This window comes from Hyla sarda, chromosome 1 (assembly GCF_029499605.1).
Source record: "Hyla sarda isolate aHylSar1 chromosome 1, aHylSar1.hap1, whole genome shotgun sequence".
In the NCBI taxonomy this organism is placed as follows: Eukaryota; Metazoa; Chordata; class Amphibia; order Anura; family Hylidae; genus Hyla; species Hyla sarda.
In genome coordinates, this window is record NC_079189.1 from 179,424,186 (window position 1) to 179,568,364 (window position 144,179).

At 42.9% G+C, this 144,179-nt stretch overlaps 1 protein-coding gene across 1 annotated transcript; it reads right to left on the bottom strand.

The window, feature by feature from the left end:
• Positions 1-42,426: 42,426 nt before the first annotated feature.
• ENPEP (glutamyl aminopeptidase) lies at positions 42,427-115,828 on the bottom strand. Its single transcript, XM_056564554.1, has 20 exons — positions 115,115-115,828; positions 93,345-93,486; positions 91,737-91,868; positions 87,738-87,858; positions 83,464-83,618; positions 82,035-82,148; positions 80,789-80,923; positions 79,594-79,659; positions 77,954-78,019; positions 76,175-76,323; positions 73,142-73,218; positions 72,116-72,255; positions 67,830-67,885; positions 62,291-62,441; positions 54,328-54,401; positions 54,143-54,244; positions 51,047-51,217; positions 48,652-48,795; positions 48,483-48,564; positions 42,427-44,997 (listed from the first exon to the last, which is right to left on the bottom strand). Exons 1-20 carry the CDS (start codon positions 115,801-115,803, stop codon positions 44,854-44,856), a joined length of 2,910 nt encoding a protein of 969 aa, XP_056420529.1. The 5' UTR covers positions 115,804-115,828; the 3' UTR covers positions 42,427-44,853.
• Between the last annotated feature and the right edge of the window lie 28,351 nt (positions 115,829-144,179).

Here is a 144,179-nt window from a genome sequence, read left to right on the forward strand (position 1 = left end):
TCTATCCATAGATTTTCAATTATGTTGAGGTCAGGAGATTGTGAAGGCCATTGCAAAACCTTCAGTTTACGCCTCTTGATGTAATCCCCCATGGATTTCGAGGTGTGTTTAGGATCATTATCCATTTGTAGAAGCCATCCTCTCTTTAACTTCAGCTTTTTTACAGATGGCATCAAGTTAGCATCCAAAATTTGCTGAAATTTTATTGAATCCATTTTTCCTTCTACTCGTGAGATGTTTCCTGTGCCACTGGCTGCCATACAACCCCAAACCATGATTCCTCCACCCCCATGCATAACAGTTGGACAGAGGTTCTTTTCATTAAATTCTGTTCCCCTTCTTCTCCAAATGTACATTTGCTCATTCCGGCCAAAAAGTTCAATTTTAACCTCATCGCTCCACAGAACTTGTTTCCAAAATGCATCAGGCTTGTCTATATGTTCATTTGCAAAGTTCAAACACTGATTTTTGTGGTGAGGACGTAGAAGAGGTTTTCTTCTGATGACTCTTCCATTAAGACCATATATGTACAATTATCTCTTTATAGTGGAATAGTGTATCACAAGGAATAGTGTATCACAACTCCAGTGTCTGCCAGATCTTTCTGGAGGGATTGTCCATAGGAATAGTTTTTCTCACAATCCTGCAAGCTGTTCTGTCTGATATTTTTCTTCGTCTTCCAGATCTTGCTTTAACTTCCACTGTTCCTGATGCCATTTCTTAATTACATAGATCTCACAGCCAAGACAGCGGCCCAGATGTTGTACTCCAATTGGGTGTCAAGAGGAATGGCCTTTGAGGCCCAACTCTTTCAAGAGTTTTGTCAATTCCATGCCTGTAAGAAACTCTGGACTACCGCTTACCATACCCAGGGGAACAGGCTCTGTGAGCGCATCAATCAAGTCTTTATTCACATGTGGCGGGCAGCCTCTGTGTAAAAACACGAAGATTGGCCCCGACTGCTGCCCGAATTATATATCTCTTAATTACTGGAGATATATGATAACACAGTCCATTGTTCTATGGGGTATACCTCTTTCTACTTGATGATGGGGCGACATGGGCAGCTGCCTAAAGACCGGACATTTGGGCTCCAGGCCCCGTTCAACAACTCTGCACAAGCCTCCCTAGAAGGGGTCTCTGACCACCAGAGAAGGATCCAGGAAGCCAAAGAAATTGTCAGCAAGAAGATTCGTGAAGCTCAACAGAGACAACAAGAGGACTATAACCGTCATGCCTCTGCCAAACCACTTCAATTGGGCGATAAAGTTTGGCCATGGAAGTTTCCAAGGACCAACAAGCTAGACTCTATCTGGGAGACAGAACCATACACGGGGACAGCCATACCCTATCCTGAGCCTGATGTCTACGAATTGCAAAAACCTGGGTATGAGTCACAAGTTGTTCACCGGAATCAAATTTCTGGTTATGACTCAAAGAAGATCTACCAATGCTCCCAGTGCCGCCTCCTCCAGCTGTCAGACCTGTGAGAGAGTATCTCTCAGGTGAGGGAATCCACCCATCTATGGATTTCCCCATGTTTTCTCCAAATCAGCCTGCGATCTTGAGGGCTGGTTCAACCCACATTTGTCTCCACACCAGTCCCAGTCTTGACGCAGTTGGCTCCAGCCTATAAACCAGTCTCCAGAGTGCCAAACCTGTCACCAGTTTCTCCAGCACAGCTGCCAGTCATTCCTGAACTAATACCAGCTCCTGAGTTCGCTGAGTCCCAAGAGCTCCAGAAATCTCAAGAGTTCCAGATTCTCCAGAGGTGGTATTGTGCAGATCCCAAAGATCGACGTAAGGGCAACTACCAGCTAGGTATAAGGGATAATGGTAATGCTGTGTACAAAGTTTTTCAGTAGGACACATAGTCTAATTCAGTCATCTTACATAATGTATTATATAAGCTAGTCAAATTCCTATTTAGTACTGTATCTAACATATACATTTCCATTCCATATTCTGTCTAACATTTTTCCTGTCCACATTTTACAGGGTTCTCTCCTGGCTAGAGGGTTCCCCTGAAAAGATAAATAAAGCATGTAGATTTGCTGTATGTAAAGGTAAGACTGGTATGTTATATATAAAAACATGTATAGAGTTCTGGGGAGAAGTGGTTAGTGCCAAGGGGCCCAGTAGCTAAGGCATCAGGTAGAGAGCCTCAGGCAGCCTGATCCGACAAGTATATTAAATGTGATAAAAGTGTAGTTATAAAGGTAATGAACCCCACATATTTATGTCCCGTTATTGAAAGGATGTATGGATGTTTTTACAAATGCTACATGGATTAATCTCCATTCTTTTTATTCAGACTTGTGAAGGACATTCAAAAATAATGCTCCAGAAACTGTCAGTTTAGGCCCCAGTAGCCACTTCCAATTGTCTACCCTCCAGGACTGGGTGCCGAGGACAGCTGTGTTTAAGAGGGGCAGTTTGTGGTGGCCCAGTACGGGAGTTGTTACCCCATACCCTTGCTGGCCAGTCAGGCAGCCTCCCTGCAGTGTTTCCTTCCCCCCCTGCATCTGTTCTACTGTAATTGTATATTATCCCCTATGTTATGTATATCAGAATGTTGTATCTTTAAGAAAGGTTAACATGTGATCATCAGTTTTCCTGTGAGTTGTCATGTGATTGTTACCCAGGAGGTATCAGTGACCAGGTGACTTAACCCCTTAAGGACACATGACGTTCTCATACGTCTCCATTTCCGAGTCCTTAAGGACACATGACGTATGAGAACGTCATGTGTTTTACCGGCCCCCCGCAACCATCTGGAGCGGAGCCGGTCCCCGATGCCTGCTGAAATCGTTCAGCAGGCATCGGGGCATATCGCCCAGGGGGGTCATTATGACCCCCCATGTCGGCGATGGCCGCAGATCGCTGGACAATTCAGTCCAGCGATCTGCGGCGGATTCCGGGTCAATCGGGTCTCCAGTGACCCGGTGACCCGGAATTACAGGCTGTTCGGGGCCGTCTCCGACGGCCCCGAACAGCCAGAGCCAGCAGGGGTGAGGTGGCACTGGTGCCACCTCACGATCGCCCTGATTTGTCGGCCGGATTACCGGCCGACCAATCAGGGCGCCTGCTGCGGGTGTCACTCCCGCAACCCGCTCCGCCCCTCTTCCGGAGGACGTGAGCGGGTGCGGGACGTGCACCCCGGGTCCTGGGGACCCCGATCCCCGGCGCCCCTGTTGGGATCGGGGCCCCAGGAGCAGCGGCGGCGGCGGAGACGACGAGGGACTGACCTGGTGCAGCGAGGATCGTTGGAGGTGAGTGACAGCCTCCTGCTGTTGCTTAGCAACAGCTCCCAGCATGCAAAAAGGGCATGCTGGGAGCTGTAGTTATGCAACAGCAGGAGGCAGACCACCACAACTCCCAGCATGCCCTTATGGGCATGCTGGGACTTGTAGTTTTGCAACAGCTGGAGGCACATTCTTTCTATGGAAAAGTGTACCTTCAGCTGTTGTGTAACTACAACTCCCAGCTTGCACAATCAGCTAAAGTGCATGCTGGGAGTTGTAGTGGTGCATCTGGTGGTTGCATAACTACAACTCCCAGCATGCCCGTTGGCTGTCGGTGACTGCTGAGAGTTGTAGTTTTGCAACAGCTGAAGGCACACTGAGTTAAGTAGCAAACCAGTGTGTCTCCAGCTGTTGCATAACTACAATCCCCAGCATCCCCAGCCAAAGTAGTATGCCTCCAGCTGTTGCATAACTACAACACCCAGCATGCCCTTCCGCTGTCCGTACATGCTGGGGGTTGTAGCTTTTGCAACAGCTGAAGGCACACTGGTTGCAAAACACTGAGTTTCTTACCAAACTCGGTGTTTCACAACCAGTGTGCCTCAAGCTGTTGCAAAACTACAACTCCCAGCATGCACTGATAGACCGTACATGCTGGGAGTTGTAGTTTTGCAACAGCTGGATGTTCCCCCCCCCAATGTGAACGTACAGGGTACACTCACATGGGCGGAGGATTACAGTAAGTATCCGGCTACAAGTTTGAGGTGCGGCAAAATTTCTGCCGCAGCTCAAACTGCCAGCGAGAAACTACTGTGAACCCCCCCGCCCGTGTGACTGTACCCTAAAAACACTACACTACACTAACACACAATAAAATAAAAAGTAAAAAACACTACATATACACATACCCCTACACAGCCCCCCTCCCCTCCCCAATAAAAATGAAAAACGTCTGGTACGCCACTGTTTCCAAAACGGAGCCTCCAGCGGTTGCAAAACTACAACTCCCAGCATGCACTGATAGACTGTACATGCTGGGAGTTGTAGTTTTGCACTGATTCCCCCCCCCCCCAATGTGAACGTACAGGGTACACTCACATGGGCGGAGGATTACAGTAAGTATCCGGCTGCAAGTTTGAGCTGCGTCAAATTTTCTGCCGTAGCTCAAACTGCCAGCGAGAAACTACTGTGAACCCCCCGCCCGTGCGACTGTACCCTAAAAACACTACACTACACTAACACAAAATAAAATAAAAAGTAAAAAACACTACATATACACATACCCCTATACAACCCCCCTCCCCAATAAAAATGAAAAACGTCTGGTACGCCACTGTTTCCAAAACGGAGCCTCCAGCTGTTGCAAAACAACTACTCCCAGTATTGCCAGATAGCCGTTGACTGTCCAGGCATGCTGGGAGTTTTACAACAGCTGGAGGCACCCTGTTTGGGAATCACTGGCGTAGAATACCCCTATGTCCACCCCTATGCAAGTCCCTAATTTAGGCCTCAAATGCGCATGGCGCTCTCACTTTGGAGCCCTGTCGTATTTCAAGGCAACAGTTTAGGGCCACATATGGGGTATCGCCGTACTCGGGAGAAATTGGGCTTCAAATTTTGGGGGGTATTTTCTGCTATTACCCTTTTAAAAAATGTAAAATTTTTGGGAAAACAAGCATTTTAGGTAAAAAAAATATATATTTTTTTACATATGCAAAAGTCGTGAAACACCTGTAGGGTATTAAGGTTCAAATTACCCCTTGTTACGTTCCCCAAAGAGTCTAGTTTCCAAAATGGTATGCCATGTGTTTTTTTTTTGCTGTCCTGGCACCATAGGGGCTTCCTAAATGCGGCATGCCCCCAGAGCAAAATTCGCTTTCAAAAAGCCAAATGTGACTCCTTCTCTTCTGAGACCTGTAGTGCGCCAGCAGAGCACTTTTCACACCCATATGGGGTGTTTTCTGAATCGGGAGAAATTGGGCTTCAAATTTTGGGGGGTATTTTCTGCTATTACCCTTTTTAAAATTGTAAAAATTTTGTGAAACCAAGCATTTTAGGTAAAAAAATATATATTTTTTTACATATGCAAAAGTCGTGAAACACCTGTAGGGTATTAAGGTTCACATTACCCCTTGTTACGTTCCCCGAGGGGTCTAGTTTCCAAAATGGTATGCCATGTGTGTTTTTTTTTGCTGTTCTGGCACCATAGGGGCTTCCTAAATGCGGCATGCCCCCAGAGCAAAATTTGCTTTCAAAAAGCCAAATGTTACTCCTTCTCTTCTGAGACCTGTAGTGCGCCAGCAGAGCACTTTTCACCCCCATATGGGGTGTTTTCTGAATCGGGAGAAATTGGGCTTCAAATTTTGGGGGGTATTTTCCGCTATTACCCTTTTTAAAAATGTAAACATTTTGGGAAAACAAGCATTTTAGGTAAAAAAAATATATATTTTTTTTACATATGCAAAAGTCGTGAATCACCTGTAGGGTATTAAGGTTCACTTTACCCCTTGTTACGTTCCCTGAGGGGTCTAGTTTCCAAAATGGTATGCCATGTGTTTTTTTTTGCTGTCCTGGCACCATAGGGGCTTCCTAAATGCGGCATGCCCCCCAAAAACCATTTGTCGCTCCTTCCCTTCTGAGCCCTCTACTGCGCCCGCCGAACAATTAACATAGACATATGAGGTATGTGCTTACTCGAGAGAAATTGGGTTTCAAATACAAGTAAAAATTTTCTCCTTTTTATCCCTTGCAAAAATTCAAAAATTGGGTCTACAAGAACATGCGAGTGTAAAAAATGAAGATTTTGAATTTTCTCCTTCACTTTGCTGCTATTCCTGTGAAACACCTAAAGGGTTAATACACTTACTGAATGTTTTTTTGAATACTTTAGGGGGTGTAGTTTTTATAATGGGGTCTTTTATGGGGTATTTCTAATATGAAGACCCTTCAAATCCACTTCAAAACTGAACTGGTCCCTGAAAAATAGTGAGTTTGAAAATTTTGTGAAAAATTTCAAAATTGCTACTGAACTTTGAAGCCCTCTGGTGTCTTCCAAAAGTAAAAACTCATAAATTTTATGATGCAAACATAAAGTAGACATATTGTATATGTGAATCCAAAAAAAATACATTTTGAATATCCATTTTCCTTACAAGCAGAGAGCTTCAAAGTTAGAAAAATGCAAAATTTTCATTTTTTTCATCAAATTTGGGGATTTTTCACCAAGAAAGGATGCAAGTTACCATAAAATTTTACCACTAAGTTAAAGTAGAATATGTCACGAAAAAACAATCTCGGAATCAGAATGATAACTAAAAGCATTCCAGAGTTATTAATGTTTAAAGTGACAGTGGTCAGAATTGCAAAAAACGCTCCGGTCCTTAAGGTATAAAATGGCCTGGTCCTTAAGGGGTTAAGGGTGACCAATGGGACCCCACCAGAGTCTCCCCCATAAAAGCCCTGGGAGGAGTCTCTTCTCTCTCTTAGTTCCTGAGTCTTTGCTGACGTGCAGTCGAGCCTAAGAGTGTGTCTAGAGTCATATGTGGTGTCCCAGTACCGTATTGCATACCGTACCTTGTGTGGTCAGAGTTACTACGTTCAGGTAGGGTCCCCCAGGTGGCACAGCCCCTAGTCGCCTCCTTCTACTCTAATTCTATAATGTTTCTATGTACATATTTAATAATGTATATTTAATATAATGTATAGTATACTTACCTTGTTAGCGTCGCAGGACCTTCGGTCATGTGACCATGTTAGACTGTTGAGACCCAATTAGCTCCTAGCAGGCTATAACTACCCCTCCCCCTTATTACAATAATTAATTAAATAATAACTGACACAACAACAATTCAACTTTTTATGGGTGGGGATCGGCCACAGCTTTATTTATAAAATTACTTATATAAATAACAATTTAACTGTAACAAAGACACCGATTGGCTTCTTGCCAACCCGAGAGGTGCTGCCACACTGTCCTGTGTGGAGGTCTACCCCGGGTTGACCCCGCTTTCACCGTCTTCTTACCGCCAAGCTGTGACTTACAATAAACAGAGATACAAAAAGGGAGGGAGGGAGGGCAAAACTCCGGGTCCTGGGCAGATTGAGGGGGAAGGGAGGCACCACAGCTATAAATACCCAGGGGAGGGCCCCTGAAAGCCTGGGAAACTATTAGATCCCTGATTGGTGCACTCCTTCCCCCCCCACCCATGGGACATACCACTATAGTTACCAACAAGTTTTTACAGACGGGGGAGGGGGCTAAAAACCTTGCCTGTATATTTCTTAACCCCTTAACTGCTCACCAGTCAGGGGGCAAGCTAGTTATGCACAGCTTGCCCCTCCAATTCCTCTATGGTATGTTAGAGGACCTTTGGAGGTCCCTAAGTCACATTCTACCCATAATTCTATGTACAGGTGATTGACAGAAGTATTGGACCAATTAGCTCTAGTCCAGCCCCTGCCCATATAAGGGAGCTGTAGCCAATTATCGCTCTCTTGGGTTGCTGCTCTCGTGGATGCCGGACTAGCAGGACGGATCTGCGCAACTTTCAAAGACAAGCTAGGCCAGAAAATCTACCGGCCTCAGCCTAAACTAAACCGTGAGTTCTAAACTAATCCCCGCTAAAGCTAGCGTGACTACTGGACCGCAACTAAATCCCCTAAATCCAGTGGAACAGCGCATATCAGTCTAAGGACTCTAAAACAACTGTCAATCCTTAAGAGACTTTGCCTGTATAGAGACTGTTCCGGTTATGAAGCTTGCATAAAATCTTCAGTAAAGTTCCGACTGTTTTCAGCAAACTCTCCGGTTGTGGACATTCAATTATTCTATACCTCCCTATCGCTCATGGGAAGGGTGGCGATAGGACAAGCATTACAGAGGAGCCCTCACCCTAGCGTCATGAATAGAAAGGGTTAACCAGACACCCTTTATTCACCGCACAGCTACACCCCATATACCCTACTCCCCCAGGCTATCAAACATAGGAGGCCTCAAGTCAAGTCGGCAGCCACAAGCTACAAGTCTACAAGTAAGCTAAAGTCACAGCTTAGTCTGTCTCCAGTCATGTCAAGTCAGTCACTGTCAACTACTGTCAAATCAACGTGGCCTGCACTAAATTGTCCAAAACCACTGAAAGTCCCAGCAAGCCCTTAAGGGCCTGTCTACACTGTATAGACTGTACCATCTGTCACTCAGTAAAGCTACCTTTGTCTGTAACTTGGCATCGGAGTCATTATTGCCCCCGTGCCTAGCCCAGGATCCAGCGGTATAACTTTGGGTGGTATTGAGGATAAACCACGCCCTGGCATCACAAATAGAAGGGGTTAATGCTATCTGCTCCTAGCGTAATTCCATCTGCCCTGCATCTCACACCCAATACCACATCTATGTATGGGTCTATATATGTTTCTACTGTATATGTGTGTGTGTCTTTGGGAGGCACAGAGCCAGGACTGGTATTGCCATAGTGCTACCCACACTACAAGCCTGTACAACAGGTTATTGCGGGTGACATTGATGACAGACTCTGTATTAGGGTACGTTCACACAGGCAGATCCACAGGGAATTTTTACGCTGTGGATCCGCCACTGAAGGACAGCTACAGGGTGCCTTTAGATGTGCCTGCTCGGAGCGGCAATATGCCGCTATGAGCAGACACACTGTGATGTGCGAGTTGCCATGCTCATGCGTAGTATACTCACACATCGCGACTGCTCTCGGCCTAGCTCAGGGAGCAGACGGAGCGGCCGCAATGTGTACGAGTACACCACGCATGCGTAGGGCACATCGCAGCAGTGTGTCTGCTCATAGCAGCATATTGCCACTCCGAGCAGGCACAACTCAAGGCACCATGTAGCGGTCCATCAGCGGCAGATATGCTGTGGATCTGCCCGCATGAACGTACCCTTAATATAGAATGTAACTCAGGATCAGGAGTAATTTCTTGTATATTGCAGATCTGCATTCATCCTGTACTGATCCTGAGTTATATCCTGTATACACTACAGAGTTGTACTCACTATTTTGCTGGTGGGGTCACTTGGGGAGATTTATCAAAACTTGTGTAAAGGAAAAGTTGCTGAGTTGCCCATAACAACTAATCAGATCCCTTCTTTCAATTTTGAAAAGCCTCGGAAAAATGAAAGAAGCAAGCTGATTGGTTGCTATGGGAAGCTTGTTAACTTTTGCTCTTCACAGGTTTTGATACATTACATTACTTATCCTATACTGATCCTGAGTTATATCTTGCATTATACTGCAGAGCTGTACTCACTATTCTGCAGATGGGGTCACTGTGTACATACTTTACATTACTTATCCTGTACTGATCCTGAGTTATATCCTGTAGATCTTTTATTTAAAAATATAAAACTTTACAATAATTTTAAACGACACCATAACAAGAATACAAACAACACACAATATATAAATAATGAGTCCATTTAAGTCCTTAAATGTCCATGAAAGTATTTCCTGGTCCAGCCACATTCTCACCAAACACACCACTATAATAGCAACCCCACAAATGTAAACTACTAAACACTACTTAATAATAATAATCTATATATATATATAAAACTCAATGTGTGTGTGTATGTATGTATGTATGTATGTGTATGTGTGTGTATATATGTGTGTGTGTGTGTATGTATGTATGTATGTGTATGTGTGTATGTTCCAGCATCACGTCCAAACGGCTAAAGATATTAACATGAAACTTGGCACACATGTTACTTATATGACAACAACAAACATAGGATAGGTAATTTAACCCTTACTCACCCCCATTTGCCAGGGGCGGGGCTTATGTTTAAAGTCCTATACAACTCAATGGGAAATATATGTTACTGCATAACTTCCAAACGGCTGGAGATATTTCCATAATACTTGGTCACATGTTACTTATATGTCAACAACTAACATAGGATAGGTGATTTAACCCTTACTTACCCCTATTTGCCAGGGGCGGGGTTTATGTTTAAAGTCCCATACAAGTCTATGGGAAATATATGTTACTGCATAACTTCCAAACGGCTGGAGATATTTCGATAATACTTGGTTACATGTTACTTATATGTCCACTTAACCCCTTAAGGACCAGGCCATTTTATACCTTAAGGACCGGAGCGTTTTTTGCAATTCTGACCACTGTCACTTTAAACATTAATAACTCTGGAATGCTTTTAGTTATCATTCTGATTCCGAGATTGTTTTTTCGTGACATATTCTACTTTAACTTAGTGGTAAAATTTTATGGTAACTTGCATCCTTTCTTGGTGAAAAATCCCAAAATTTGATGAAAAAAATGAAAATTTAGCATTTTTCTAACTTTGAAGCTCTCTGCTTGTAAGGAAAATGGATCTTCAAAATATATTTTTTTTGGGTTCACATATACAATATGTCTACTTTATGTTTGCATCATAAAATTTATGAGTTTTTACTTTTGGAAGACACCAGAGGGCTTCAAAGTTCAGCAGCAATTTTGAAATTTTTCACAAAATTTTCAAACTCACTATTTTTCAGGGACCAGTTCAGGTTTAAAGTGGATTTGAAGGGTCTTCATATTAGAAATACCCCATAAAAGACCCCATTATAAAAACTACACCCCCCAAAGTATTCAAAATGACATTCAGTAAGTGTATTAACCCTTTAGGTGTTTCACAGGAATAGCAGCAAAGTGAAGGAGAAAATTCAAAATCTTCATTTTTTTACACTCGCATGTTCTTGTAGACCCAATTTTTGAATTTTTGCAAGGGGTAAAAAGGAGAAAATTTTTACTTGTATTTGAAACCCAATTTCTCTCGAGTAAGCACATACCTCATATGTCTATGTTTATTGTTCGGCGGGCGCAGTAGAGGGCTCAGAAGGGAAGGAGCGACAAATGGTTTTTGGGGGGCATGCCGCATTTAGGAAGCCCCTATGGTGCCAGGAAAGCAAAAAAAAAACACATGGCATACCATTTTGAAAACTAGACCCCTCAGGGAAGGTAACAAGGGGTAAAGTGAACCTTAATACCCTACAGGTGATTCACGACTTTTGCATATGTAAAAAAAATATATATTTTTTTTACCTAAAATGCATGGTTTCCCTAAAATTTGACATTTTTAAAAAGGGTAATAGCAGAAAATCCCCCCCAAAATTTGAAGCCCAATTTCTCCCGATACAGAAAACACCTCGCATGGGGGTGAAAAGTGCTCTGCTGGCGCACTACAGGTCTCAGAAGAGAAGGAGTCACATTTGGCTTTTTGAAAGCAAATTTTGCTCTGGGGGCATGCCGCATTTAGGAAGCCCCTATGGTGTCAGAACAGCAAAAAAAACCCACATGGCATACCATTTTGGAAACTAGACCCCTCAGGGAACGTAACAAGGGGTAACGTGAACCTTAATGCCCTACAGGTGTTTCACGACTTTTGCATATGTAAAAAAAAAATTTTTTTTTTACCTAAAATGCTTGTTTTCCCAAAATGTTTACATTTTTAAAAAGGGTAATAGCAGAAAATACCCCCCAAAATTTGAAGCCCAATTTCTCCCGATTCAGAAAACACCCCATATGGGGGTGAAAAGTGCTCTGCTGGCGCACTACAGGTCTCAGAAGAGAAGGAGTAACATTTGGCTTTTTGAAAGCAAATTTTGCTCTGGGGGCATGCCGCATTTAGGAAGCCCCTATGGTGCCAGAACAGCAAAAAAAAAACACATGGCATACCATTTTGGAAACTAGACCCCTCGGGGAACGTAACAAGAGGTAATGTGAACCTTAATACCCTACAGGTGTTTCACGACTTCTGCATATGTAAAAAAATATATATATTTTTTTACCTAAAATGCTTGGTTTCCCAAAATTTTTACAATTTTAAAAAGGGTAATAGCAGAAAATACTCCCCAAAATTTGAAGCCCGATTTCTCCCGATTCAGAAAACACCCCATATGGGGGTGAAAAGTGCTCTGCTGGCGCACTACAGGTCTCAGAAGAGAAGGAGTCACATTTGGCTTTTTGAAAGCGAATTTTGCTCTGGGGGCATGCCGCATTTAGGAAGCCCCTATGGTGCCAGGACAGCAAAAAAAACCCACATGGCATACCATTTTGGAAACTAGACCCCTCGGGGAACGTAACAAGGGGTAATTTGAACCTTAATACCCTACAGGTGTTTCACGACTTTTGCATATGTAAAAAAATATATATATTTTTTTACATAAAATGCTTGTTTTCCCAAAAATTTTACATTTTTTAAAAGGGTAATAGCAGAAAATACCCCCCAGGCAATTTCTCCCGAGTACGGCGATACCCCATATGTGGCCCTAAACTGTTGCCTTGAAATACGACAGGGCTCAACGGCTATCTGGCAATACTGGGAGTAGTTGTTTTGCAACAGCTGGAGGCTCCGTTTTGGAAACAGTGGCGTACCAGACGTTTTTCATTTTTATTGGGGAGGGGGGTTGTGTAGGGGTATGTGTATATGTAGTGTTTTTTACTTTTTATTTTATTTTGTGTTAGTGTAGTGTAGTGTTTTTAGGGTACAGTCACACGGGCGGGGGTTCACAGTAGTTTCTCGCTGGCAGTTTGAGCTGCGGCAGAAAATTTGACGCAGCTCAAACTTGCAGCCGGATACTTACTGTAATCCTCCGCCCATATGAGTGTACCCTGTATGTTCACATTGGGGGGGGGGGCATCCAGCTGTTGCAAAACTACAACTCCCAGCATGTACGGTCTATCAGTGCATGCTGGGAGTTGTAGTTTTGCAACCGCTGGAGGCTCCGTTTTGGAAACAGTGGCGTACCAGACGTTTTTCATTTTTATTGGGGAGGGGGGCTGTGTAGGGGTATGTGTATATGTAGTGTTTTTTACTTTTTATTTTATTTTGTGTTAGTGTAGTGTAGTGTTTTTAGGGTACAGTCGCACGGGCGGGGGTTCACAGTAGTTTCTCGCTGGCAGTTTGAGCTGCGGCAGAAATTTTGCTGCACCTCAAACTTGCAGCCGGATACTTACTGTAATCCTCCGCCCATGTGAGTGTACCCTGTACATTCACATTGGGGGGGGGGACATCCAGCTGTTGCAAAACTACAACTCCCAGCATGTACGGTCTATCAGTGCATGCTGGGAGTTGTAGTTTTGCAACAGCTGGAGGCACACTGGTTGTGAAACACCGAGTTTGGTAACAAACTCAGTGTTTTGCAACCAGTGTGCCTTCAGCTGTTGCAAAAGCTACAACCCTCAGCATGTACGGACAGCGTAAGGGCATGCTGGGTGTTGTAGTTATGCAACAGCTGGAGGCATACTACTTTGGCTGGGGATGCTTGCTGGGGATTGTAGTTATGCAACAGCTGGAGACACACTGGTTTGCTACTTAACTCAGTGTGCCTTCAGCTGTTGCAAAACTACAACTCTCAGCAGTCACCGACAGCCAACGGGCATGCTGGGAGTTGTAGTTATGCAACCACCAGATGCACCACTACAACTCCCAGCATGCACTTTATCTGATTGTGCAAGCTGGGAGTTGTAGTTATACAACAGCTGAAGGTACACTTTTCCATAGAAAGAATGTGCCTCCAGCTGTTGCAAAACTACAAGTCCCAGCATGCCCATAAGGGAATGCTGGGAGTTGTGGTGGTCTGTCTCCTGTTGTTGCATAACTACAGCTTCCAGCATTCCCTTTTTGCTTGCTGGGAGCTGTTGCTAAGCAACTGCAGGAGGCTGTCACTCACCACCAACGATCCAGCCGCACAGGTCAGTCCCTCGTCGTCGCCGCCGTCGTCGCTGCTCCTGGGGCCCCGATCCCAACAGGGGCGCCGGGGATCGGGGTCCCCAGCACCCGGGGTGCACGTCCCGCACCCGCTCACGTCCTCCGGAAGAGGGGCGGAGCGGGTTGCGGGAGTGACACCCGCAGCAGGCGCCCTGATTGGTCTGCCGGTAATCCGGCCGACGAATCAGGGCGATTGTGAGGTGGCACCAGTGCCACCTCACCCCTGCTGGGTCTGGCTGTTCGGGGCCGTCTCTGACGGCCCCGATCAGCCAATAATTCCGGGTCACCGGGTCACTGGAGACCCGATTGACCCGGAATCCGCCGCAGATCGCTGGACTGAATTGTCCAGCGATCTGCGGCCATCGCCGACATGGGGGGTCATAATGACCCCCCTGGGCGATATGCCCCGATGCCTGCTGAACGATTTCAGCAGGCATCGGGCACCGGCTCCGCTCCAGATGGTTGCGGGGGGCCGGTAAAACACATGACGTTCTCAAACGTCATGTGTCCTTAAGGACTCGGAAATGGAGACGTATGAGAACGTCATGTGTCCTTAAGGGGTTAAAATATAGGATAGTTCATTTAACCCTTAACTACCCCCATTTGTGAGGGTTACGGTTTTTGTGTAAAGTCCCATGCAAATCAATGGGAAATGTATCTTCCCCCATAACTTCCGTACGGCTGGAGATATTTCAATACCTGGTATACATTACGGGTTGGGATATGAGGACGGGATAGGAGGACGGGATAGGAGGACAGGATAGGAGGTCGAGATAGGAGGACGGGATAGGAGGTCGAGATAGGAGGATGGGATAGGAGGATGGGATATGAGGACGGGATAGGAGGTCGAGATAGGAGGACGAGATAGGAGGTCAGGATAGGAGGTCGAGATAGGAGGTTGGGATAGATGGACTGGATAGGAGGATGGGATAGGAGGTCGGGATAGGAGGTCAAGATAGGAGGTAGAGATAGGAGCACGGGATATGAGGACGGGATAGGAGGTCAGGATAGGAGGTTTGAGATGGGAGGTTGGGATTAGATGGATGAGGACGGGATAGGAGGTCAGGATAGGAGGATGGGATAGGAGGTCGAGATAGGAGGTCGGGATAGGAGGTCAAGATAGGAGGTCGAGATAGGAGGTCGAGATAGGAGGATGGGATAGGAGGTCGGGATAGGAGGTCGAGATAGGAGGTCGAGATAGGAGGATGGGATAGGAGGACAGGATAGGAGGACGGGATAGGAGGCCGTGATATGAGGACGGGATGTGAGGATGGGATATAAGGTCGAGATATGATGACAGGATAGGAGGTCGGGATGTGAGGACAGGATATGGGGTTGGGATATGACAACAATATATGAGGACGGGATATGAAGTCAAAAGCTTCCTCCTTTGTTTATTTTCCTCCCCAACAAGGATTAGGAAGGAAAAACAGGGCAACGCCGGTTATTCAGCTAGTAACAAATAATAATCATAATAATTATAACCTTAATACTAATAATAGACATGAATGGAGGGGGCGTGATGTCACGTCCCCAGTCCCGGAAACTTTGGGAGGTTTCCGAAAATGGAGATTCAGGAAGATCGCAGGGGGTCTCAGCAGTGGGCCCCCCGCAATCAGACATCTTATCCCCTATCCTTTGGATAGGGGATTGTTACGCCGAGCGCTCCGGGTCCCCGCTCCTCCCCGGAGCGCTCGCAGCATCCTCTCATTCGCAGCGCCCCGGTCAGACCTGCTGACCGGGTGCGCTGCAATATCACTCCCAGCCGGGATGCGATTCGCGATGCGGGAGGCGCCCGCTCGCGATGCGCATCCCGGCTCCCGTATCTGACCCGTTCCCCGTCTGTCTTGTCCCGGCGCGCGGCCCCGCTCCTTAGGGCGCGCGTGCCGGGTCTCTGCAATTCAAAGGGCCACTGCGCCACTGATTGGCGCAGCAGGCTTAATCAGTATGTTCATCTGTGCACTCCCTACTTATACCTCACTTCCCCTGCACTCCCTCGCCGGATCTTGTTGCCATTGTGCCAGTGAAAGCGTTTCCTTGTATGTTCCTAGCCTGTGTTCCAGACCTCCTGCCGTTGCCCCTGACTACGATCCTTGCTGCCTGCCCTGACCTTCTGCTACGTCCGACCTTGCTCTTGTCTACTCCCTTGTACCGCGCTTATCTTCAGCAGTCAGAGAGGTTGAGCCATTGCTGGTGGATACGACCTGGTTGCTACCGCCGCTGCAAGACCATCCCGCTTTGCGGTGGGCTCTGGTGAATACCAGTAGCAACTTAGAACCGGTCCACCAACACGGTCCACGCCAATCCCTCTCTGGCACAGAGGATCCACCTCCTGCCAGCCGAATCGTGACAGTAGATCCGGCCATGGATCCCGCTGAAGTCCCACTGCCAGTTGTCGCCGACCTCACCACGGTGGTCGCCCAGCAGTCGCAACAAATAGCGCAACAAGGCCACCAGCTGTCTCAACTGACCGTGATGCTACAGCAGCTTTTACCACAGCTTCAGCAACAATCTCCTCCGCCAGCTCCTGCACCTCCTCCGCAGCGAGTGGCCGCTTCCGGCCTACGATTATCCTTGCCGGATAAATTTGATGGGGGCAATGTTCCCTGCACTTGGAGATGATGTCGGACCAGTTTCCTACTGAAAGGTCTAAGGTGGCTTTCGTGGTCAGCCTTCTGTCTGGGAAAGCTCTGTCATTGGCCACACCGCTCTGGGACCGCAATGACCCTGTCACTGCCTCTGTACACTCCTTCTTCACGGAGATTCGAAGTGTCTTTGAGGAACCTGCCCGAGCCTCTTCTGCTGAGACTGCCCTGCTGAACCTGGTCCAGGGTAATTCTTCTGTTGGTGAGTACGCCATCCAATTCCGTATTCTTGCCTCCGAATTATCCTGGAATAATGAGGCCCTCTGCGCGACCTTTAAAAAAGGCCTATCCAGCAACATTAAAGATGTGCTGGCCGCACGAGAAATTCCTGCTAACCTGCATGAACTTATTCATCTTGCCACCCGCATTGACATGCGTTTTTCCGAAAGGCGTCAGGAGCTCCGCCAGGATATGGACTTTGTTCGCACAAGGCGGTTTCTCTCCCCGGCTCCTCTCTCCTCTGGTCCTCTGCAATCCGTTCCTGTGCCTCCCGCCGTGGAGGCTATGCAAGTTGACCGGTCTCGCTTGACACCTCAAGAGAGGACACGACGCCGCATGGAGAATCTTTGCCTGTACTGTGCCGGTACCGAACACTTCTTGAAGGATCGTCCTATCTGTCCTCCCCGCCTGGAAAGACGTATGCTGACTCCGCACAAAGGTGAGACAGTTCTTGATGTGAACTCTGCTTCTCCACGCCTTACTGTGCCGGTGCGGATATCTTCTTCTACCTTCTCCTTCTCTGCTATGGCCTTCTTGGATTCCGGATCTGCAGGAAATTTTATTTTGGCCTCTCTCATCAACAGGTTCAACATCCCGGTGACCAGTCTCGCCAGACCCCTCTACATCAATTCTGTGAACAATGAAAGATTGGACTGTACTGTGCGTTACCGCACGGAACCTCTCCTAATGTGCATCGGACCCCATCACGAAAAAATTTAATTTTTGGTCCTCTCCAACTGCACTTCAGAAATTCTTCTTGGATTACCGTGGCTTCAACGCCATTCCCCAATCCTTGATTGGTCCACATGGGAGATCAAGAACTGGGGTACTTCTTGTCACAGGGACTGTCTTAAACCGGTTCCCAGTACTCCCTGTCGGGACCCTGTGGTTCCCCCGGTATCGGGTCTTCCTAAGGCTTATATGGACTATGCTGATGTTTTTTGCAAAAAGCAAGCAGAGACTTTACCTCCTCACAGGCCTTATGACTGTCCTATTGACCTCCTCCCGGGTACTACTCCACCCCGGGGCGGAACCTATCCTCTGTCTGCTCCAGAGACTCTAGCCATGTCGGAGTACATCCAGGAGAATTTAAAAAAGGGGTTTATCCGCAAGTCCTCCTCTCCTGCCGGAGCTGGATTTTTTTTTGTGTCCAAAAAAGATGGCTCCCTACGCCCTTGCATTGATTACCGCGGACTTAATAAAATCACGGTAAAAAAACGCTACCCCTTACCTCTTATCTTGGAACTCTTTGATCGCCTACAAGGCGCCCACATCTTTACCAAACTGGACTTAAGAGGTGCTTATAATCTCATCCGCATCAGAGAGGGGGACGAATGGAAGACTGCATTTAACACCAGAGATGGACACTTTGAGTATCTGGTCATGCCCTTTGGCCTGTGCAACGCCCCTGCCGTCTTCCAAGACTTTGTTAATGAAATTTTTCGTGATCTCCTATATTCCTGTGTTGTGGTTTATCTGGACGATATTCTGATTTTTTCTGCCAACTTAGAAGAACACCGCCAGCATGTCCGCATGGTTCTTCAGAGACTTCGGGACAATCAACTTTATGCCAAAATGGAGAAATGTCTCTTTGAATGTCAATCTCTTCCTTTCCTAGGATACTTGGTCTCTGGCCAGGGACTACAAATGGACCCAGATAAACTTTCTGCCGTCTTAGATTGGCCACGCCCCTCCGGACTCCGTGCTATCCAACGTTTTTTGGGGTTCGCCAATTATTACAGACGATTCATCCCACACTTCTCCACTATTGTCGCCCCTATCGTGGCTTTAACCAAGAAAAATGCCAATCTTAAGTCCTGGTCTCCCCAAGCGGAAGACGCATTTAAACATCTCAAGTCTGCCTTTTCTTCTGCTCCCGTGCTCTCCAGACCTGACCCATCTAAACCCTTTCTATTGGAGGTAGATGCCTCCTCTGTGGGAGCTGGAGCTGTCCTTCTACAAAAAAATTCTTCCGGGCATGCTGTTACTTGTGGGTTTTTTTCTAGGACCTTCTCTCCGGCGGAGAGAAACTACTCCATTGGTGATAGAGAACTACTGGCCATTAAATTGGCGCTTGAGGAATGGAGGCACTTGCTGGAGGGATCAAAATTTCCAGTTATGATATACACTGATCACAAGAATCTCTCCTATCTCCAGTCTGCCCAACGACTGAACCCTCGCCAGGCTAGGTGGTCGTTGTTCTTTGCCCGTTTTAACTTTGAAATCCATTTTCGCCCTGCTGACAAGAACATTAGGGCCGATGCCCTCTCTCGTTCTTCTGATGCCTCTGAAGTAGAGGTCTCTCCGCAACATATCATTCCTCCGGACTGTCTGATCTCCACTTCTCCAGCTTCCATCAGGCAAACTCCTCCAGGGAAGACCTTCGTTTCTCCACGCCAGCGTCTCGGCATTCTCTATTGGGGACACTCCTCCCACCTCGCAGGCCATGCGGGCATCAAAAAATCCTTGCAACTCATCTCTCGATTTTATTGGTGGCCGACTCTGGAGACTGATGTTGTTGATTTCGTGCGGGCATGTACTGTCTGTGCCCGGGATAAGACTCCTTGCCAGAAGCCTGCTGGTCTCCTTCATCGCCTGCCTGTTCCTGAACAGCCTTGGTCACGGACTTGCCCTCATCCCGTGGCAACACAGTTGTTTGGGTGGTCGTTGATCGATTTTCCAAGATGGCACATTTTATTCCTCTTCCTGGTCTTCCTTCAGCGCCTCAGTTGGCAAAGCAATTTTTTGTACACATTTTTCGCCTTCACGGTTTGCCCACGCATATCGTCTCGGATAGAGGCGTCCAATTCGTGTCTAAATTCTGGAGGGCCCTCTGTAAACAGCTCAAGATCAAATTAAACTTCTCTTCTTCTTATCATCCCCAATCCAATGGGCAAGTAGAAAGAATTAATCAGGTCCTGGGTGACTATTTACGGCATTTTGTTACCTCCCGCCAGGATGACTGGGCAGATCTTCTACCATGGGCCTAATTCTCATACAACTTCAGAGTCTCCGAATCTTCTGCTAAATCCCCATTTTTCGTGGTGTACGGCCGTCACCCTCTTCCTCCCCTCCCTACTCCCTTGCCCTCTAGTTTGCCCGCTGTGGATGAAGTGACTCGTAATCTTTCCACCATGTGGAAAGAAACCCAAAATTCTCTTTTACAGGCTTCATCCCGGATGAAAAGATTTGCTGATAAAAAAAGAAGAACTCCCCCCATTTTTGCTCCCGGAGACAAGGTATGGCTCTCCGCTAAATATGTCCGCTTTCGTGTCCCCAGTTACAAACTGGGACCACGCTATCTTGGTCCTTTCAAAATCTTGTGCCAGATTAACCCTGTCTCTTACAAACTCCTTCTTCCTCCTTCTCTCCGTATTCCCAATGCCTTCCATGTCTCTCTCCTTAAACCACTCATCCTTAACCGCTTCTCTCCCAAAGTTGTTTCTCCCACTCCTGTTTCCGGTTCTTCTGACGTCTTCTCTGTGAAGGAGATTCTGGCCTCCAAGACTGTCAGAGGTAAAAGATTTTTTTGGGTGGATTGGGAAAACTGTGGCCCAGAGGAGAGATCCTGGGAACCTGAGGACAACATCCTAGACAAAAGTCTTATCCTCAGGTTCTCAGGCTCCAAGAAGAGGGGGAGACCCAAGGGGGGGGTACTGTTACGCCGAGCGCTCCGGGTCCCCGCTCCTCCCCGGAGCGCTCGCAGCATCCTCTCATTCGCAGCGCCCCGGTCAGACCTGCTTACCGGGTGCGCTGCAATATCACTACCAGCCGGGATGCGATTCGCGATGCGGGAGGTGCCCGCTCGCGATACGCATCCCGGCTCCCGAATCTGACCCGTTCCCCGTCTGTCTTGTCCCGGCGCGTGCGGCCCCGCTCCTTAGGGCGTGCGCGCGCCGGGTCTCTGCAATTTAAAGGGCCACTGCGCCACTGATTGGCGCAGCAGGCTTAATCAGTATGTTCACCTGTGCACTCCCTACTTATACCTCACTTCCCCTGCACTCCCTCGCCGGATCTTGTTGCCATTGTGCCAGTGAAAGCGTTTCCTTGTATGTTCCTAGCCTGTGTTCCAGACCTCCTGCCGTTGCCCCTGACTACGATCCTTGCTGCCTGCCCTGACCTTCTGCTACGTCCGACCTTGCTCTTGTCTACTCCCTTGTACCGCGCTTATCTTCAGCAGTCAGAGGCGTTGAGCCGTTGCTGGTGGATACGACCTGGTTGCTACCGCCGCTGCAAGACCATCCCGCTTTGCGGCGGGCTCTGGTGAATACCAGTAGCAACTTAGAACCGGTCCACCAACACGGTCCACGCCAATCCCTCTCTGGCACAGAGGATCCACCTCCTGCCAGCCGAATCGTGACAGGGATAACATGTTTTTGCCCAGAATACCCCTTTAAACTAAAAACCGCTGGCACGGTTGCATTTTTCTCAAAATAAATAAATAAATAATAATTAATTTGTGTCACAAACCACCAAAACACCACAAACGAAAAATATATATACAGTGGTCCCTCAACATACGATGGTAATTCGTTCCAAACGATCCATCGTTTGTCGAATCCATCGTATGTTGAGGGATTCGTGCAATGTAAAGTATAGGAAGCTTTACTCACCTGTCCTTGCCGCTCGAGATGGTGTCCCCGGGCCTCCGCTGGGCTCTCCGCTGTCTTCTCCGGTCCTCCGCTGTCTTCTCCGGTCCTCTGCTGTCTTCTCCGGTCCTCTGTTTTCTTCCGCAAGGCCTTACTGGGCCTGCGTAGCGACGTCATTATGCTGCTGCGTACGCCATTCCTATTGGATGACGTGTGCAGCAGCGTATTGACATCATCAGAGAGGGCCGAGAAGACACCGGAAGACCAGCGCTGGACCCGGAGGGCACCCCGGAGCATCGTGGAGGGGTAAGTAATACTTACCGCACCACACGGGGAACATTAAGCTGCTATCCGGCAGCAGCTTAAGCATTTGGCGCTGCCAGATAGCACTTAATGCGATGGCCCCGACATAAAAAAGCATCGTATGTCGATGCTGACATCGACATGCGATGGCCTCTGAGAGGCCATCGTATGTCGATTTCATCATATGTCGGGGCCATCGTAGGTCGGGGGGGGTCACTGTATATATTTTTGCCCCTGAGCTGGTCCCGCATCACATGCCCCCAGTACATGATAACAGACGTCCATGAACCAGTACAAGATTTTTTGTATATATAGAGTCCCATAGAAACCCCCCTCCCCCTTTTTCCCACCACCCAACCTAAACTAAACCCCAACACAATGTGCTGAACCAACCCCTAGATAAAAATGATATGCTAATATATACAAACATTAAATATATAAACACTAAATATATATAAATACACACGCAGAAATATATGCAAAAATAGTGCAAACTATACAAACCAAACAAACAACAATGAGACTTTCTAGCCACACGAAGCCCAAGTTCAGCGCCTGCAAGCCCTATTTTACCATAAACCTACAGCACAAAACAAAAAGACTAAACAAAAAGACTAATACCCTGCCAGCACTCAGCCTCTCGTATTCCAGAGAACGCACCTTCACCAGGTCACCCAGTATGTTCCTAACCAACTCACCCACAGGGAGGATTTTAAACTGCGTCAAACTAAACACTGTGCGTTCCACGTGTAGTACCTGACCACTGAGCTGACTAGGAATAAGGTGCTCCGGTCCCAGCCTCCAAGGTTTCTGAATGCCCCATAGGCCCATTCTGCATAGGAGAGACTGGCCAGCCTAGGCCAACCGATGGAAGCACCCACCCTGTTGTAAACCTCTGAGTTAAAGGGATAAGGAAGCAGAAAATGCTCCATGCTTTCCAGCATGCCTCCACACTTTTTGCGGGGACATCCCCAGTCCTCAGAGCTCCTGCACTTCAGATTGTCCCTCACACACAGTTTCCCATGGAAGCAGTGCAAGTCAAGTCCCAAAACTTCAAGGGGATCCTGATAGAATTCAAAAGCCCTAAACCAACCTCCAGATCCCGACTTGGGCAATCCTTGAGCACCAATGGCCTCTGGAAATAAGAAGACAGGACCCTCTTGTCAAGGAATTTCCTAGACAGAGTCCTAATCTCCCACATCCCCAGACCCCACCGACGAATAACCTTCAGAACCGGGGTAGCATAAGCCGGGAGATGCCCATGTGATGTGCAAAGATCCTTCACTTGCCCTCCTGTCTCCCATTCTTGAAAGAAAGGCCAAAACCATCCCCTACAGGAGGATACCCATGGATACCCATGATGGAGTCTTAAGAAAGGTATTCACTAAGAATACCATGGGGTTGACCATACACAACCCCCCTAGTCTCCTTTTACGGTAAGTAACCTCCCTCTTCACTAAATTCAGTCTATTCCCCCATAGCATTTGGAAGAACACACTGTAAACCCGGGTCCAGAGAGGTTCTGGCAACATGCATTCACTGCCCAGATATATCAGCAAAGGGAGCAGGAATGTTTTGATAAGGTTAACCCTTTCCCGGAGGGTCAAAGACCAACCCTTCCACTGATCCACCTCCTGAGTGGCGATCTTAAGCCTGTGGTCCCAGTTTTGTTTGGGGTAATCCCCTTGGCCAAATTCGATGCTGAGGACTTTTGCAGATTCCTGGGGCTCTGAAAGGGTGTCTGGGAGATCAAAACCAGGATCTCCCCCTCCCAGCCAGAGACTCTCACACTTATCCTGATTTATCTTGGACCCGGATGCCTCCGAGTAGCGGTGCACCTCTGACATCACCCATCAGCCCTCCTCTTGTGAGGAGACAAACAAGGTTACATCATCAGCATACGCTACCACCCTCACCGCCAGGTCCATTCTCACCCACACCAACGGTCCGTTATCAAACCTCCTAAGGAAAGGATCAATTGCAAACATGTACAGCAATGGGCTCAAAGGACAACCCTGACGGACGCCAGACCCAACCTCAAAAGGGCAGCCAATCCAACCATTCACAGGCGGGAAAATCTCTGCCCCTCAATACAAGGTCTTAAGCCAATCAACAACCCCCCCGGCAGGCCATATCTCAGAAGAACAGACCAGAGGTACTCACAGTTAACCCGATCAAACGCTTGTGCCTAATCCAAGAACAGCAAGTACCCCTTCCAGTGGCCAGCCCTACCCTGCTCCACAGCCTCTCGGACACTGAGCACAGCACAAAAGCACAAAATGTACTACGGCCCGGAACAGAGCAATGCTGAGCCACCGAAAGGAGCCAGGGTGCCAACTCCACCAGCCAGTCAAACAACACTTTTGCCAGAATCTTTCTGTCCGCATTGAGAAGAGCTATGGGACTCCAATTCTCAATGTGGAACGGGTCTTTACCCTTTGACAGGATTATCAGCGCTTACCTCCTCGTTGACTGTGGCAGATTCTCCGAGGATAGACACTCATTAAATACCTTGGTCAAGAGGGGAACCAAAGTGTCCTAAAGGTCTTATAGAACTCAGATGTTAAGCAATCTGGGCAGGGTGACTTCGTGAGTGCAAGCACATCAATCGCCATCCTGACTTCCTCTTCCCGGATCATCTCTGTCAAAATATCAAGAGAGGGGTCTACTCCTGGTTAAGGGATGGCTTCAGCCAAGAAAGCTGATACCTTATCTCGATCTAGATCCTTCCTTCCCAAGACGTGCGAGTAAAAGGATCTGATGACCTCCAGGATCTCCGATCTGGACCTTTTCAAGAATCCCGTACCACGTAAATACCCCTTTAATGGATGCCAGAGTCAACAGAGAAAGTACCACCATCGAGGGTGATTGAGTTAGACAGCTTTCTTTTTCCCACAATCCTTTCCATCCACCCCACCACCGTCCTCATCAAATGATGGTTTACCCCTTTTTAGTGAGTTGGATGTGTCTATTTTCACTTTACATACATTTTCCTCATCCCCTGACTCTGAGCCAGTCCCTCCCCCTGAAGACATAGGTTCCCCAGGGAGAGAGGACTCGGCATCTCCTGTGGGTCCCACCGAAACATCCATAACCTCACCCCCAGTCTTCTCCGAAGAGGAAAGACCTATCAGAGGGAGGTCAGTTGTACCTTCCTTTTGCATCTGGAGGGTGGGAGAAGATCTTAAATCTCCCTTTTTCTTATTCCTCCGAGTACACCGCTTTGTTTCTGCCCATCTCCCACTGTTCTCATCCCTGCTCTCACCATGGGAGGACAGTGATGAGACAGCATCCTCCTCTTTATGGATCCTCCCAATCTCCTCATCCAGTTCACCTTCATCCAGTTCACCTTCATCTTATTGCGGGCCTCAGCAGTAAGACTGGCCACAGGGATAGGATCAGAAGTCACCCCATTTGGCTGACACTCCTATGACACTCCTACTCCCAAATCTCCCTATCCCTTTGGCGCTTCTTGAGATGCCTCAGTCTGGCACGCATCCTCTGCTTACTTTTCTTCCCTGACCTCTGCACCCCTTCATCCCCGCTACCCTTCCCCCCAGCAGAATCCACCTCATGGCTTACTCTCACCGGGGCAACAAGCACTAAAATGTGTGGAGTCACCACATCTGTGACAGAGCTTCGGCTGACCCTGGTAGAAGATCTGGAAGTTTGAAGATGGTATATGGGTAACGGTGTTTCCTGAATGCCTAAGCTTCACCATAAATGTCCAGGCCCCTGACCAGATGCCATATTCATCCCTGTTCTTTTTTGGGTCCTCCACCACCTCTCCATACCGACTTAGCCATGTCAAGATGTCAATACAAGAGAGGGATTTGTTACGGGTTAAAACGGTCACTTTCTTGACGTTATTTTGGCGAGACACTGCCTGAATGCCAAAGTCTCGCCAGCTGGACTCGTTCTTTACCAGCTCATAATTCGACCAGAAGAGCTCAAGCCCCTTCGGCCGAACAAAACTGATATCGAACTCAGGGGTACCATAAGGATGTATCAAGGTGTAGATATCAGCTGCCTTAAAGCCCAACTTCAGCAGAAGCTCAATAACTTTAGATCTTCGAGGACATCTATCACTGCCTCTCCACCTTAGCTGGACCACATTCCGTCCGAGGCCACATGGACTGGCTGTTGGGAGGGACCACACAGTATCCCCCCTCCTCTCAGAAGGCTGAAAGACCATGTCTCTCTATCCAGAAGGATAGATCAACCTCCCTAGCCTATACATTAATTGATCTCTCCCCTCTCTTTAAGGCCCCCCTGAAGATGCTGCTGCAAATTGCTCTCCCAGAGCCAGAGAACGAGGAAGGTGCCCCCTCCCCCTAGTGGTGACATTTGCATAGCTGCATACCGGTCCTGCCACCGCTGGGGGCGCAGCTGGACCAGGCCCTACATCCCCACTACTAATCTGTGCTCCTTCACCACCCTCTTCCACATAATCCATGCTCAAACCGTTATTACCTGTTTTAACTGAGGTGCCCCCCATACCTCCACCCGTGCTTCAGCTCATACCACCATTCAAAGCCCCAGACAGATTGTTATTAGCAGATTTTTTACCACATTCACTCCTTCATTCACTCCAACATTCATCTCCTCATTCATACTGGCTGGACCGGTGTGTTCTTGTGCAGATTTTGTACCATTAGCATTGGGTACCAGATCTGGAGCCACTGCCACAGGAGAGGTCACCGGTCCCTTACACAAGGATCGGGAAGCCTGCCTAGCCTGTTTATTAGTGGCCCCAGCCCTGTTTTTACTGGTATCCTCCGCCTCATCAGTATATATGAGTTCCCTGCTTTTCCTGCTCCTGGGCGCCGCTGACCTGGATAAGCGGCACCAATACAAAATAAAGGTTTAAGTCCAGTCTTTTTCCTGGATGGCGAAGGCGTCTTAGCCCCGACAGCTCCTCCACGATGACACTGCTGCTCCAAAGGACAAGCAGTGCCAACGCTCAGAGCCACCAGAACTCCCGCAGCAGACCCTGGCACAAAGCTGCCCCCCCTCCCATTAGGGAGCAACCTAATGTGCCGGAGCCTTCCCTGCCTATCGCTGGGCCAATATCTCTGTCCGACCTCAAAGCCAATACATTGTCTGCTCCACCACTGTTACTGCAAACAGTGACGGAGCTCACTGCCCCATTAGACTCCATACTCTCCCCATTCTCCTGCACTGAGTCCACAGCAGAACTCAGGCCAGACTGAGAAATGGGGTTCACACAGTGAGCTGACCCTGCCGCCAATCCTGGAGGCTCACAGAAGAGGGTATATACAAATGTTATAAGCTCCTGGAGCTTGATCTTCTGCGTTTTCTTCTTTTGCCTTCCACCAGGTGCCTCCTCTGGTTAATCATCTCCAAACATGAAGTCCTGGAGGTAACCTGGGGACTGAATCTGGAACAACAGTGCCCCTCCCTGGTGACTGGTACAGCTCTCATCCCCCGAACCGTGGCCAGAGGAAATTGCCACTTGCCCAGCAGGAAGCCCACTGTATGGGGTCAGAAGTTGCAGACCCCGGGTGGATTTGGCTCAACACTATCAGCCTCCCCAAAGTCTCCTTCCTCCTCCACCTTTGGCTGAAGCCCCCTCAGCTGTCTCCGCTTCTGTCTCCCCATTTCCATAAATTGGTCGTCATTTAAAAATTTTTCTTTGAATGGCCCCCTGTTATCCAAAATAAACATTCATTTTTTCTCTATCTTTTTCCTTGACATTCTTTCCCTGACAGCTCAGTCTTTTGCCTCTTGGAAGCAGTGCCCAACAACGCTTTAACCTTGTATTCTTCCAACTGGAGCCTATACAAGGTGTTCCTGGCTTCTTCATACCCACGGTGATATTCCCCAACTCGGGAGCTATAGGTGGTTCCAGGCTCCCGGGTCCAAGGCATTCCCCATTCCTCCTCCACACCTCCATGGGCATTTAGCCTTGCTCCAGGAGGAGTGTCACAAACCACATTTCCAGGGCTTTCCACAATACCTGTAGCAGTAGTTGCGTGTGTGGACCCACAACTTGCAGGAGCAGTTTTGAAGTGGATTTGAAATGGCATACTTATTTTGGAAACTACACCCCTCCCGGAACTTAACAAGGGGTACAGTAAGCCTTAACACCCCACAGGTGTATGACGACTTTTTGTTAAAGTTGGATGTGTAAATGATTTTTTTTTTCACTAAAATGCTGTTTTCCCCCCAAATTTTACATTTTTACAAGGGGTAATAAGAGAAAATGACCCCCAAAATTTGTTACCCCATCTCTTCTGAGTATGGAAATACCCCATGTGTGGACGTCATGTGCTCTGCTGGCACACTACAATGCTCAGAAGAGAAGGAGTCGCATTTGGCTTTTGGAAAGCAAAATTTGCTGAAATGGTTTTTGGGGGGCATGTCCCATTTAAGAAGCCAAGCCTCTATGGTGCCAGGACAGCAAATAACCTCCCACATGGCATATTATTTTGTAAACTACACCTCTCAAGGAACGTAACAAGGGGTCCAGTGAGCCTTAATACATCACAGGTGTTTCACAACTTTTTGTTAAATTTGGATGTGTAAATGATTATTAATTTTTTTTCACTAAAATGCAGTTTTTTCCCCAAATTTTAAATTTGTAACAGGAGAAAATGCCCCCCAAAATTTATAACCCCATCTCTTTCGAGTATGGAAATACCCCATGTGTGGACATCAAGTGCACTGTGGGCGCACTACAATGCTCAGAAGAGAAGGAGTCACAATAGCAAATTTTGCTGAAATCTCATTTAGGAAGCCCCTATGGTGCCATAACAGCATTCCTACCGGTCCCTGCAGACAAAACTCACCCTGAACTACAGAGGGGCACAGATCTCGGCAGAGGGGGGGTCCCTAGCTCTTTCTCTCAGCTCTGCCCTCTGACTGAACGCTGTGGGCGAGCAGAGCTGAGAGAAGGGGATATTGACCCCTCCTCTGCTGGCTGCTATTGGACCAACACCGCCCATCACCTTCTAACTCTGGGTCATCAGGTCACACGTGACCTGTATGTCCGGAATCGCCGCAAATCGCCGTTGTGGTCTCGGGACCGCCTGGGCATTGTCACGGGATGCCTGCTGAATGATTTCAGCAGGCATCTTGGTCTGATCCCCGCCCGACGTGCGGTAGGGACCGAAATCTGCCAGCTGGATCCAGGGGGAGAATTTCAAAACTGTCTACTGCTATATCCCTGTTGGATCATTGCCTTACCCCATTCATTTCAATAAGCCAAACAACTTTTGACCTGGAATGAAAACTGCATTTGACCACATTTTTCAGTCCGGGTTAAAAGCTGGAGACGGTAACTAGCTGACTTTGTTAGGCTCATTGAAGTGAATGGGGTATGGCACGGATCTTCCAGAAATAGCAGCAGGTGGTTTTGAAATTCTTCATTTGGTTCCTGCTGCACGAATTGTGGTGTGCATGTACCATAACATCCTATATTATTATACAATATATGACGAAGGGTTTGTTACAGTGTGTCACCCCAGTAGTAAGGTGGGGATGTCAAAGGGCAGTGCTAATAGGCAGAGTCAAGGTGGTGGCAAAATTAGCTTTTGCCTAGGGTGGCAAAAATCCTTGCACCAGTCCTGACTGTTGCACTGTATTTTTGGATACTGTATTAACCTCTGGCAGGATGTAATGGGTGAACTAAGATGGCCATTACTAGGCACCAGGCTGCCAAGACAACCCACCCCCCTAGCATCCCAAGGGGCAATCAGGAAACCCCCTCTATATGTTTAACCCCACAGATGGTGCGGTCACTATTGACCGTAGCATCTGAGGGGTTAAACAGCTGAGATAAAAGTTATCACCAACCCTGAGTGTCCGATTTAGTCAGAACCTGCTCTATATGGAACGACTCATATAGTGACCCTGCACCCTGTGCACATCCACTGTACATGCACCGTAAAATGATGGTGTCCCCAATTAAATAATTAAGGAAAAATAAAAAGGAATTTACATTTTCTTATATTTTGTGGCAAGATCAGTCCTATATTGTATAATGAAGAGAAAATTGGACGAGATCGGCGCCTTCTTGGAATGGATCGTGGAGAATAAGGAATAAAGACTAGCCCAGGTGTGTACCAAAAAGGCTTAAAAGTTTCGAACCCGGGCCGGGTTCTTCGTCAGGCAATTGTATTACGGGTGGTAATTTAAATATCCAGGGCAGCTGACCGCTACCGGGTCAAGGGGTCATGGTCAGCTGGAGGTGACGACTTAAAATTAGTATACAACAATAAAACTTACATCAAATTTCCTATGGGTGGTAAATTCCACCACTCCGGCAAGAGACGCAGCTCTCTGAGGTTTGCTGCTCCAGTGAATACTGAGAATGGATTATTATCACTACCGGCTACAACAGCGTGACGTTCTTATATGCAAATTGATAGAGCCAACCACAGAAGAGATTACAGGTAACCAGGTTGCTAATGACAACAGCAACCTGAGTGAAAATTACTTGGAAACAGTTAATGACTTATTTTTTTATTTGGAATCAAAAATGAAAGAAATGCAACATCAAATAGATGTTGAGTTTCTAAACATCTACAAAAAAGAAAGAATAACACCAAGAGGTTTAAGATTGACATTCTGTTCCACTTTCAAAAATGACATTGAATACACAAAAATGTGGTACGAACTTACAGATTCATGCACTTTTAAAATGCTTGATTTTATATGTGAAAAAAGATTATCTATGTGCAAGGTTTTGAACAATGATGTATTATGCATTATAAATGAGTTGAAAATGTATTCAGGTCACACACACTACATAAAAATGAACTCTCATATCACAACCAGACTATCTAAACTAGAAACAGAAATTATTGAGAAAAAAGCTCAAAAACTACATCGGGACCGACTCGACTATGAACAAGGGGACACCTGGGCATGGAATAACAACATATCGAGAAGGAAAAACAATCCTGAGGAACCAGCAAAGGAATTCACAAAAAACAGCAACCAAGGAAAAGTCCCACACAACTATGGATCACCAGCACAATACCGATCTGGATAAATGGGACACAACAGCAAGCAATTCACAAACACAATGTGAACCCGGACAAACCAACTAAAGATGAAACTGGGACTAACAAGGATAAGAATAAAAACAATATGGACACTGTGAGTAGTAATAACCAACAGAAATCACATGAGAGTGAGAGGGTAGACCTGGTACTGTCGCCCATGAGAAGACAGCAGCAAAACATCGATACACCGAATGATATCGCCCATACCCCGATAAAGACCACAGGCACACATCAGCAAGAATGTGCATACCCTCCAAAATCACTGTTCATCCAGGCTAGCCATAGTCTATCCACAAAATATGAAACTGCAAATAAAGAGATACGTGACAGACTCAAGCAAAGGGAAGGACAGCTTACAGGTTCCCCTCAACTGCAACGATGTGCGACACCAAAAAACTCGCAACAAGAAATATCGGATCTTATCAATTTCTCCCTACATGAAGCAATCTCGCCACCGGACCCAATAGCTACAGCAACACTCACATTGTCCCCCGTCAGTGACAAGAGTATTGTCACAATCGACAAATCTGATAACACCAATTCCTTAGCAATGTACCTGAAAGGGAGAAATACAAACCCCCCAGATGAAGGCACACAGCAGGAGGACAATCCAGCTCTGTCACAATCCAACCACACATCCCATCCATGTTCCAGAAAAAGAGGAACAAACGAAAAATAGAAGATACAGAGGAAAGCGGGGAGGAAAAAGGAAAAGAACAAAAAGAAATGAGAAAAGTACCAAGGAAGGAATCAGTGGAACAATAAAAATCTTTAATTTGTCAAAACACCACTTGTCACCAACTGAAATATCTCTATTAGAAAAGGGTTTGTCCTTCTTTCCATCCCACAGAGGTGATAAATTCCAATTATTACGATTCTTTTCAATAAAAGAAAACGGCATAACCGCTAAGCAGGACCCGTCGGGAAACAACGTGAGCGATAGTGCATCTAAAGATGGAATTATCCACCAAGCTGTCAAGCTTCCATCCACCTTTTATCCTACCCATGCGAGAGGACCCAATATAGAGGTTTTTCAGGAACTAGTCTCATTGGAACTTAAGAAATCCATGGAACAACCCAAATCAAAAAATCTGACAAAAAAAGAATCTATGGCTCTAAAGGAACTACAAAAAAATAATAAAATAGTTATCCGCAATGCAGACAAGGGAGGAGGTCTTGTGATTTTAGATTACGATTACTATGAACAGGAGGCACAAAGGATCCTGTCAGACAAAGAATTCTACGTAGAAATACGACTTAACCCCTTCCTAACCATGGAAAAGAACCTGCATGCACTAATCCAAGAAGGCACACAAACCGGCATCCTTGATAAAAATGAAGAGAAATACCTTAAAACATATAATGCAAACAAGCCATATTTCTACTTCTTACCAAAAATCCACAAATCATTAAATAACCCACCAGGACGTCCCATCATATCCAACACCAATTTATCTAACAGTAACCTAGCACACTAAATTGACCTCTTTCTTCAACCATATGTGATCGCCCTCCCCAGCTACCTACGGGACTCCCCACAGTTGATACAGGAACTACTTAACACACCATGGAAATCTGGCTACCAGTTAATCACAAGTGATGTTACATCTCTCTATACCAACATCCCACACCACCTGGGTCTCGACTATGTTAAAAAAAATTAGATTTGGATTAAACAATACTCCCTGAACAAAAAAACTTTCTCATCAAAGGTTTGGATTTCATACTTCACAACAATTACTTTACATGCAATAAAATAATCTATCAACAGTGCAAAGGGACCGCGATGGGCTCGAAGGTCGCACCTGCCTATGCAAACCTGTTCATGGGCGCCTTCGAGTCCCAATTCATCACCAGCAATCCCGTTCTTACACCTCACATCATCATGTACCGCAGGTACATTGATGATCTGTTTTTTATCTGGGACGGTCCTCACAAATCAACAGATACTCTTCTCACCACCCTTAACAGCAACAATTGGGGTATAAAATTTACACTGGAAGCCAGTTCTGAGAAAATTAATTTCCTGGATTTATCCATTTCTCATAATGCAAATAAATTTGTTACTTCAACATTTTTCAAGACAGTCGATGTAAACAGCTATTTGGAATTCAACAGTGGACACTATAAACAATGGTTAAAAAATGTACCTTATAGCAAGTTCCAGCGTATAAGAAAAAACAGCACAGAAAAACATACATTCATTCAAGAAGCTAAAATACTGGAAAACCGATTCAAGGAAAAGAAATACCCTAAACCCATCATTCAACAAGCGTTCAAAAAAGTCTGCAACAAATCTAAAGAGAACTGTCTGGTTACAGCTAAATCCATCAGCAAAGAAGGATTGGAAAACATATAGAAATTCAGAAGACAAACTTCATCACCACTTTTAGTGATTCTGCCGGCAAAATCCGTGTACTCAAAAAGAACTGGCATATCCTAATGAATAATATCCACCTGAAAGGAAAAATTCCGAACCAGCCACGGATCACTTTCCGTAGAGCTCCTACCCTTAAAAATCTCCTGGCCCCCAGCCAGATCCGCCAGCATAAAGAAAAAAAAAAAAAACTAAAGATATCTTTCCTACTGGGAGCTTCAGATGCGGCCATAAGACGTGCAAATGCTACAGATAAATAAAGCACAACGTTAAGGAAATCATGTCCAACTCAACGAAAGAAAAATACCAACTGAAACACAGACTCACCTGTCAGTCATCATACATTATCTATCTCATAGATTGCAGTTGTGGCCTACAGTATGTAGGCAGAACAATCCAACCCCTTCACTGCAGAATCAATAAACACAGACAAAATATAAAGAATAAATTCCAACTACATGGCCTCTCCCGACATTGCTCCATACTTCACCCCACTAATCTTGAACCTATCAGAGTAACTCCCATTGATACTATTCCAGAAACATACACAAACTGGTTTGAGTTACTCAAAAAACATGAGGTGTATTGGATGTACAAGCTTGAGACAGTTTCCCCACGTGGTCTTAATGAGATTATAGAAACCATTATCTAACCGAACTACAGATCTTATCTATATTTCACATTTCTATCTTATTATTTATAATTATTTATATTATTATTTAGTATTTATTAATTATTTATATGTATGACTTTGGCCCACTCAGTCTGACCAAACCCCATTTTACCTCTCCCTAACCTGACCATTGCTGCTGAGATGATATCCCAGCTAAAATCTACTACCCAGAGGTTTTTATCCCCAAAGTGGGATGGTAACTAAGGGTCTCCAGCGCTCCTCAGGCATTATCTAACTCTGAAAGGACCAAGCACAAATACAACTCTCTATAACTCTGCTCATTTGCACCCTATACCGGCATCCCTGCAAAAAAAGAAGGTCCCCACCGAGCATGAGATGCCATACAGGTACCAAACGAAAATGAAACACTATATCATCAGCAAAAAAGACCGACATCCCCGTATAAAGAAAAAATATACACCGGTTCTAAGATGCTTTTCAAAGAAAATGTGAAACACAATGGGATACATAGTATATTATATTATGTATACTATTCTAAAATTCAGCTTAAAATATCATATAGTCACCGGATGAAAAAGTACCCATAAGCAAAGAAATAACCAAATATCCTACGGAAGCCAGCTACCAGAGATGCTATCCGCCTTCAATGGCAATCGAGTCACCTGTATTATGGATATTTTCAGACCAGAGCGGGACCAAATTCATGAGTCTCCAGCGCTGCCAAATATCTTCGGGCCACCCAGAAAATACTAATCTTCATGTCAACCATAACTCAAAAGGACCTGATTTACTATACATATCAAAGAACAAATCAATGAAGCTGAAGTATGGTAAATCTGGGATGCGCAGAACTGTTCAACCTTGTGATCCATATCCCAATGTGCAATCATGCGACTCAAATAAGATACACATGTATTATTAGACAAAATTGTATTCCTTAATTAAACTAACCTACGGGCTAATGATACACACCTGGATCCACTTGTGATATCCACCCGATTCAACAGCACACAGGAAACCCGATATCAAACACAGTAGTTCTCAACACTACACCTTTTATTCATACCTGAATACTTTTAGCTATGTTCTGCCTCTTTTACTTTTATGATTATGGTAATTTTATGTAAGTTTTATTGTTGTATACTAATTTTAAGTCGTCCCCTCCAGCCGACCGTGACCCCTTGACCCGGTAGCGGTCAGCTGCACTGGATATTTAAATTGGCGCCACATATGTTTGTAATACAATTGCCTGACGAAGAACCCGGCCCGGGTTCGAAACTTTTAAGTTGCACCCCGAATAAAAGCAGCCTTTTTGGTATACACCTGGGCTAGCCTTTATCCCTTATTCTCCACGATCCATTCCAAGAAGGCGCCGATCTCGTCCAATTTTTTTCTTCATTATCCATTCACGATTTACCGGACCTGCCAGTCACGGTGAAGGACGCAGTGGCAGCCACTTGTTTACCAGCACCGACAGCACCGCTCGGAGTATGGCTACGTGTGAGCTTACATGCACATCGAGGTGTTGTGCCCTCAGCACGTTACACGATAAGGTGCATTAATCTGCACTTGCTCATTATATTTTTCAACAGTATTACACTAGGAGCGCACCTCTCTCTTTCTTTTCCTTTTAGCCCTGTATTGTAGACAGAGAGGGGCAGTTTTGGCCAAAATGTTGTCTTATATTACTCACCCTTCCTTCACAGCACTTTCCAATAAATTCATTGCTCAAAGTTCTGCATCATTTCCCATTTTCCCTTCCCATAGGGACACAGCTTTTTGTGACTACTGCTGGCTAAGGCTAAAGAAATCTTTAGTTAATATGAGTGTCTTTGTCAGTATGCCCACTAGGTGGCAGTGTAGAACTAAATACAACAGATGGAATTTTTCTTTAGTATAGTGAAAGGGTTAGAGCAGTGGTCTCCAAACTATGGACCTCCAGCTGTTACCAACCTACAACTCAGTTGTAACTATGCAACAGCTAGAGGTCCACTCTTTGGAGACCACTGGGCTAAAGGATAGGAAAAAAGTCAGAGACTTATTGATAACTGCAAAATATATATTTTTTTAATTTTTTATATATATAATGCTTTCTTGTCTTCTTCCCATGGTGCATCCCAGGGCTATGTCTTCCCCCAGGTAATTACACAAAAGTAAATTTGATGAAACAACGCTACATTTTTTTTTTTTTGCTCCATTATACAGTTCTGATTATTTTTTTTTATACTTTATTTTTTTCCAATGCAATTCACTTCCATAAATACCGCCGCCAATAACCTTTGGTCATTTCCATATACTATGTAAAAAATATGTCATCTCTTCACCGCACTTTGAGAAGGCTGAAGGTTCTCTACATTTCATATTCCAAAGAGAGAATGGAGAATAGTATAGTTGATAATTCATTCTTAGTTGTGTAGGCTGATGTATCTTATTTCTTAAACAGACCATTGAATTGCCCAAAATTTTCATCCAGGACGCATCCCCAAAGTTGCTGATCACAATATCCCATTTTGCTCTGATTCTTATTTGGAAATAAATTGGGGTTTCCTTAACTAATATCTTTTTAAATCACACCCAACATTTTTGCCCTAGATCACCCTTCTTTATATAATCTACTGTATTACCTTATGAGATTCCATACAAAATAGATTTTTAACATCAGTGTTCCTGTGTTTGTTGTTTCTGGTTTTCCCCTAGATCATATAATCTTTTAATTTTATAAAAGGGCGTTACTAGTTCCTGCTCAAACAGTTGACCCATGTATCTCACTCCTTTTTGTTTGCACAATGTAGTATCTATCCCTTTATGAAATTCTGTAAATTCAGTATTTGTCCAAATAGTCATGCATTCTGAACTACCATTTATTTTACAAACTTTTTTAAGCTCACTGCCAACCTTCTTATATAAATCAAAAAATGTGGGCGTAGGATCAACCATACAGTCTCCCCCTGCTGCCAATAAATCAACTTTGTGAAGATATACATCAAGACTGCATGGTTTTATCATTGTTTAATATTGGGGCTTTATATACGGTAGTTTTAATATGGGAAGCGCTCCCCCTCTTTCCCCATCTGGGAGGAAGAGGCGCGCATACTTTATGTAGTACAAAGATATTCTTAATGAAAACCTGATCAGGTTTTCATTAATTGGCACCTTCAAACAAATGCCATTTCTGTCCAACACTGGCCAAAATGTAGCATTTTATTTACAATTTTATAAGACATATGAGGGCTTATTTTGTGTGCTGCCAATTTTACTTTGTAATGGCATCACTCCTTTAACCACAAAATGTATAAAAAAAAATTTGCAGGGAGAAATTGAGAGAGAAAAAAAAAAAAGCAATTTAGCAAATTTTAGGGCATTCTGTTTCTACACAGTGAACTTTTCGGTAAATCTGCAGAAGAGTAAATAGCTGGCACTACCACTGGTGTCAGCCGACACTTTGTGGATCCCCTCGAAAAAGACACACTGCTACCGCGCCTGTTCAGCAATGCCGAGAAGCGGTGCTCCGTCCCAGACAAGTGAAGTCAGCTGATACGGATGCAGGGAGAAATTAAGCGGACAGCAACTCACTTGTGTCCACGACTTCTTTATTAGCTGATACGGGTGCAAATCAAACAGGTAAAGTCAGATTCTGTTTCTACACAGTGAACTTTTCGGTAAACATGACATGTTATGTTTATTTTGTTGGTCATACCATTACAATGGTAGCCAATTTATGTAGGCACACTGAGGAAAAGCAGGGCTCTGCGCACTGAGAACAAGCAGGGCTCTGCGCACTGAGAACAAGCAGGGCTCTGCGCACTGACGACAAGCAGGGCTCTGCGCACTGAGGACAAGCAGTGCTCTGCGCACTGAGGACAAGCAGGGCTCTGCGCACTGAGGACAAGCAGGGCTCTGCGCATTGAGGACAAGCAGGGCTCTGCACACTGAGGACAAGCAGGGCTCTGCGCAGTGAGGACAAGCAGGGCTCTGTACACTGAGGACAAGCAGGGCTCTGCGGACTGAGGACAAGCAGGGCTCTGCACACTGAGGACAAGCAGGGTTCTGCACACTGAGGACAAGCAGGGCTCTGCACACTGAGGACAAGCAGGGTTCTGTACACTGAGGACATGCAGGACTCTGTACACTGAGGAAAAGCAGGGCTCTGCACACTGAGGACAAGCAGGGCTCTGTGCAGTAAGGACAAGCAGGGCTCTGTACACTGAGGATAAGCAGGGCTCTGCACACTGAGGACAAGCAGGGCTCTGTGCAGTGAGGACAAGCATGGCTCAGCACACTGAGGACAAGCATGGCTCAGCACACTGAGAACAAGCAGGGCTCTGTACACTGAGGACAAGCAGGGCTCTGTGCAATGAGGACAAGCAGGGCTCTGTGCACTGAGGACAAGCAGGGCTCTGTAAACTGAGGACAAGCAGGGCTCTGTGCAGTGAGGAGAAGCAGGGCTCTGTGCACTGAGGACAAGCAAGGCTCTGTACACTGAGGACAAGCAGGGCTCTGTACACTGAGGACAAGCAGGGCTCTGTGCAGTGAGGACAAGTAGGGCTCTGTGCAGTGAGGACAAGCAGGGTTCTGTACACGGAGAACAAGCAGGGCTCTGTACACTGAGAACAAGCAGGGCTCTGTACACTGAGGACAAACAGCTCTGTACACTGAGGACAAGCAGGGCTCTGTACACATTTTTTTTAACAAATGCATATTACAAATATACATATTATGGTGTTATCTACAGTATATAAAAAGTTTGTTAATAACATGTACAGTTTAACCACTTAAAAGGATAATCTGGTGGAAAAAAATTTGTACAAAAAATTTGTATGCTTAAAGTGTACCTGGCCTTACCAAAAATTTGATATAATGTAGATAATACTATTTGTAGATAATATTTGTAATATACTTTGATTAAAAATGTGTATATTTTGGGGTGAAAAATGCTGTCCCTGCATCTATTGCCTGTGTGTGTCTATGAGGAGACCAAATACAGATAGTGAGGACAGGACAAGCAGGGCTCTGTGCAGGCTCCTGGCTTGTCAATCATCCTGATGTGTGAGCCGGGAGCATGTCATAGAGCATCAGTGCACAGAGCCCTGCTTGTCCTCACTGCATAGAGCCCAGCTTGCCCTTACTGCACAGAGCCCTGCTTGTCCTCAGTGTACAGAACCCTGCTTGTTCCTCAGTGTACAGAGCCCTGCTTGTCCTCAGTGTACAGAACCCTGCTTGTTGCTCAGTGTACAGAGCCCTGCTTGTCCTCAGTGTACAGAGCCCTGCTTGTTCCTCATTGCACAGAGCCCTGCTTGTTCCTCAGTGTACAGAGCCCTGCTTGCACTTACTCAGTGTACAGAGCCCTGCTCGTGCTCAGTGCACAGAGCCCTGCTTGTCCCCAGTGCACAGAGCCCTGCTTGTCCTCAGTGTACAGAGCCCTGTTTGCCCTTACTGCACAAATCCCTTCCTGTCCTCACTGCATAGAGCCCAGCTTGCCCTTACTGCACAGAGCCCTGCTTGTCCTCAGTGTACAGAGCCCTGCTTGTTCCTCAGTGTACAGAGCCCGGCTTGTCCTCAGTGTACAGAGCCCTGCTTGTTCCTCATTGCACAGAGCCCTGCTTGTTCCTCAGTGTACAGAGCCCTGCTTGCACTTACTCAGTGTACAGAGCCCTGCTCGTGCTCAGTGCACAGAGCCCTGCTTGTCCCCAGTGCACAGAGCCCTGCTTGTCCTCAGTGCACAGAGCCCTGCTTGTCCTCAGTACACAGAGCCCTGCTTGTCCTCAGTGCACAGAGCCTTGCTTGTCCTCAGTGCACAGAGCCCTGCTTGTCCTCAGTGCACAGAGCCCTGCTTGTCCGCCCACATAGCTGTGTTTGGACTCCTCACAGTTTTTGTTAACGACACGTACACTTTAACCACTTTAAAGGGTACTCTGGTGGAAATTTTTATTTTTTTCAAATGAACTGGTGCCAGAAAGTTAAACAGATTTGTATATTAGGAAGAAAAGTGCAGAAGACAATGGTATAATAAACTTCACCTTTATTCGTAATCCATATAAAACTTCGACATGGCGTCTCAAAATACGAAAGATAAAACCTCCTTGATAAGCAACATGACGGGTTTCAGGGAGGATAGGGAGGATTTATACCTATCCAGGTGAATCAGGTGAAATACATCTGCTAATCACCAGGTACAACGTGAAAAATGTATTCCTCTCGGTCCCAACTCTGCATATAGTATCAAGTACACATTGTGCGTTTATTCGCTTGCAAACTATTTCGAATTTATCTAATTAATTTGAAATAGTTTGCAAGCGAATAAACACACAATGTGTACTTTTCTTCCTGAATCAAGGGTCTTTTTGCTGTGCGGAGGATCGGGTGAGCTGACAATCCTTGTTACTATCCAAGATTTGTGTATTACTTCTATTAAAAAATCTTAGACAAAAAGAAAAAAGGACACGCGCCCCTAGTGAAATACTTCAAAGACTTTGGGGTAAGGGAAGGGGTTGGTATTCCACTTACCAGATGGTGTTGCGCTATGGGCACAACACCTAGATGAGCTCGAGTGATGATGCAGTGTGCTGAATGCAGCCTGGATCCTCCAGTATCAGCGTGGCTGGCCGGCTTACAGAGATATCAGGAACAGGAAAGGGGAAAAAAGATCCTCAATAGGCGCAATGGACAGCAGTGAAGGAGAATTCAATGGTCATCCATCATTAATATAAAGATATTTATTGAGCACACAATGGCAACGCGTTTCTTGCCCGGATCGGGCACTTCCTCAGGCAAATGTGCATGTCAGGCATGCACATTTGCCTGAGGAAGTGCCCGATCCGGGCAAGAAACGCGTTGCCATTGTGTGCTCAATAAATATCTTTATATTAATGATGGATGACCATTGAATTCTCCTTCACTGCTGTCCATTGCGCCTATTGAGGATCTTTTTCCCCCTTTCCTGTTCCTATAAAAAAATCTTAATCCTTATAGTACTTATCAGCTGCTATATTGTTACGCTGAGCGGTCCGGGTCCCTGCTCCTCCCCGGAGCGCTCGCGGCGTTCTCCTCTCTGCAGCGCCCCGGTCAGACCCGCTGACCGGGAGCGCTGCACTGACACTGCCGGCGGGGATGCGATTCGCATAGCGGGACGCGCCCTCTCGCGGATCGCATCCCAATCTACTTACCTGTCCCGGTCCCCGGCTGTCATGTCCTGACGCGCGCGGCTCCGCTCTCTAGGGCGCGTGCGCACCAGCTCTCTAAGATTTAAAGGGCCAGTGCACCGCTAATTGGTGCCTGGCCCAATCAGTGTAATTAGCTTCCCTGCTCCAGGCCTATATTACCTCACTTCCCCTTCCCTGCATTGCCGGATCTTGTTGCCTTGTGCCTAGTGAAAGCGTTCCTGTGATTGCCTTACCAGTGTTACCAGACCTTCTGCCGTTACCCTTGACTATGAACCTTGCCGCCTGCCTTGACCTTCTGCTACGTCTGACCTCGCCTCTGTCTAGTCCTCCTGTCCCACGCCACTCTCAGCAGTCAGCGAGTTTGAGCCGTTACCGGTGGATACGACCTGGTTGCTACCGCCGCAGCAAGACCATCCCGCTTTGCGGCGGGCTATGGTGAATACCAGTAGCAACTTAGAACCTGTCCACCGGTACGGTCCACGCCAATCCCTCGCTGACTCAGAGGATCCACCTCCAGCCTGCCTAATCCTAACATATATGCTTCAGAGGAAGTTGAGTTCTTTTTAATCTGACCACAGTGCTCTCTGCTGACCCCTCTGTCCGTGTCAGGAACTGTCCAAAGTATGAGAAAATCCCCATAGCAAACCTCTCCTGCTCTGGACAGTTCCTCATCTGGACAGAGTTGTCAGCAGAGAGCACTGTGGCCAGACTGAAAAGAACTACTCAACTTTCTGTGGAGCATACAACAGCTGATAAGTAATGGAAGGATTAAAAATTTTTTAATAGAGGTAATTTATAAATCTGTTTAACTTTCTGGCACCAGTTGATTTGAAAAAAAGGGCATACCTGTACACCCTTGTCTCACTCCCCTTCTATAACGCAGGCTCAGGAGCTGAGCCTGCGTCATAGTGGGGTGCTCCCGGCATCTATCAGCTGCCGGGACCCATGGCAAATTTAGTTTTGTACTTCAGGTTAGACCTGAAGCAGACTGGCGACTTTTTGTAAGGGGTTTGGCAAATTTAAAAAGTTGCAAAAAAGTCTCAGCTCCAACTTTGTTTTGCTTATTTCCTCCAAATTTATCAACCCCCTATGATAGTATGATAAATATGTAGCACATAAGCAAAACCAGAGCAAAAAAAAAAAAAAAATTCTTTAGAACTTAATATAATTAAAATAAAAATACAGTTCAGTCCTACCTGGCCATACTTAAAAAACTGTTTTAATTAAATTCAGAAAACAATGCGGTTTAATTTCGGGCATGACTACTGCCAGTTTTGTTGGAGTTTAATATGCAGACAGATCTTTTTAATTACAATAGTTTAGAAAGAGGGACATTTAGGGAAGTAAGAGACTGTCCTGTAAGCATTAGAGTCATTGACACAAGTTATACATTATAATGTAAATAATTACTACATGTATTATAACAAAAGAAAAGAAAATGACCAAAACAAAGAATTGTGAACATATCAAACTTTATTAATTCCAAATCTGACAATTCAAAAAGAATAGATTTCATGTACAAAACAATCTTATGGAAACTAAAAATTTGTACATCAAATTTGAAGGAAAATAACTAGATCTTGTCTATAAATTATCCTAAGACAAGAAGAAGAAAATAATTATTTTAAGACTGTTTGGAAAATAAACTTTAAATCCAAATTTGAGCTGTTTATAGCTTTATATGATTTCAGATCCCTATTAACATTTATGTACAAGCCATATATTTTTTAAACAAGAAATCCCAAATTTTTAAGATTTTAAGTTCTATTGATACCTCAATATTTTATCTTGGAGCTGAGAAATACTGTGTTTCTCCAAAAATAAGACCTGGTCTTATATTAAGTTTAGTCACAAAAAACATTATTTATTTATGGGGGGGAGGGGGCTGCAGGAGTGTGGAGGATGGGGGGCTGTAGCAGTGTGGAGGATGGGGGGCTGTAGCAGTGAGTAGTGTGAAGCATTACTGGCGTCCGCGGTTCGGATCTGGACCGCGGTCCACCAGTTGAGTACCCCTGGAAACACGGTACTGCTTGTTGATCTTCTAGGCTTCTTATGCAAGAGTAGCACATGGATTCCGCTCAGGACATCAGAAATGTTTTTTTTTTGGGACCTGAGGAAGGCTCGTGTGAGCGCCAAAACGCGTTGTCCATTGTTGAGTTTATATGCAATTGTGGCGTCTGACGCATCCATTTATGTTCCGGAACAGTAGCACTTGATCGAGACCTCATTTTCTTTCTGCCTGTGCCATTTTCATGTCCGAACCATTGGGGTTTATGGATAGGGGTCATCAAGCTGCAAACTGTGTATACATTGATATAACACTCACCTACCATAGAGTTGTGCCTACTTGTGCCAAGAAAGTTAGGGATAGCACAACACAGAGGAGTGGAACATTATCATTGTTAAATTTTTTTTTTTTTTTTGGCACGCTCTTAGTTTTTGCCAGCTTGGAAGGCTGTGTGCCTTATTTATGATTTCCTTGATATTTTGGTAGTTAGAACTTGCTTTGTCCACACTTGGAGGGTATATGGGTTAGCATGTGCAAAAAAAGATTCATTACATTTATCGTCAATAAAAAAATATTTTCCTCATAAAAAAATTGTACACTCCACTTCCTAGTTGGCATTGGTTATATGAAGTTCTATGATGTTTGCCTTTTCCGCTTTTGCGCATCCCTTTAGAAATCCACCCAAATTATGTTTTTTTCCCAGTTTCTTGGATTTGACACAGTACCCACCAGAAAAACTGCACAAATGCAAATACATATTGTGCAAATTTTCATGCAAATGATAAATGTCCCAAGAAAGCTTAGAAAAGACCCTCCAGAATTATTATTTTATAGGAAATACAAGTATTAACTAAAACAGACATGTTAGAAAGCTGACAAATCCCCTTTAAAGCTGCAATATTACTATTCTATTCATGATTTCTATTTTAAAAAAATAGTGACAGGATATACAGTACCTAAAGTGGTAGTTCAGCAGTAGAGGGCTTTAAAAGATAACAACCATTTTAAGAAACTTTTGATCACTGGGGGGTCTGGGTGCTGAAACCTAGATCATAAAACAAAGGGGCAGATGTACTCAGCAGAGCATTGTACCCCTTTGTTTCTGATAAGGCTCTCTTATTGGGGAAAATAAACTCAAATACATGTTTTTAAATTATTTCTATTTAGAAATCTTTATGCTTCCAGGACATATCAGCTGTTATATGCTCCAGAGGAAGTCTGACAACATTGCTCTCTGCCCGCACCTCTGTACATTTCAGGAACTGTGCAGAGTAGGAGCAAATTCCCATAGCAAACCTCTCCTTCTCCGGACTGTTCCTGATATGGACAGAGGTGTCAGCATACATCAGCTTATATGTACTGGAAGGATTAACTTTCTGGCACCAGTTGATTTGAATTTTTTTCTAACAGAGTACCCCTTTAAGCTTTCCTTTAAGAGAAACAAGAGATTGATTCGTACAGAGATTCATATAAAGTCCATGAGACATTCTATTTATCCATACACTGAATGCTTGGTTCTCCAAAGAGAATTGATCAGAGGTATAGGGTCACAGTGCTCAACTGAGCTCTGTAGCCCCTGTATTTTAGTTACTGGTCTACTGATCAAAACTTTTAACATGTCAAAAGGTTTAAGAAAAATGATAGGAATTCTTTAATGAACCCTTCAAAACTATTTAGTAATTATTATTGTTTGAAATAATAAATTAAAAAACAACATTTAGATAGATGGCCACAGATATCAATTGAGGTTTCTTGTTGGGTCCAGTAAACTGATTATGATATAGACCCAACATGGCCAGTAATTTCCATATTTTTCCTTTGGGATGATGTAGGATAAATTTCAGCTCCTCTTTGGTTTTCACATTCATAATAAATATTTAGAATTTTGACTGTTGAATGTTCAAGCATTTTCTTGCAGCCAGGCCTTGATACCATCTTTGTTAGCTTTAACCCATTCAATGTTATTTCTAACGGTTTCGAGTGCTTGCTTTCTTGGGGTTTCTCCTGCTCCAGCATCTGGATTTCTCTCGAAGAAATTTTCCAACTAGAAAATGAATAATTAGATAAAGCAAGCTCTGTAGCAAGGCCTAATTCACTTAAAGGGGTACTCCACCAACAGACTTGGTGGCCATCATGTCCCCTCCTATAGACGTTATTGGAGGGAGCATGATGTGACATCACTATGGGTCCTGGTGTGACATGTCTCCGGACGTGAAAACCCAGCTCTCTAAACGTACTGTTTAGAATGCTGGGTGCGTCATGGGCGTCATCTTATCCCTTATCCTGTGGATAGAGGAAAAGATGTCTGTGGGAGGAGTACCCCTTTAAAAAATCAATATATAAAACATATTTAACACAATTTTCTTGCAAGTTAAAAAGAATAAAAGATTTAACATCTGGACAACGTTTGGACCATTACGCATGTGGCAATACCAAATATGTTTATTTTTTATTTTATAAAAATAGGAATTGAGGGTGTTTTAAATTTTTATGGTGTGGGGGCTTTTTTTTATATTTTTAAGAACATATTTTTAGCACTGATCAATTTCTTCTGGACCTTATACTAACCAATAGGCCAGACAAAGTATCCGATGTAGAAGTAGGGGGTCATCTTGGTAATAGTGACCACAACATAATAAGCTTTTGTTTATCCTATAAGAGGATGTCTACTAGTGGGGCTACAAAAACATTACATTTCAGGAAGGCCAATTTTCAACAACTAAGAGAGGACTTCAGCAACATAGATTGGGACCGTGCCCTCAGTAATAAAAGTACACAAGCTAAATGGGTCACTTTTAAGAGAATCCTAAACAGATATTGTGAAAGACATATACCCTATAGGATTAAAAGGGCTAGAAATAGGCAAAAACCAATTTGACTAACTACATAAAAAATAAGAAATTTAAAACTCAGAATATTGCCACCTTAAGAAATAATATGCAGGTAATGGTGGAGGAGGATGAGGAAAAGGCCAATCTACTAAATGACTTCCTCTCTATTGTATTTACAAAGAAAAATCCAAAGTCATAACAGGGGAGGGAACAAAGTAAATTCTCCTGCAAATCTCACCTTTTTTAACCAAGAAAAAGTAACATAAATACACACAAATCACAGCGCCCATGGCATCCATCCAAGGGTTTTGCAAGAAACAAGTACCGTGCTAGACAGAACCCTATTTCTTATATTTAAAGATTCTATAATAACAGGGATTGTTCCACAGGACGGGCGCTTAGCAAATGTGATACCAATATTCAAAAAGGGTCAAAAATGGATCCGGGGAACTATAGGCCTGTAAGTTTAACATCTGTTGTGGGTATGATTTTCGAGGGTTTTCTAAGAGATGCTTTTCTGACACAGCACCAACATGGGGTTATGCAGGATCGGTCCGGTCAGACTTAAAGGGGTACTCCGCCAACAGACATGGCGGCCATCATGCCCCCTCCCATAGGCGTTATTGGAGGGAGCATGACATGACATCACTAGGGGGCGTGAATGGACAGTACAGAGATCTTTCTAGTGATCTTTTTATACCTAGGCTGGTAACCATGACAAGGGGGCATCCTCGACATTTAAAGGAAAGAAGGTTTCACCATCATCACAGACAGAAATTCTTTACTGTAAGAGCAGTAAGACTATGGAACTCTCTGCCACATGATGTTGTGATGTCTGACTCAATCAAGTTCAAGTGGGGCCTGGATGTTTTTCTGGAAAAATATAATATTACAGATGGATAGATTAATGGGGATATACTAGATTAATGGGGATAGACCGTTGATCCAGGGATTTATTCTGATCGCCATATTGGGGTCGGGAAGGAATTTTTTCTTCATGGGGCAGTTGGCATCGGCCCCATGGAGGTATTTTTTTTCTTCCTCGGGATAAACACAGTAGGATTTTAGGCTGAACTCGATGGACTTATGTCTTTTTTCAACCTTACAAAACTACCGTATTTATCGGCGTATAACACGCACTTTTTAGGCTAAAATTTTTAGCCTAAAGTCTGTGTGCGTGTTATATGCCGATACACCCCCAGGAAAGGCAGGGGGAGAGAGGCCATCGCTGCCCGCTTCTCTCCCCCTGCCTTTCCTGGGGTCTAGAGCGCTGCTGTCGGCCCTTTTCACCCCCTGGTTATCGGCGCCACTGCCCGTTCTGTCCCCCTTACTATCGTTGCCGGCACCGATAGCCAGGGAGAGAGAAGCGGCGCCGACAGCCAGGGGGAGAGAAGGGGCAGCGGCACCCATTGCCGGCGCCGCTGCCCCGTTGCCTCCCCCCATCCCCGGTGGCATAATTACCTGAGTCGGGTCCGCGCTGCTCCAGGCCTCCGTCGTGCGTCCCCGGCGTCGTTGCTATGTGCTGAACGGCGCGGCGCATGACGTCAGAGCGCCGCGCCGTGCATAGCAACGACGCTGGGGACGCACGACGGAGGCCTGGAGCAGCGCGGACCCGACTCAGGTAATTATGCCACCGGGGATGGGGGAGGCAACGGGGCAGCGGCGCCGGCAATGGGTGCCGCTGCCCCTTCTCTCCCCCTGGCTGTCGGCGCCGCTTCTCTCCCCCTGGCTATCGGCGCCGGCACCGATAGTCAGGGGGACAGAACGGGCAGCGGCGCCGATAACCAGGGGGTGAAAAGGGCCGACAGCAGCGCTCTAGACCCCAGGAAAGGCAGGGGGAGAGAAGAGGGCAGCGACGGCCTCTCTCCCCCTGCCTTTCCTGATGGTGTATCGGGGTATACACGCGCACACACGCACCCTCATTTTATCATGGATATTTGGGTAAAAAACTTATTTAACCCAAATATCCTTGGTAAAATGAGGGTGCGTGTTATAGGCCGGTGCGTGGTATACCCCGATAAATACGGTATGTTACTACATTGGTCATTGATTGTGAGTGACAGCTGCCGTCAGCGCTCATGCGCTCACTTCATATACTTACAGAACAATGTGCTCCAGATTTGCACGCTGTTTTGTAGGCAGTATTTTCAGGTGGTTTATACACATGGGTGGGGGGGGGGGGACTTTATGAGCTGAATCAAATGTTCATGTGTAACTAAGAGCTTGTTCACAAAAGCATATTTCATTTCAAACTGGCAGCATGTTTCCCACTGCAAGTTTGAAAGAGGTGGGCTCTTTGCAGGCTGTCCATGGCCAATTTTGGGCAGTGGAATCTCCGATGCGGAAAATGCGCCGCAGACCCAACTGAAGTCAATGGGGTCTGTGTCAGATTTTCCACAGTGGAGAGTCCGCTGCCGAAAATCTGCTGCAGATAGCCTGCATTGAGTCCGCCCCTTTCAAACTCTCAGCCAAACACGCTGCAAGTCTTAAGGATAATACCCTCATGTGAATGCACCCTTAGGTTGTATAAGATTATCTTCTGAACACATGACCAGGCCTGCAACAATCAAGCTATAAATCCCGAGATGCTAATATGCAACATAGCATACACCTTGGCCAAGTATATGGCCAAATAAAAGTTCCTTAAGAATGACAGGATCTGCAGGATATGTGAAGCTCAATACATAGATGTACTTACTTGCCACAGCTGGGTTTCTGTGTTAAATGTTGTTGATATTCTTGTAATTATTCGTCCAAGGTTTCGATCATTGATGGTATATCTTATATGAAAAATAAAAAATGTGTTGTTGAGAGATTGGAAGAAATGTGAAACTTTAAAACGTTAGTAAAGGTCAATTTATAGTTACCTTTTTACTAAAAAGTCCCAGTTAATCCGGACCCAGTCCCAGGCCAATTGTTTTCCAAGCTTGCTGTATGCAGATATATAATACACTACGTTCAGTGCATCTTGGCTCTTAATAAGATTGGTGTCATATATAGTTTTAAGAAATCTAAGGAAACAAAAATAATTAAACATTTATTTACTATCATCAGACAGACATATTGCAGGGAATCAATTAAACTGTGGGCATCAGAATTTTTAAACCAAACTAGAAAAAGAGAATAAAGCTCTTTACTCTGCCTGGCAGGGGCGTGGCTTAGACATAAAGCGGGTGTGGGTTTACGTGAAAGGACGTGGCTTAAATGCCCTAACAAATGTGCGAAAAACTATGCCAAATTACAGATAGTGCAAACTAAAACTACACAGTCTAAAGATGCAACAGAATTTTTTTTAACAACCTGTGCTTTTAAAAATCTGGTGCATATGTAGAATGTCTAAGCTAAGAATTAGACCCCTTTTTTTTATTTCACCCATGGATATAGTGAACTAGGAGAAGAAAGGAATGGACTTTTTCAATGTAACTTGTAACTATGCATTTAAACATCATTGACTGTGTATACTGTATGTATGAAGGTACAGTTGTTGTGCCAGATGGTTTACCATGATGTAGCTGAATATGCTGTTATGCTGATAACTTAAAAAGAGTGCATTACCTTCTCAGGATAGGGGATACGTTTTAGATCTCCTGTATGGACCCCCGACTCTCCCCTGGAGTGGCGCATCACGACCCCCGCCCGAAGCGGGGCCCACCACGCCCCCTTCATACATCTCTACGGGAGAGCATTCAGCTATCTTCGACTCTCCCATAGAGATATATGGAGGGGGCGTGGCAACCGGGGTATACAGGGGGAGAGTCGGGGCTCCATACTAAGACTCCCCCACAATCTAAAACTTATTCTCTATCCTTTGGATAGGGGATAAGTTTTTATCCATGAGACTACTCCTTTAACATAAAAACCATATTTAAACAATAGGTCATTTTCTGATGACACATTCCCTTTAAGGTACCAATCCTTTATCCCCCCGACATTATCTGTCAGGGGAGAGTCAGTAGTTCTGCATACACATAAAAGGCAGCCAGCCTACCAAAACTGGTCAGTTTATATTTTGTAATGTGTATTGGAGCCTTTATTTGATGGGCAACAGAGGAACAGGGACATGAAGGGGAAAATTATGAATTGAAAGGAAATCTGTCAGCTGCATTTGCTGCTAAGATCTGAAGAGACTGTTGGAAAGCTGGTATAAAAGCAACCTGTACCTTTCCTATTGCTGATGGTGGTTGCGAAACTGATAATACTCCCATTTGTATCTCAGCCAAGTGTCAAGGAGTTGGAACCCAGCTGCTTAAGTGTCAAAACATGGCATAACTCCTAGCTGGACCTCACCTGCCAGATTCTCCTGGCAACCATCAGCTCCAGAAAAAATACAAATTTCTTTTATACCCCAACAGCTATTCAATGGTGTCTGCAGCCCTTTCAGCTGACAGATTCCCTTTAATGTTGCCTTGTAAGTGAATATTTAGTGGGTCCATTGGAAAGATGGAACAGAATACTTACTGGGGCCTGTTCATTTATACTGATGTGAGTTGAAGGGCACAGTATTGAAAACCAGACTTTCACATCATTGCCTTTTATTTGGAATGTGTCATCAGAAAATTGTTTAAAAGTTTGTATGTAAACAATTTTTAAGAATTTTTGGTGATTGGTTTTCTAATTTTCTATACAATAAAATAATCCTGAAATCTTGCATAATTCTCATCATTAAGTCTATATAATAAGGAGGAGGCTGATCCAGTAGGGTTATAAATGAACACAACTCACAGCTCAGCCTACCCTTCCATGTTGAATGATCTCTTCAAAGGTCACAAAGCATGCCTAGCAATGATTCCCATTCATGTCAATGGGTCAGCTACTGTCTATTGTTGCTTATGTCCATGGAGCTGTAAAGCATATCTCTAAATGTTGTCAAAACAGCCTAGCTAGATGGCCGTCCTTATAATATTGTACACAAAAATTTTACTGCAATAAGAAAATAGACACAGAAAAGAAAAAGAAAAAGAAAAGAAAAGGTTTAGGTATCTGGCTCATCAGAAAAAAATATGTGTATATCTATCCAGGTGATAGATTTTCTTTAAATAGGCCCTTTAAAGTGACACTTCATATCGCCTCCCCTGCAGCTCACAGTTTTTGACTGTTACAGCACCACTTGCACTGCTGATATCTTTCCTGTATGGAAGGAATGGTCTAGCAGATTAGTCTACAATCTTAATCATTTCTATGGGGCGTGTACCCCCTAACATATTATTGAGTGTAATTGTCGAAAAATGTATCATCTAGAATATTAATTGAAGAGTTGTAGACCTGTCCAGAAGCTTGATGCTGTTCGCTGATGCTAGTCCCTGTAGTAGTTTTTCTTTCTCTTGAGCTAATGGAGTTTCTAAATACTTCTGAAACATGAAATCCCAAGCTTTCTGATCATTAGACTGCTTCATCCCATACCGATACACCAGCTGTCTGAGGTTCACAGGAATCCTGGGAAAAAGCAATGTACAAACAATGAACATTTATGCTATTGTTAATTCTCCCCTTGTATTTGCCTAGTGTAAAAAGAGAAGTAAAAAGGGCTAGTTGTAGTTTCTTTCCAAGATTTTAAAACTGCCCCCCCCCTCTAGCAATGGCTTATCTCCCATGAAAATCAAAAGATCAGGCATATTGAAATCCAACATCTGCAATCCAGGAACAGTCAGTTGGCCAACATACACTCCAAATGGTTGGTCGATCTTGAAATTGGCAGGTTTGGTAGACATTAATCTAAAGTAAATGGTCAGTTCCTGTGCACAAGACCTTCAGCTACATCGGACTAGTAACTGCCCTAAAGATGATGTACACATACATATGGAGCTTTGAGTTCCTAAATAAAAAAGTCTCCTCTAATACATTCAAAACATAAGGCTCCTTTCACACTACCGTATTTGCCCGGTAGGTGACGTCCGTTAGGAAGATAGCAAAAGAAAAATTTGTGCATGACTTTTTCTCCCACTATCTTCCGCCGCAATAACTGGAGTTATAACGGACGTTAGAGAAATCCTATTCAAGTGAATGGGATCCACTTTGCCCATTATAACTCCCGTTAGGCTCCGTTACAATAACAGATGTTAATGGTAGACAAGGAAAAAAAAAAAAAAAAGAGCCATTAATGTCCGTTTGTAACAGAGCCTCTTCACTAGCGTGAAAGAAGCCAGCCGGATTCTTGTACAGTATAATATCACAAGTATTAGATGTGGCACAATGAGAATAAAGCCATTCCAGGAAGAAGTTACTTGCGCTTTCTGTATATAGATCCCTGGTAGAGTGATCTCATTGGCTTTTACTATCAAGCGTGTAACAACAATTTAAGGGCCAAAGGAAATATTGAAAATGGGCCCCTACTAAAGCAAACAGCAGCATTTATATTTATTTAGCAGTATTTAGGAGATGGATATGGGTTCTAGATGGCAGATTTTATATATATATATTTATAAATAAATAAAATAACCCACATGGCAATGCTTTGGATCAGGAAAACATCCTCCCTGGTTACGAAAAACTTTCCTCGGAAGTGCTGCTGCATTTCTGAAAAAAAAGTGCTTGACACGGAGTATGTCTGTTGGGCTGCTCCCCTCTGGCTTCTGACCACCCAGCTTGACAGGTTTCTCTCTATTTGCATACAGGCAGAACCCTCTCAACTAAGCTAATCTGGATATGGAGAAGCCAGAGGAGACAATGGACACTTCTTGGGGCTCAGATGAATGCAGGAATAGCTTGGATGTACTAACACTTTTATCACTAGTGTGTTGTCGGCTTATAGCAATAAAAGAAGAAAAAAAAATCACATATCACATACATCTGTTGTACAATATGTTTAACCATGATGATGATAACATTGAGGTTATGTCAATATAACATGTAATTGAGTAAATCTCAGTATTTGTAAATATATATATATATATATATATATATGAAAGACCGGGCAATGCCGAGTACTCAGCTAGTATATATATATATATATATATATATATATATATATATATATATACTAGCTGAGTACTCAGCGTTGCCCGGTTTTTCCTATACATATATATATATATATATATATATATATATATATATATATATATACTAGCTGAGTACTCGGCGTTGCCCGTTTTTTCCTTCCTAATCCTTGTTGGGGAGGAAAATAAACAAAGAAGGAAGCTTTTGACTTCGTATCCTGTCTTCATAAATTGTTGTCATATCCCGACCTCCTATCCCATCATCGTATCCTGACCTCCTATCCCGTCCTCCTATCCCATCCTCCTATCCCGTCCTTCTATCCCATCCTCCTTTCCCGTCCTCATATCTCGACCTCCTTTCCCGTCTTCCTATCTCGACCTCCTTTCCCGTCCTACTATCCCGTCCATCAATCCCATCCTCCTATCCCGTTCTCCTATCCCGTCCTCCTATCCCGTCCTTCTATCCTGTCCTCCTTTCCCGTCCTCCTTTCCCGTCCTCATATCTCGACCTCCTTTCCCATCCTCCTATCCCGTCCTCCTATCCCATCCTCCTATCCCGTCCTCCTATCCCGTCCTCCTTTCCCATCCTCCTTTACCGTCCTCATATCTCAACCTCTTTTCCCATCCTCCTTTCCCGTCTTCCTTTTCCGTCCTTCTATCCCGTCCTCCTATCCCGTCCTCCTATCCAGTCCATCTATCCCGACCTCCTATCCCGTCCTCCTATCCCGTCCTCCTATCACGACCTCCTATCCTGTCCTCCTATCCCGTCCTCCTATCTCCACCTCCTATCCCGACCTCCTATCCCGACCTCCTATCCCATCGTCCTATCCAGTCCTCCTATCCCATCCTTCTATCCCGTCCTCCTATACTGTCTTCCTATCCCGACCTCCTATCCAGTCCTCCTATCCAGTCCTCCTATCCCTTTCTCCTATCGCGTCCTCCTATCCCGACCCGTAATATGTGTACCAGTTATTGAAATATCTCCAGCTGTAAGGAAGTTATGTGAGAACATACATTTCCCATTGATTTGCATGGGACTTAAAACAAAAACCCCGACCCTCACAAATGGGGTAGTTAAGGGTTAAATTAACTATCCTATATTTTAAGTGGACATATAAGTAACATGTGACCAAGTATTATCGAAATATCTCAAGCCGTTTGGAAGTTATGCAGTAACATATATTTCCCATTGACTTGTATGGGACTTTAAACATAAGCCCCGCCACTGGCAAATAGGGGTGAGTAAGGGTTAAATCACCTATCCTATGTTTGTTGTTGACATATAAGTAACATGTGTGCCAAGTTTCATGTTAACATCTTTAGCCGTTTGGAAGTGATGCTGGAACATACACACATAAACACACACACACGTTGAGTTTTATATATATAGTTATCAATGGTATAAATTACAATAAGTTTCCTTTACCTTGTGCCTTTTTGCCATTCATTGAAAATGTTTAAGGCATTGTTCAAAGCACCAGGATCCCCAACCCTGCATGCAAGAGCCAGTATTGAAGATCGGAGAAGCCTAAAAACAACAGATAAAGTTATACTTAAACTGAGATACTGTAAGTAACAACTTGTTCAGTGTTAACGGTGGCATGCACTTACTTCACCACATCAGTGCCCTCATCCGCCCAACCAAGTTCAGTTGCAATTGGTATAACTTTTGCCTGTAAATATTCCTGGAAAAAAAATATCCTTAGTTATATTACAAAACACTGAACTGCAATAATTCATAATATTCAGCTCTTCACTATATCAGAGCTGGAGCTATTTTTAAAGCGGTACTCCGCCCCTAGACATCTTATCCCCTATCCAAAGGATAGGGGAAAAGATGTCAGATCGCCGCGGTGCCGCTGCTGGGGATCCCCGGGATCCCCGCTGCGGCACTGCGCTATCATTACAGCACAGAGCGAGTTCGCTCTGCATGTAATGACACGCAATACAGGGGCCTGAGCATCGTTATGTCACAGCCCCGCCCCTCGTGACGTCACGGCCCGCCCCTTTCAATACAAGTCTATGGGAGGGGGCGCGGCGGTCGTCATGCCCCCTGCCATAGACTTGCATTAAGGGGACGGGCCGTGATGTCACGAGGGGCGGAGCCATGACGTCACGCTGCTCCGTCCCCTGTATCGCCCGTCATTACGCACAGAGCGAACTCGCTCTGTGCTGTAATGATAGCGCAGTGCCGCAGCGGGGATCCCAGGGCTCCCCAGCAGCGGCACCGCGGCGATCTGACATCTTATCGCCTATCTTTTGGATAGGGGATAAGATGTCTAGGGGCGGAGTACCCCTTTAATGATGGCCACAAATACATCTGTTCCTTGTTGTGTGTAAACCTAAATCCAATAATACAACACAGGAAAGCCTAATAATGAAAATGTGCATGAGACAGAAATGGAACAGTTTTCTGTTAGGAAAACAATCTTTGTAGCAAATATTTTTTTATTACTCATAATTTAACTACAACTCCCAGCATTCCCTGTTTGGGAAACACTAGCACACACACACACACACACACACACACACACATAACAGGGACTACAACTCCCAGCATTCCCTGCTTGGGAACCACTAGCATACACACACACACACACACACACACACAACAGGGACTAAAACTCCCAGCATTCCCTGGTTGGGAATCACTAGCATACACACACACACACACACACACACACACACAACAGGGACTACAACTCCCAGCATTCCCTGGTTGGGAACCACTAGCATATACCCACACACACACACACACAACAGGGACTACAACTCCCAGCACATGCCCCCCCTTTCTCAAATAGAAATCATCCCCAGTCAGAGATTTATTTCCCAGTCCCTGCAGTGTATGAATCTCCAGCCCGTGCACTTTGTGTTCAGTAAACACAGACAGAGCTCAGGCAGGGGAGATGAGGAGCACTGCTCTGGCTTCTTTCTCCCCGTGCAGACCTGCGTCCTCAGAGGGGAGGGGAGATGCGGGAGCCGTGCTCCTCCTCTCTCCCCCTGCACTGGCTTTTTTCTCCCCGTGCAGACCTGCGTCCTTCCGAGCTCAGGGCGGGGGCGTATACTCTCTCCCTGTGCAGACCTGCGTCCTCCCGAGCTCAGGGAGGGGGCGTGTACTCTCTCCCCGTGCAGACCTGCATCCTCCCGAGCTCAGGGAGAGGGCGTGTACTCTCTCCCCGTGCAGACCTGCATCCTCCCGAGCTCAGGGAAGGGCGATGAGGGAGGGGGCGTGTACCTCCTCTCTCCCCTTGCTCCGCACTCCCCCAGCTCTAGCTTCGGAAATCTTGGGAGGGCTGGGGGAGGAGCAGACGCAAGTTTTCACAGGGGAGCAAAATTCCCCCTCACATCGTCCTGTTACACTGCGAGCTGTGTCGGCCGCCCGATGCCCCTGTTGCAATGGCGCCCTGTGCGACCGCACAGCTCGCACACCCCAAAGGCCGGCCCTGGTCTGACCCCTAGATATTTTTAGTTTTATTTACACAGCTTTTTAAGTGGTTAATTTATTTTCTTTATGACAGTCATCAATGTTATATTTTCATAGGTAAGACAATTCTGCATGCAGCAATACCAAATGTTTATGGTGTCTATTTTTTTTTTTTTAAATGAGAGTGTAATGTCTGTTTCTGTGTTTTTGCATTTTTCCGTTTTAGATCCTGTTCAGACTGTTTGTGTCTGAACAGTTTTTGTGCTAATTCTTCCTTGGGAAGAGTTAAAGGGGTATTCCAGGAAAAAACTATATATTTTTTTATATATCAACTGGCTCCAGAAAGTTAAACAGATTTGTAAATTACTTCTATTAAAAAAATCTTAATCCTTCCAATAATTATCAGCTGCTGAAGTGGAGTTTTTCTTTTCTGTCTGGCAACAGTGCTCTCTGCTGACATCTCTGCTTGTCTCAGGAACTGCACAGAGTAGAAGAGGTTTGCTATGGGGATTTGCTTCTTCTCTAGACAGTTCCCAAGACAGGTGTAATCAGAGAGCACTTAGACAGAAAAGAACAACTCAATTTCAGCAGCTCATAAACAGAAGTCATTTACAAATCTGTTTAACTTTCTGAAGCCAGTTGATATATATATAAAAAAATACTTTTTTCCTGGTTAACCCCTTTAACTCTCCAGCCCTGGGAAGTTTAAAAGGCCTCTTCAGGTTCTACTGGTGGCTGGTAATTAGTCCTACTCTGACTGTTTACGGATTCACCTTTGCTATGTCTGTTTGTCTGAATTTTTACCATGGTTACTATTCCTGTTTATTATATAGATTTTTTTATGATGTCGGTTTTTAGTATTATGTATGTCCTGCTTTAACCTTGTTCACACTGTGTTCACACTGTTAGTCCTGTGCTTGTACTCATACTCAGTATTCCTGTTTAGAGTCCTGACTCGTATGCCTCCATGTTTTGGAGTTTGGCTTTTGTGGAGTCTGTTCAGACTCATCCGATTCTCAGTCCAGTGTTCTGTGTATTATATTTCTGTTTCCTTCTAGGCCAGTATTCTGATATCTTGGAGAGATTGCCCGCTGGCTCGAAGTTTATTTGGCTTTGGTATTTATGTCTCTCCATGTATGGAGTGGTGTGTCTTGTTTATTTCTTTGTTCAATGTGAACTGTGTTCCATGTTTCCTGACCTGTTTAGTTTTTGACATTCAGTTCATCTCCTGCATCTCCTGGTTTTGTCTGCTGTATACTTATTCCATATTTAGTCATGTTCATTTATTCATATGTGCTGTTAATCTTGATTCTGGTTTCTGAACTGTATGTTAGTACAGCCTTGTTTGTGTACTGTATATTTGTGTAACTTAACACCCATTGCACTTTAGCGCAGGAAGGGACCGGCGCCCAGTTGTTGACCCATCATTTAGGGTGGATAGGCAAGTAGGTAGGGGGAGTATTTCTAGGGACAGCTTAGGGCTCATTCTCCCTGTCCACCCCCGGTCTTGACAGAGAGTGACTTGTGGGGAATTTATATATTTTTTAAAAGTAAATTTTTTTTTTACACTAAGTCCCTCTAGATTGCTTAGGCTTCTTTCACACTACAAAATTACTCAGTTTTAAAGATCCGTACGAAGTTCCATCTGAAAATCAGCTGTAAGGCTGGGTTCACACTACGTTTTTCAACTACGGATCCCGCATACATTTTCTATCAAAAACCGTATGGGAAAAAAACGGATGGAACAGTATGGGAAAAAGTAAACCGTATGCGTTTTTAAACAGTATACTGTTTTTAAAAGTGCATACTGTTCCGTCCGTTTTTATAGAAAAAAACCCATACGTTTTTGAAAATTTTGTCCATTTTTAATGGGAGGGGTCTTGGGTGGGGACTTAAGGATTCAAATGCGCATGTGCACAGTAAAAACGTATACGTTTTTCCCGTATGGAACCGTATTTTGACCACGATTTTGTCTCCGGTTGCAACCGCATACGTTTTTTTTAACATGGACGTCAATGGGAAACGCACATGTATACGGTTCCATACGGGAAAAACGTATATGTTTTTACTTTGCACATGCACATTTGAATCCTAAAGTCCCCACCCAAGACCCCTCCCATTTAAAATGGACAACATTTTCAAAAACTTATGTTTTTTTTTTCTCTATAAAAACGGACGGAACAGTATGCACTTTTAAAAACAGTATACTGTTTAAAAACGCATACAGTTTACTTTTTCCCATACTGTTCCATCCGTTTTCTCCCCATACAGTTTTTGATAGAAAACATATGCGGGAACCGCAGTTGAAAAACGTAATGTGAGCCCAGCCTAAAACGGCAGTTACAAAATCCATTATAGTTTATGGGATTTTTCTAATAGCCGTTTTAATCCGTTATAGCCCGTTATTTTGTGACGGAAGATAGTAACGGGAGAAATAGTGCATGCACTATTTCTTCCGTTACTATCTTCCATCACAAAATAACGGCCGTTATTAATAACGTGCTATAATAGGTTATAACTAAGCTGCTGTGTGTGATGTTCCGTACCCAGCACATGAGCTGGTACAAACACACCCTCTCTATTCATCTCTATAGGGGAGGCGAAGACTATCCCTGAGTCTGCACCTCTCCCATGGAGATAAATGGAGGGGGCATGTTTTTACCAGCTGATGTGCTGGGTACGAAACGCGCTCTAGCAGGAGAGGTCATGGGGGCTCCCAGCAGTAAGCCCCCCTTTGATCAGACGTTTGTCTCCTATCCTGCGGATAGGGGATACATTTCTTAGCACTGGACACCTTCTTTAACTTCCTCCAGGGCATACGGCAGTTGATAAGTACAGTAAAACTTGACTTTTTTACAATTTACAAATCTGTATTCAAGACGTTCGGCACTGCTTACTTCTGTACCTTCGGCGAACGGACTCTAAGTCGCTGTAGCGGTGATGGGTATGATGGTGCTCGGACACATATAAGAAATAACCTTGGTGCACTTGATAGAAGAATGAAAAAGTTGGCACTCACCAGTATTCCAATTCAGCAATATTTATTGCACATATTCACAGCCTATTACATGTACAAGGGAGGACAGAAGATGGTACCAGGGGGGGGGGTATCACATAGAGGCGACACCGGGGTTTCGCACTGAATAGTGCTTCAACGGGCCTAATTTACAAATCTGTATACATTTTTTGTGCTACCAGCTGACTGAGGATATAGGAAGTTGACTTAAATTCTATTTTAACTGAACAAACTTGTTCACACTGGAGAAATTCAGCAAGGTAATTTTTCTCACTGAATTGTTCAGTGGATTTGCACCGTTCAAAAAGATCTGGAATTGACACTTATGTCAACGGCTATTTGCCATGGACATAGGCACCATCTCATTAACCCCTTAAGGAGGACGGACCAATTTTTTTACCTTAAAGGGGTATTGCAGGAAAAACTTTTTATTTATTTATCATCTAGCTCCAGAAAGTTAAACAGATTTGTAAATTACTTCTATAAAAAAAATCTTAATCCTTCCAGTACTTATCAGCTGCTGAAGTTGAGTTCTTTTCTGTCTAACTGCTCTCTGATGACACCTGTCTTGGGAGCTGGCCAAAGTAGGAGTAAATCCCCATAGCAAACCTCCTATGCTCCAGACAGTTCCTGAGACAAAGGACCTCCAAACCAGTAGACAATAAGGCACTGAGGGACCAGGCGATGGGTAGAACAACCAGTTTATTCCCAACATGCAACGCGTTTCGCGCAACTGCGCTTCATCAGGCATATGGACAGGGGGAACAGGAAGCAGTATATATGCACACTCCAAGTTAATAGATTAACCCCTTGGTGTCAGAACAATCATTCACCATGGGAGTCACAAGGTACAGAACGCACAATGGGCATGAACCCCTAAAGTGCATAAAGAACAACATCCCAATAGCACATCAATAAAAAATATATACTAAAGTGCAAAAAGCGCATGAATATAATGGCACTCACTAAAAAGTGAATGATGCATAAAAATAAATATATGTAGACGTACAAAAAAGACACCAGAAAATACAAAACTACAAAGGATCAAAGATTAATATGCATAATAATGACAATCAGCGAGTGTTTTCAATAGTTTCATAGAGTCCATAGAGTTCATAGAGTCCATTCGGGAATAAAGTGCATCATTTAAATATTGAATAAGATTCCCGATTAATACGTTTTTGTAATCTATTTTGAACAGTATTGGGAATCAATTCTAAAATCATAAATTTCAAACTAGCCGTGTCCCTATTATGAAGCGTAGTAAAGTGGCGGGACACACTGTGCAGCATGAATCGATTTTTTATGTTGGATCGATGCTTATTCATAGGAGCCCGTACTGACTGCACAGTGCGCCCGACGTACTGAAGATGACAATCACAAGTCAATAAATAAATTACAAAGGAACTCTCACAATTAAATGGACCCTTAATAAAAAAACACATCATTAGTGGTCGCTGATTTGAAAGAAATATCAGTGCACACCATCTCACAACAAAGACAACGCGACAAAGTAAATCACTTCTATTTAAAAATCTTAACCCTTTTAGTACTTATCAGCTGCTGTACACTACAAATATACTACATAGAAATTTGTGAAGTTCTTTTCTGTCTGACAACAGTGTTCTCTACTGACACCTCTGTCCATGTCAGGAATTGTCCAGAGCAGGAGAGGTTTTCTATGGGGGTATGATTCTAATCTGGACAGTTCGGACAGGGGTGTCAGCAGAGAGCACTGTTGTAAGATAGAAAAGAAATTCACAAATTTCTCTGTTTTATACAGCAGCTAATAAGTACTGGAAGGATTTAGATTTTTTAATAGAATTCATTTACAAATCTGTTTAACTTTCAGGCACCAGTTGATTTGAAAACATTTGTTTTTCTACTTGTTTCCACCGGAGTTCCCCTTATAATTTGACATGTGTCTCTTTTCGTGACATATTGTACTTTATATAAGAGGTGCATTTTTGTTGACACATGCAGCACTTTTTGTGAAAAACTCCAAAATATTGGGAAAAGCTTGAAAATTTCTGGTGTTAAATTTTTTTTTATGGTGTACACTGTGTGGTAAAAGTGATGTTATATTTATTCTGTGGGTCAGTACGATTATGGCGATACCCATTTAATAAAGCTTTCTATGTTCTTTTCCCTTTTCTGAGCAAAAATTATTTTTCTGCCATTCATTTTCCAACAGCCATAACTTTTTTATTTTTCATCTGACGCCATTGAGTAAGGGCTTATATTTTTTTTTGCAGGATGAGCTGTACTTTTTATTGGTGTCATTGTTGCGATACTTGCTACCTTTTGATCTTTTTATATAGCTATTTGTGACCAAAATTAGCGAATTTTGCGCTTTTTTTATGGCATTCACCGTGCGGCATAATTTACATTATAATTTTAAAGTACACGTCATTACGGACATGGCAATACCTATTATGTATAGGATTTGTGTTTTTGATCTTTTTTGGTCATAATACAGGGTTTTTATTGGGAAAGGGGCTTTTATTTTATTTTTTACACTTATACTTTTATTGAAGAAATTTTTTATTTTATTTTCATTTTTACAGGTTATACTATGCTGCATGACCCGATCAGCTGCACAAAGCACAGCCTGTGCGATCCAGACTCTGACTGGATCTCACAGGCTTCCGTAGCAGGCAGACTGGAGGTCATGATCTGACCTCCTGCTGCCATAGCAACCTAACAGCGACCCGCGTTTGTATTGCAGTGCTGCCGTTGGTGAACAGGGGGAGCGCAGCATCTAAGGGGTTAATGCGGCAAGATCACGGCCCATGCAGCTGTGGTGGGACTCCGCCACCAATCTCCTACGCTGTCCGCAGCAAGCAATGCAGGAGATCGCTAGGAATTATGCATACGTCCCAGCGCACGGATGTGTGGGAAGGGGTTAACACCATCCAATTCCACCAGAAGATTAAACATGTTCAATCTTCCTCTGAAATCCAAATATCGGTCGGAAGTTCAGCGAAACTCCCATTAAATCATTGCAGAATCTGCACAGAATTCCTCATGAATATTCCACACTGATTGTCCGTAGTGTGAATGGAGCCTATAAAGTATTATCTAAAGCGCACAGAATTATGACTTATACACAAAAACGTTATCCATATTACCTGAAACATTGGGTAGATGTTATCATCATCCTCCAGCATATCATTTAAATAGGAAAGTGCGGAGCTCACTCTAACCCAGGGAAGATAGTCTTTCTCTTTATGAAGATATTTCGTTAAGTCAAGAGAAATGTTGTAATCCTGTTTTTCAGCACTGGGGAGAAGATAATAATCAAAACTTTTTTTTATAATGTATAAATAATATATTGATATATATTTATCAAAATAGTGATTATTTCCCAATCATATTAAATGTGTTAACAGTTTACACTATATTGTGCCTTGATGAATCATATCACACAACAATTACGTAATACTTCTTTATTATTTATTTATTTATATAGTGCCTACAGATTCCGCAGCGCTTACAATTATGGGGTACAAACAAAGACAAGTATCAGACATAAAATTACACAATAACTATTCAAACAAGAGGTGTGGGGATATATTGAGGATATGTTGAGGATATGTTGGGGATATGTTGGGGATATGTTGGGGATATGTTGGGGATATGTTGGGGATATGTTGGGGATATGTTGGGGATATGTTGAGGTTATGTTGAGGATATGTTGGGGATATGTTGGGGATATGTTGGGGATATGTTGAGGCCAATTAGAGACTGCTTTTAGACATTGGTTTATAGCGCATGATGTCTTCTATGCTATTTGCAGACAGCACGGTAAGAATGCAGTAATAACTAATATAAGAGAAACCATAGAAACACATAATCTAATATTTATGTTAATATAAAGTACTTGATAATAAATATGTATTTCATGTAGTTGTCATCTGGATGAAGAACAACTGAAAGGTTTTTTGGGTATTCGCATATGTGGTGGCCCAGTATGGGAGTTATCCCGTACCATTGCTGCCCTATCAGACAGCCTCCCTGCAGTGTCCCCTGGGGGCCCTTCCACCTGTCCCCTCATGTACATATGTTTTGCCATTTATTATGCTGTAAAGTAGTGTTATCTTTTTTTCTAAGAGCGGAGGAACGTGCTCTCGATTCACCCAAAGTGCAAGAAAAAGTGCAAAATGTGTTACACTAAAAAAAAGTCCACAAAGGATGCGGTCTATTGCAAGCTCTTCTCCTACAGGAGAGAGGCCCCTCAACAAACCTTACCCTTCGCCTCCAGGTTTGATGTCACTTTTCATCAAAGCTACTAAGGGACCACCGAAAAAACACTAATACTTAACTTTTAATAGAGTATGCTAAAAAAAGGGAAACATCTATTAAAAGTTAAGTATTAGCGTTTTTTCGGTGACCCCTACTTTTGGTACACTAATAGCAATTTTAAAAATTCGGTGATACTCTTACTAGGGGACCACAAATGCTACCGGCATTCCCCTTGACGTTAGCCAAAGTATCTGTCCGCAGAGCCGTAAACTATCGGTACCCTGCTCATACAGGAGTACCCAGGGTTTTGCAGGGAGGTGCAGAACCTCATGGCCACACACACCTCCCCTATACCGCTAGGAGGGACACCCAGAAGGGCTACTGCATCCCAACAATCCTGTGGGCACACAACAAGTAAAAGGTGACACAGTGACAAAAATAAATAAATAAGTGAATGTGCACAGATATGCTGCACGGACATCCAGCCGGATCTATAAAAAATGTCTCTGATCCTAGCCAGAATGCCGGGAATCAAGGGGTGAGTGTAAAGAAGTGTTTTATCTTTAAGAAATGTTTCCATGTGATCTTCAGTTGTCATGTGAGTTATCATGTGATTGTTACCCAGGAGGTATCAGTGACCAGGTGACTTAGGGGTGACCAATGAGATCCCACCAGAGTCTCCGCCATAAAAGCCCTGGGAGGAGTCTCTTCTCTCTCTTAGTTCCTGAGTCTTTGCTGAGGTGCAGTCGAGCCTAAGAGTCGAGCCTGTATCAGGAGTCATAGGAGGCCTCAAGTCAAGTCCGCAGCCACAAGATACAAGTCTACAAGTAAGCTAAAGTCACAGCTTAGTCTGTTTCCAGTCAAGTCAAGTCAGTCACTGTCATCTATTGTCAAGTCAACGTGGCCTGCACTAAATTGTCCAACACCACTTTGTTCTTTCTGCTAAGCTGAGGTCCAGTGCAGTTGAGTCTAGAAGTATGTCTGGAGTCATAGGAGGCCTCAAGTCAAGCCTGCAGCCACAAGCTATAAGTAAGCCAGTCACAGCATTGTCAGTCACAAGTCAGTCAAGTCAAAGTCATCTGTAAAGTCTGCGTGGCCTGCACTAAATTGTCCTATTCTACTACAAGTCCCAGCAAGCCCTTAAGGTCTCTGAAGTCACTGATCACCTCCGTGGGCCCGGCTACACTGTATAGACTGTACCATTTGTCACTCAGTAAGGCTACCATTGTCCGTAACTTGGCGTCAGAGTCATTATTTCCCCTGTGCCTAGTCCAGGATCCAGCGGTATACCTTCAGGTGGTATTGAGGATAAACCACACCCTGGCATCAAAAATTCAAGGGGTTAATGCCATCTGCCCCTAGGGTAATTCCATCTTCCCTGCATCTCACACCCCATACCACACATACAGACAGTGGCAATGGTACTTTTTATGGTAAGCCATGTCAGACTGACTGGCTGCCATTGTGGTCTGAATATAAAGGTATAGAAACCATTTCTAAATTTAAACAGTGACAATCTGTCTTCTTTCCTATTTGTATTTTTTTATCAGAAATGTAGACAGAAATGCCAGGCCATTCTCTGTGCTTTGTAACTTCTGACATGCCATTGTGAGTAATGAGTCATTCTGGCTCCCTGGGGCTCTTATCCAAACTGTTGTCTTTGGCGGTTAAAAATGATTGTGCATCAGCCTCTCTTCTGGGACATCTTAGAACTTTATTGTTGAGAGAGATAATTCCCAGTGAATGTTGTGACTGCATCATGCAGATAGGAAAGATGACGATGATAAATAGACAGACCAATCACCAGTCAGTCATGATATTAAAGCCACAGAAGCATGGACTATACAAGACCTCTGAAGTTGTCCAGCAATAACGTTTCAATAATTTGTTCTACAGCAGCTCTTTGGTGAGGTAGGACCATGTACAGCTTTGGCTTCCTCTGCACAGCAGTGAGCTACTAACCTTGGCTCTGGAAAAAAACTCACGACCTAAGGGGCATATATAAGGAAGTGACCCCTCGTTGGACTACTGTTCACCCACACTATAACCAAGTGTATTGGGTTTAGTGTGGTTAACAGGGTTAACAGTTTTCCTTTAAACCATTTTCATAGGTACTAATCATTGTATACTAGCAACAACCCACAAGGCCTTTTATTGTTGAAATTAGGAAAGTCACTCAGATCATTATAGTCACCATTCTTCCTGTTTCCCACACAGAACCAGCGTATAAATCCTGCCAGTGACATCTACACTGGATTACACCTCTCTATGAGGGACATTTATCAATGTTTGCTTATGTATTCTTTTTTTTTTAGTAATCTTTTCCTTACTTTTTTTTTGCTTATGTGTGACTTATTTATCAACTGGTTTCAGCCTGTTGATAATTTTCTTTCACGTAAGCAATTTTTCCTTTTTTACTTTGGTAGTAGCTTTTTCTGCTCCATGTTTGAGCTGGAGTAAATTTAGTCAATTTTTAACGCTGTTGCGACTTTTTTTTGCGCAGTTGCGACTGTCGCAGTTAATAAATACCTGACTACCCGTAGTCCATTTTAAAATTATTACTACATAGTTAATTTATGAAAAACTTGCTTTTCTCGCTTTCCAGTCAAAATGTCGCACTAAAAATCGCGTAGTCGCAGTTGCGACAATTTTGCGACAATTATAGTAAAGAAAACCTGACTAAACCCGTTGATAAATGTCCATAATTAAGTCTGTCATGTCTGTGGCTGTTCTTGGGGCAGCCTTTGAAATTTCCACTTTAATTTATTCCAACTACTGGCATAAATGATAGTAAATGTAATGGGACACAGTGGACCCATCCCCTGAAGTGAAACCCTACCTATTTTGTAAAAGTGCCATGGTTAACCAAAGAAATTGAGTGCACGTGATCAGCATCATATCCAGAGGTTGCCTTTGGAAATATATACGTATGAGTGCTGCCAACAATGCTTCAGAGGTTAAAGGGATGGGGGGGAATCAGCCTCCTAGTGCTTAGACCATTCGCTACAACAATTATTTGGTTTAGATGGTGCCAAGCGTGTGTGGCAGCAACCAGGTGAGGAGTACAAAGACAAGTGTGTCTTGCCTACAGTCAAGCATGGTGGTGGCAGTGTCAAGTATTCACACATAATAATGACCCTAAACACACCTCCAAGACACCACTTCCTTTCTAATGAAACTGAGGGTAAGGTTGATGGACTGACTAAGCATGTCTCAAGACCTAAAACCTATTAAACATCTGTGGGCATCCTCAAATAGAAGGTGAGCCATGAAGGGGTGGAAATGGACTAGAGTAGTGGAAGAGGACTCCAGTGGAAACCTGTGAAGCTGCGGTGAACTCCATGCCCAGAGGCTTAAAGGCGTACTCCGGTGGAAAACATATTTTTAAATCAACTGGCGCCAGAAAGTTAAACAGATTTGTAAATTACTACCATAAAAAATCTTTACTCTTCCAGTACTTTTTAGCAGCTGAATGCTACAGAGGAAATTCTTTTCCTTTTGAATTTCTTTTTTGTCTTGTCCACAGTGCTCTCTGCTGACACCTGATACCCGACGAACTGTCCAGAGCAGGAGAAAATCCCCATAGCAAACCTATGCTGCTCCTGACACGGACAGAGGTGTCAGCAGAGAGCACTGTGGACAAGACAAAAAAGAAAGTAAAAAAAAAAAGAACTTCCTCTGTAGCATACAGCTGCTAAAATGTAATGGAAGGGTAAATATTTTTTAATAGAAGTAATATACAAATCTGTTTACCTTTCTGGCATCAGTTCATTTAAATAAAACAAAAAAAAAGTTTTTCACCGGAGTACCCCTTTAAGGCAGTTTTAGAAAATAATGGTGGCCTTACAAAACACTTTGGATCCAATCCAATTTTACTTAGTGGTGTACTCACTTTTGTTGACAAGGTTTAGACATTAATAGCTGTGTTGAGTTATTTTGGGGGGACATAATATTAAACACTTATACCTGCTGTACACTCACTACTTTATATTGTAGCAGAGTGTCATTTATTCAGTGTTGTCACATGAAAAGATATAATAAAATATCTACTACAAAAATGTTCTGTAGCTCTGGCCTAGCCAGAGAAGTAAAAAATAGCACCAGCCCTGAAGTTCTCTCAACATATAATGTGGTGTCTATAATATATATATATATATATACACTGTAGTCCTGTCTTATGAAATGACTGCTGAGAAGAAATTTCTACAGGTTTCAGCTTATTAAAAGGCTCAGTGGTCAGAGAAAAAGAAACCAACAATGCTCGAAAAAAGACACACTCTATATAAAGCATTGGTGAAACATCAACAATTCTTGAAAATAGACACGCTTTATATAAAGCATAGGTTCATTTTTGAAAACATGTTTCCTTTAACTGACAGATGTATGTCTCCTTCCAAATATAACACTACACAACCTTATACTCACCTTGCTAGGGCAAAAACATCATCTATTAACCCAGCTCTGTCTCCTGGCGTAAAAACCTAAAATAAAAGTAAGTCAAATCCAATTGTATAAAAAACGATGCACTATATACACATAGAGAGTAATCTTTCACATGCAACTATTAAGATATCTGCCCAGATTTGCTACTGTGCATTTTGTGACAAAAAAATGGTCTGACATTACTTCTACCACTTTTACTATGAGTCTTAAGCACGTTTTTTGACACTTTCGCCTTGGTCTCACAAAAGGGGCTTAGTCATGATAAAAAGGTTTGTCGTATGATGTGCCGATGTGTGCCAAAAACCTGGTGCATTTAAGCCAACTAAGGCTGGGTTCACATACAGTATGTCTGGTATCCGCCATAGGTGAATTCAGCCTCAATCTGGAGGCAACTGATGACGCAACTGATGACAAGTTGCCATCAGTTGTATGGCATCCGGCGTCCATTGTTTCTGGATGGCAAGTAAGTTGTGTTCCCCAGTCCGGTGCTCTTCAGCGTGTACAACAATCCGGTGTCAAAATTGAGATGCTGGATGATTGTGAACTGTCCCATTCAAATGAATGGGATCAGTTCTAGCATCAGTTTCTGTCCTGTGCATGCCGGATTCCTGATATATGTGAATCCATCTTAAGAGTTGGTCTAAACTAAGACTAGACAGGCTTAGTTTACACTGTCTACAAAGTAGCCAGTTTAATAAATCAATAAAGCTGTGTCCAAAGAGGATCAATCTGTCTATTGACAGGATGATATAACCATTACCATAATGGGGGATGGGGTGGCACCATTGCTTCTGCTATAGCCAGGATTATGAATCACATTTTGAAAATGTGATTTGTCCTTTGCAACCTGTACTAGAGGAAAGTCTGTACACACAGACCAGCTCTTCTTTCATATATGCTTTTATTTAGAGGGTAATAACCGTACTTACTGAACTAATCAAAATTATATATTTGTCATAAATTACTCTAAGAGCTTTTGGTATTTATGCTAAAGGTTATTAAGTACAGTCTGTGCTCTGACTACCTTACCTAAATGATCTATCATCTTCCGACTCTTGCTTTTTGCAAATAGGCCATGTTTCCATATGGCATCTTGGGCGTTTTTTTGTTTGTTTGTTTTTTAACTGTGCTACAGTCTAACAAATGGCTAAAAAACACTATGGCCCAGATTTATCAAACTGTATGAGAGAAAAAAAAGTTATTTTCCCACAGCAACCAATCACAGTCCAGCTTTCACTTTTATCAGAGCTTGTTAGCTGAGCTGTGATTGGTTGCTGTGGGAAAATAACATTTTTTCTCTCATGCAGTTTGATAAATCTGGGCTTACGAGTGAAAAAATCTGCCTAAAAAACTATTCAAAGGCAAATGAACAGCTGAAAACAGCCGGTCTCTTCGCCACTGCCAGAGTGCGCGCTGCCGACAAATTCTACTTGAAGACTCAGAACTGGACACCAGCTGGAGGGTTATAAGTTAAACCCCCGCTGGCTGAGGACTTCAATTCTTAAAGGGGCATACCCATATGGTTTATTATATCCCCTTGATTGAGATCATGTGTGGCAGTAGTGGAGAAGAATTATAAATAATCTCTGACTGTCTGATTGGTCACTGGACTCTGGCATATATACTATTTTTAAGTAACTCTTGATGTTCTGTTAAACTCCCCTGATGACGTCGTTTAAAAAGGCGACAGAAACGGGTTGGGTGAACTAGTCACCAGTAATGGATGACTAAGGGAGTAATTCCAATTATTTGAGTTGCAATTATCATACTCAAATAAAAAAGGGGAGGTGCTTATGTCTTAGTAATATAGCACTCCCTTGATATATCTTAACAGCTCTCTTCTCCTTGTTTAGGTACTTTCTGACATAATACAAGCACAACATTCACATATGTGTTGCTTTTATTAATTTTAAGAATGGAAATAAAAGGTATTTTTTAGGCACCTCTTTCGCTGGTACTGGTCAGCTGGTGATTTATAACATTTTTTTATAACTTTTTTTTTTATACATTTGCTTTTTGTATTTTACCTGCCTCAGGTGTTCTCATTTGTAATCTGCAGTGGGTTGCATTGGAGGAGTTTCTCCTCACACCTTGCACACTATAAATCTGAACTTCATCCTGTAAGCAGGCATCACTGATGAAGGATGCACCTGAAACGCATCTGATGTTGGCTATGGTTGCTGTACCTGTTTTTATGTGGACCTTCAATAAAGCTGGATGTGTTTTTACTCACTGCTGGATCCACGCTTCTTCTGTGTAAACAATAGACCAGTGTTTTCTAACCAGGTTGCCTAATGCAGTTAAAAAACTGCAATGATCTCCCCCCCCCCCCCCCCCCAGCTGTCGATCCACCCATTGAAGCAGACAGGCTTCTTCGAACACCTGACTAGTGATGTAATGTCTTGGGCTGCACTGCAACCTAGGAAAACCTGAGACGATACTCATTTTGTTACCATATTATGAAGAACACTAACTTTACAGCCCCCCGCAGCACAGTTAAATAAAAAAAATCCCAGGATACCCCTTTAAAGGGGAACTCCCGTGGAAAACTTTTTTTTTTTTTTTTTAAATCAAATGGTGCCAGTTAAACAGATTTGTAAATTACTTCTATTGAAAAAGCTTAATCCTTCCAGTACTTTTTAGGGCTGTATACTACAGAGGAAATGCTTTTCTTTTTTGGATTTCTCTTCTGTCACGACCACATTGCGCTCTGCTGACCTCTGCTGTCCATTTTAGGAAATGTCCAGAGCAAGAGAAAATCCCCATAGCAAAAATATGCTGCTCTGGACAGTTCCTAAAATGGACAGCAGAGGTCAGCAGAGAGCACTGTGGTCATGACACAAGAGAAATCAAAAAAAGAAAAGCATTTCCTCTGTAGTATACAGCCTCTAAAAAGTACTGGAGGGATTAAGATTTTTTAATAGAAGTCATTTACAAATCTGTTTAACTTTTTGGCACCAGTTAATAAAAAAAAAAAAGTTTTCCACGGGAGTACCCCTTTAAGGGTTATTCCTATTCGCAAGTTGTCCCTATCTGTTAGATAGATGATAACCAGCTGACTGGTGGGGATCTGACTGCTGGGACCCCCACTTAACACAGGTAAAATGTTACCTGACATGAATGGAGTGTACAGCGCATGGGCTGCGAGCAGTTTGGTACCTACTGATCAGCTACTTTTCCCCTATCCCAGTGATAGGTGATAACTTTTGATTAAAGGGGTATTCCAGGAATTTTTTTTTATTTGACTATGCTACAGGGGCTGTAAAGTTAGTGTAGTTCATAATATAGTGTCTGTACCTGTGTGTGACGGTTTTCTCACAATTCTTATGTGATTTTCACCCCACTATTTAGCAGCATACAAAATGACTTGTCTCAGATTTTTCCCAGCTTGCAATGTGGCCGAGACCTGACTCACTAGTCAGCTGATGATAGGGAGCCTGTCTGCTTCAATGGGTGGAGCGATCGCTTGGTGGGAGAGAGATCAATCTGCAACTAATGCAACAGCTGTAGGCACCCTGATTGAAAACCACAGGTCTTTTGTTTCAATGGGTGGGGTGGCTGATGTGTGGGAGGGAGGAAAATGGAATTGTGGGATTTCTAGTCAAAAAAGAAAAGTCAAACAGGAAATACCAGTTCACAAAAAGCTAACCACAGTCATGGTAATCTCACAACTTAGCCATTTAGTCCCAAGACAAGCGCAGATCCTTCCTAAGCATGTCCATTACTCTCTGCCAGGTATGAACTAAAATCACCTAATGGTGGATAACCCCTTTAAGGTCAAAGAGCAAAATCTGGCTTAAACTTTTTTATAGTGAGCGCAAAACCTCAGTAAATGCAATGGAGTGGTGGCTATACAATTAATTGACTGTTCCTTTCCTTCAGGGTTATTTTATTTAAAAAAAAAAACAACAACAAACAAAACAGAACATGTTATATGCTGTTAAAGCTGGAAAAAAAACTTAAAATTTATATATATTTAATACGTTTGCGTATCACATTTTTTTTTAAAAATCAATGTTCATCAAGACAAATCACAGGGCATTGGAGCTAGCAACGGTGTGGTTTGGATAATGCGTATCCTCAAGCAAATATCCAACAGGGCACATTGCTTTAGAATCTGCTACTAGCAAAAGTTATTGCATTGTCCTTCCTACTGTATATTACCAAATCTGGGGAAATTAAATATGACTAAATATTCACAATATCATGACCATCTAATATTATGAACATTAGGAAACCTTTTGACTATATTATATGATATTACATACCTCATGATTGTTTAGCAACAATTCTGATAGGTTATGCCATACTGATGTTTCATAATTTACTCGGAAAAATCCATAATGAATATTGTTTATCTTAAAGAACCCATTATTACTATTATAAGGTTCCAAGGTTAGTGAAGTTGCTGAAATATAGAAATATATGTTAGACGACTGCACACAAAAAAACTTAGAAAGTTATATTGGATCAAACATCCTGCCAGTGCCTAGTAATAACAAAAGCCACCCAAAAATGAAATGTGTATTATGGGGTCTAGAATTATCCAATTTATAGGGTTTCTTTACATGTACTATACACACTGCAGATTTTATGCAGTAGATTTTATGCTACAGATTTAATCATTCACTTACCGGCATAAAATGTGTAGCATGAAATCCGCAGCATAAAATCTGAGTACAAAGTGACAATAAAATAATATTTTAAATTGGGCCCCCTTCCTTACTACATAGGGGTGTTTACAATGTGACTATAAAATAATGTTTTAAATTGGGCCCCCTTCCTTACTACATAGGGGATGTTTACAATGTGACAATACAATAATGTTTTAAATTGGGCCCCCTTCCTTACTACATAGGGGGTGTTTATAGTGGGCAGGGCTAGTGGCCTAGTTTAGGCCATTTGTTTTTTTTTATTTTTTATTTTGCTTTATTTCTCACACATTATTTTATGCTGCTTTTTAGACACATTTCATAATTTATTTTTTTTTATTTCCCCCCGATAGCACAAAAAAAGAAAGATTTACTAAAATAAAAATCATACAAAGATTAAAAAAGCCTAATGTATCCCATTAAAAATGGCACACAAATATTTGGCACAAAAAAAACAAACAAACAAGAAAACGATTTATAGCTCTCAAATCTGCATGTCCCAAAAAACACATTTACTGAAAATGATCTACAACTGATCTGCAGTAGATGGGGGGAATTTATCCTGACTATGTAAAAAGATGGGACCAAAAACTGAGTGAATATAGCCTGATGCTGAGGATTTGGGTCAGTTTCCCTTTTTACCTGATTTGTTGTAAATACTGATGTACTTGTCTTTGTTGTTAGTAGAATAATATGTCACTGGGATGTTCCACAGGTAACTGAAATGATAGAAACATTATGTAATATATTATCTGTCTCCGCACAACTCTAGGCATACTCCCAAACCTTGGAGCCTCAACACAGTTGTCTGTGAGAATCAAATGCAAGTTACTATAAAGTCCCTTTATGGATGGGGCCGACCAGAGACAGAAATACTGACACACAGACTGGCGTGTCAGAGTAGATCCAGAAAGCTTGGCTTATTTGTGATGAGATTTTCCTTGGGTGGGATGGATCACCCCTTACATACTAGTGGTCAATCATACATCCAGGGCTGGTGCAAGGATTTTTGTCACTTTAGGCAAAAGCTAATTTTGCTATCCCCTGGACTCGGCAGATTGGTGGGGGAGTGGCAGTTGACAAAAGCGAAGTGGGGACTATTACGGACCTCGGAGAGGAGCGCGGCATGAAGTGGGGATGTGTGGGAGGGTTGATGGTTTGCGGGTAAATGCGATGTCAGGATGCTGGACCTGACCTGGGTGATCACGCCTGTGACTCAGAAAGGAGCGCTGCAGTGCTGTGCTGCTCTTATAGGCTCAAAAATGCACATGACAGTGTTACCGTATGGGGGGGAGGGGCTAAGTTTATTGCGGTGGGCAGAGCAGTGCCCCCCCCCCCCCCCCTTCAAGATGGTGCTCTGGGCGGCTCCCTACTTTGCCTATAGCTGTCACAAATTTATGATTGATTAAAAAAAATGTATTTTAAGAAAAACATTTCATATTGGAGAGAGCACATGAGTATTAATCATAATCGATATGTATAAAAACAAACATAGAAGCCATGAAAGTCCAGAGAGACAACAATATACGTCTTATTTTACAATGATGAATAATTAGACATATGATTATTTACTTCTGAAAGTTCCTGGAATAGTTTTGCTTTGTCAAGTCTATTTTGTAGGATTTCCTATGACTGCCTATGACTTAAAACCAATTTAAAGAGATTTTTTTCATTAAAGTGTGCATATCAACAGTAACTATATAGCATTGATCAACTGTGTTCCCTGGTTGCAAGAAGTCACAGACTATTGCATTTGAGGAGCATTGAATGCACAAATTGCTGAGAGAGCATATATTGAGGGCAGCTCACAAATGCTTTAGATATGAAAGAAAACAGATAGATGGCAGTCTGATGAGGAGAATCACATGGGCTCTGTACAAGTGTAAGGAGAAAGCAAAGCAGCCACAAGACTCCTGAACACAGGGACCTCACAACCTGCATGCATTACAGGGTGACACATGCTCATGAGACACATCTGAGCCTATAAGGTGCCTGTAAACTGAAAATCAGGGAGTCTGAATATGAATTGGGTATTTAAAATTGCAGATTTAAACAGTGTCATTTTTTTTACTTAAAGTGTTCCTGTCGTTTACAATTTTTTTTGTACATAATGTAGATAATACCATTATATGTGTATTTGTAATATACATTGGTTAAAAATGTGTATATTTTTGTCCCTGCAGCTATTGCATGTGTGTCTCTATGAGGAGTCCAAATATAGTAAGTGTGGGTGGACAAGTAGGACTCTGTACACTGAGGACAAGCAGGGCTCTGTACACCGAGGACAAGCAGGGCTCTGTACACCGAGAACAAGCAGGGCTCTGTACACCGAGGACAAGCAGGGCTCTGTACACCGAGGACAAGCAGGGCACTGTACACCGAGGACAAGCAGGGCTCTGTACACCGAGGACAAGCAGGGCTCTGTACACCGAGAACAAGCAGGGCTCTGTACACCGAGGACAAGCAGGGCTCTGTACACTGAGGCCAAGCAGGGCTCTGTGCAGTGAAGACAAGCAGGGCTCTGTACACCGAGGACAAGCAGGGTTCTGTGCGCCAAGGACAAGCAGGGCTCTGTATACTGAGGACTAGCAGGGCTCTGTGCACTGAGGACTAGCAGGGCTCTGTACACTGAGGAAATGCAGGGCTCTGTGCACCGAGGACAAGCAGGGCTCCGTACACCGAGGACAAGCAGGGCTCCGTACACCGAGGACAAGCAGGGATCTGTACACCGAGGACAAGCAGGACTCTGTACACCGAGGACAAGCAGGGCTCTGTACACTGAGGACAAGCAGGGCTCTTTGTAGTGAGGACAAGCAGGGCTCTGTGTAGTGAGGACAATCAGAGCTCTGTACACTGAGGACAAACAGGGCTCTGTACACTGAAGAAAAGCAGGGCTCTGTACACTGAGGACAAGCAGGGCTCTGTACACTGAGGACAAGCAGGGCTCTGTACACTGAGGACAAGCAGGGCTCTGTACACTGAGGACAAGCAGGGCTCTGTACACTGAGGACAAGCAGGGCTCTGTACACTGAGGACAAGCAGGGCTCTGTACACTGAGGACAAGCAGGGCTCTGTACACTGAAGACAAGCAGGACTCTGTACACTGAGGACAAGCAGGGCTCTGTACACTGAGGACAAGCAGGGCTCTGTGTAGTGAGGACAAGCATGGCTCTGTGTAGTGAGGACAAGCAGGGCCCTGTACACTGAGGACAAGCAGGGCTCTGTGTAGTGAGGACAAGCAGGGCTGTGTACACTGAGGACAAGCAGGGCTCTGTACACTGAGGACAAGCATGGCTCTGTACACTGAGGACAAGCAGGGCTCTGTACACTGAGGACAAGCAGGGCTCTGTACACTGAGGACAAGCAGGGCTCTGTACACTGAGGACAAGCAGGGCTCTGTACACTGAGGACAAGCAGGGCTCTGTGTAGTGAGGACAAGCAGGGCTCTGTGCACTGAGGCTCTATGACTCGCTTACAAACTTTAAAAGGTAAACTTTAAGTTAACCCCCAACAAGTAAAAATCATCCTTTATGTCAAATAGCTTTTAATAATTTAGGCTTCATTGTCACTGATGTAGCTCTATATGACATACTGTCATATGACAGTTCTCACACACACACACACACACACACACACACACACACACACAAACACACTCACACATTAAACACATACTTGAATGGGGACTCTGGATGGGATGAATTAGCATTTGGATCCAAAAGAAATCTTTCCTGTTTAACAACGTTATCAGATACATTGAGAACTGGGTAACCCATTTGTCTGGTCCATGTATCCATAACATCTTTGACTGGTTGTCCACTTGCCTAAAAAAGAAATAATATTTTAAATGGTGTTGAGAGACAATTTAAAAGGTGTTTGTCAGGACTAAGGCCTTTCAGAATTTCTTCCGCACAGCGATACTCCCAACCAGCCCCTCTGCAGGTATCATCAACATAGCTCTCTTCATGTGAATGGGGGCTGCATTGCAGTTCCCTGAACAGTGTGTGGCCAGGAGCATTGCTGTATAGGGAAAATGCAGCATGCTTAAAGGGGTACTCTGGTGAAAAACTATTTTTTTTTTTTTTCAAATCAACTGGTGGTAGAAAGTAAAACAGGTTTGTATAACACTTTTATATATATATATATATATATAAAAAAAAAAATCTTAATCCTTCCAGCACTTATCAGCTTCCAGATGAAGTTGTATAGTTTTTTTTTATGTCTGACCACAGTGCTCTCTGCTGACACCTCTGTCCATGTCAGGAACTTTCCAGAGCAGGATAAGTTTGCTATGGGTATTTGCTCCTACTCTGGTCAGCTCCTAATGCAGATAGAGGTGTCAGCAGAGAGCACTGTGGTCAGACTGAAAAGGAAAACTCAACTTCCTCTGTAGTATACAGCAGCTGATAACTACTGGAAGGATTAAGATTTTATAATAGAAGTAATTTACAAATCTGTTTAACTTTCTGGAGCCAGTTAATATATATATATATATATATATATATATATATATATATATATATAAAAATAATAATTCCACTGGAGTACCCCTTTGAAACTACTTTGAGAACCCTTGAAAATACTTTTCAGACATGTAAAACATTTTAGATTGCACTGGATCTCAGTCCTAAAACCTGCTGCAATCACAAGTTATTGCCCTGTGAAGTGTGCAGTAGTGTATTTCACTGCTTGGCTAGGCACCCTAGCTGACTTGTTTGCCGCATTAACACCTATGGGAATGAGTCAGGTTTGAGTAACAGATGGTGAGTCAGGTGCACGCTACCACGCACTTCACCTGGCTGTAACTCGCAATCACAGTGGGTCTCCGGAGTGAGACCATGTCTGATTTAAAGGGGTATTCCAGGCCAAAACTTTTTTTTATATATCAACTGGCTCCGGAAAGTGAAACAGATTTGTAAATTACTTCTAGTAAAAAATCTTAATCCTTCCAATAGTTATTAGCTTCTGAAGTTGAGTTGCTGTTTTCTGTCTAACTGCTTTCTGATGACTCACGTCCCAGGAGCTGTGCAGCTCCTATGGGGATATTCTCCCATCATGCACAGCTCCCAGGACGTGACATCATCATTGAGCAGTTAGACAGAAAACTTCCGAAGCTAATAACTATTGGAAGGATTAAGATTTTTTAATAGAAGTAATATACAAATCTGTTTAACTTTCCGGAGCCAGTTGATATATATAAAAAAAGTTTTTGCCTGGAATTCCCCTTTAAACTTTTCACATGTCTGGACAACATGCCAAACGTTCTTCCAAATGGCAGAGATGCTTTAACAAGTGTTCTAGTCTTTTATTCTAAGGATCAGTTGGGGTCCAAGCATCCTAGTGATATGCTATGAATTACTTTAGAAGGAAAACCATGTGACATTTTAGTATAATGTATTAGTAGCAGTAGTAGTAATAATAATACTAGTAATAAAAGCTTCATGAATTCCTCACCTCAGCCAAGGAAGCCCAGAAGTCATCTGTTTTGGCATTCTGGAAATGGTATTTCTTGAGATAATTCTAATGTAGAGAATAACATGGTAAGATATTGCCTACACAATCAAGAAAATGGTAGAAAGCAGAAAACACAATACCAATAACTCCCATATAGCATGGTATCCATGACTGTTAGGTCCACCCCTAAGCATAAATAATCTTGCATATTCAGATACTTTATTAGTGTCAAATTGGCATTCATAACAATTTCCATGGTTGAAAACAATGATATAATGAAACATTCCGATCTGACAGAAGCCAAATGCCCAGTACTGGTGGCCCAGTACGGGAGTTGTTACCCCGTACCCTTGCTGCCCTGTGAGGCAGACTCCCAGCAGTGTCCCCTGGGCCCCCCTGCATCTTTTCTACTGTAATTGTATTATCCAATATTTTATTTATATAGGAATTTGGATATTTAAGAAAGGTTAACATGTGATCACCAGTTGTCATATGAGTTTTTGTTTAATTGTTACCCAGGAGATATCAGTGACCAGGTGATATAAGGGTGACGAATGGGACCCCACCAGAGTCTCCCCCATAAAAGCCCTGGGAGGAGTCTCTTCTCTCTTAGTTCCTGAGTCTTTTGTCGAGGTTCAGTCGAGCCTAAGAGTGTGTCTGGAGTCATAGGAGGCCTCAAGTCAAGTCTGAAGCCACAAGCTACAAGTCTAAAAGTAAGCTAAAGTCACAGCTTAGTCTGTCTCCAATCAAGTCAGTCACTGTCATCTACTGTCAAGTCAACGTGGCCTGCACTAAATTATCCAAAACCACTGCAAGTCCCAGCAAGACCTTAAGGTCTCTGAAGTCACTGGTCACCTCTGTGGGCCCGGCTACATTGTGTAGACTGTACCATCTGTCACTCCGTAAAGCTACCGTTGTCCGTAACTTGGCGTCGGAGTCATTATTGCCCCCGTGCCTAGCCCAGGATCCAGCGGTATAACTTTGGCTGGAATTGAGGATAAAGCACGCCCTGGCATCAAGAATACAAGGGGTTAATGCCATCTGCCCTTAGGGTAATTCCATCTCACACCCTCTACCACATAGGGCTCTGATACATTGTACACTGAGAGTAAGATGCCCATGTGACTAGGGGGAGTTTACATTTTATTTTAGAAGAAGAAGAAGGAATATAAGTGACTGCAAGACAAATCTGTTGACACTTATTTCCAAAGGAAACAAAAAATGGTGCAAGTTTAAATCCACCTTGGCAGTGTTGCTGGTTGATGCTCTTTTTGGGTTGTTTTTTTATGTGGCATTCTCATCAACCAGTCTTCCCTTGAAGGGGTTATCCAGGATAACATAGCTGCTTTCTTTCAAAAACAGTGCCACATCTGTCCTCAGGTTGTGTGTGGTACAATTTTGCTCCATTCACTTCAATGGAATTGGACTCCAATACCGCACTCCAACTGGGGACAAGAGCGGCGCTGATTCTGTAAAGAATCAGCTATGTTTGTCTTTCTTATCCTGGATAACCCCTTTAATCTCTTTTCCCATCACTTGTTTGTTTTCTGTTTCTTCTACATGTGTTTTTGTAACTAATTTTGCACAATATAGTTGCACAACATATATATTTATTTATATAATGTAGTATAATACTGTACCTGACAACCTAACTTGAATTTCTCTGGTGTAATCCAGTCTTCAAGCATTCTTAAAATGGAAGCTCCCTGTAAGCATAACATTCATTTACTATGTATTTTTATCTATCTTACACATAGATTGAAGTTACAGTAAAGTTTCTATGTGAAGCCAAGATACTTCTGATATAAAGCAATTGTAACTTCTCAAACTTGAGTCACATGTGACCAATTATTTAGTAAAAATTTGCAAGATGATATTAGGGATGAGGAGTGATGGGTTCGCTCATCTCCACTCCTCACCTGTGCCAGCAGCACATCTTTCCGAATAAGCAGAATGGATGTGTGGCCAACAAGGATGCAAGTGAAGAGCTGCACAAAACATTTACTGAGCTGGGGAAAGACTCCTTTAAAAAGCACCAGATCAGCATTCATATCAGTCATGGGCCTGCCTGTCTAAAAGGAACCTTACAGTGGTTGTCCCAAAACAATGAATTAAAGGGGTAGTCCAGTGGTGAAAAACTTATCCCCTATCCTAAGGATAGGGGATAAGTTTGAGATCGCGGGGGGTCTGACCGCTGGGGCCCCCTGCGATCTCTCTGTACGGGGGCCAGGCTCTCCGGCCAGATAGCGGGTGTCGACCCCCGCACGAAGCGGCGGCCGACACGCCCCCTCAATACATCTCAATGGCAGAGCTGGAGATTGCCGAAGGCAGCGCTTCGGCTCTGCCATAGAGTTGTATTGAGGGGGCGTGTCGGCCGCCGCTTCGTGCAGAGGTTGAAACGCCCCCTTCCAGCGGGCTGTCGGGGCTCCGTACAGGAGATCGCGGGGGGCCCCAGCGGTCGGACCCCCCGTGATCTGCAACTTATCCCCTATCCTTAGGATAGGGGATAAGTTGTTCACCACTGGGTCACCACTGGACTACTCCTTTAATATTGTAACTTGAGGGACCATTTTATTATTATATAATATAGACTAATCCACATTGGAAATCTATGTCAAATCCAATACAACAAAAGTTGTTGAAAAAAAAGTAGAAAATGATAAATGATTAGCTAAACAAATTATTACATGTATTAATGCAGAATTCTTATTTTCAAGCAATATTATTGGGGGAAAAATATATTTACTTTCCCACTGAAAGCACTACATTAATATGTAGAAGTATTGTAAAATGAAATACACGAGTCTAATACATAGTTCTGATATGAATTCTAACCTTGTTATATGAAATGGCATCAAAGACAGATGTAATCTCTGCTGGAGTGGATACTTGGACAATAATTGGGTGGGAAGACAATAATGCATCATCTCTCATTACAGGCAACAGGTCATCTATTAATATTTGGTCAGGCTGTAAAATAAAGAGTTCATAGGTTTGAACGGAAGAACTTTATTGTACTGAATTTAAAATGTTACAAATGATGAACATACAACAAACTCAAAACAACCTGGGGAAAACTTATCAGCTGTGAAATGACTAGAACCAGGTCTGGGTGGGTGGTCTTGACACAGGGATTCTTCTGATGAATAAATGTTTGATTGATTGAATCAATGAATCATTGTAGCACTAACTGACCTCTCCAGCCCTGCACTAGGCCTAAGACCTACCTTGCACACAAATATTTTTGGTATAAACCTGCATTTTTCTTGGCATTCTTGAAGTTTTATAGAGAAACCTATGGGGAAAAACAGAAACCCTAGACCATTTAGCAAATATATATTGTATATATTGTAGGGAACAGCTCACACGGTGGGGTCGGCAATGACAGTATTCACACAGGCAGTAGGTTTCAAACGCCCAAGGGGATGGTTATTTAAATGAATTTTAGGCAAACACCCCATCCACCACTTTGCCGTACACTTTACCACAATATATATATATATATATATATATATATATATATACACACACATTTTCAGATTTTACTGTCTGTAATTTTAAACTAACATCCAGTGAATGAAACAACACAGAGAATGTGGTAAAGAGACTACCTGCTTCACTTTCTAGTGAGCGCTGTAATGCTGGTGCTTTATATTACAGTGCTGATAGAAAGGGTGTAGAAGAACAGGCAGAAAAGTGTATTTTGGTGCCTGGAGGGTGTGTACAGTGAGCTCAAGTGGGTCTGTAAATGGCTGTTGAAACTACAACTTGTCCATTGGAAGTGTGTTGGTAAACTGGAGGACAGAGTAAATAATGGCTGCTTGGTTGGACTGAAGTAGTATAACTGGGAGCAGAACAGTGTGTAGATCTCTAGGCGGACTTTCACCGAATTTAGGCTTAAATTGTACAATGTGGTTATCCAAAGTCTGACTCTCTCCCTTCTTGTTTAGTTTTTTTTGTCTTTTTTTGCCATTTAGTTTTCTTTTCTATTTCTCGTGGTTGTGAAGAATGTAGATGTGACATATTTTAGTGTTTGAATACTATATATATACCAATTATCTTTGCCACAAAGACAACTAACCATGTTCCAGTCGGGTTCTGACGAATTCACTCCAGAATACTCAAAGAAGCTGGCGAAACCTTCATTAAGCCACAAGTCATCCCACCAGTCCATGGTCACTATGTTTCCAAACCACTGAAATATATAAGCAACAAGACAATGTTTAGCAATCCTGTAATCCTCCCAACAGATTATGTTGGAAGAGAGAAGAAATGGATGTTCCATTTCCAAATATCTATTCCATTTGTTTCACACCATGTCTATTGAAAATACTTGCATGCTTGACTAAACTGAGATGTGTATAGGGAAATTGGCAGGAACAGCTTGCTGTTTGTATGGGCCAATCCAGTGCTCTAAATGTCTCTATGTGTTGGAATATGCCTGGAATACATTTTAAAGTCACCTTGCGTTTTTAAAGCAAAAAAGAAAATCCAGGATGGTACACCTATAGTCAGACTCAGTGTTACTAAGTCATAAACTTAAAGGAAAACTGTCAGCTTGCTCCCCCTGCACTAACCAGTGTTACTGGCTGGTAGTGTGGGGGACGCTGATCAGTTTGATGCCTACCGTGCCCGGATCCGCTGCGCCGTTCGGTCGTAATGTTCGATTTTCGGTATATGCTAATGAGGTGCTAACTGGCACCGGCCGGGCTAACTGGCACTCTGACGTTAGCGCCGCTGGCTGCGGCGTCGCCCAGCTCATCAATATTCCTCCCCTCCCTCTGCCTCCCCCTCTTCTCCCTGCTCTGTAATAAAGAGAGAGGGGAGGAATATTGATGAGCTGGGCGGCGCTGCGGCCGGCGGCGCTGACGTCAGAGTGCCAGTTAGCACCTCATTAGCGTATACTGAAAATCTAAGATTATGGACGAACAGCGTGGCTGATCCGGGTACGGTAAGCTTCAAACTATTCACCGTCCCTCACACTATCAGCCAGTATTGCTGGTTAGTGCGGGGGGAGCAAGCTGACAGTTTTCCTTCAAAGTAGAACTCTGGCAAAAACACTTATTTTGCCATTATGCCCGGGCTGCCACAACTAAAATAATAAATCTTATCTTACCTTCTGTCACTCCCGAGGTACTGCTGGATTTGCTTCCCTATTCTTTTACTACGGTCTGCTTTTCCTGCTTTTGTTTCCTGACACATCACACAGCACTCAGCTAATCACCAGCTGTAACAATGTCTCGCCTCAGCCAGTAATGTCTCGCGTCAGCCAGTAATAGGCTGCTGAGTGGCAGTGTGATGTAACAGGCCCAAGGGAACATGGGACACATGGGAAGGTATAGTCTACATGACATAACCCCATTAAGGGTTTCTATCAGGTTATTTCTATAAAAGTCATATTACCAATATAACAGAATGTATAGTATATACAATAAATGTCAGCTCTCCTCACTGTTATATGTGTAGACATATGAAAGGATTAAATTGGTTCTGAATCTTATGTGAAATACCTGATGGACAAGCTCGTGAGCAATTACAGCCGCTACTCTTTGCTTATTGACTGTGGCAGATTCATTAGGATCGTAAAGCAGGTTGGTCTCCCTATATGTGACCAGTCCCCAGTTTTCCATGGCTCCAGTGCCAAAATCAGGTATTGCCAGTTGGTCTAGGTGAGAAGAAAGTAACAAAAAATTATAATAAAATAGCTGTATAGTAAATACAAAATACACAGAAACAAAGGCTAATATTTCACTTAATAATACAAGACTATGATATGGCTGTCTGCAATGCTCATGTGTTAGCTGCTTATAAACTAAGACACAAAAACATTGAACTTTAGGAAGGCAAAGTTTGATGAACTCAGAGAAGCCCTTAACAATATAAATTGGGATAATGTCCTCAAAAACAAGAATACTGAAACTAAATGGGAGACTTTAAAAAATATCTTAAATTCTCACTGTAAGAGGTATGTACCTTATGGGAATAAAAGGGTCAGAAATAAAAGAAAACCAATATGGATAAATACAAATGTTAAGGGGGCAATAAATGACAAAAATAAAGCATTTAAACTAAAACAGGATGGCAGTGAAGAAGCATTAAAAAGCTATAGCAAAAAATGTAAACTATGTAAAAAACAGATAAAAGACGCAAAAATAGAGACAGAAAGACTCATTGCTAAAGAGAGTAAAACTAACCCCAAAATGGTTTTTTAACTATATAAATACAAAAAGGTAAAAAATGAAAGTGCAGGCCCTTTAAAAAATTATGAGGAAGAAATTATAAACGGGGATCAGGAAAAAGCAAATATGTTAAAAAAATTCTTCCTCATTGTATTCACTGAGGAAAATGAAATGCCAGGTGAAATACAGTGACATAAGGTAAACTCCCCAGTACAGGTCATCTGTCTAACCCAGGAAGAAGTACAGGTCACCTGTCTAACCCAGGAAGAAGTACAGGTCACCTGTCTAACCCAGAAAGAAGTACAGTGCCACCTACAAAAACTCAAAATAGACAAATCGCCAGGTCCAGATGGCATTCACCCCCGTGTTCTAAAGGAATTAAGTAATGTAATAGACAGACCCCTATTTTTAATATTCAGGGACTCTATAGTAACAGGGACTGTTCCCCAGGACTGGTGCATGGCAAATGTGGTGCCAATATTTAAAAAGGGGTCAAAAGGTAACCCCGGGAATTATAGGCCTGTTAGTTTAAACTCCGTTGTATGTAAATTGTTTGATGGTTTTCTAAGAGATTCTATTTTGGAATATCTTGATAAAAATAAATGTATGACTCTATATCAGCATGGCTTTATGAGGGATCGGTCCTGTCAAATTAACCTGATCAGCTTTTATGAGGAGGTTAGCTCCAAACTGGACCAGGGGCAATCGCTGGATGTTGTATATCTGGAGTTTTACAAGGGATTTGATATGGTGCCACATAAAAGGTTGGTGCATAAATTGAGAAGGATTGGACTGGGAGAAAATGTGTGCAGGTGGGTAAGTAACTGGCTCAGTGATAGGAAACAGAGGGTGGTTATTAATGGTACTTATTCTGATTGGGTGACTGTTACTAGTGGGGTACCACAGGGGTCAGTCTTGGGTCCTGTTTTATTTAATATGTTCATTAATGACCTTGTAGAGGGGATAAATAGTAAAGTAGCAATCTTTGCAGAGGATACTAAACTCTGTAAAGCAGTAAACACAATAGAGGACAGTGCACTGTTACAAATGGATCTGGATAGGTTGGAGGTTTGGGCTGGGAAGTGGCAGATGAGGTTCAACACAACAAAATGTAAAGTAATGCACATGGGGAAGAAAACTCTGGGCTGGGATTATGTATTAAATGGGAGAACACTTGAGACGGCTGACGTGGAAAAGGACTTGGGAGTTTTAGCTAAAGGGGTACTACTGTGAAAAACTCTTTTTTTTTTTTAAATCAACTGGTGCCAGAAAGTTAAACAGATTTGTAAATTACTTCTATTAAAGAATCTTAATCTTTCCTGTACTTTTTAGGGTCTGTATACTACAGAGGAAATGGTTTTCTTTTTGGAACACAGAGCTCTCTGCTGATATCATGACCACAGTGCTCTCTGCTGACATCTCTGTCCATTTTAGTAACTGTCCAGAGCAGCATATGTTTGCTATGGGGATTCTCTCCTACTCTGGACAGTTCTTAAAATGGACAGAGATGTCAGCAGAGAGCACTGTGGTCATGATGTCAGCAGAGAGCTCTGTGTTCCAAAAAGATAACCATGTCCTCTGTAGTATTCAGCAGCTAATAAGTGCTGGAAGGATTAAGATTTCTTAATAGAAGTCATTTACAAATCTGTTTAACTTTCTGGCACCAGTTGATTAAAAAAAAAAAAAAGTTTTCCACTGGAGTACCCCTTTAATAGTAAATTTAGCTGTAGCGACCAGTGTCGGGCGGCTGCTGCCAAGGCAAATAAAATCATGAGGTGCATCAATAGGGGCATAGATGCCCATAACAAGGAAATAATTCTGCCACTGTACAAATCACTAGTCAGACCACACATGGAATACTGTGTACAGTACTGGGCAACAGTGTACAAGAAAGATATAGGGGAGCTGGAGAGGGTTCAAAGACGGGCAACCAGAGTAAAACGGGGAATGGGAGGACTACAGTACCCAGAAAGATTATCAGAATTAGGGTTATTTAGTTTAGAAAAAAGAAAGCTTAGGGGAGACCTAATAACTATGTATCAATATATCAGGGGACCTTACAGAGATGTCTCCCATGATTTATTTGTACCCAGGACTGTATCTATAACAAGGGGGCATCCTCTATGTCTAGAGGAAAGAAGGTTTCTACACCAGGACAGATGGGGGTTCTTTACTGTAAGAGCAGTGAGACTGTGGAATTCTCTCCTAGAGGAGGTGGTCATGTTGAACTCTGTAAAAGAATGTAAAAGGGGTCTGGATGCATTTTTGGAGAATAATAACATTACAGGTTATGGATTCTACATCTATATCAACTCAGTAGGGACTCATTAGGGTTATAGGTTGAATTTGATGGACTCCTGATGAACTATGTTACTATGTTGTTTTGTTAAAGGAGAACTTCGGAATAGGAAAATTATCATCCATACTGCCGGCAGTAAAAAAATAAACAGGTACATACCTTTCTTCGCTCCCCCGGCGAAGTCCTGAGTCGACCGGCGATAGGCTGAGCGGCAGTGTGAGAACGCTTCAAGACACACAATTCTTCACTACACCAGCACCTGCTGCCAGGGCAGAAAACGTCACACTGGCGCTCAGCCTATCGCCGGCCGAGTCGGGACTTTGCTGCGGCCGGTGATTGGCTGAGTGGAGTATGACTCGCCGACCACCAGCAACCAGGAAGAGGATCGTGGCAGGGACCGGAGCCGGTTACTGGAGGCACCGGGGGAGAGAAGGAAGGTATGCACCTGTTTATTTTTTTTACTGCCGGCAGTATGGATGATAATTTTCCTATTCCGGAGTTCTCCTTTAAGGAGGTGCCCACTGAAGTTTTGGCACTGGGTCACCTTTAAGATTGGAGAGGTGAGTAAAGTTTTTATTTTTTATTTATTTTATTATTATTTTACATTTCAGTCTCCTAGTTTAATTTTGGTGGATAACTTTTTGGGGTGATGTGCATACAGTCATCATGACTTCTGTTTATTAAAATGTACGAGAGAAAAACCTGGGAACATTTTGTCCTCAACAACCAATCACAGCTCAGCTTTCCTTTTGTAATGAGCTCTGATAAAGTGAAAGTGAAGGGCAAAATCTCTCAGATTTTTTCCTCATACACTTTGGTAAATGTGGGCCAATGTTGTCACTTTGTTATTATGGGGTATTGAGTGCAGATTGGTGGGGAAAACTTTATTTTTTTATTTCAGTCAACAAAACATAAAATATGAAAAAAATTGAAAATTATCTGAAAACACTGTAGATCTAACAATATTTTGGGATATAAAACTGTGTGATATACCAATATAAAATTTAAAGAGTTCTCCAAAATTATTTATGTTGACTCCAAATTTTGCTAAACTGAAATTGGGCAAGAAGCTCTCCCATAGAGATATTTGGAGGGGTGTGTGCAGGGGATGTTGCAAACCCTTCCTGGGGAGAGCCTGGGTGCCGTGCAGGAGATTGTGGGGGGTCCTAGCAGCCGAATCCCCCTCGATCAAGAATTTATCCCCTATCCTTTAGGTAAGGAATGAGTTTTACTGCACCACACAGTACTCCTTTAATATACAGTATTCTATAGTACACACCCTGTAGTAATAAAGGAACATACGTACCAAGCTTTGGAAGAGAATAGTTCATATTGAAGTATTCTTCAAAATAATCAAACACAGTTAAAGTAGTTTCAGCCGCATATACTGCTGTTTGCTTCTGTTCTGGCTGCACATAGATTCTAAGCTGCAAGAAAGACATGGATTGGGTGAGAACGAGGCTTCTTTATTAAAGGGAAACTAACAACAGCGTCAGTCACACTATCCTCAATATACAGGTTAATAATGCGGGTGATGCTGATTCAAACACAGGCCCTGATCCACTAAGAGTGGAGTTTTCTTTGTGGGTTTTAATTCCCTACAAGTATTTTTCCACTGTATTTACTAAGGTTTCCCTACATTTTGCACTTTTCCCTACACTTTGCTTTTTTTTTACACCTGCTCTGATCTGTCTGGTTTTCCTCAGCTCAAATCCACCACATTTTCTGTGGAAACCTTAGTAAATATGTTGGGATTTTTGTGAAAACGTCAGGCACACGCCCCTTTTTGGTGACCACACCCACTCTTCCCACCGGTTGTGCCCCTGTTTCAGTGTTTTCTCAGTAAAATGGAGTTCTGGCAAATTCTAGCGCAGACAGAATTTCTGGCGCAAGACGCAAGAATCTGCTGCACAACCAGACAAAACATGTCGGGTTTACAATAGTAAATCAGGGCCAGAGTTTAAAAATCCAAGAAGTCTTTCTGCAGCTTCTTCCTCATAATGTCTTAAAAAGGAGGCGGAGTTATTGGCTGGAGGGGACACACCTATCAGCTCAAGAGGGTGGGAAAAGGATTTAGAAAAGGATTAGAAATTTTTTCTAGAAATTTCAACGGAACAACTGCACAGATTTTTATAAGGTAAACTGCGTTTGAATCAGCATCACCCACACTATTACATTGTATATTCAGGTTAGTGTGGGTGATGCTGCAGTCAGATTCCATTTAAACAATTTCACTTTTTTAGCTATACAAAATCAACACTAATACACAAAGAGATGTGTGGCCAACAAACAATGATTTTTAAGCAAAACAATGCTTATCCATTATCTGGACAAGGCATAACGCTTATTCATTGGCTGATTGCTAGACATATTACACAGGGCGATAACGGCCGGTTCGGCTGATAATTGCTCTGAGTATTAGGGCCCTAAGTTAAAATATTGGACAACCTCTTTATAGTGTAAAAGAGTTTCTTAAGGTAGGTGATCTATGGGAGAAGCTTGTAATGAGGCTTTCTTCTTGACTGACACAGAGCTCTATTCGGAATAACAAAGCAGTATGAATTTATTTGCAGGGTAGCTGAAGGCTAACTTAAAACCAGAAATGGAGCCCAAAGTCTTCTTAGTCTTTTTTTCCAAATCATCAATCAACCAGTTTCCTGACAACTACAGTTAAAGCTCAGAACCTCCTACTGCACACAACACTGGCAGGATCTGATAGCGCCACTTTATAGAAAGGGCTGTCAGCAGGGCTCAAGTCCTGCAGGAACATGTGGGAACTGAGTTCCTGCTCTTTTTCCACCCCAGGAACACTGTTTCCATTAGCAGGAGTCCCGCAGGACCAGCCCTTATGTTGAAGAGTTTCCACACCTTTTTTTTTCAGGACTTGACCACTGGCTGTCAGCCCTTACCATTTACAAATGTGGGGCACAACAATAGAACAATTAAAATGTACAGGGGCAACATATATTTAAAGTGAATCTGACACTTTGTTCATATTCACTTAAGCCAATAAATAGGGTTATAGTGCAAATAAACTTGATTAAAAAGAGGTATTACTCACAGGCACCATTGCTAATCCCCCTGCACAGGTGTGGTATACAGAGCTTCCCTGCCTCTGTCCTATCTGCTCCCATATGCCCACACACCCTGCGCTCACACAAGCAAAGGGTCTATGAATATTTATGAGGTGATGGGGCATATGAGACCAAAAGGGATGGAGGCAGGGAATCTCTGTATACCAGCTGCCACCTTCATTGCGCAGAAGGGATTGCTTGTATACAGCCTTAATCTCCAGAACCGGACCAAGGATCCGGGTGAGTTATACCTGTTTTAATCACATTCGCCCACACTATAACCCTGTTTATTGGCTTTAGTGCGGGTGAACAAGATATCACTTAAACAACACAATGTAACTCCAAGTCAATCACACTTCTGTGAAATCACACTGTCCACTCAGGAACCAACACTGATTGACAATCAATTTCACATGCTGTTGTGCAAATGGGACAGACAACAGGTGGAAATTATAGGCAATTAGCAAGACACTCCCAATAATGGAGTGGTTCTGCAGGTGGTGACCACATCTCAGTTCCTATGCTTCCTAGCTGATGTTTTGGTCACATTTGAATGCTGGCGGTGCTTTCACTCTAGTGGTAGCATGAGACAGAGTCTACAACCCACACAAGTGGCTCAGGTAGTGCAGCTCATCCAGGATGGCACATCAATGTGAGCTGTGGTAAGAATGTTTGCTGTATCTGTCAGTGTAGTGTCCACAGCATGGAGGCGCTACCAGAAGACAGGCCAGTACATCAGGGGACATGGAGGAGGCTGTAGGAGGGCAACAACCCATCAGCAGGACCGCTAACTCTGCCTTTGTGCAAGAAGGAGCAGGAGGAGCACTGCCAGAGCCCTTCAAAATGACCTCCAGCAGGCCACAAATGTCCACTCAAATGGTCAGAAACAGACTCTATGAAGGTGGTATGAGGGCCCGACTTCCACAGGTCGGGGTTGTGCTCACAGCCCAACACCGTGCAGGACGTTTGGCATTTTCCAGAGAACACAAAGATTGGCAAACTCGCCACTGGCACCCTGTGCTCTTCACAGATGAAGGCAGGTTCACACTGAGCACATGTGACAGACGTGACAGAGTCTGGAGACGCCGTGGAGAATGTTCTGCTGCCTGCAACATCCTCCAGCATGACCGGTTTGGAGGTTGGTCAGTAATGGTGTGGGGTGGCATTTCTTTGGGGCGCTGCACAGTCCTCCATGTGCTTGCCAGAGGTAGCCTGACTGCCATTAGGTACCGAGATAAGATCCTCAGACCCCTTGTGAGACCATATGCTGGTGCGGTTGGCCCTGGGTTCCTCCTAATGCAAGACAATGCTAGACCTCATGTGGCTGGAGTGTGTAAGCAGTTCCTGCAAGAGGAAGGAATTGATGCTATGGACAGGCCCGCCTGTTCCCTAGACCTGAATCCGATTGAGCACATCTGGAACATCATGTCTCGCTCCATCCACCAATGCCACATTGCACTACAGACTGTCCAGGAGCATCAGGAGCATGCCCAGGCATTGTAGGGAGGTCATACGGGCACGTGGAGGTCACACACACTACTGAGGCTTATTTTGACTTGTTCTAAGGACATTACATTAAAGTTGGATCAGCCTTTAGTGTGGTTTTCCACTTTGATTTTGAGTGTGACTCCATATCCAGACCTCCATGAGTTGATACATTAGATTTCCATTGATAATTTTTGTGTGATTTTGTTTTCAGCACATTCAACTATGTAAAGACAAAAGTATTTCATACAATAAGTTCATTCATTCAGATCTAGGATGTGTTATCTTAGTGTTCCCTTTTTTTTTGAGCAGTGTATATTAAGAATTACACAGAAAATATGAAGGGGCAGAAATATTTTTTTTTGTAGTTGCTGCCCACTCCAGCTAATGGCTGATGCTTCGGAATTAGGACCCCATCTATTAACTTTGAATTATCCTAAAATATATACATGTTCAAAAGCCATACACACACACACACTTACACACATGCATATGAGATCACTTGTCTTACTTTCCTCAGCTAACCACCAGAAAATCCCTGTTTATACCATAGAATAGAACATTGACACATAATCATTTCTAGTCCATAAATAAACATCTAATCAATCAGAATTCTCATTCATCATGCAGTTGCTGTATATGTTTATGATGGACAATGACTGGGAAAGTTTGCTTGATGTAGCTATGTTTTCTGGAATTGGCAAAAAGAAAAAAGTTTTCAGTGTTTTAAAATGATCACTACTTACAGGAATTCCTCGCTTTGACTTTCTTTCTTCATATGTGAACTGGTGAACTGCAAAGGCAACCAAGTATGTACTCATAGGCACAGATTTTTCGAAATGTGTGTGAGACCATCCATTTCCAAGTGCAATAGTTTCCTGAAGGAAAAAAAATCTAAATAAAATGAACAGATACTGCTACTTAAAATATGAGTATAACATAAATATTATGTTGCGCTTTTCCTGCTATATATATATGAATTGTGGCCTTTTGATCAGTCTGTGTTGCTGCTGGCACCCAGTACATATTTTGTAGTGCTGTTTCTCTTGGAGTGATATATATATATATATATATATATATATATATGTACCTCCACAAGTCTGATATGTTTTATAAATCCTTGGGAGGAATATCCAAGTGCCTGAGATGCTGGAGCAAATAGGTACAAAAAGTATCTATATCAACAGTACAACATGTTCTATATCAACATGACTTTAAAGACTGCTTAGTAAGTAAGAAGAAACTGCTCTAAAAGCACCATAAAAAACTCTAGGTTTCATTTTGCAATGGCACATTGGGGACTGATATTTAACTTTTTGGAGAAATGCCTGGTCTTGTCTATTGAAACAAAAATGGAACTGTTCGGCCATAATGACCATGGTTATGAATGGATTGAAAGGAAACGGGGAGGCTTGCAAGCCAAAGAAAGCCATCTCAACAGAGAAGAACAGGGGTGACAGCATCATGTTGTGGGGAATGCTTTACTGCAGGAGGGACTGTTGCACCTTTCAAAATAGATGGCATTTTGAGTAAGGAAAATTATTTGAGGACTGTGAAGCAACATCACAAGATATTATCCAGAATGGACACTTTCAAAAATCTTATTTTGATTCTTGTACTTATTATGGTACAAAAAAAAACATTTCTCCAAAGGTCTTAAGATAGGAAAATTGTCCTCAGTGTCACCGCACTAGCCTGTTGGTACAGGCAAGTAGTGCAGGTGACACTGATGAGAAACATACTTACCTGTCCCCGATCTATGTTCCCGTTCCTGCATTATCTTCCTTCGTTCCTTCCTTTGGGGCATGGGTGGAGCTTCCTGACATCACAGCTGCTGTTTCCCCAAGCCTGCTTGCAGCTGGGTCTAGCAGAGAAGCAGCAGTGGTGACATCCGGAAGCTTCACCCGTGCCTCAAGCCTGCCTCCCGAATGAATGGAATGGAGGAAGATACGGGGAGAACAGAACCATGGATGGGGGAAAGGTAAGAATGGTTATCATCAGTCACCCACACTACACACCTGTACCAACAGGTAAGTGGGGAAACGCTGATAACAGTTTTCCTTTAAATAAATATGTTTTGTTTGTGTTTTTCAGTACTATCTGTTGCAGCAGAATTTTTTTCAGGGTCTCTTATCAGGCTTTCACCTCTCTCTTGAGCATACTTCTAAGAATAATTTATGATTGACCATATCAAAGATCAACATTGATGTGGCCGTAAATCAGCTTAGAAGTAGTTGGTCTTATCTATAGATTTTATTAAACTTGTTTAATTTTGTTGCCTAGAATCATAATGGCATGGCAATGAAGAATTACTAAGATTATAAGCAGCGGACAAAGAGTTATTTCATATTTACCCGCACTGGCATATTGGAGAGAGCATTATACTCCTGTGTGTGGATAATAGAAATTGTGTAAGTTGCTTTTTTATTGGGTTCATCAAAACATGGGAATGACTTGCGTGCGTCTGTTGGCTCATGGTCTGTAGCTGCGATGCTCCTTAGGAAGAAATAAAAAATATCCTGTGTTTTATTGCAGCATATGAGTTTGCTAGATATACTATTTTTAGATCTTACATATGCCTCTCAATGAGTATAATAATATCAAGATGTTACTTATGGCGTAAAGAAACTGAAAGCGTATAAAATCCAAACAGTTCTTGGGGTCTGCCCTATGTATACTGATAATATAAGTGTATATCCACCAGCCCACTCACAGAAGTAATTAATAAGGAATCTCAGCTATGTTCACTTTAGTTCTGTTGACAATGACAAGACCTGAATCCCCCCTTCAAGTGTTATTTGTGAAAACACAATAAATCAGGCTAGTAGTCTTCCTGGGCATATGACCAACTGCACACATTCATGTTTACACATTTCTCTCCCTATTGAAAACACATGTATGCCCAGCCAAGCATACATGTGTATGGGAAAGGTAGATCAGAAGACATAGCTGTTCAACACTATTTAATGTGTATGGTCATTTAAATACATTTTTGACATGTGACACAGGTCAAAAGTTTAGTCAAGACTAAATTCTGAGACCCCCTTCGATCCTTAGATATAGCCGAGTGAAGCAAGCGGCTGTATGCTTCACTCCCTGGCTTGCTGCTCCATCTGACTTATTGCAGTAGATAGACTTCAAAGACTTATAATGGAGCCATCTCCTGCAATCAGTCGGATTGAGCTCTGAGTTGAGTGAAGTGCACATGATCATTGGTCTTCTGTTCAACTGGTAATATCTAATGATTGGAGATTTGAGACCCCGACCAATCTAAACTTTTGACATCTCTGCTCTAAATGGCAACATTATATTTACATGATAATAGCGCATGTCTGCCTTGTGGATTTTAATTCATTATGATCAGAGTACCAAGATTATAAATGGTTTAGCTGTATGTACTGTATATGTGGTCAAATTAGACTAATATAGTAATTTGATAAGTATTTAGAATATTGGGCAGACCAGATGGGCCTAATGGCTCTTATCTGCTGACACATTCTATGTTTTTATAAGTTATATGACCTGAATCCATGGGCTACTACTAACAAATGTTCATGGTCCATGAGTGACATAGGATACATTGGCCCACATTTATCATTGTAGTGTAAGTGAAGCATTTTTTTACACCTTTTTTTTTTGTGTGTGCTGGTAATGTGTAGGAGCACCAAATTTGTTAAATGGTCAAAGAGCATTTGATAAATTTTGTGCAGGTCACATTTTCTGAAATTTCTGTGTACACATCCACCAAAAAGCTACACCATGTCTGGGCTGGTGTAGTTTTAGAGACTTTTCAGTGGCTTTGCGCCTTTTTTTGCTCCTTTTTACAAAAAGGCGCAATGATATCATGATATCATGTCTACTGCCAAAATCAGTGGATTGCAACTCAAAATCAGCAGAAATGTGTAAACAAAAAGGGGCAAAAGAAGGCACAAAAAACCCTGCTTGTGCCTTTTTTGCCCCTTTTTTAGACACAAAAAACAGTCTAAAGACAATGATAAATGTGGGCCAATGAGTGCAAATCTTTAAATGGGCTCTGTCAGCTATACTAACCTGTCTGATTTACCAATTACTTGCATTCCCAATGAAAGAACAATTCTTGAGCATATTTTTTAAGAACTATGGAAATGGTAAGAACAATTTCAGAATTTATCATATATATATATATACATCCAGGAGGGAAAAAAAGAGGCATGGATTACTGCAGAGTTCTAAGAAAATAGGCTTTAGAATTGATATTTTATAGGGAATGCAGGTATTTACAAAACCAGACATCTCAAGAGAACTGACCGGTTCTTTAAAGGTGACAGTTTATGTTTGATAACGCTGCCCATCATCTTTTATGCCTTTAGCCATACATGTCTATGGTGAGCTAATCATCCTTGGGTAAATGTAAGAGAAACAGTTAAAATGATTTTCTGTTGGAAATATGACAGAGCATACACTTTATTGACAAGTCCGTCTGAAAAACAATGAAATCTAGTACATGTACATCTAGTACATTCCTTCAAACAACGCTTGTCCTTAGGTTGTGTATGACATTATAATTTGGCTCTATTTACTTCAATGATATTGAGCTGCAATATCACTCACAACCTTTTTGAAGAACTCAGCTCTGTTCTTCTATTCCTGGGTAACTTCTTTAATTCACTGTGTTACATTCATATAATATGAAATACTTATTATTTACTTTAACCTAAACTGGGAAATGAGGTACAAAAATGATAGTTACATTCAGGGCTGTGGAGTCGGAGTCGAGGAGTCGGACGAAATTTTGGGTACCTGGAGTCGGAGTCGGCAAACAATGCACCGACTCCGACTCCTACTAAATTTAGATTGGAATGTCCCAATTCACAAAAAGTTATAATTAATGACTTCTCTACTGTAAGAATAAAGACCAATGCATGCAGTGCCTCATGTAAATGCCCCTTCCTGGATCCTCCCACTGCCCTATCTTCAGCAGCAGATCAGCACACAAAATGGAGAAGGCAGCAGCTTCTGCCCAACTACCTCTCTCTGCTAGAAGAGCTTAGAAGAACTTGGTGGGCTTAAACTGTTCAATATAGTAGACTGTTGGCTTCCCAGCCAGTAGTCCTGTGGTAATGACATGTATATAGACTGTTTCTTCGTTACTTTATTTCTTGTCACAAAAAGACATAATGCAGGGAGACGACATATAGTGTGTGTGCGTGGGCACAAGATACTGCAACATTTTATGATTTGTGACAAGAAATAAAGTAACGAAGAAGCAGTCTACGTGGTGAATGCACTTGAATTCTTTCTTTATTGGATTTGTGCATAAGTGTTGTATCTTCTATCAAGTCTTGCACCTCCACTGCTTACGTGAATCTATTGCTGCATTGTGTCTACCTGAGTAATAATCCACAGATGTGTGAAGTAGCAGTGCCAGGCTAACTGTTTCTCCCTTACTATTGACATGTATGTTGCCTTTCTTTCCTTCAAGGAATATATAATATACATTCGCATATTAATACAGAAGAGTCGGAGTCGGGGAGTCGGAGTTACAAAAAACTGCGGAGTCGGAGTCGGAACATTTATCTTCCGACTCCACAGCCCTGGTTACATTCTCAGTCACACAAGAGATAACTACTGTACAGTCCTAAACCCTCTCATCTTCACCTCCTATAAAGAATTACTCAGAATGATTTACTGGATCTGTCCATGTGTGACCAGTTTACCTTTGATCTTCTATTACTTGGAAAACTTTACCAACTTCACTTGCTATCTCTGAATTACTGTCACTAATCTTATCTCTAACATCCAGTTGTAAAGCAATATAACCAGTACCCTGGTACATACTTCTATTATAGTATCCAATGTTGTGTAAAAGCTAAAATCACTAGAACTAATGCAAGATCTCTTAAGATTCCAACATGCTGACCTTTACATGGTTGTGCATTCACTTCTGCGCAACTCCCTACTTTGGGAAAAGGTCAGTGAGGTCAAAGAGTTTCTTCAGTACATACAGATGTCACAGTGGCGGTATTATTTATCTCATCCCATATGTTATTTTAATCCAAACTCTTTTTTTTTTTTTTTTTTAAAGGCATGTTACTATTTATGGGAGCATTAATAGTAGCATTCAGAAATATAAGCTGAAATGTTTTAGAAACATATTAGCATTGCAGATATTGAAAAAAAAATCTGTGTCATTTCCTGTAGAATAAGTAAACCCAGTGAACTGTTTACGCAGGCTGAAAGAAGCAACAGAGGTTTGGTTTGGAGAACCTGAAGACAGACTGTAATAAAGCTGTACATATTATTATTATTATTATTATTATCATTATTGCATGTACATTATTCCAAATGAACTGACTTACAGCTGTCACCAATAATTCATATATATAGTCCTAAAGGTGAAAACCTGTTCCCCTGATCAGAATAAGTAACTGGTCTCAATGTTTTCGGTATATATTTCCTTAACAAATACCATTGTATAATTTAACCCTTTCCCAACCCCCCCATCCCCCATTTTTATTTTTGGTTTATGTTTTTTTCCTCCTCACTTTCTAAAATTCATAACTTTTTTCTTTTTTTTTTTCCATTGACAAAGATGTATTAAGGCTTATTATTTGCAGGACAAGTTGTACTTTTTCCTGGCACCCCTCATTTAACCATATACTATATTATGAAGCAAAAAAATATATATTTGTAGGGCAAAGCTGAATTGTTGGGCAATATTTTTTCAGGGTTCAACATACGGTAAAAGGGACTTGCTATAAATAAAGAAAAAACTGCAAAACATTTTTTTAAACTGTGTATCACCATGCTTTATTTTTCACCCATGGAGCTGTGTAAGGGCTTATTTTTTTGTGCCATGAGGAGTAGGTTTTTGCTGGCACCCATATCCAATAAGCTGTGTCATAGTGACTGTATTATATTAGATTTGTGCAAGAAGTTTAAGTTAAGTGTTAAAAAGTACCTGTCACCACATAAACTGTTCTCAACTACCTCTAGGCTATGTTCCCTTACTACTCCTAACACCCCTCCGGCCCTTAAAAACAATTTCAGAGCTTTAAAAAGCTGTGTATCATACCTTTCTTCTTGCTCAATAGTGCAATTTCCCAGCAGGAGAAAGTGGGCGTTTCCCAGCAGGCATGATATCCCTGAAGCCTGCTAGGGGACATCTTCCGCCCTCACAATTTGGCAAAGCTGTGATGTTTTGGTTTGTGTACATTTGGCTTTCTGTTAGAATCTGTGGAGCTTTCACTTTCTGTGCAGCTGACAATCAAGCAGAGAAGCCCTTCCTGAGTTCAGACTCCTGCCAGGCTGGGAGAAGACCGAACTCACTGTATTAAAGGGGTTCTCCACTGGAAAACAGTGTAGAATGTTAAACAGATTTGTAAATGAAAAAGCAAAAGATATGTTGGAGAGGCTCCTGTCAGACTAGTAACCAATAGACCCGAGCTGCTCAAATGACACCTGTACCCACGGTTTCTTTTAAAAGGTTATGTAAAAGAAGAAATTGGGGCTCAGGGTCGTGGAAATTGAATCAATTATTATTATTTATTAATAAAATATATTATGTGTTGTGTCCTGTGACTCACAGGGCCCTTGTGGGTCAGTATAGACACTACACAACCTATACTAAAAATAAAAATGGCATAAAATATATATTAACTCCTTAAGGACCAAGGACGTATGAGTACGTCCTTGGTCCCGCTCCCGTGATATAACGCGGGGTCCCACGGTGACCCCTCATAATATCACGGCGGACCCGGCGTCATAGTGAAGCCGGGACCCGCCACTAATAGCGCGCAGCCCTGATCGCGGTGCCACGTGATATTAACCCTTATCCACGCGCTCAAAGCTGAGCCACGTGGCTAAAAGTGAAAGTAAAAAGTGCCGGTTAGCTCAGGGAGCTGTTCGGGATTGCCGCGGTGAAATCGCAGCATCCCGAACAGCTGTACTACAGGAGGAAGGTCACTTACCTTCCTTCCTGCAGTCCGATCACCGATTGAATGCTTCAAGCCTGAGATCCAGGCTTGAGCAATCAATCGTCGAAAACACTGATCATTGCATCCCTATGGAGATGCATTGAACACTGTTAACGATCATTAAATGCAATGTTATAGCCCCCTATGGGGGCTATAATATTGCAAAAGAAAAGTGTAAAAAAATCATTAACCCTTTGAATTATCCCTTCCCCTAATTAAATTTTGAATCACCCAGCATTTCCAATAATAATAAAAAAACTGTGTAAATAAAAACTAAAATAAACATATGTGGTATCGCCGCGTGTGGAAATGTCCAAATTAAAAAAAATACACCTCTAATTAAACTGCACGGTCAATGGCGTATGCCCCAAGAAATTCCAAAGTCCAAAATAGCGTATTTTTGGTCACTTTTTATATCAAGAAAAGATTAATAAAAAGCGATCAAAAAGTCAGATCAATGCAAAAATGGTACGGACAAAAACTTCAGATCATGGCACAAAAAATGAACCCTCATAGCGCCCTGAACACGGAAAAATAAAAAAGTTATAGGGGTCAGAAGATGACAATTTTAAACGTATAAATTTTCATGCATGTAGTTATGATTTTTTTCTCAAGTAATACAAAATCAAACCTATACAAGTAGGGTATCATTTTAACCGTATGGACCTAGAGAATAAAGATAAGGTGTCATTATTACCGAAAAATGTACTATGTAGAAACGGAAGCCCCCAAAATTTACAAAATGGCTGTATTTTTTCAATTTTGTCGCACAATGATTTTTTTTCCCATTTCGCCGTAGATTTTTGGGTAAAATGACTGATATCATTACAAAGAAGAATTGTTGGCACAAAAAACAAGCCATAATACAGATTTTTAGGTGCAAAATTTAAAGAGTTATGATTTTTTTAAAGGTAAGGAGGAAAAAACGAAAGGGCAAAAACCGAAAAACGCCAGGTCCTTAACCCCTTAAGGACGCAGGACGTAAATGTACGTCCTGGTGCGGTGGTACTTAACGCACCAGGACGTACATTTACGTCCTAAGCATAACCGCGGTCATCGGAGCGATGCCCGTGTCATGCGCGGCTGATCCCAGCTGCTGATCGCAGCCAGGGACCCGCCGGCAATGGCCGACGCCTGCGATCTCGCGGGCGTCCGCCATTAACCCCTCAGGTGCTGGGATCAATACAGATCCCGGCATCTGCGGCAGTGCGCGATTTGAATGAATGATCGGATCGCCCGCAGTGCTGCTGCGGGGATCCGATCATTCAGAACGCCGCACGGAGGTCCCCTCACCTGCCTCCTTGCGGCTCCCGGCATCTCCTGCTCTGGTCTGAGATCGAGCAGACCAGAGCAGAAGATCGCCGACAACACTGATCTGTTCTATGTCCTATACATAGAACAGATCAGTATTAGCAATCATGGTATTGCTATGAATAGTCCCCTATGGGGACTATTCAAGTGTAAAAAAAATGTAAAAAAATGTAAAAGTAAAAAAAAAAGTGAAAAATCCCCTCCCCCAATAAAAAAGTAAAACGTCTGTTTTTTCCTATTTTACCCCCAAAAAGGTTAAAAAAAATTTTTATAGACATATTTGGTATCGCCGCGTGCGTAAATGTCCGAACTATGAAAATAAAATGTTAATGATCCCGTACGGTGCTACTTTTTTAATACATTTTATTAAAAAAAAATTATAAAAAAAGTACAGATCATGGTGCAAAAAATTAGCCCCCATACCGCCGCTTATACGGAAAAATAAAAAAGTTAGAGGTCATCAAAATAAAGGGATTATAAACGTACTAATTTGGTTAAAAAGTTTGTGATTTTTTTTAAGCACAACAAGAATAGAAAAGTATGTAATAATGGGTAATCGTATTGACCCTCAGAATAAAGAACACACATCATTTTTACCATAAATTGTACGGCGTGAAAACGAAACCTTCCAAAATTAGCAAAATTGCGTTTTTCTTTTTAATTTCCCCACAAAAATAGTGTTTTTTGGTTGCGCCATACATTTTATGATATAATGAGTTATGTCATTACAAAGGACAACTGGTTGCGCAAAAAACAAGTCCTCATACTAGTCTGTGGATGAAAATATAAAAGAGTTATGATTTTTAGAAGGCGAGGAGGAAAAAATGAAAACGTAAAAATTTAATTGTCTGAGTCCTTAAGGCCAAAATGGGCTGAGTCCTTAAGGGGTTAAGGGGTTAAAATACAGAAAAATATAAATACAACCACACACTTATAGGATGAACTTGTTCTGAATAGCACAATAAAGGATATGTTCCGTTAAAGGTAAAATCCATTCTGAATAGCACAATAACAAGTATATTCCTTTCACGATCTGGATTGGTAAGCAGGTAGGGGATCCTCTGGATCAGTGACGCGATGACGCGGGCCGTACCGGGGGACCGGTTCTAAGAAGTTACCAGTTTTCACCAGAGCCCGCCGCAAGGCGGGATGGGCTTGCTGCGGCGGTAACTCCCAGGTCGTATCCCCCGATAGCGACTCGACCTCACTGACAGCTGAGACTGGCGTGGTACAGAAGGACTAGACAGAGGCAAGGTCAGACGTAGCAGAAGGTCAGGGCAGGCAGCAATGGTTCGTAGTCAAGGGCAACGGCAGAAGGTCTGGAAACACAGGTTATGGCACACACAAAAACGCTTTCACTAGGCACAAGGCAAAAAGATCCGTCAAGGACAGGAAAGGCAAGTGGGTTTTTATATGTTTGGCACTAAAGAAACAGATGGGAGGTGATTAGCACTGATTTGGAACAGATTGGGCCAGGCACCAATTAATGGTGCACTGGCCTTTTAAATCTGAGAGATCCAGCGCGTGCGCACCCTAGAGAGTGGGACCCCGCATGCCGGGGCTGAGACAGAGGACGGGGCAGGTAATCAGAACGGGATGCGACCCGCAAGCGGACTAGTGCCGCCATGCGAATCGCATCCCCGCCAGCAGCATTGTAGCAGCGCTGCCGGTCAGAGTGAGAGACCGGGGCGCTACAGGAGGACAGACGCCGTGAGCACTCCGGGATGGATGTGGGACCCGGAGCGCTCAGCGTTACAATTTCGTTATAGGAAAAAATCGGTTCTGAATAGCACAATATGAGGTATCTTCCATTAAGACTTTCCTCTATTGGTAAAGTTCAGTTCAATGCGCTAATTAGAGTAAGTGTCAAGTTTATAGTTCCCTGATCTGGGCATATTGGAGAGCCTCTATTAAGGATTCTTTTTTAAATGCGCTTGTGGCAATTCATCTCTTAGCCAATATTAGAGATAGGTAAATGTTACCTTACAGGTTGCGTTGGTCTCTGTCCCTGTCCCGGCTCTCTTTTCAGAGCGCTGCTGGAGACTTGGCCATCTCCCCAATCCGCAGCGCATATAACGGTGGGCTCCGGTTAGATGGACTGCAGCGCTTCTTCTATGCTCCTCGGCTAGAGCTCCCAGCGGCGTCCTCGTGCTGAGGTAACGCGCGCTGTGACGGAATGATTTACAGATCAAGTATTGCCGATATACTAGACAGATGTGTTCCAAAATTGTGCTGTAAGCGATGATATGGATAGTGGTGGTCGCAGATATATTGTTTCAGCTGTATACATTTCAGGACCCCCGTTGGTCCGTTCTTCAGCAGCTTGATATATATTGTATATTGGCACTACTTGATCTGTCAATCATTCTATCCATGAATTGCCATAAGCACATTTAAAAAGGAATCCTTTATAGAGGCTCTCCTGTATCCCCAGACCGGGGAACTATAAACTTGACACTCACTCTAATTAGCGCATTGAATTGAACTTTACCAATAGAGGAAAGTCTTAACGGAATATACCTCATATTGTGCTATTCCGAACAGATTTTTTCCTATATCACGGAATATACTTGTTATTGTTCTATTCAGAATGGATTTTACCTATAACAGAACATATCCTTTATTGTGCTACTCAGAACGAGTTCATCCTAAAAGTGTGTGGTTATATTTATATTTTTATGTATTTTAATATATATTTTATGCCATTTTTATTTTTAGTATTAGTTGTATAGTGTCCATGCTGACCCACAAGGGCCCTGTGAGTCACAGGACTCAACACATAATATATTTTATTAATAAATAATAATAATTGATTCAATATCCACAACCCTGAGACCCAGATTTGTAAATTGCTTCTATTTAAAAATCCCAATCCTTTCACTACTTATCAGCTGCTATATACTAGAGAGGAAGTTCTTTTCTTTTTGAACTTCCTTTCTGTCTGACCACATGCTCTCTGCTGACACCTCTGTCCATTTTAGGAACTGTCCAGAGTAGGAGCAAATCCCCATAGCAAACCTCTTCTGCTCTGGACAGTTCCTGACATGGGCAGAGGTGTCAGCAGAGAACATGTTGTAAGACAGAAAGGAAATTCAAAAAGAAAAGAACTTCCTCTGTAGTATACATCATCTAAAAGTACTGGAAGAATTGGGATTTTTTTTGTAGAAGTCATTTACAAATCTGTTTAACTTTCTGGCACCAGTTGATTTAAAAGAAAATGTTTTTCAAAGCAGCACCCCTTTAATTGTGGCAGGGAACAGAACAGAGCCACCTAGTGGCAGTTTTCTTAAATTACATTTTAAACATATTTAATTTTAAAAGCAAGTGAATGACAAAGTGTCTGCTAATTACACAAGGGACATATATTAAAAGTTGTATTTGGTGACAGGTACTCTTTAAAGTTTTTTCACAGAATCCTATTACTGCACTGTGCTCTATAGTAAGGTTAGGTTCACATGACCGTTCTCTCCCATCACTCTATTCTCCCGTCATTGCTGCTAAACGGACCATACTAACAAACGGATGCAAACTGATGCCATTAAGTGACATCCTGTTGCATCACTTTTTAATCCGTTTGTATCCTTTATTGTCCGTTTTTTTTTAAAATTATTTCGGCCTCCTTCCTGGTTGCTCACACCTCTGCTGAGCATGCCCAGAAGTAATAACAGATCAAAAATGCATTGTAAAAAAATCGGATGCAAACGGATGACATTACAGGCTCATCCATTTGCCATAGACTTCAATGTTAAATTTCATATATCCGTTTCTAAACGGTTAGTTTTGATGGAGAAAAAAATACTGCATGCAATGTCTTTTCTCTGTTAAAAATAACGGAATAGGAACGAAACGAGTGCAAACAGGTGACAAAGGACTTGACATCAATGGGATTTATTTACAAAAGACTTGAAAGGATTTGAGAATGGGCATGAATTAACAGGGACTGACGTTAATGTGAACGAGCCCTAACAAATAGTTGGGTTCACAAGAAACATCTGGTTAGCTAGCCCATCCTGCCACATGACATAACAGATGAAGGGCTACTCCTCCCAAATAGCCTGCAGTATAATGCTCATCATACCCCAAGGTTACCACAATAAACAACAAGGGAAATATGGTCAATGAAATAGAACTTGATATATACATTAACCGTACTGTAGTATTCATTCCCATATGAAGTGGATTATGCTTTACAAGGTATGACCCCATAGTGCTCCATCATTAAAGGACAACCGATTAACTGGAACTGGAACCGATTAACTGATTTAGGCTTAGTGCCATCCTTTCAGGTAAAATGACATAAGTTCAGATATCCAACAAAGTAAACTCTTTTGGAATCCGGCATTCTTATCATCATAGATCCTTTGTTCCCACCGGACATGACCCACTGCCAGAGGAGTCTGGCAGTGGTTTATTTTCACTTTCCCATAGAAAACACATGTACATTTACTTTAGCCAATTAATGATTTGGTTTTAGGGAAAGGTTGAAAGGGTTGTCCAGGAATTGAAAAAAAGAACAATTTTCTTTCAAAGTCTGCTCCCTGTCTGTCTCCAGGTTAGGTGTGGTTCTGCAGCTTAGTTTCATTGAAGTGAATGGATCCAAGTTGTAATACCGCACCCAAAGTGGAGACAAACAGGGAGAGGTCTTTGAAAGAAAATTGGTCTGTTTTTCTATTCCTGAATCACTCCTTTAAAGGAAAACTTTCTTTTAAAGTAAGTATTGCTGCATAGATTTATTTTGGTCTGATTCTCTTTACAAGTGTATACCATCTCGAATATACACATATTTGTCTATAGACATATACACAGACAAATCCATAGACACAATTTATTTCCAAAGTAAAGCATTCTATAAAACATTAAATCAGGAGTGATCCAGCACTTGAAGAGCACTGGATCACTCATGATTTCTTGCTGCAAGTCGTGCACTGGCTGGGTGCAGGATCCGCGTGCTGGATTTGTGGTGGAGGTGAGCTGGATTGCCTTTTCACATTCTATTCTCTAAAACAACCATCTTTCTTGGGTCTTTTGAAAGTGAGTTGTTTTTCTTTTTCTGTTGGTAAAGAGAAAGTTCCACATGTCTAAATGTCTAGGCTTCAAGCCCTGGTTTGGAGACATCTTAGGCTGGGTTCATATATGTCCGGCATCTGGCATAGGGCAACTGATGCTATGACTGATGACAACATGCATCAGTTTTATGGCATCAGGTGTCCATTGTTTCTGGACACCGGACAAAGGAAAGCTGCAAGCTGTGTTCCTCCTTCTGGTGCCATCTGGTGTGTCCAACCATCCGGCATCAAAATTGAGACACTGGATGATTGTGAACTGTCCCATTTAAATGAATTGGATCAGTTCTAGCATCAGTTTCCCTCCGGTGCCAGGTGGTGAGAAACTATGCCGGGCGCCTGATATATGTGAACCCAGCCTAACACATTTTGCAAAGGAAGTGCATACAGTATATCACAATTCCTCAGAATTGATTCTGGAAAGCAGGAATGATGAGATAATAATGCTACATGGCCAAAGGAGATGAGCTGCTGACAAACAACAAAATCAATTGTGAACAATCTACAGTGACACCTCTTTAGGAAGACCACCCAAAAATGCATAGAAAAATATGGGAATGATCATCTGTTGGTGTATGGTGGACTTAAAATCAGGTACATTAAAAATTGTTTGAATAAGGGTATAGTCTTATTGCAAGGTTGACATCATGAAAACTAACTAAGGTTGTTTACATAAAAAAGGGCTCTACATCAATGTTATATGACAGAAGCCTAGTAGAAAGGAATGCCAACATATATTGATGCATACTTGCGGCATGCCTATTTACTCTAATGGACTGAATAGCCTACTAGTGACTATGTTTAGCCTACTTTTGAATGTATACTTTATAGACTAGGCATATAAAATTCCATCCTTCCCATAAAATGCGAATGTGACTTCAAAGCATAGTATCCCACTAGGTCACAACTAATAGGGAATAGTTGGGATCTCTTATGTCCCTTGACATGCTATCATGTGAAATGTTTATCTTACCCTGTGCCTTTTATTTGGTTGTACAACCATTTAAGTGACTGAGAAAGGTTTTCCATTTCAAAACTGTTGAACTTGCTAAAAGGAAGGCAAAGCTTGACCTAGCCCAGCCCTGTCTTCAGAAGTATAACGCCGATGGTCTTCTTCCACCGGCATACTACTGTTCACAGTTTGCAACACCAAAAGATTATCTCAAATCCATGCTGATAATCTGCTCTTGCTCCTGCTGAGCCTGGCTGTGCCCATAGGATGCATGTGTACTCCCTTTCTTAGTCTTCCCCTTCCAATTACATGCCCTCTACTTATATCAGGCAGTCTCCCTCTTCTTCTTGCCTCAGCAATGGATTCTATTGTGTTCCATAGTGAAGGTGCTCCTTTTAGTGTGCAATATGCTGTGTTTGATCTCCACCAGTGTTCCTGACTCTATCTATACTTGATCCTTTACACCTTGTTGCCTCTCTAGTATATGGCCTGGACTGTTGATTACAAACCTGAACTGGCCACCGTGACCATTTGGCCTGTCTCTGACCATGCTATTCTGCTGCCTGCTCCGACCTCTGCTGCCTGCTGCGAGTTGTCTCTGCATGACCCCTTGGTGCCCTATTTCAGAGATACATTAACCCCTTAACGACCAAGGACGTATATTTACGTCCTTGGCCAACTCCCGCGATATAACGCAGGGTCACGCGGTGACCCTGTGTCATATCGGGTCGGTCCCGGCATATCGGGTCGGTCTCGGCATAGACCTGGGACTAATAGCGTGCAGCAGCAATCGCGGTGCCTCACGCTATTAAACCTTTAGATGTGGCGTTCAAAGTTGAACGCTGCATCTAAAACAAAAGTAAAAGCTTCCTGGCTGCTCAGTGGGGCTGATCGGGACAACCGCAGTGAAAATGCGGTGTCCCGATCAGCCAGGATGCGAGCGGAGGTCCTCTTACCTTCCTCCGGCGCGTCCGATCGGCGATTAATTGCTCCAAGCCTGAGATGCAGGCTTGAGCAATCGACCGCCGATTACACTGATCAATGAAAAGCTATGGCTTTGCAGTGATCAGTGTGAAAGATCAGTGTGTGCATTGTTATAGCCCCCTATAACACAGCAAAAAAAGTGTAAAAAAAGTTGATAAATGTGATTTAACCCTTTCCCTAATAAAAGTCAAAATCACCCCCCTTTTCCCACAAAAAAAAGTCCAAAATAATTTATTTTCGGTCACTTTTTATATCATGAAAAAATGAATAAAAAGCGATCAAAAAGTCCGATCAATACAAAAATGGTACTGCTAAAAACTTCAGATCACGGCACAAAAAATGAGCCCTAAAACCGTACGCGGTAAAATAAAAAAGTTATAGGGGTCAGAAGATGACAGTTTTAAATGTATAAATTTTCCTGCATGTAGTTATGATTTTTTCCAGAAGTACGACAAAATCAATCCTATATAAGTAGGGTATCATTTTAATCGTATGGACCTTCAGAATAAAGATAAGGTATCAATTTTACCGAAAATGTACTGCGTAGAAACGGAAGCCCCCAAAAGTTACAAAATGTTTTCTTTTCCTGTTTCACCGATTTTTGGGTAAAATGACTGATGTCACTGCAAAGTAGAATTGGTGTCGCAAAAAAAACCCTCATATGGATTTTTAGGTGCAAAATTGAAAGGGTTATGATTTTTAAAAGGTGAGGAGGAAAAAATGAAAGTACAAAAACGGAAAAACCCGTGGTCCTTTCAAACTACGTTCTGCTATATACAGTAGGCTAATATTAGAGATGAACAAATTTTTGGAAAATTCGATTCGGCCGATCACTATTAAAAATGGCTATTTCTGGGCTACAGAGAGCCTAAATAGGGCTTATTGTAACACGCATAGGGAGTGTGCTGTGTTAGTGAAATAATACTGTTATTCAGTATGACATGCAGATTACAGGCATCACTATTGGAATCACTGCCGCAGAGCGTCTGGATGTGGCAGCAGGGTCAGGAGACACAATTGAAAGATTAAAGAGATTTTTTTATAAAATTTTAATTTAATTTAATTTAAATTTATAAAAAAAAATTAAAAACCTTTTTTGAGGACCCATTCTGGTGAGCATCGAGCTGGTGGTCCTCTGCGAGGCGAGCTACCGCCTGTCCCAGTCCTTGCCTCTCAGCACACCCCCATGCTCTGAGTATCCACTTGAAAAGGGAGGGACTGCAGTATCAACATCTTGGACAGGAGTACATTCAGCTTCTGCGCCATTGGATAAGTGGGCTCATACTGCTATGAGTTGCAGCAGTGAAAAAACTTGTACTTGTATCTTAAAATTGAGTTGGCGGTCCGCCGCATGGGCAGCTACTGCCTGTCCCAGCCCCTGCCTTTAAACCCCCCCCCCATGCTTATGACTGAGTGTCCCGGGTGCCCGAAGTGTTACTTTGAAAAAATACTGTCAAACTACTGTACAAGATCAATATAGCAAGGATAGCACAATGACAGAGCCTAGAGGTGGCAGCAGCAAGACGGGACCATATGACGGCACTATGATAGAGCCTGGATGTGGCAGCAGTATGAGGAGACCATATGGCAGCACAGTGACACAGCCTGGAGGTGGCATCAGCACCTGGAGGTGGTCATCCTGAAAGTGACCCGGTGACAGAGTAGGGTGGTGTGTGTTAATACCAGTACCCAGTGATAAAAGTGGGTTAAAGAAGGAGTACTTGGCATCAGATGTGTGGCATCAGACGAGTGGCAGGATCAGAATAGAAGCTGAGGCAGGTAGGCAGAAGAAAACGGTCTCTTTTGTCAAAGTGTTGGTGTGCACAAGTAAGTATTGAGGATATGCATTACGTAAAATGTAACTTTTAAGGATAAAATATATGGACCCCAATTTTTTTTTAATCTAACAAAAGGAAATGTGTGCAAAAAAACACCATGTGCCACCTACACCACCAAGTATTGATGCGATGCAAAGACCTCTCAAAGGTGGAAGGGAACAACTTTTGGTCCATTGTAACAGGTAGGGGTAAAAACTTCCCCTGTAAGGCCCTACTCTTGCCCCCTATTAATTCCCTTCTTGGCAAGTGTTACTCGCCCTAAAAAGGGCGGCACTACACAGGAACATCTCCCTATTTACACCTAAAAACACTGCCATTTCCCAGGGTTTTTAGTTGGAAATAGGGAGAGGTTCCTGTGTGGGGCCACCCTTTTTAGGGCGAGTAACACTTACAAAGAAGGGAATTAATAGTGTGAGAGTAGGGCCTTACAGGGGAAGTTTTTACCCCACACCTTTTACAATGGACCATACTTTGTTCCATTCCACCTTTTAGAGGTCTTTGCATCGCATCAATACTTGGTGGTGTAGGTGGCACATGGTGTTTTTTGCACACCTTTCCTTTTGTTAGATAAAAAAAAAAATTTGGCCTATATATTTTATCCTAAGAAAAGTCAAGTTTTAGCTAATGCATATCCTCAATACTTACATGTAGTCTGATGCGGAGGCATTTCTGTAACTGGGGAGCAGCACCTTAATTATGTTTGGCAGTATCTATGTTTGACAGTACAATGAGAGAGCCTGGAGGTGGCAGCATCAGCATGAAGAGACCATATGGCGGCACAATGACAGATGCTGGAGGTGGCAGCATCAGCATGAGGAGACCATATGGAGGCACAATGACAGAGCATGGAGGTGGCAGCATCAGCATGAGGAGACCCTATAGTGAAATAATGACAGAGCCTGGAGGTAGCAGCATCAGCATGAGGAGACCATATGTCGGCACAATGACAGAGCCTGGAGGTGGCAGCAGCAGCATGAGGACCGTGCCAACTGAGGGTTGAGTCTGAGTAATCCACCGACTGTTGACTGGGGGTGTCGGATGTCACTTAGGTTAAAGTGGATGACCGAGTGAACCAATCAATCATGGCTGCTGGGTTGCTGGTCGAGACACGACTGCTAGCTGACAACAGCAGCTCAGCCCTCTCGCTGCGACTTCTGCTGCCACACGCCCCTACTCTGCTTCGACCTCTGCCACTCCTATGTGCATGTCCTGTCCCTTCTCTGCCTGAGATACTTATACACCAGCTGAGTGCATATATGTTACACTTATGAGAGGAGGACAATATGCTCCACTAAGCTTAAAACTGTATTTGGCTACAAAAGCAGATGTGCAGTTTTGGCTAGCCTTTCAGGGTAACTAGGCCCTTATGACTTTAACAGGAACAAAATCATACACCACGTAGGTGTGCGCACAGTTTACACTTATTAGAGGAGAACTATACGCTCTGCTACAAACTGTATAAGGCTACAAAAATAAGTGTGTAGATTTGGCTGGCCTTTCACAGTAACTAGGCCCAAATTATTTTAACTGGAAAAATATAAAGGACACCATGTAGGTGTACGTACAGTTTCCACTTATGAGAGGAGGATTATACGCTCTGCTACAAACTGTATAAGGCTACAAAAACAAGTGTGTAGCTTTGGCTGGCCTTTCACAGTAAGTAGGCCTAAATTAGTTTGACAGGGAAAAAAAAGTACACTATCTATGTACACACTTATACACTTATGAGTGGACAACATGCTCTGCTATACAACCTGTATTAGGCACTGAAATCATTTGACTAGGGCTTTTCATGCTCAGCCTTACTGGCCACTGTTAGTTTAGAGTTGTAGTACTTATAGTGCTGCAGCACAGAGTTGCTGTGTAGTACAGCCCATTACAGTATTATTATTCACTAATAGCAGGTGACAATGGCTTTTAGTGCTCAGCCTAACTGGCCCCTATAAGCTTTAGAGTTGCTGTACACCACACTGCAGCAGTACAGAGTCGCTGTGTAGTACACCCAAGAGTGTACTTTCTCTCTCTCTCCCTTCTCTGTCAGTGCTTTTCTGCAGTGATTTGGGCTTGTGGTAAATTGCTGCTGTGAAGCTGTTTTTCTGTGCAACACACACACTGCTCAATCTCTGTCTGCAAAAAAACATTCTCTCTAAAATACAACGCTGGAATGGCTGGCCACAAGATGGCTACCAATTATATAGGGCTGTGACATCACAGGGCTGGCTGGCTGCTGATGGGCTACATGCTGCATGTAATTCAGGGTCATCCCGCATACCTGCCTTCCCAGAGTTCTTTGCCCCATGTCCTCACATGTGGATCCGCCATTTTAGATGCCCTGGAGCCTGGACCACACTAAATGGAGTTTAATGAAGCAATTCATTCATTGATTCGCTCATCCCTAGCTACTATCAATACCATTTCACCTTCCGGAAATTATAACAAAGGATACTTCAGACTGGAAAGAACTACACAACTTCTTATGGAGCATACAGCAGCTGATAAGCATTGGAAGGATGAAGATATTTAACTAGAAGTAATTTAAAAATCTGTTTAACTTTCCAGCACCAGTTGATTTGAAAGCATGTGTTTTTAACTTCTTTTCCACTGGAGTATATGGTTTAATATTTTATAATACTGTGAGTTTTATATATTCAAGATGTCTAGTTTTAAGGGTATTATATATTGCAGATTTCAATTCCCAATAAAATTCCTAGGAATCACAGCTAACAATTGAAGGAACTGATCGACATTCTAGAAATTATAGACATTGATTGAAATTGTATTTATATTCCCGAGCAAATAGATGCTATAGTCTATAAGTAGCTTCACCTAATACATTCCGGCTTCATTCTGTGCTAAGTAATGGAGGCTCCAAATCTAATTTCCTTGTCTTAGACACAATCTAGGACCATTGAATAAGGAAGGCAATTAAAAGGATATTAAGGGATTTAAAAATATAATATACAAAATAAAAAATAAACATTACTTACCTACCTGGTCCCCCGCAGCTCCAGGTCAGGTGACGTCCAAGCCACCACTGCTTCTAGCCTGCTCTGCCAGCTAAGCCTGTCACTGGTTGAGATGAGGCCAGTGATTGGTTGAGAGGCAAGGTCCTGCTCTTTATGCATCATTTCAGAAGCAGCTCAAAGCAGGGAGGATCAGGGGTTTGGACATTGCCATACTTGTAGCTGCAGGGAGAATGGCTTAGGCTGCTTTCACACTATGAATTTCTCAGTTTAGGAACCTCCGTCAGAAGTTCCGTCACTACAGCTGCGAAACCCGGCCGTTACAAAACCCCTGACGGCCGTGACTAAATTGATTGCAGCCTATGGGGTTTTGTAACTGCCTGTTTGCACCCGTATATGCCCGTAATTCATTACAGGCATTATACAGTGATGGGACATCGTGGCGGAAAAATTACTGCATGCAAGAATTTGTAGCTTACCAGGCTTTGATTTGGACCTGGGGGTTAGTGGACTTGTGGATCCGTGGCTGCGTGGTAGACTTTAGGACTCTTGAGGACACCAGACACTCTCTCCAGACTTGACCTCTACAACTCAGCACTAAATAGAGAAAGAGAGTGAGGAAGCTCCCCCCAGGGCTTATATGGGGGAGACTCAGGAGGGGTCCCATAGGTCACCCTGTAGGTCACATGGGGGGGGGGTGTCACGTGTTTCGGGAACTGCCCAGTTTAGAAGCAAATCCCCATGGGAAACCTCTTCTACTCTTTGCAGTTCCCGAGACAAGCAGAGATGTCAGCAGAGAGCACTGTTGCCAGACAGAAAACAACAACTCAACTTCAGCAGCTGATAATTATGGAAAGGATTAAGATTTTTTAATAAAAGTAATTGACAAATCTGTTTAACTTTCTGGAGCCAGTTGATATTAAAAAAAAAGTTTTTTCCTGGAATACCCCTTAAAGTCTAAGGTGTATGGGCACCTGTACTTGTTGACAGAGTTGTTGCAGCTTAAAGCTTCGGGACCTGCATCAGAGCCTTCACTTTTTACATTTATAATACTGGTGTTCTCTTACATGGCAGAGGGGCCTTTGTGCACCCTTAGGCACCCGAGCTAAGGTTCTACTTCTGTACCGCATGTAACAATGCTACTGCTTGTTGATTAACTAAAGAGCTGCACATGTCATGTAAACCAGTGACTATTTCTACCTGGGCTCCTATATGTCACCAGTTTCATCCAACAATTTGCATAGGTGGATGAAAGGATTTGTAGGCATTAAGGACTGCTATTTAAAAACTTTTAGACCAAACTAAAGTAAAGGAATTGTCAAACGTATTCAAGAATGTTTGAAATTATACCTATTTTTCTCAATAAAAGTTACCTATCATTGGATGATCATTGATCCCTTTAAGCAAGGATACCAACACTAAAGTTAAACCCTGTCATCCGGGCAATGATAAATAGCTACCTTCTCGACAGTTTAGAAGCATTGGACCTCATTTGCTAAGGCTTTTCCAAGTAGATTTTGTACGATTTTTGTGTCTTAGTAAATGAGGTCCATTGTTTCGAATGGGTAAAAAAGTAGGAAAAACCATGGCATAAAACTAAGCCCTCGACTATGCTATCCAAAGCTTACTCTACAGTGATAAACATCTAAACAAAAGGTAGAGTTTCAATTAAAAATGCAAAGCATGGAACTTACATCATATGTATGTATAGAACTATTTGAAAATGTAATGTTTAAATAATAAATACATAGTAATCTGAGCTAAATGGCATCAAACGCTTGAAAATTCAGAATCAAGATAAAGTATTTGACATTGTGAAACTGCAACTCCATTATTTCCAGTGAATTTTTATTGACAAATTCACTGAAAATAGAGCACGCTAAAGTGTCTTGGACATGATTTTCTTCTTAAGTAACATTTAGTTTGTGACAGCGTGCTAGATACGTGTGCCAGCTGTAGTGAAAATTGCCCTGGACACTTGACAAAAATATAACCAGGTTTTAGCAGAGATGGTGAGAAATTCTTTGCTCGTTCCACAGTTTAATGAGCACCAGGCCAGAATAGTGCCCATATACACTAGTTTACTTATTTAGCACTTGTTTCAAACATCTCATCCCCCACTGATATAAACAAATGCCTGATAAAGAGCAAAATATAAATATCAATGATAAAAGTATAATATCTTATATATGTTTTAGACAACCCTTTCCATATTCCATAATAGGGCAACTCCTTAACCACTATATTTTTTTCCCCTTTACTCTACATGTCAGAACTGCAGAAATAAAGGAAATTATACAGAGGTATTTTACTATAACTGGAACACAATTACAGGGGAAAAAGTAGTTTCAAACAGAGTATACAATGTATTACTAGTTATGATCATCAAGGGCATTAATGGCTTTTACATGCCTTCACTGCTGGCTTCTAATAAAACATACAGGTACTATTACCCCCGGGGCCACTGCACACATAACTCCTCCTGGAAATGCTCTATATGATGACTGTTGTGAGGGACTTCGTGATTGCATAGCATAGTTTACAAATCATGAAGACAAGATGTCATCAATTCAATTTTGTGAAATTTTGGAGACCATGCATGCGGAACAACCCTACCCCCCCCCCCTCTCATTCCACACCCAAAACTCTCTTTTAGATTTGCAACTAGCTAAGTACCTGCCGTTGCCTGGTCCTCCTACCTGACCTTTGAGGAAGAGGAAAAGCGGCAACGACAATCTTGTTCTCATATCTCATCCTCAAATCCCATCCTCATACCTTGACCTCATATCTCATCCTCATATCCTGTCTTCATATATCGTCCTCCTATCCCAACATCAAACCCAACAGTTAACAGTATGTTTAAAAGTCCTGAGCAATCTCTGCAGAGCTATGCATCAACCATAATAATCACTGATGTTATATATATATATATATATATATATATATATATATATATATATATGATACTCTTCTAAAGGCTGGATTGTAAAATTTTTGTAATTTTACATTGTACATATAGCATATATGTATATTTTACAATAGATCATAAATACATTACTTGGTCACTCCATTTTCTTGGTAGGTGGTCCTGTAGAAGCCCACCAGGGTGCCATTCAACTGTCCTGCAAATTGCAGTGTTAGACGGTAGGTATCGCTCTCTGAATTATCTGCGGCATTGGTCTGGAGTTCTTGGTTGGCTTCAAACACCACATACTCATGGCGTTTATATTCAAAGCAATGATTAATGGGAATTTCCTGGTTATTTTTATCTACCAGCCTGGGCTTTCCTATGATCTTGGTCTCCCTGATGTGTAGCCACAAATGCCTGATACCTGAGCGAGTCAGCTTCAGGTGGATAGTCACGGTACCATTGTATGTATCTTTATCCATCTCAGGCTGGATCTCCAATTCATAGTGCAGAGGATAAATGTAACTTGGGAGTCTGAACTCTTTCCAGTCCCCATCTTCATTAATCTCAGGAGGGCAGACTTCAGAGTCTGATGGTGGTAAAGGTGGTACAGTAGAGCTGGGTCCAGATGGTCCAGTAGAGCTGGGTCTAGGTGGCTGGGTAACATCTCCATTGGTGCTTTTACAAGGCTCTGGATAAGTAAGTCCAACTCCTAGCCCCACAGCCAGTCCCACCACCACCACCGCAGCTATAATACCAACTACATGCTTTCCTCTGATGCAGTACTTCTTAGAACCCCCCTTCTCATACATGTCCATATTTTCTATATTGGATCCCATAGTGAGCTGTTCCTACTCCTATGCTCCCAGCTGCTGAGCCCAGGCTGATGTGAGACTCTTCACTACATGAAGCATACTTCTATCAGCTCCCCCTTCCTCCTCCTCCTTCTCCTCACTCCCTCCCAGCCTCTCACAGGGCAGAGTAGCTGAAAATAACTCTGTGTTATTCGGTAATAGATGATGGTAAGATATTGCACAGAGAGCATCCCTAAACTGAAGCCCTAAGTAGACCTTGTCAGTGAACTCTGCCCATACCGCTGCAATTACAAGTTGTTAATGCTGGAATAAAGCCATTAGTTTTATGCCTTGAGTTTATATTGTGTAACCTTCTTCCTCACCATCTTGAATGTTTTATTTTATTATTATTCTTGGTTAACGACAGAATTTTCAACCTAAAACATCAGACTGTAGGAGGAATCTATAAAATAATATTACAGTTTCAACGAAGTAAGGTTATTCTTTGCATCGATATACCATTTTTTTTTGTATCAATTCTTCATCTTATCGAAATATATCTGCTTGCAGTGATTCAATAGGAACCTTCATCGTTTATTTCCAGTGCAAAGAACTGTCTCCTGGACAAGTGATGAACGAAGAGATGCCGAACTGATGCTATGATATCATACAATAATGAGAATTGTTATTAAGAATGACTGTTTTTTGTTTTTATTATGGTCCCAGAGTGCTCAGATACAATACAATGAATTTGTCTTACTTGTAAGGAATATTTATGAGATGTATTTAAAGGGGTAATCCGGTAGAAAACATTTTTTTTTTCAAATCAACTTGCGCCAGAAAGAAAAACAGATATGTAAATTACTTCTATTTAAAAATCGTAATTCTTACAGCACTTATCAGCTGCTATATGCTCCATAGAAAGTTTTTTTCTTTTTTAATTTCTTTTTTGTCTTACTACAGTGCTCTCTGCTGACACCTCTGTCCATGTCAGGAACTGCCCAGAGCAGGAGAGGTTTGCTATGGGGATTTGCGACTGCTCTGGACAGTTCCTGACATGGACAGAGGTGTCAGGCAGTGAGCACTGTGGTCAGATAGAAAAGAACTATACAACTTCCTCTGTTGTATACAGCAGCTGATAAGTAGTGGAAGGATTAAGATTCTTAAATAGAAGTAATTTACAAATCTGTTTAACTTTCTGGCACCAGTTGATTTAAAAAAAAAAATGTTTTCCATTGGAGTACCCCTTTAATGACAATGGACGTAAATGTACATCATGGTGCTGTGGTACTTAACTCATCATGACGTACATTTACTCTCTGCCATGACCGCTATCAGCAGCCAGGGATCCACCATTAACCCCTCAGATGCCGTGATCAATACAGATCACGGCATCTGCGGCAGTGCGGTACTTTAAATGGATGATTGGATCGCCCGTAGCGCTGCTGCGGGGATGCGATCATCTAGCATGGCGGCCGGAGGTCTCCTCACCTGCCTCCGGCCATCTCCAGGGGTCTTCTGCTCTGGTCTGAGATCGAGTAGACCAGAGCAGAAGATAGCCGATAGCACTGATCAGTGCTATGCCCTATGCATAACACTGAACAGTATTAACAATAAAATGATTGCTATAAATAGTTCCCTTTGGGGACTAATAAAGTATAAAAAAAAAAAAAAGTTTAAAAAAATTAGAAAAATCCCCTCCCCCCATAAAAATGTCAATCCTCAGTTTTTACCATTTTTACCCCCCCCCCCAAAAAAAAACATTAAAAAATAACAAATAAACATACTTGGTATCGCCGCATGTGTAAAAGTCTGAACTATCAAAATATATTGTTAATTATCCTGTATGGTGAACGGCGTAAATGTAAAAAAAAAATCCAAAATTGCTGCTTTTTTGTCACATTTTATTCCCAAATTTTTTTAAATATAAAAATTTATAAAAAGTATAATAGAAGCAAAAGTTGTATCAAAGTTGTATCAATAAAAACTACAGATCACGGTGCAAAAAATGAGCCCTATACCACCCCGTATACAGAAAAATTTGAAAGTTATAGTTGGTCAAAATAGGGCAATTTCAAATATACTAATTTTGTTAAAATAGTTTAAGATTTTTTTTAAGTGGTACAAATATAAAAAGGCATATAACATGGGTATCATTTTAATTGTATTGACCCACAGAATAAAGAAGACATGTAATTTTTACATTAAAGTGTACAGCGTGAAAATAAAACTTTCCAAAATTTGCTAAATTGCGGTTTTCCTTTCAATTTTCCCATATAAATAGTAATTTTTTGGTTGTGCTGTACATTTTATGGTAAAAGTAATTACAAAGTAAAATTGGTAACACAAAAAACAAGCCCTCATTTGGGTCTGAGGATGAAAATATCAGAGTTATGATTTTTAGAAGGCGAGGAGGAAAAGACAAAATTGCAAAAATAAAATTGTCCTGGTCCTTAAAGGGGTACTCCTGCCCTAAGACATCTTATCCCCTCTCCCGCTGGGGACCCCTACTTTCTCGCATGCAGCACCTACCTCTTGGGGCTGCACACAGTGCTGCAGCCTCGGAGTCTGCCCCTCAGATCCTCTCTGATTCTTAGACATAGCTGAGTGAAGTGATGAGACCCAGACCAATCAAAATTTTCAACATTTTAGTGCGACAAATTCAAAAGTTTAATTATATGACAGTAGAATTTAATAAAAAAAAAACTTTTTGACTTTATGATGACTTTTATAATGAAATGTAGCACTTTTAATAAATTGGTTGTGGGTTGTGTATTTATAGAAAAGTAGGGTATTACTCAGAGCTGTAAAATTTATTAAAAAACCTTTCTGGGAAACATTGCTCTCCACAAAGCTAACTCCTCACTGAATGCATAACTTATAAGACTGAAAAACAATACATACAAGATATTTATACACACATTCAGAGTTTTCTTTATTTTCATGACTATGAAAATTGTAGATTCACACTGAAGGCATCAAAACTATGAATTAACACATGTGGAATTATATACATAACAAAAAAGTGTGAAAATATGTCATATTCTAGGTTCTAGCCACCTTTTGCTTTGCACACTCTTGGCATTCTCTTGATGAGCTTCAAAAGGTAGTCACCTGAAATGGTCTTCCAACAGTCTTGAAGGAGTTCCCAGAGATGCTTAGCCCTTGTTGGCCCTTTTTGCCTTCACTCTGTGGTCCAGCTCACCCCAAACCATCTCGATTGGGTTCAGGTCCGGTGACTGTGGAGGCCAGGTCATCTGGTGCAGCACCCCATCACTCTCCTTCTTGGTCAAATAGCCCTTACACAGCCTGGAGGTGTGTTTGGGGTCATTGTCCTGTTGAAAAATAAATGATGGTCCAACTAAACACAAACCGGACGGGATAGCATGCCGCTGCAAGATGGTGTGGTAGCCATGCTGGTTCAGTATGCCTTCAATTTTGAATAAATCCCCAACAGTGTCACCAGCAAAGCACCCCCACACCATCACATCTCCTCCTCCACACCAGCACACCTGTGAAGTGAAAACCATTTCAGGGGACTACCTCTTGAATCCGAACAAGAGAATGCCAAGAGTGTGCAAAGCAGTAATCAAAGCAAAAGGTGGCTAGAACTTAGAATATAACATATTTTCAAACTTTTTTGTTGTGTATATAATTCCACATGTGTTAACTCATAGTTTTGATGCCTTCAGTGTGAATCTACAATTTTCATAATCATGAAAATAAAGAAAACTCTGAATGAGAAGGTGTGTCCAAACTTTTGGTCTGTACTGTACATGTATCTATAGATAGATATCAAAAGGAGAACATCAAAAGAAAACCAGAGGGCCCCAAAGCAATAAAAACATGTTGAGATACACAAAAGAGTAAAATACTATTTATTCATGGGACAGCCCCTTTAAACAGTGAAAATTGTGACATTTTAGTGCATACATAAATGGGGCCAACCAGAAAAAGCCAAGTGTATATGATGCAATCCTTTTTAGAGCTAACTGGTGATGTACCTTGTGACAGTAAGACATTATTGTTTAGATGTGCAGTATGGGGATATATTATTTATGAGTGCAGTACATCTATTCTCTTTATGCATTTTTTAAGGAAAGTACAGACTGTGTTAGACAGGTTTCTGTGAGTGTGTGCACTTCCATATACATAGTTGGGAAACCTGCCCACAAGATTCTGCATACACACCTGTGTTCTGCTTAGCTAGGATATCACTGCATTCATATTATCTTCGCATATATATACAGTTTCGTAGTATGTAATGTAATCTGGACATGCACATAGGATTCATATAGTGTGAGCCCCCTGATTTTTGGCCATCTCATGTGTATGATGGCCTCCAAATGAGAGTACATTCCAGAGGAGAGAAGAGATTGTTGGATTTCCATTGCCTGATCAACAACTGGAAGATGCTGGGTTTCAGTGTTCCCAGATTTAATGCACCTTATGGACCGCTCAGGCAGTTAGCCTAGGTACCAACCATACCCTCTTCACCTTGTGTCCTCCTGTAGTTATGCCCCAGTACCTTTTGTTATCTGGGAGACAGGCCTCCAGAAATGTTGAGCCATAGATCACCCCCCTTTCTATAAAAAATACACATGCATGCTTATTCAAGCCTAGCATGTATGTGTAAGGGGCAATGGTCGAGACAGAAAGACTCATTGCCAAAGAGAGTAAAACTAACCCCAAAATGTTGTTTAAATACATAAATAGCAAAAAGGTTAAAAATGAAAGTGTGGACCCTTTAAATAATGATGAAGAAGAAATTATAAATGGGGATCAGGAAAAAGCAAATATATTAAACAAATTCTTCTCCACTGTATTCACCGAGGAAAATTAAATGCCAGGTGAAATACAGCGAGATAAGGTAAACTCCCCAGTACAGGTCACCTGTCTAACCCAGGAAGAAGTATAGTGCCGCCTACAAAAAATCAAAATAGACAAATCACAGGTCCAGATAGCATTCCCCCCCGTGTTCTAAAGGAATGAAGTTATGTAATAGACAGACCCCTATTTTTAATATTCAGGGACTCCATAGTGACAGGGACTGTTCCCCAGGACTGGCGCATGGCAAATGTGGTGCCAATATTTAAAAAGGGGTCAAAAAGTGACCCTGGGACGTATAGACCTGTTAGTTTAACCTCCGTTGTATGTAAATTGTTTGAGGGTTTTCTTGAGGGTAACTGGCTCAGTGATAGGAAACAGAGGGTGGTTATTAATGGTACTTATTCTGATTGGGTGACTATGACTAGTGGGGTACCACAGGGGTCCGTCTTGGGTCCTGTCCTATTTAATATATTCATTAATGACCTTGTAGAGGGGTTGAATAGTAAAGTAGCAATCTTTGCAGATGATGCTAAACTCTGTAAAGCGTTAAACACAATAGAGGACAGTGAACTGTTACAAATGGATCTGGATAGGTTGGAGGTTTGGGCTGGGAAGTGGCAGATGAGGTTCAACACTGATAAATGTAAGGTAATGCACATGGGGAAGAAAAATCCGGGCTGGGATTATGTGTTAATTGGGAGAACACTTGGGACAACTGGTGTGGAAAAGGACTTGGGAGTCTTAGTTAATAGTAAATTTACCTGTAGTGACCAGTGTCGGGCAGCTGCTGCCACGGCAAATAAAATCACGTGGTGCATCAATTGGGGCATAGATGCCCACGACAAGGAAATAATTCTACCGCTGTACAAATCAATAGTCAGACCACACATAGAATACTGTGTACAGTACTGGCACCAGTGTACAAGAAAGATATAGTGGAGCTGGAGAGGGTTCAAAGATGGGGAACCAAAGTAATACGGGGAATGGGAGGACTACAGTACCCAGAAAGATTATCAGAATTAGGGTTATTTAGTTTAGAAAAAAGAAAGCTTAGGGGGGACCTAATAACTATGTATAAATATATCAGGGGACCTTACAGAAATCTCTCCCATGATCTATTTATACCCAAGACTGTATCTATAACAAGGGGGCATCCTCCACATCTTGAGGAAAGAAGGTTTCTACACCAGCACAGATGGGGGTTCTTTACTGTAAGAGCAGTAAGACTGTGGATTTCTCTGTCTGAAGAGGTGGTCATGGTGAACTCTGTAAAAGAGTTCAAAATGGGGCTGGATGGATTTATGGAGAGTAATAAAATCGTTGGTTATGTATACTAGATTTATAGGGACAGAACATTGATCCAGGGATTTATTCTGACTGCCATATTTGGAGTCGGGAAGGAATTTTTACTTCTAGTATGAGGTTTTTTTTTTGCCTTCCTCTGGATCATCTCATATCAGTAGGGACTGATTAGGGATATAGGTTGAACTTGATGGATTCTGGTCTTTTTTCAACCTTATGAACTATGTTACTATGTAAAGAGAGTTTTACCACAAGGAGCATTGCTGTAGAATTTAGAAAACAGTGCCTATGTGACTAGAAAAAATATCTTCTATATGGAGATCTGACACTCATGTTCATATTAAGGAAAGCATAAAAAAAACACATGACTAATATGATAACATAGCCTAAAGAGTTTTTTTTAAATATTTTTTCTTATTGGATAATACACTTTTGTCTTATTTAGGTGATTATATTATGTTGCATATTTATGATTTTTGATAGCAACAATTTAGTCAGCATTTTCAGAAAGTCTTCTCAGCAATAAGATACTTTATGCACTTAGGCACCATAAAAGATCTAGCACAGGAAGATGAGACTGCACTGGAAATGCTTTATCATTAACTATTCCTAGTTAATTGAGAACTGTTTACTACAGGGGTGAGCTTGACTATTACCCTCAGTCTGTCATTACTGCAATTTTAGGTTAGTGTACATTATGAAATCATGTAAAACATCTACACACTTATATGACTTTATCACTTGCTGGTTCTGGAAATTCAGCTGTAAATGGTACTATGGTAGGTATTTGTTAACTGACTTTAAAGTGTTGAGTCATTCAAATCGTAATTGCTGTAAATGACTGCTTATAGGGCTATATGCCATAAACAGGGGTCCCTTCTGAGACCCTAACCTCTTGGGTGAATGGAATCCAGAGACCCCCATTCCATAGGCCAATTCTCTTCCATACATGATGCATGAGTTATTTAGTTTAGTGATGAAATGGCCTTGCTTGCATATTTTCTTCTTGACCGAAGTCCATTGATGTCTATGGATATGGGGATTATGAAAAGACCAGATTATCCCCTGATGAGATGAAACATATAGGAACTAAAACATAGGGCTGCTGTGCTGGGCTACCCTTTTCAGGATGGCTTCTCAGAACAGAACATGTAAGTGAGAAAAAGAAGCATCAAACACCCAATCCAAGAATAACTGCATTTACAATTTAATTAATTTTTTGTATATGTCTCATTTCTTTTTTACTTATAAAGTTCAAGTTCAATAAATGTATTTGACAACCAAGACTGTGCCTGTGTACTGCTTAGGTTATTCACTTGAATGTATCTGAGTACAGCAGAGCAACTATCCATATACATGCATATGAAGGGCGCTCTAGCTGGATCATTATTGAAGGGGTTTCTTTTTTAAATCACTATACCCCCTAGGGTCCCTACTGGTCATACATTGATGGCTTTTCCTAAGGATAAGCCATTAATAGAAATAGAAAACCCCTTTTTATTTTTTGCTATATAATGCTCTATGGGATAGTTCCACAGCATGTTCTATTCCATACAGCAAATAAATGTGTAATGTCCCAGTACAGGACATGGTCCTGTACTATCTTTAGGCCCTGTCAGGTTGAGACCCTCAGTGACCTGGGGGCTCCCCTGCAGGGTCTCCCCCTGTTTTTAAGCACCAGCTTAACCAATGACCCGCAGCTTGACCAATGGGCCTTAGTCCAGACCCCCACTATAGAAAGTGGCATACATTACAATTCACCCTCTTCTCTTATGATCTTTGTTAAGGAACAGTTAACACCAGAGATCTCAGTGCAAGTGACCAGCTACCTGGAAGGCCACAAAGCTATAGTCATTCCAGAAAGTCAAAAGTCTATGTCTGCTGTCACTACAAGTAGTCAAGTCCTGCATATAGTCAAGCCTCAAGATAATTGTCTCAAGCTGCGAGGTCTTCTAAGTTCCTGGCCACCTCTCTGGGAACCTGGCCTAGCTGTGAAGATAATACCATCTGTCTTAAACTCAGTAAAGCCTCCGTTAAACCAGAACTGGTGGTGGACTCTCCTTTCCTTAACTAGCCATTGGAATAGCGGAGATACCGTTCGTGTGGTTCCGGTACCAAAAACCACTCTGGCATCATGAACACTAGGGGTTAATAACATCTTGCCCCAGGGGTTAATACCATCTGGCCCCACCACCTACACTGCTACACCCATGGTCCCGCCATACACCGGGGGTCCACCACAACTTTGGCGTCACAAACAGGATTCAGACTTACAACGTATAACGTATACAACGTATTAAACAAGCACAATTGATTATTAAACAAACCTTGCACAATTGACTAAGGTTATCAGGGAGCTCACCACCTGGCCTGCTCCACTCTCCCATGAGCAATCCTTGCCTAGAGAAACCCCCTCTACTCCTGCCCCATGTAATCCCAGTTACTGTACTCCTTCACCTGCTAGGTATTCTGGGAGTAATAGACCCTTCTGTACTCACTGTAACAAATATGGACACTGGACAATGCACTGCTGGGGTTTAAACGGAATTCCCCCTGGGGTCGAGGACTGGCCCCCAGGAAAACAGCCAACAGTCACAACTCCAGAACTCCCTAAGTCAGAATTATCCCTATATGTCGCCCCCTGCCCCTATGTAAAAGTCGTTGTGGAGGGTATACCGTTGGAGGCACTAATCAATACAGGGTCACAAGTGTCCACTATATCTAAAGAACTGTTTTACAAGTACAGGAATGTTAATTTGTTGTGTGAACCTGACAGTGTTGATGTAAAGGTAGTGGCCAGTAATGGGAAACCAATACCCAGGCATGAATATTGGGAGCCCACTATTCAAGTGGGGAAACATGCGCTTAAGGGACAGGGAGTGATTGTAACTGATGTGTCTGATAAGGAATCTGCAGAATTCATATTGAGGATGAATATCATAAAACATTGCTTTACTGACATTGTAGATTCTTTGCACGCCTCTCTCCCCTACATGTGCCCCTCAGGCCAGTGGGCTGTGCAGCACCACTTAAAGGTTCTCCAAGAGGAGCAGAAGTTTGCCAATCGACAAGGAGAAGTTTGCAAAGTAAGGATTCAATACATCAGGTCAGTGATCTTATAACCTAACATGCACGCCCTGCTAGAGTCAATTCAGTTGGAAGATCATCCACTAGTTCGAGCAGCAAGGAGTCTAGTCACCCTTATTGATGGGAAAGTTCCAGTCCGACTAGTCAATCTGTCAAGTGTGGCTACCGTTCTACCAAAGTACACTCCAGTGGCCCAGTTGTATCTCCTAGAGACAGGTGATATTTTATCAGAACGCAAAGTGGCTCAACAACGAGCAGCCCAAGTGACTCCAGGGTCTGTGGAAACTCCCTCCGAACCCTGGTGGGCGCAACATGGATCCTCTCATGTGGGAGACGAGATCACCCTGAAGGATCAGGTCAACGGGGTTATCAACCAGGAGGATATGTACATCCATGATCTAGTATCGGATTTTGACTGGCGACAATCCACCTACCAAAGAGAGGCACCGTCCGCTTGCACCAGGCATGTATCAACCCGTCAAGAAGATGTAAGTCGACATGAAGGACGCCAATGTAATTCAGGAAAGTCAGAGTCCCTGGGCGGTGCCCCTTGTTCTGGTCAAAAAGAAGGATGGAACCATGCGTTTCTGTGTCAGCGTTGAGGGAGTCCAGCCTAATCCCGACAAGGTGGAAATTGTTAAGAACTGGCCTACCCCGTGCACAGTGAAAGATGTCCGGAGCTTCCTGGGATTTGCCGGCTATGACTGCTGATTCATCCCTCACTTCGCCCAGATTGCAGAACCCATCACAGCTCTCTTGCAGGGTACAGCGAAGGACAACTACAATGGGAAGCTACCTGTGGCCTGGACCAAAGAGCACGAGACAGCCTTCCAAGCCCTGAAACACCTATTGATGAAGCCACCCATCCTAGCGTACCCATTAGCGTACACTATCTGTACACCAATGCCAGCTTAGAAGGTTTGGGGGCGGTCCTATTCCAAGTCCAGGAAGGACAAGAGCGGGTGATAGCCTATGCCAGTCGTAATCTGCGCGAAGCAGAAAATAATGATGCCAATTATAGCTCCTTCAAGCTGGAACTCCTTTCCCTCGTATGGGCTGTGACTGAGAAGTTTAAGGATTGCCTGGCTGCCACACCATTCACTGTCTATGCAGATAATAATCCGTTGGCCCACCTGAACACCGACAAACTGGGTGCAATTGAGCAGCGGTGGGCTTCAAGGTAGGCCAATTAGGACTTCACCATCAAGTACAGAAGTGGCAAGTCCAATGTCAACACTTCTCGAATGTCCCCCGGTGAAGAACCACCTGTCGAAAACGAGTGGGAAGATGTGGAGATGCCCCCATTCTACCAGAGATTCGTAAGTCAGAATACTGTGACCACCCTTGAAGAGGGCGACTCTAGGTCCAAGAAGGTCCAGGAAGACTTATACACCTGGAGGACTCTGCAAGACGAAAGTCGAGTCATGGGGAATCTGTTGGACAACCTTCTAATGAAAAAGGTACCAACCTGTCTACTTTGGGCTCAGAGTGACTACAAATTGAAGCGTCTGTGGTGACAAAGAAAGCGACTGTTCATGCACAAAGGACTGTTGTAACAAAACTCTTTGGATCCAGTTTCAGGTGAATGACTTCATCAGATCCTGGTTCCCCGAAGGGATACGGCGATGGTCCTCAATGCCTACCATGACCACTTGGGACACTTTGGAGTCCACAAGACAGATGCCACTGTCAGGCGACGGTTTTACTGGATTGGGATGCGGAGCGACATTGAGAAATGATGCAGTGAGTGTGACGTCTGCAACCTCACCAAGAATGGGTGTAGGGATGCCAGAGCACCCCTCCATTCCATTGAGAGTGAAAGGCCTAATCAGTTAGTAGTGCTAGACCATGTCAAGCTGTCTCCTACCCAGTCTGGGTACTCTTATTCTCTAACCATGGTGGATCGTTACTCAAAGTGGGTTGTAGTCGTACCAGTCAAAGATCTTACAGCCAAAACCACAGCCCAGATATTCTACTCTTATTGGGTACAAATCCTCAAATGTCCAGAGTCTGTCCTCACTGACCAAGGAACAGCCTTTGAGGCCCAACTCTTCCAAGAGCTGTGTCAATTTCATGCCTGCAAGAAACTCAGGACAACTGCCTATCACCCACAAGGGAACGGGCTCTGTGAGAGGATCACTCAAGTCTTCATTCACATGCTGCGAGCAGTGTCTGTGTCCAGGCTCGAAGAGTGGCCCCGGTTGTTACCCAAGCTCTTGGAGATTTATAACAATACAGTGCACTGTTCCACTAGATACACCCCATTCTACTTGATGATGGGCCGACATGGTCAACTACCAAAAGATTGCACGTTTGGACTTCAAGCTCCATTCAATAACTCTCCACAGGCTTCTATGGAATGGGTCTCCGACCATCAAAGAAGGATCCAAGAAGCAAAAGAGATTGTCAACAGAAAGATGGGTGAGGCTCAACAGAAGCAGCAGCAAGACTACAACCGTCATGCCTCTGCCAAACCCCTCCAAATAGCTGACAAGGTCTGGCTGCGGAAGTTCCCGAGAACTCACAAACTGGACTCCATCTGGGAAACAGAGCCCTATACGGTGACCGCAGTACCCTATCCTGACTCAGATGTGTATGCATTCCAGAAGTCCGGGTATGAACCGCAAGTCGTTCATTGCAATCAAATCAAGTTGTGTCACAAGGAGGATTTGCCTGTGCTTCCGATACCTTCATCACCACCAGTCAAACCTGCAAAGGAGTATGTGCCCGGAAAGGGAATTCACCCGTCCATGGATGTTCCCATGTTCCCCCCTAGCCAAGCTGCAATCTTCGGTTTCATACCAACCCGTGGGCCTTTGCAACCAACTCTAGTCACTATACCTGCTCAAACTCTGTCACCGTTAGCACAAGAATATACTCCAGTCTCCGGATCACCTGCCTTACCCATGACCGAACCTCCAAATCCAAGTTCAAGTCCTGCCAGTCCAGAGTCACAACTTACTTTGGCTCCTGAAAGGGGGGAACCTGTCACAAGTCCAGCTGAGCCAAGAGCTCCTTAAGAGGTTGCTGTTCCTGAGTCCCAAGAGAGGGTGCTGCGTAGGTACCAATGGTCCACGCAAGGGTAGATACCCGCCAGATGCAAAGACTAAAGTACACATCATGTACACATAAGAAGTATATACCTCAATCACATACAGCAGTACTGTAGTACTCAACATTTCACAGTCTACTTAATGTCAAATGTATCTAATGTCATACATCATTATGTTCGCGCGCAGGATACTTTCCTGGCCAGAAAGTACTCCTGAAACTAAAGTAATACACATAGTCAATACAAGGTAATAGACATGTGTTACGCCGAGCGCTCCGGGTCCCTGCTTCTCCCCGGAGCGCTCGCGGCGTCTCTCTCTCTGCAGCGCCCCGGTGCACTGACATTGCCGGCGGGGATGCGATTCGCGAATTCGCGAATCGCATCCCAAGTCACTCACCTGTCCCGGCCCCCGGCTGTCATGTCCTGGCGCGCGCGGCTCCGCTCCTTATGGCGCATGCGCGCCAGCTCTCTAAGATTTAAAGGCCCAGTGCACCAATGATTGGTGCCTGGCCCAATCAGCCTAATTAGCTTCCACCTGCTCCCTGGCTATATTACCTCACTTCCCCTGCACTTCCTTGCCGGATCTTGTTGCCTTGTGCCAGTGAAAGCGTTTAGTGTTGTCCAAAGCCTGTGTTCCAGATCTTCTGCTATCCACATTGACTACGTACCTTGCCGCCTGCCCCGACCTTCTGCTACGTCTGACCTTGCCTCTGTCTAGTCCTTCTGTCCCACGCCTTCTCAGCAGTCAGCGAGGTTGAACCGTTGCCATTGGATACGACCTGGTTGCTACCGCCGCAGCAAGACCATCCCGCTTTGCGGCGGGCTCTGGTGAAAACCAGTAGCAACTTAGAACCGGTCAACCGACACGGTCCACGCCAATCCCTCGCTGACACAGAGGATCCACATCCATCTTGCCGAATCGCGACAGTAGATCCGGCCATGGATCCCGCTGAGGTGCTGCTGCCAAGTCTCGCTGACCTACCCACGGTGGTCGCTCAGCAATCGCAGCAAATTGCCCAACAAGGACAGCAGCTGTCGCAGTTGACCGCCACGTTACAGCAACTTCTGCCACTGCTACAGCAGCAACCATCTCCTCCGCCAGCTCCTGCACCTCCTCCGCAGCGAGTGGCCGCTCCTAGCCTCCGCTTGTCCCTGCCGGACAAATTTGATGGGGACTCTAGACTCTGCCGTGGATTCTTATCTCAATGTTCCCTACATATGGAGATGTTGTCGGACCAATTTCCTACAGAACGGTCTAAGGTGGCGTTCGTAGTGAGTCTTCTTTCTGGAAAGGCCTTGTCTTGGGCCACACCGCTCTGGGACTGCAATGATCCTGCCACAGCCACAGTCCAGTCCTTCTTCGCTGAAGTCCGTAGTGTCTTCGAGGAACCAGCCCGAGCTTCTTCTGCCGAGACTGCCCTGCTGAACCTGGTCCAGGGTAATTCTTCAGTATCCGCCATCCGATTTCGTACTCTCACTTCCGGATTATCTTGGAATAACGAGGCTCTCTGCGCGACCTTTAAAAAAGGCCTATCCAGTAACATCAAGGATGTGCTGGCCGCACGAGAGATTCATGCCAACCTGCAAGAACTTATCCATTTGGCCACCCGCATTGACATGCGTTTTTCTGAGAGACACCAGGAGCTCCGCCAGGAAAAAGACCTTGATCTCTGGGCACCTCTCTCACAGTATCCTCTGCAATCTACCCCTGTGCCTCCCGCCGAGGAGGCTATGCAAGTGGATCGGTCTCGCCTGACCCACGAAGAGAGGACTCGCCGTAGGGATAACAATTTATGTCTGTACTGCGCCAGTACCGAACACTTCTTGGTGGATTGCCCTATTCGCCCTCCACGTCTGGGAAACGCATGCACGCACCCAGCTCACGTGGGTGTGGTGTCTCTTGGTACGAAATCTGCTTCTCCACATCTCACTGTGCCCGTGCGGATTTCTCCTTCTGCCGACTCTTCCTTCTCTGCCGTGGCCTTCTTGGACTCTGGTTCTTCTGGAAATTTTATTCTGGCCTCTTTGGTGAATAAGTTCTGCATCACGGTGACCCATCTTGTCAAGCCACTCTACATTTGCTTGGTCAATGGAGTTAAATTGGACTGCACCGTGCGTTACTGCACAGAACCCCTCTTAATGTGCATTGGACCCCATCACGAAAAGATTGAATTGTTCGTCCTTCCCAACTGTACATCAGAAGTCCTCCTCGGTCTGCCATGGCTCCAGCATCATTCTCCTACCCTTGACTGGACCACCGGGGAGATCAAGAATTGTGGCCCTGCTTGCTGCAAGAAATGCCTCACGTCTCCTCCCAGACCCGTCAGGCAAGCCTCGGTGCCTCCTCCTACACCTGGTCTCCCCAAAGCCTATCAGGACTATGCTGTGCCTCCTCATAGCCCCTGTCCTGGTAACACTCTACCCTGTGCCAAGCTTCACCCTCCGCCCTCCCTCCCCATTCCCACTCCTGCAGAACTGCCTGTATTTGATGAGGAAACCCTACAATCGCTCCCAGTGTCCTCGTCCCACGTGAAGCTGTTACCGGACAAAAAAAGGGGGAGACCTAAGGGGGGGGGGGTACTGTTACGCCGAGCGCTCCGGGTCCCTGCTCCTCCCCGGAGCGCTCGCGGCGTCTCTCTCTCTGAAGCGCCCCGGTCAGAACCGGTGACCGGGAGCACTGCACTGACATTGCCGGCGGGGATGCGATTCACAAAGTGGGACGCGCCCGCTCGCGAATCGCATCCCAAGTCCCTCACCTGTCCCGGCTGTCATGTCCTGGCGCGCACGGCTCCGCTCCTTAGGGCGCGCGCGCGCCAGCTCTCTAAGATTTAAAGGGCCAGTGCACCAATGATTGGTGCCTGGCCCAATCAGCCTAATTAGCTTCCACCTGCTCCCTGGCTATATTACCTCACTTCCCCTGCACTTCCTTGCCGGATCTTGTTGCCTTGTGCCAGTGAAAGCGTTTAGTGTTGTCCAAAGCCTGTGTTCCAGATCTTCTGCTATCCACATTGACTACGAACCTTGCCGCCTGCCCCGACCTTCTGCTACGTCTGACCTTGCCTCTGTCTAGTCCTTCTGTCCCACGCCTTCTCAGCAGTCAGCGAGGTTGAGCCGTTGCCGGTGGATACGACCTGGTTGCTACCGCCGCAGCAAGACCATCCCGCTTTGCGGCGGGCTCTGGTGAAAACCAGTAGCAACTTAGAACCGGTCCACCGACACGGTCCACGCCAATCCCTCGCTGACACAGAGGATCCACATCCAGCTTGCCAAATCGTGACAACATGTCAAAGTGTTAACTGTAACAGTTGTCTAGCATAAATATGTCTAGAAAAAAAAACAAAAATAGTGTTCTGGGGAGATGTGTCTTAAATGCCAAGGGACCCCAGTAGCCAAGGCACTGGGCAGAGAGCCTCAGGCATCCCAATCCGAAAAAGTTTAAAGTTCTAAGTCTAGTCATGTATACAATGTCTAGTATATAGTCTAGTCATGCATAGTATGTTATCTGCATAGTCACAATGTCATGTTGTGTATAGTTCACTGTAAAATGCATAGTCCAGTTGTTATATGCATAGTCAAAGAAAAGTCATATGTCATCACTAATCCTGTTCAACCACAAGTCAGAGCGTGTATGGAAAATTTATACAAAGACTCTAATGTTATCCATTATTTCACCAGCCTGAAATGGACATTTGTTATCTCAAAATGCCTCAAGACTGCATCTGGCCCTACAGCCACTTCGTCCCTCAACTCTGACAGCATCTACATTGAGGACGACTTATGTTAAGTAGGTGGGTTTGAAATGTCCCAGTACAAGACATGGTCCGGTATTACCTTTAGGCGCTGTCAGGTTGAGGCCTTCAATGACCTGGGGGCTCCCCTGCAGGATCTCCCCCTGTTGTTTCCAGAATGTTTTGTGTACTGCTTTAATGTATAGACAGGATCCTAATGTATAGATCAAGCATGTAAAACTCAAAGGCTAACAAGGACCAAAAAACAAGGTTTAAGTTTGTGTGGGCTGCATCAAAAAAAGAACGCAGTAACGCCGACCCTTGAATTCTGGGAGGGTGACGTGACGTGAGCGAACGTCAATACAAGGCCCCCACATTAGGTGCAGTATAGTTCCCCCACATTAGAGGCAGTATAGTTCCCCCACATTAGGTTGGCAGTATAGTTCCCTCACATTAGGTTGGCAGTATAGTTCCCCCACATTAGGTGTACAGTATAGTTCCCCCACATTAGCTTGGCAGTATAGTTCCCTCACATTAGGTGCAGTATAGTTCCCCCACATTAGGTTGGCAGTATAGTTCCCCACATTAGGTTGTCAGTATAGTTCCCCACATTAGGTTGGCAGTATAGTTCCCCACATTAGGTTGGCAGTATAGTTTCCCATATTAGGTTGGCAGTATAGTTCCCCACATTAGGTGCAGTATAGTTCCCCCACATTAGGTTGGCAGTATAGTTCCCCCATATTAGGTTGGCAGTATAGTTCCCCACATTAGGTGCAGTATGTTCCCCCACAGACATACAGCCTCCAGCGATACAGTGTATGGCTGGAGGCTGTATGCCTGTGTACTGCCCCAATTCAGTGCTCTGACCATCACTCCTCCGGTCCAGCCATAGCAGTAGGTTCCGGGACCGGAGGAGCGGTGGTCTGAGTACCGAAGCTGACGTGCCTCTGGTCACTTACCATGTTGGCCAGCGTGCGTCTTCCACCTCCATGTTCCGCTCCTCCGCACCTCCGTTGCTATGGGCATACGCACAGGACGTCATCTTACGGCGGCCCCTGCGTTTTTAAACTTAAGCGGGGCAATTGAGAGTTGACGGGGGTATCCCTGTGTCCTGGGCCGCATGTTTGACACCCATTGTATAGATAGAGCAGAGGACCTGGGAGAGGTTGTCTCAAGGACCTATAAGTCTGTCACATGTTATGTTATGCAGTCACATGATTTGTTGTCACATGTTCTCCCAGAGAGCACCAGCTTAACAAATGACCCGCAGCTTGACCAATGGGCCTTAGTCCAGCCCCCACTATATAAAGCGGCATACGTTACAATTCACCCTCTTCTCTTATGAGGAACAGTTAACACCAGAGATCTCAGTGCAAGTAACCAGCTACCTGGAAGGCCACAAAGCTACAGTCCTTCCAGTAAGTCAAAAGTCTATGTCTGCGGTCACTACAAGTAGTCAAGTCCTGCATATAGTCAAGCCTCAAGATAATTGTCTCAAGTCTATTACAAGTATAATTGGTCCCAGCAAGCTGCGAGGTCTTCTGAGTTCCTGGCCACCTCTCTGGGAATCTGACCTAGCTGTGAAGATAATACCATCTGTCTTAAACTCAGTAAAGCGTCCGTTAAACCATAACTGGTTGTGGACTCTCCTTTCCTTAACTAGCCATTGGAATAGCGGAGATACCGTTCGTGTGGTTCCCGTACCAAAAACCACTCTATCGTCACCAACACTAGGGGTTAATAACATCTTGCCCCAGGGGTTAATACCATCTGGCCCCACCACCTACACCGCTACACCCGTGGTCCCGCCATACACCGGGAGTCCACCACAAATCTATTTCCCAATGCAAGCCATATGAACGGAGGCCAAAATCACACTTTTTTTGGCATCTGATGGGTAATAGGCTATATGGATTTGTTATGGCTATGGAGACTTCCCAACAGGATAACCAAAAGATCATACCTTTCTGGGCATGTTCTGTGTACAGTTCTGAGTTGCTTAATCTAAAGTTCTGCTTTTAATAAATATGTTATATTCGTAAATCAGGTTCACAAAGAAGGGACTTCAGAGCGGTTTATAGAAAAAAATTGTATTTATTGTATTCTTCTTGAAAAATAGCAGACAGTATATAAATAAATAAATCATAGTACAAGTATATTGGGGGAGATTTATCAAAACCTGTGGAGAGGTAAAATTTCTGAGTTGCCCATAGCAACCAATCAGATTGCTTCTTTTATTTCTGAAAAAGGCTGTTGAAAATTGAAAGAAGCGATCTGATTGGTTGCTATGGGCAACTCAGTGCTTTCCCTCTGGACAGATTTTGAAAAATCTCCGCCATTGTCCTTAGTATAGTTATCTGTGTAGAAAGAATAACTTGAAAGTAGCAGAGTTATTTGAATATATAAAGGCTTGTCTTACCATCTTCTAAGAGGGAGACCTTGTTTCCATTGTCCTTCCAAGATGGCAGCCTCAGTTAGACTCTCTCAGCCTTTATTATCCTTCCAAGATGGCAGCCTTAGTCTCAGCTCCATTCCTCCTGGTCCTCATGTTTGAACATAGATATACTATAACCATGGGTGTGTCTATCATAATTGAGCATGTGTTTATTATTGTGGTAGCCTGGGGATGTAGAGTATATGGGGTGTAGCTGTGCGGTAACTAAAGGGTGCTTGTTTAACCCTTATCACTCGTGACGCCAGGGTGGGGGCTCCTCTGTATATGCTTGTCCTATCGCCACCCATCCCAAGAACGATAGGGAGGTAAAATAAATAATTGTCTACAACCGGAGGTTTTGTAGAAAACTGTCGGAACCTTTACTGCAGCTTTTATGCAGGATTAAACAAGAACAGCCCATGTAACAAAGTCAATTTGGAGTTTGACAATTGGTTGGGACCTCGTGAGTTTTATAGAGCTTAGGAAGTAAATAGGAGCTGTTGCACTGGATTTAGGGGATTGCTATTAGGTCCAGTAGTCCCGCTAGTTTTAGCGGGGATTGATATTTAACTCACGGTTAGATTCAGGCTGAGGCTGACAGGCTTCAGGCCTAAGCTTGCCTTTGTAAGTTGCACGGATCTCTTCTCTCTCTCCACTAATTCGGAACCCAAGAGAGATGCTGCTTGCTTTGCAGTACAGGAACAAAAGCGCAAGAGGCCAAGAGAGCGATAATTGGCTGGCAGGGGCTGGCCTTAAGCTCACTGTTCCATACCATCTGTCATTCACTTTACAAAGGATTATGGTCTAACCATGTGACCACACATGAGACCTCCAAAGGTCCTTCAACACATCTTACTAGAATTAACATGAGTCATGTGACCTAAGGTCCTGCAACGCTATAAAGGTAATTATGTTAATATACATTATATTAAATCTATATATATATAAACATTATAAAATTTGAGAAAAAGGAGGCGACTAGGGGCTGTCCCACCTGGGGGACCCTATCTGAACGCAGTAACTCTGACTTTGGGGACCACCCTACAAGGTACGGTGTGCAATAAGATATCGGGACACCACATTATAATTGAGGGTGTATCCTTTATCATTGGAGTGTGTCTATTATCATTGAGTGTTTATATATATACATATATGGAGCATTACAAGTATAATCCTTCTTTCTTGTAGGCTGACACAGTATTAGATTGTGGGTGTATCCTTTTCTTACTAAATACTTATTTTGTGCTTATATGGTTTAACTCTGTAACCAATACCCACCTCATCCTCCATGCATACTGAAATATCTTGTACTGTCAGTAGGTCTAAATATATAATCCACACAGTGAATTGAATATTTGGTAATAATAACATATTTCATAACAGGGATATGCACAGACATTTTGAGGAGCAGGGGCTCAAGTAGAAAAAAGAGCATGTCTCATTATGAACAAAAAAAAAAAAGTTTGCAAAAACCATACATATGTTTGGAAAAACCTTACATATGTTAACACAACAACCTCTGGCAGTCATGTCAGCTGAATGGGAACCGCATCACTCCACAGAGGTCCCAATCAGTAAGGGATTCATAGAGCAGATGCATTAAAAGGACAAAGGCTCAAGCCCCCTTTTGAGTCTATGTGTGCACGTCCCTGTTTCATAATATTTAAACGTTTTCAAATCTTCTTTTTACTTAGAAAATTTCTTGTATCCAATGTCCAAACATTTGTAGGTTACCGGCCTTATCTATCACTTCTTAAAGGGGTACTCCGGCCCTTATACATCTTATCCCCTATCCATAGGATAGGGGATAAGATGTATGATCACGGAGGTCCCGGCACTGTGGACCCCCGCAATCTGTCGTTCCGCACCCATGTTTTGAGCTCTCCGCAGCGCTGTAGGCTCCGAGTGTGAAGCGCGATGACCACGGGGCCGGAGTATTGTGACGTCACAACTCCTCCCCCGCCCCCTCAATGCAAGTCTATGGGAAGGGGCGTTTTTGTTTTGTTTTTCAGTATAACTCATGGATGGCATTGTGTCTCAGGGCTCTTTTGATCACTGAAAACAATCTTGGACACCTGTGATAATTAGATTGCCGGGTGAGCCCAATTTAAGGAAAAACTACTAAAGGTGGGTGTTCCACATTATTAAGCAGAGCACCATTTTCAACCAATATGGGGAAGAAAAAGAGTGAAATAGTTCAATGCCTTGGACGAGGTATGAAAATATTAGATGTTTCACGAAAAAGTAAGCGTGATCATCGCACTATTAAGAGATTTGTGGCTGATTCAGAGCACAGACGGGTTTGTGAAGCTAAAGGCACATTGAGGAAGATTTCTGCCAGATCCATGCATCGGATCAAGAGAGCAGCTGCTGAAATACCATTACATAGCAGCAAACAAATATTTGAAGCTGCTGGTTCCTCTGGAGTCCCACAGACATCAAGGTGTAGAGTCCTCCAGAGCAACCCTGGATGGTCCAGATGGCTGGAGTAGTGGATGGATGTGGACAGCCACCCTGTTCCAACAAGGCTGCAACATCAGCAAGGTGGTGGGCCATGTTTTGGGCCCTGGAGAGCTGGTTGGCCCCTTTAGGGTCCCAGAAGGTGTAAAGATGATGTCTGCAAAATATGTGGAGTTTCTGACTGACCACTTTCTTCCCTGGTACTGAAGGAAGAACTATGCTTTCCATAATAAAATCATATTCATGAATGACAATGCACCATCTCATGCTGCAAAGAATACCTCGGCATCAATGGCTGCTATGGGGATAAAAGGAGATAAAGTCATGGTGTGTCCTCCATCCTTCCCTGACCTCAATCCTATTGAAACCTTTGGATCATCCTAAAGCAAAAGATCTATGAGGGTGAGAGGCAGTTTACATCCAAACAGCAGCTCTGGGAGGCTATTCTGACATCTTGCAAACAAATGCAAGCAGAAACTGTCTAAAAACTCACAAGTTCAATGGATGCAAGACTTGTGAAGCTGCTATCAAATAAGGGGTCCTATGCTAAAATGTAACATGACCTGTTAAAATGTTTAAAAAGTTAAAATGTGGTTAAAAGTTTGATTGAAATAGCTTTTGATTTCAGTGAATATACAGCAAAAACAACAAATGACAATTTTCAGTTCTTTACAACCTATAAAGTTATAATTTGGAACAGTGCACTGTAAGTTTTTTATGTTTAAAAAAAATACTGTTCTCATTAGGAGGTTTGTTCAATAAAATTTGAATTGTACTCTTACTTTTGAATTATGCTGACTGTTATTTACATCAATTATTTTGGTAAATGAGAAAAATGTCATTTGCATAATCATTTGGAACAGGGTGAATGTCCCAGCACTTTACCAAGAGTTAATTTATTTTTTATAATTATTTTGTTGTTATATTATAAATGTGTTACTGTGCGGAAAAACAAATATTTGCAATTTCGAATATATAGCGAATATATTCGCAATATTCGCGAATTTGCGATATTCGTGATAAAAATTTGAAATACGAATATTCGCGCCCAACACTAGTGCTGAACTGTGCCTATTTAAGTCACACCCCCTTTCCAACAAAGTCAAAAACACTTTCTGACAAGCTACACGGCCTTGTCAAGCAAGGCGCAAATGTGTCTTAAAAGTGCCTAAAACACATTAAAAACATGGTGCACGTCATGTAAGCTAGTTTTTGGCGCAAATTGTTCAGCCATTTTTATATATCTCCCCGATTATTTGTCGAACACATCTGTTTTCATATTAACGCTGCTGTAGCTGCAACAATTCAATAACAATTAAATTAGAAAGGACACATGATACACCGCAGCTACTTAAAGCAAAGTCTTCAAAATAGGTATAGCATATAAAAAATGCACAATAATTCATGTTATTGCTTTGTTATTCTAATAATTGCTTCATACTTATATGAGCCGGGTAGACATATTTGTTAATATGGAGTTGGGATCCATTTCTGCCTTCAATCTTTTAGAAAATCTTGCCACCAAATTTGACTGTGTCTGCAGGAATTTGTGCCAAATCAGCTAAAAGAGCATTTGTCAGGTCAGGAACCGATGTTGGACAAGAAGGTCTGGATCACAATAGGTGTTTAAATTTATCTTACTCTTTCCAGTTCTACATGCATCCCAAACCCAGATTTGCCGATCAGACTTCTAGAGAGTGAAACATGATTCATCACAAAGAACCCGTTTCTCGAGCAGTTTTGTGACTTATACCACTCCAGAGACGATTGGCCCTGTACATACTGATTTTAGGCTTGTGAAGATCTCCGCAACCCTGGAAAGCTATTTCATAAAGCTTCTGACACACAGTTGCAATTGTTTAGTGAGCAGTGTTACAGGAAATCTGTGAGTCTATCGTTTCATGATTCCGAGAGGATGAAAACTTCAGATGTTTATGGTAAATATTATAATAAGTTGAACTACTGAGTACACATCAATGTGCAGGTCCACTTTATGTACTTCTAAAATGTTCTGATCCGTTTTGAAAATGTAAAATCTAAACAGAATTGCAGTGTAACACAGCTGCCACTTTAGAAACAGCCATTTTCAATCACATTTCTAAAGGTTTGTCCCATGTATTGATAGTTTTGTACTTTCGAAATACATCTTTATGAATAGTTTCATTATGTGCTTTTGTGCTTTTATCACTGGATTATAAAAGTTATTTTTGTTTCTTTAGTAGGCTATTACCATTGTTCTCTTTGAGAACTCCAAAAAAAGCAAATAAAAAGCACATAAACACTGTTGCTATAAAGTTCTATTCATTCACATATTAAATATCATAGCTAAGTAGGGATTCATAATGTAGACTATTTTGCCCTAATATTGCATTGTATTTATATGTATGTTGGAACAGCCAAGAGTTGGGGCCTAGCCCCCCAAGAGATATGGCGTAGATTATGAAGATATTGCTTGCCGTGTTGCAGACACACAATCACAAGATGGTTGAAGTAGCCCGCTTGCTTGAAAACAGAATTCCACGTAATGTTGGTAATAGACCTGATTTTGTAGAGTTTAAAGTACAAATCCAAGCTTTTGTGAGATACACATTAGAGTAAAGTGCATAGAGTCTAATGTGTATCATGTACGTATGACAACTTTGGAATACTTTCATAACTTTTTCCATTGTCAACCAAAGAGCTCAAGCACATTGCAATGTTATTAATATTTTTTGCTCAGGAGGAGAGTGGGAAGTAGGATTGTGTCTTTCTCTACGGGTACAGACAAGTATAGCCTGAGAGAAGTTGTGCACCGGCATAAGCCTCTGGCCTCATCTGTGTTTTAACGTCATGTATATCTTAAAGGGGTACTCTGGCCCTGAGACATCTTAACCCCAAATTCTTTGGATGGTTGACTGCGGGGGTCCTGCCGCTGGGGACCCCCGCAATCTTGTATTCGCCACCCGCCTGTTTGAGCTGCACGCCACGGGGCCAGCTCACAAACAGCCGGGTGGCGACCACTGGGACGGAATATCATGACTTCACGACTCCGCCCCCGTGTGATGTCACACCCCGCCCCCGCGATGCAAGTCTATGGGAGGGGGCATGCAGGGTGCACACAATCTTTTACTGCAGTTCTTAGCTGTCAGTGAAGAGCCATAAAGGGGTACTCCGGCCCTGAGACATCTACGCCCCCTCCCATAGACTTGCATAGTGGGGGCGTAGATGTCTCAGGGCCGGAGTCACAATACTCACAATACTCCGTCACAATACTCCGTCACAATACTCCGTCCCCATGGTCTCCACCTGGCTGTTTGTGAGCTGGCACCGCAGCGTGCCGCTCAAACAGGTGGGTGGCAAATACAAGATTGCGGGGGTCCCCTGCGGCGGGACCCCTGCGGTGAGACATCTTATCCCCTATCCTTTGGATAGAGGATAAGATGTCTCAGGGCTGGAGTACCCCTTTAAGGCTTTTGGATTTATTGAGCCACAGCAAATCCTGCCTGTACTACAGAGGCTGTGAGTCTATGGACAGATAGTCCTATTGAAGATGATTGCTGAAGTCCCAACTTCAGGGTGTGTGTTGGATATTCATCTAATGGAGGGCCTCTTCTTCACTTATAGCTAAGGATATCTTGTTTCATGTTAATTTCTTTATGCTTTTTTCTTTTTGACTTTCTTTGTCGCTTATTACTTTCTCTCTTATATTATGCTTTATCACTATTTTACTTTCAAAACTATGGGGGAGATTTATCAAAACCTGTCCAGAGAAAAAGTTGTTGAGTTGCCCAATAAGGGGATTTTCTCCTACTCTCCTACTTTTCTCCTACTGTTCCTAAAATGTACAGAGATGTCAGCAGAGAGCACTGTGCTCGCGAAGTCAGCAGACAGCTCTGTGTTCCAAAAAGAAAACAATTTTCTCTGTAGTATACAGCATCTTATAAGTACTGGAATGATTAAGATTTTTTAATAGAAGTAATTTACAAATCTGTTTAACTTACTGGCACCAGTTGATTTAAAAAAAAAAAAAAAGTTTTCCACCGGATTACCCCTTTAACCCCTTAACAACGCAGGACGCATATTTACGTCCTGCGCCGACTCCCGCGATATGAAGCGGGATCGCGCCGCGATCCTGCATCATATCGCATCGGTCCCGGCGCTCATCAACGCCCGGGACCCGCGGCTAATACCACACATCGCCGATCGCGGCGATGTGCGGTATTAACCCTTTAGAAGCGGCGGTCAAAGCTGACCGCCACTTCTAAAGTGAAAGTGAAAGTGACCCGGCTGCTCAGTCGGGCTGTTCGGGACCGCCGCGGTGAAATTGCGGCATCCCGAACAGCTGACAGGTCACCGGGAGGGCCCTTACCTGCCTCCTCGGTGACCGATCGACGAATGACTGCTCCGTGCCTGAGATCCAGATAACACTGATCACAGGCGTGTTAATACACGCCTGTGATCTGTGTAAAAGATCAGTGTGTGCAGTGTTATAGGTCCCTATGGGACCTATAACACTGCAAAAAAAATTACAAAAAAAAGTGTTAATAAAGGTCATTGAATCACCCCCCTTTTCCCATAAAAAAAATAAAACAGTGTAAAAAAAATAAAAAATAAACATATGTGGTATCGCCGCGTGCGTAAATGTCTGAACTATAAAAATATATCATTAATTAAACCGCACGGTCAATGGCGTACGCGCAAAAAAATTCCAAATTCCAAAAAAGCGTATTTTGGTCACTTTTTATACCATTAAAAAATGAATAAAAAGTGATCAAAAAGTCCGATCAAAACAAAAATAATACAGATAAAAACTTCAGATCACGGCGCAAAAAATGAGTCCTCATACCGCCCTGTACGTGGAAAAATAAAAAAGTTATAGGGGTCAGAAGATGACATTTTTAAACGTATAAATTTTCCTGCATGTAGTTATGATTTTTTCCAGAAGTGCGACAAAATCAAAACTATATAAGTAGGGTATCATTTTAACTGTATGGACCTACAGAATAATGATAAGGTGTAATTTTTACCGAAATATGCACTGCGTAGAAACGGAAGTCCCCAAAAGTTACAAAATGGCGTTTTTTTTCGATTTTGTCGCACAATGATTTTTTTTCCGTTTCGCCGTGCATTTTTGGGTAAAATGACTAATGTCACTGCAAAGTAGAATTGGCGACGCAAAAAATAAGCCATAATATGGATTTTTAGGTGGAAAATTGAAAGGGTTATGATTTTTAAAAGGTAAGGAGGAAAAAACGAAAGTGCAAAAACGGAAAAACCCTGAGTCCTTAAGGGGTTAAACAGTTTCATACACTGGGATTTGTTTTGCAGGGTACTTGGTATATGATACGTTACAAAGATGATAAACCCAAAGTATTTTCTATGTTTGGACCCTGCTTATGATTGCACATAGAAAGCAATGCATTAGTCAAGGGTATGCCTACTAATGTGACAATGTCGCGAGACGCCTCCTGCAAAATAGGCCTATAAATATGTGTCCATTAGAATTTAGTCAAGTCAAGCAAGAAAAAAATGGTTATATGTTGTCTGAATGTTACGTAAATCATTTTAGTGCTTGATAAAACTATAAAAATTATCACAAATCAGTGACCTTTGTTATGAGGAAATACATTATCAAAACATTTACAATGCTGAGTTTTGTAACAAAGAGATTTATCTGATATACAAGGTTAACGATTTATTAGATCTATATGACTGTATCTGTACAAAATATAACATTATTCATGGCCTATTGACCAAGTTAAACCAAGCCAATATTAACCAATCGGCAAAAATGTTTTTAATGTTATTCTTTACAATTTACAGCCTGTTTAGAACCTTGATGTACAAAGTAGAATTGAGTCTATTGCAAAGGTGTCTTCTAAATTCATAACCATTTGCATATATACCAACTTCAGTGGCTACAGTTTAATAATATCTATGGCAGTATAGTAACAATGGAAAACAAAAGAATCCTGCACTCACCGCTGAAGTGAAGGACTCACAGCTCCTCTATGGAACCTCTGATGGACGGGAAGGCAGGTCTGGTGTGGGGCGCTCAGAGGCGACTGCAGGCAGTTGCCTCTGAGCGCCCCACACCAGACCTGCCTTTTCGTCCATCGGAGGTTCCATGGAGGAGCTGTGAGACCTTCACTTCTGCGGTGAGTGCAGGATTCTTTTGTTTACTATTTTTACTATATTGCCTGAGTTGTTCTACGGGGATTTGTTCTAGCACCGCCACTGGTCTCATTAGCCTGTTATCCCGCTGTGTTGTACCCGAGTCCGATCTGCCATGTCTTGCTGGAGTGGAGTTTGTGGTGCTGCTTCGGTTCTGCTGTGGGTTTCGCAAATTCCTATGGTAGTTTTTCCCAACCAGGGATACCTTGGGCCCATGAGGTTCTGGACACTTATTATCTATCAGACGGATAGGTGATAAGTATTTGATAAATGTCTGAATGCTATGACCCCCCTTTCCTTTCCTGAACAGGGGTCCGCCTAAGAGTAGCAGTCGAGCATGTGTAATCTCTGTCATTCCGACATGGAATGGAGAACTATTTCTGTGAATGGAGAACTATTTTTGTGTTTATTTGTCTTCACTGTATAGGGAACAACTGTATAATGTTGCCATCTAACAATTACCTAACTTTCAGGATGATCAGTTGTGGGGTGACCTCTCTTTCTCAAATGGAGGTTGATTGGATTAAAGTTTGTAACTGTATTGTACATACTTATTGACTCACTCTAATATTTTGTAACTTAATTGTTCTTATGTACTCACCCTTATGCCTACTTGGGTTTCCAATGTGTTGTTTTTTTTAAGATGCTTAGTTTATTCCTTATTAAAGGGGTACTTTAATAATCTGTGATAAAGAGGGGGGATCCACTCGAAATGCGTCCAGATGCTATGAACAATGTGAACTGTGACGTGAATATCTGGTTTTAAAGAAGTGAAATAAAGCTGTGTTTTTATTCAGTGCTGGATCATCTACTTTTCTTCATTAAACATGTTTTTGTACCAAATTAGTTGACACTACAATCTTTTTGCTTTGCTGTACTCCTTTTTGTGGATTTTTCAATAAACCAAGTAAAAAAAATAACTGTCAGCTGAATGCTTGTTCCACTGACAGGTATTCCATCCTCCCTCATAAACATGCACTCTTAGCCTGGCTGAATGTGTAAGGGGAATAAACTGCTTGTAATGGTTATCCCGTTACATGAAAGACTTGTATGTCTATTTTAACACCAAATTCTCAACATACAGTGGTCTTTTGTAGAACTTTCCATCTCACTATTGGTGTTAAAATAGACAAATCACCAGGTCCAGATGGCATTCACCCCCGTGTTCGAAAGGAATTAAGTAATGTAATAGACACAGCCCTATTTTTAATATTCAGGGACTTTTTAGTGACAGGTACTGTTCCCTAGGACTGATGCATGGCAAATGTGGTGCCAATATTTAAAAAGGGGTCAAAAGGTGACCCCGGGAATTATAAACCTGTTAGTTTAACCTTTTAAGGACTTAGGATGTATGAGTGGGTCCTAAGTCCGGTCC

Coding starts and splice junctions, on each gene's coding strand:
- ENPEP (XM_056564554.1), bottom strand. CDS start 115,803: ATGGGATCCAATATAGAAAATATGGACATGTATGAGAAGGGGGGTTCT. Junction 91,869..93,344: donor TCTCCAATATGCCAGTGCGG/GTAAATATGAAA, acceptor TTTTTCCTTCAG/GAAACTATTGCACTTGGAAA. Junction 48,565..48,651: donor TGGGACTTTTTAGTAAAAAG/GTAACTATAAAT, acceptor TTTTCATATAAG/ATATACCATCAATGATCGAA.